The following is a 144,179-nucleotide window of genomic DNA, read 5'->3' as shown; positions in this document are numbered from 1 at the left end:
CTGTGCTGTGCTTTGCTGTGCTGTGTTTTGCTGTGTTTTGCTGTGCTGTGCTGTGCTGTGTTTTGCTGTGCTGTGCTGTGTTTTGCTCTGCTGTGCTGTGTTTTGCTCTGCTGTGTTTTGCTGTGCTGTGTTTTGCTGTGCTGTGTTTTGCTGTGCTGTGTTTTGCTGTGCTGTGTTTTGCTGTGCTGTGCTGTGCTTTGCTGTGTTTTGCTGTGCTGTGTTTTGCTGTGCTGTGTTTTGCTGTGCTGTGTTTTGCTGTGCTGTGCTGTGATGTGCTGTGTTTTGCTGTGCTGTGTTTTGCTGTGCTGTGCTTTGCTGTGTTTTGCCGTGCTGTGTTTTGCCGTGCTGTGTTTTGCTGTGCTGTGTTTTGCCGTGCTGTGTTTTGCTGTGCTGTGCTGTGTTTTGCTGTGCTGTGCTGTGTTTTTCTGTGCTGTGCTGTGCTGTGTTTTGCTGTGTTTTGCTGTGCTGTGCTGTGCTGTGTTTTGCTGTGCTGTGTTTTGCTGTGCTGTGTTTTGATATGCTGTGCTGTGTTTTGCTGTGCTGTGCTTTGCTGTGCTGTGTTTTGCTGTGTTTTACTGTGTTGTGCTGTGCTGTGTTTTGCTGTGCTGTGCTGTGTTTTGCTGTGCTGTGGTGTTGTGCTGTGTTTTGCTGTGCTGTGCTGTGTTTTGCTGTGCTGTGCTGTGCTATGCTGTGTTTTGCTGTGCTTTGCTGTGTTTTGCTGTGTTTTGCTGTGCTGTGCTGTCCTGTGCTGTGTTTTGCTGTGCTGTGCTGTTTTGTGCTGTGCTGTGTTGTGTTGTGCTATGCTGTGTTGTGCTGTGCTGTGTTTTGCTGTGCTGTGCTGTGTTTTGCTGTGCTGTGCTTTGCTGTGCTGTGCTTTGCTGTGTTTTGCTGTGCTGTGCTGTCCTGTGCTGTGTTTTGCTGTGCTGTGCTGTCCTGTGCTTTGCTGTGCTGTGTTGTGTTGTGTTTTGCTGTGCTGTGTTGTGTTGTGCTGTGTTTTGCTGTGCTGTGCTGTGCTGTGTTGTGTTTTGCTGTGCTGTGCTGTGTTGTGTTTTGCTGTGCTGTGCTGTGTTGTGTTTTGCTTTGCTGTGCTGTGTTTTGCTGTGCTGTGTTGTGTTTTGCTGTGCTGTGTTGTGTTTTGCTGTGCTGTGTTTTGCTGTGCTGTGTTGTGTTTTGCTGTGCTGTGCTGTGTTTTGCTGTGCTGTGCTGTGTTTTGCTGTGCTGTGCTGTGTTTTGCTGTGCTGTGTTGTGTTGTGTTTTGCTGCGCTGTGTTGTGTTTTGCTGTGCTGTGCTTTGCTGTGCTGTGCTTTGCTGTGCTGTGTTGTGTTTTGCTGTGCTGTGCTGTGTTGTGTTGTGTTTTGCTGTGCTGTGCTGTGTTGTGTTTTGCTGTGCTGTGTTGTGTTGTGTTTTGCGGTGCTGGTAAGGGTATGTGAGGGTGTGTGTGAGGGGGTGTGAAGGTGAGGGTGTGAGGGTGAGGAGGTGTGTGAGGGTGAGGAGGTGTGTGAGGGGTGAGGGCGTGAGGGTGAGTGTCTCCAATGAATGTCACTGCTTCGCCTTCTTTGAAAATGTTCAGTGCTGCAAATAGAGCATGCCGCCCTAATTATCACAGCATGCAGAGAGCCGCCCCACGCTGCTGGAGCACTCAACTGCACATTAATTATAGTTGAGTGCTCCAGCAGCCTGGGGCGCCTGTTGACATGCTGTGATAAGTGGGTCTCATGCTGTGATAATTGTTGCGGTGCCTGAGGAAGTGGAGACTCCTGCTGGGATAATTGTTCTTGTTGCGCCTCAGGAAGTAGAGTTTCATGCTGGGATAATTGGTCTGGCGGGCTTGCAGCGCCTGACGTCCAACAAACGTGCACAAGCTGCTCAACCTTGAAGCGCGTTCACAGACCTGGGTCGGCTCGTACCCAGGTCTGTATCGGGCTCGTTCACAGCTGTTACTCCCTTGACAGGGAGGAAGGTGACTATAGTCTCGCTGGCGGGAGCGCTTCGCGCTCCAACGCCAGCTCGACCTAAAAAGGGGTCAGTTGAAGATTCTTGAAGATTCTTTTGGGCTAAAGTTCCTGAAATGCCTGCGAGGCAGAGTTTTAGAAGGCTGGGTGACCAGTACAAAGGACTTATAGGTAAGGCGCTGGACCAGAAAGAATCAGTTACAGGCTGCCAAGTGAGAAGAGATGTGAGAGCCACTAAGGCCATGGATAATAATAATAAGGCATTTATTACGCACACAGCTACCCCAACGGGGTGTCCCGGGTTATAATGGACAGAAAACGAGGCAGGAGCCGGAGCAACAACTAGCCAGGTTTTAAGGGCTTTGCGGAACTCACTTTCTGTCTGAATCAAACGTTAAGGAAGGGGTAGATTGTTCCAGCATTGGGTGGTTCCTACCTCAAAGGTTTTACCTCCTGATTTGGCTTTTGAGAACCGAGGGGTGACGAGCAGGAGTTTATTTTTAGACCGTAAAGATCTAGATTGACAATAGAGACGGAGTCTCCTCCTAAGGTAGACCGACCCTCGACCTTTTCCTGCCCTAAAGGCGAATGTCAGAGCCTTGAATTTGCATTGCCATGGATAGCCAATGGAGCCAATGGATAACTCTTGCAGCTGAATTCTAACAACTTGCAGTTTTCGTACATGACGGCGAGGCAGGCCACGAAATAACGAGTTACAGTGATTGCATCTGGCTGACATGATTCATTTAGGGGTTTCCGGAAAGAAGGAGGACAGTCTTCCTGAGAACCTTCATAAGGTGGAAACAGGCAGAAGGAAGTATGGCAGGGGATCATTGAAGCTGAGGTTGGCATCAAAGCGTTACAGGCAGGTGGAACAGGGCTGGAGGAAGACCCGGTGTCTCTGTCCTCCAATTTCTGCTCCATGAGGAGGGATCAGTCTTGAATCTTGATATACAATGGATGGTTGCAGTTCCTCGTGATCTGTTTTACCAGTGTTAAGGTGCAGGGCGTTTGTATCCATCCATGGGCCACACAAGGCCATCTTTGAAGCAAGTCTGTTGATGGATGACATTGGCAGTAAATCTTTCAATATCATCCGATTAGGTGGAGAATGTTATCGAAAAAGGAATGAATCCGTTTGGCCAGGAGAGCGACAAAAAAGAAGGCGCTGAGCCTTGAGGCACCATGCGGGAGGTGGAGTTGTCTCTGGAAAGGAAGGGAAGAAGGGAGACTGCCTGAGAGATGTTCTGAAAGAAAATACTCCCAATCGCTTGGCCGCGCTCTCGGAGAGTGGTGAGGGCGGCCATGTTGAATTTGTTACAGTTGATTCTATGGACAGATCATCACATTAGAACATTTCCCCTTCATTCGCCAATCACTCCACTCAACGAGCTATTCTGTCAACCTTATTTTTAAGCATTTATCCAAGCCATCTATCCACTCTTTTCGTCACACCTGCTGCATCTATGCAGATGATACCCGTTACCTTCAAAATTAACAAGTACACAAATCTCCACCCAGACAAAATCAACAACTGCTTTATCTAAATCGTCTAAAGGATGGCAAACAATTACTTCCAGCTCAGGGGCATATTAGCAAAAACCTCGTTAAAATCATCGCCGTTTTAGCTGCAGGAAACTGCCGCTAAAACAGCGATAATGGGCTTGCTAATATGCGTTATAGAATTCCAATAGAAGCCCAGGTTAGATGTCCTGCACATAAACCATCATTAAAGGCAACTTGCTCCTTGTAAGTATGCTGTAGAATGCAGCACACACGGAAAGAGCAAAAAACATGGAGAAATAAAAGCATTTCTCCTCGTTGTGCCACTCTGACGCCTGCTTTTCAATGGCGTTAGTTTTTGGCGCTGCCTTAGACTTACAGATCCTTGTAAATCTGGGGCAGCGTCAAAAAGCAATGGGTGTTGTGTGGGAACGCCCAGAGCAACAACAATTGCATGCCCCTTTGATGCAGAAACAGGTACGATATTTACAATGCAGCGTTCAGCCACGTAAAGTGGCTAAGCACCGCATTGTCAAAATGGAGCAGGGCATTGCACCACCGAAGAGTCGGAAAAAATTATGCTCCAGTGGCGTAATGCCCTTGTAAATATGCCCCCAGATCTCTGAAGAACTGCAAGCGTTCAGACCACAAGAACGCACCAAGGGGCATATTTACAACAGAATGGTGGAGCGTGGTGTTACGCCACAATTGATAACGCCTATGTGGCCTCTCATTAATGTAACCAGTAACTGTTCTCACCATCGAATGTAAATAAGTTAATACCTCCAAGGTGATGTCAAAAAATATATCATCATCAATAGTTTATTTGTGAAAATTCTTTCCTTAAAAACACAATACAATATATACAAATCATTAATACTAAAACTGACTGCTCAACATAGAATGACAAAATCTATTCTTAAATCAGCTTTTTGGAAAATACATGTAATCATAACACCAAATATGAACAGTTTGGGCAATTTTAAAACATTAAAATCAACACTGTGAGTTAAAAATATCATATATAGTAATTTAAAACACTAATTCATCAGTACTTCTTTTCCATTAAAAACTGTGCTCTAATCACCCATACACGCAGCAGATATTTCGACTTGCAATATTGAACTAACCTGCTATTGTCAGATTTAAGAATTCTTAACGTATCTTTATACCGTGTGCGGCCAATGCTCCTGCATGGCGGAGCTATCCAATTTTTTCGTTGGGCGTATATTCCTTGCAGAGGAAAGTCAGCCGGGCCACAGTCTCCGTCTCGATAATACAAGTGGAGCATTTATCAGACGTTTCAGCTTGGTGTCTCAAACATTTGCAAAAGCTCTTGGCATTCAAGTTTTCAGATATAAATTGAGAATAAAGGGTCTCTGTTGGACCTGGGACCTCCAAGTCACCTAAGGTAGCTTGGCACTAAGTGGGAAGGCCTAACTCCAAAGTACCTGTGTTAAGTTTGCGTCATACCCCTCAGTAACATAACATCCCATCCACTCAAAAATAAGCATACTACACCAATTTTAGAAAAATACGAGTTGTTTATAAAAGTTCTCTTAGTTTCTTCTTTCTCTAACTGTTCCACAATTCAATGTAATTAAGCTTTCACAATCTCATTTTTTTCTACATTGACAAGGTTATCATTTACATCTTTCAATAGGTTATGTGCAACAGCAAGGTTCTCCAGAAATCGCTCCTATACCTCTTCCTAGTGGTCAGACTTTACAATACAATTAAGCCATATCACCACGTATTTAATTTCAGGGAAAAAAAAAAAACAGGCTGGTATAACTGTACCCAAGATGTCTCAAGGCTAACAATTCGCTAGATGACCCACCGGTCGGAGAACCCTTTCTCCTGTTATATAAGAAGAGAAATTCAAACAGCTGTAACTGAGAGAGAATAGGCAAGTTAGATCACATTAGCTTTTGTCATTCCAAAACCCCTCATAAAAAGAAGAGAAGTCTCTGGGTCTTACACAAGCACGGCCCTGCCCTAAGGATTCCCCACTCTTAGCTCTCCCTCCCTACCATTAATATCTACAGTGTGCCAGCTGGTTTGTTATGGCTCCCTTTCACAGCAGACCCTTACGCCTGAATATCCCTGGAACCAGCCTGGGCTGTACGAAGAAGTTGCTTCTGGTTAAGTCTAGTTACAGTACTGCCCAGTTCTTCTGTCTTGTTAGAACTTACGGGCTAGTCCGGCTGCTCCCCCCACCTTCCCGGCTTACTTGGCCGTGTAGCTCACGAGTTCAGTCACCGTTCGCCCCTTCTGCCTTCGAGTGTCTCCTTCGCCGTGAATGGGGGCTCCCTGCCCTCTCCCTTGACAGGAGAGCAGGCGTCCCTCCTTGCTCGACACTCAGCAGCCCTTGGCACTTCCCCGGCAGACGAACAGGCGCCCCGCAGCAGCGCCCGGCAAACCTCCGCGCTCTCCTCCTCACCGACTCCTCCCACAGTGCTCCGCCTTCAGCCGACCTCTTCCGGCGCCCTCACGCCTCCTCACTCGGGCTCGGAGTCTTCCTGCAGCCGTCCTCTTCCGGCGCCCTCACGCCTCCTCGCACGACATCGGAGTCTTCCTACAGCCACACTTCCAGCGGACCTCACCGAGGGATGGGTTGTCCACAGATCGAGTCAGCTGTGCGGTAGGCTTCTCTCCACAGCGCCCACAGCCGCGACCTCACACAGCGCATCAGCAGGGGTGGGGGCCGATCTCGCGGCTCAGTCAGGAAGTTTTCCCCAGGTTAGCAGCAAGAGAGGCCCAGTTAGTACACTGAGACGGTGTAAAGTCCACATTTGTAAAGCGCACAATCACCCGTAAGGGTCTCTAGGCGCTGGGGGCCGTCGGGAAGATTAAGCGAGCTATTGCCCAGAGTCACATGGTGCTGGGCTAACCTGCCGCCGGAGCCGGGGATCGAACCGTCGTCCCCAGATTCCAGCGTCAGTCGCCCTGGCCGCGGCGCCACACCTCTTCCACTCCAGGTTCAGCTACACCCCACTTCTCACTCCTTGTTGGGCATTCCGGAGCAGGCAGGGTTATATAAGCTGAGGGCAAGTGTGTTTACCATGGAGGCAGGGTTCGGTAAACAGACAAGGGGTCACGTCAGCATGGAAGGGTAGTCTGCCCATAGGTCGATCTCTCCCCTCTCAGTGCGTGCTCCTCCTCAATAAGTCTCCTCACTTCTGACCAGTCCCACCTCACACTTACTCTGCCCAGAACCTACAAATGGCCGCCCTGGTTCTGGCCTTATATAGGCTGGCCCTGGCTATCAGAACCCTCCAGAAGGTTCTAGTACCTTCTTAATGTAATCCAATGGTCCCTTTTTCTGGAAGCGTCAGTTATGGCAGTTACTGTCCACCATTTTGTGAGTCTAGTTAGTTTTTAGTCAGAAAGGGCACCTAGGCCACAGGATGAAGGACTATGAGGCAAAAAGAGCGTCTAACCCCTAGGTCAAAACCTATAAAAAAATCCAGTGGACATGAAAAAGGTAAAACAAGAAAAGGTTTGAGGGGCAAAAAAGGAACAAAATAAATAATTAATAGGAGGGGCTTCCCAAAAGGCAGACAGGTCTAACACGCGTCCCCCCCAGCTGAAAGTGGGGAGAGCTACCCAACCCCTTGGGTGTCCTCATCACTAAGGCGGAAATACCTAGAGAGACCGTCTGCGTTGGCGTGGTCCACTCCAGGCCGATGTTCCACCCGGAAGTCCATTCCCTGTAGGGAGATGGACCATCTCAACAACTTGGGATTTTCCCCCTTCATTTGCATCAGCCAACGAAGGGGTCGGTGGTCAGTCTGAACCAGGAAGTGCGAGCCAAACAGGTATGGCCGCAACTTCTTCAGAGCCCACACCACCGCAAAAGCTTCCCGCTCAATTGCACTCCACTTCTGTTCCCGGGGAAGCAGTCTCCTGGATAGGAAGACTACAGGCTGATCCAGACCCTCTTCATTGAGTTGCGATAACACTGCCCCAATGCCATGTTCTGATGCGTCTGTCTGGACAATGAACTCCTTGGAGAAGTCTGGGGCCCTCAGGACCGGTGCTGCACACATTGCCTGTTTCAATTTCTCAAAGGCTTGCTGACAAGCCTCTGTCCAGACTACCCGTCGAGGTTGTTTCTTAGATGTGAGCTCTGTGAGGGGCACTACAATAGTACCATACCCCTTCACAAAGCGACGGTAGTAACCTGTGAGGCCCAGGAAAGCTCGGACCTCAGTCTGGGTCTTGGGGGGTTCCCAGGCCATGATTGCCTCAATCTTTGCCTGGAGGGGCTGCACTGTTCCCCTACCCACCAAGTGACCTAAGTACACAACCGACCCCTGCCCAATCTGACATTTGCTGGCCTTGATTGTCAAGCCAGCCTGTTTCAGAGCCTGGAGAACAGCTTGCAAGTGACGCAAATGGTCCTCCCAACTGCTGCTGAAGACGGCAATGTCATCCAGGTAAGCAGCGGAGAAAGCCTCCATTCCAGAAAGGACCTGGTTCACCAGCCGCTGAAAAGTGGCAGGGGCTTTCTTGAGCCCAAAGGGCATCACACAGAACTGGTAGTGTCCCTCAGGTGTGGAGAAAGCTGACCTTTCCTTCGCTCCATCTGTAAGGGAAATCTGCCAGTACTCTGAATAAGGTCAAAGGTACTCAGGTATTGGGCAGCTCCCAGCCGGTCAATCAATTCATCCGCCCTAGGGATCGGATGAGCATCAGTCTTGGTTACTGAGTTCAGTCCCCGGTAATCCACACAGAACCTCAGTTCTGGAGTGGTGCCTGGTGGGGCAGCTTTTGGTACTAACACCACCGGGCTGGACCAGGGGCTACTGGAAGGTTCAATGACTCCTAGCTCCAGCATCTTGGTAACCTCACCATGGATGCTGGCCTTCACCTTGTCTGACAGCCGGTAGGTCTTTGACTTCACTGGTGGGCTGTCTCCTGTGTCCACATCATGGGTACACAGGTGGGTTCTTCCCGGGACAAGGGAGAACAACGAGGAGTACTGCTCCAATACCTGGCGGCAGTCCTCTCGCTGCTCAGGAGTTAGGGATGGGGAGAGAATCACTCCCTCCACCGACCCATCCTTCTCTTGAGACGAGAAGAGATCAGGGAGAGGCTCACTTTCTGCTTCCTCGGCACCATCAGTCACCATCATCAAGATGACCTCGGGCATCTCATGGTGGGGTTTGAGGCGATTGGCATGCAGCACCCGTAGGGGCTGTCGAGGGGTCTTAAGATCCACCAGGTAGGTGGCCTTACCCTTCTTTTCCAACACCTCAAAGGGGCCTGCCCAACGATCTTGAAGGGCACTTAGCTCTCCAGGTTCCATCACCCACACTTTCTGGCCAGGCTCCAACTCCACCGGGTGAGCGTTGTGGTCGTACCATTCTTTCATTACTGCCTGACTGGCTTCCAAGTTGTCAGAAGCTTGCTTCCACAACTTTGCCATTTGGCTCCGGAAGGCCAGCATGTAGCTCACCACATCCTGAGGAGGCTTTCTGGGAGACTTTTCCCATCCATCCTTCACCAGGCTGAGGGGTCCACGCACAGGGTGCCCGTACAACAGCTCAAAGGGGCTGAAGCCCACTCCCTTCTGCGGCACTTCTCTGTAGGAAAATAGCAAACAGGGCAGGAGGACGTCCCATTTCCTCCGCAGGCTCTCAGGCAGACTACTTATCATGCCTTTCAAGGTCTTGTTGAACCTCTCTACCAGTCCATTGGACTGGGGGTGGTATGGAGTGGTGAACCGGTAGGTCACTCCACACTCCTTCCACATTGCCCGCATATATGCTGACATGAAGTTGGTCCCCCTGTCGGACAAAACTTCCTTGGGGAAACCCACTCGGGTAAAGATCCCCATCAGGGCCCTAGCCACAACAGGTGCAGTGACAGTCCTCAGAGGAATTGCCTCTGGGTACCGCGTGGCGTGATCCACCAGAACCAGGATAAACCTGTGACCAGCTGTAGTTGGTGGATCCAATGGCCCCACAATGTCGATGCCCACCCTTTCAAAGGGGGTGCTAACGACAGGAAGTGGTTCCAGGGGAGCTTTCAGCTTCACCCCTGTCTTCCCACTGGCATGACAGGATACCCACGTCCGACAGTATGTGTCAGATGCCACTTTCATCTGAGGCCAGTAAAAGTGAGGGACAAGCCGGGCAAAGGTCTTGTTCTGACCTAAGTGTCCTGCCAAGGGAATCTCATGAGCCAATTCTAGAAGAAAGGCTCGGTATCGTTGAGGGACTACCAAGGCCCGGGATGAACCGGGCAAAGGTTCCTTAGGTTCACTGTAGAGGAGTCCATCCTCCCAGTAAATGTGGTAGTGCCCTGCAACGTTCCCTGCTGCCTGGGCTTCGGCCTGTCGCCTCAGTCCCTCAAGGGTAGGGCACTCCTTCTGGCCCTTACAGAACTCCTCCCTAGTAGTCCCTCCCTCCACATGCCACTCAGCAGGGATATGTAAGTCCTCCAGGGAGACTACTTCCCCCTCCACGGACTCCTGGCCCACCTCCGCAGGTGGCCGATCTGTCTCATGGGGCGTGGAAGCCGAAGCAGGCTTCTCCTGTCTTCGGGTCTTTCCCTTTTTGGCAGCGGGCTGGGCCATTGTTCCAGGCTCCAACCCAGGCGAACTCCCTCTCCGGGTAGTCGCAGACCTTGTGCTTGCACAGGCCCAGTCAGGTGTACCCAGCATCTCTGAATGAGTCCGGTATTCCACCTCCTTCCAGACATTGTGCTCCATGTCATTTCCCAGCAGACAATCGACTGGCACGGCAGGGCTTACGGCAACTCGAAGTGAACCTGCAACCCCTTCCCACTCAAATGGAACCTCGGCCACAGGATAGTAGCCCAATCTGCCGTCAGCCATCGCGGCGGGGTGGAGTACATGTGGAATCACCTGCTCTGGAGACACCAGTTGACTCCTTACCATAGTCATACTGGCTCCTGTGTCTCTCAGAGCCTCCCCTCTTTGGCCATTGATGGTGACCCATTGCCCATACTTTACAGTATTTGAGGGCACCTGGATCTTAGGAACCATCTCCCGATCTCCCAGGGACACTAAGGTGACACCCGCCCACTCACCCCCCTTATTTAAGGGCAACTCCTCCCCGAGCACTACACTAGCTACTCCTGGGGCTTTTCCTCCAGTGGGAGGGGGTGGTCTCTTTGGGCACCTGACATCTCCCTTATAATGTCCAACACCACCACACTCAAAGCAGTGGACAACCCTTGGCTGCTGACTTTGGCCAGGATGAGGGTTTCTGGGCGGGTTAGCCTTAGGGGTGAATCCTGTTCCCTTACTCTGGAAACTATTCTGGGGACCTTTAGAGAACTCCCGCTTTTTATCTCCCCCCTCCTTCTTCTGGGGGGCGCCCTGTCCGGCCCTTTGGGAATCCCCTCCAGTCCCCTTTAAGGTCACCCGGGTACTTGCCCAGATGTCCGCCTCCTCTGCAAGCTTCCTGGGGTTGGTCAGCTTGCTGTCCACCAGGTGTTGACGCAGCTCGGGAAAACATTTCTCGAGTAGGTGCTCTTTGAGAAATAGGTCGTACAACCCCTCATAGTCCCTCACCTCGCTGCCTTGTATCCAGCCCTCCAATGCCTTCCTTGCATAGTCCAGGAAATCCACCCAGTTTTGGGTGCTTAATTTGTGACTCCCCCTGAACTTTTGCCTGTACTTCTCTGGGGTCAGCCCAAACTTTTTAATTAGCGCCACTTTCATGGTGGGGTAGTGGGTCTGCTCATCCTGCTCTAGGGCCAATAGTGTATCCCGTCCAGTAGGAGGCATGTATTTGTATAAACCACCCCCCCCAGTGTTTTTCCTGGATCCCATGGGCTCTTAAGGAGACCTCATAGGCAGCCAGCCACTTGGCGATGTCATCCCCTGAGCTGTAACTGGCAACTATATCATTGGGTAGGTAGGGTCTGGATTCCCTGGTCAGTTCATTTGTTTCGCTGCCACCATTTGGAGAATTAGAGGGTCCTATCTGTAGGGCCTTGAGTTCTAGCTCCCTCAGTTTAAACTTGTGAGCCATCCTCTGTTCCTCTCTCTCCTTTTCCATCTTGGCTAACTCCCACTTCAGCTGTCTCTTTTCCCTCCTGTCCACTAGTTCAGCTTCGGTTAAGCTTCTTCCGGAGACACTGCTGCCTGCCCTTGAACAGGTCCTAGGTCCTGGTAGTAGGTTCCCCATCTCAGGTTGGAACAATCCATCTACCCCTATGACTGTGTCCCGGTCCGTCCCCTCTTCCTCCTCCTTTCCCTCACCATGTGCTGCTACCCAGGCTCTCAAACTGGTCTGGAGTTCCCCCTTCGTGGCACCACGCTTAAAAAAAACTCCCATCTTCTGACAAAAGTCTCTAAGCTGGGCTGTAGTATAGGTCTCCAGTTCCTCCAGAGCAAATTCCATTTTGCTTATGAGATAGGTAGGGACAACCACTCGGGAAGAATTGGTTCAAAAGGGGCAATTTGAAGCTACCTCCACCCCCACCAGGAGTAAATTAAGAAAAAGCAAAAGTAGTAATTGGGAAGTCCGCCAGGGGAAAACTCCAGGTGTAGGCCTGTGGGGCATGCTTTGTTACTTCAGAGTAGACGCAAAGACAGTTTAGATCCCACCGCTAGACACCAATTATGTTGGACCTGGGACCTCCAAGCCACCTAAGGTAGCTTGGCACTAAGTGGGAAGGCCTAACTCCAAAGTACCTATGTTAAGTTTGCGTCATACCCCTCAGTAACATAACATCCCATCCACTCAAAAATAAGGACACTACACCAATTTTAGAAAAATACGAGTTGTTTATAAAAGTTCTCTTAGTTTCTTCTTTCTCTAACTGTTCCACAATTCAATGTAATTAAGCTTTCACAATCTCATTTTTTTCTACATTGACAAGGTTATCATTTACATCTTTCAATAGGTTATGTGCAACAGCAAGGTTCTCCAGAAATCGCTCCTATACCTCTTCCTAGTGTTCAGACTTTACAATACAATTAAGCCATATCACCACGTATTTAGTTTCAGGGAAAAAAAAAAAAACAGGCTGGTATAACTGTACCCAAGATGTCTCAAGGCTAACAATTCGCTAGATGACCCACCGGTCGGAGAACCCTTTCTCCTGTTATATAAGAAGAGAAATTCAAACAGCTGTAACTGGGAGAGAATAGGCAAGTTAGATCACATTAGCTTTTGTCATTCCAAAACCCCTCATAAAAAGAAGAGAAGTCTCTGGGTCTTACACAAGCACGGCCCTGCCCTAAGGATTCCCCACTCTTAGCTCTCCCTCCCTACCATTAATATCTACAGTGTGCCAGCTGGTTTGTTATGGCTCCCTTTCACAGCAGACCCTTATGCCTGAATATCCCTGGAACCAGCCTGGGCTGTACGAAGAAGTTGCTTCTGGTTAAGTCTAGTTACAGTACTGCCCAGTTCTTCTGTCTTGTTAGAACTTACGGGCTAGTCCGGCTGCTCCCCCCACCTTCCCGGCTTACTTGGCCGTGTAGCTCACGAGTTCAGTCACCGTTCGCCCCTTCTGCCTTCGAGTGCCTCCTTCGCCGTGAATGGGGGCTCCCTGCCCTCTCCCTTGACAGGAGAGCAGGCGTCCCTCCTTGCTCGACACTCAGCAGCCCTCGGCACTTCCCCGGCAGACGAACAGGCGCCCCGCAGCAGCGCCCGGCAAACCTCCGCGCTCTCCTCCTCACCGACTCCTCCCACAGTGCTCCGCCTTCAGCCGACCTCTTCCGGCACCCTCACGCCTCCTCACTCGGGCTCGGAGTCTTCCTGCAGCCGTCCTCTTCCGGCGCCCTCACGCCTCCTCGCACGACATCGGAGTCTTCCTACAGCCACACTTCCAGCGGACCTCACCGAGGGATGGGTTGTCCACAGATCGAGTCAGCTGTGCGGTAGGCTTCTCTCCACAGCGCCCGCAGCCGCGACCTCACACAGCGCATCAGCAGGGGTGGGGGCCGATCTCGCGGCTCAGTCAGGAAGTTTTCCCCCGGTTAGCAGCAAGAGAGGTCCAGTTAGTACACTGAGACGGTGTCCACGCCAGGTTCAGCTACACCCCACTTCTCACTCCTTGTTGGGCATTCCGGAGCAGGCAGGGTTATATAAGCTGAGGGCAAGTGTGTTTACCATGGAGGCAGGGTTCGGTAAACAGACAAGGGGTCACGTCAGCATGGAAGGGTAGTCTGCCCATAGGTCGATCTCTCCCCTCTCAGTGCGTGCTCCTCCTCAATAAGTCTCCTCACTTCTGACCAGTCCCACCTCACACTTACTCTGCCCAGAACCTACAAATGGCCGCCCTGGTTCTGGCCTTATATAGGCTGGCCCTGGCTATCAGAACCCTCCAGAAGGTTCTAGTACCTTCTTAATGTAATCCAATGGTCCCTTTTTCTGGAAGCGTCAGTTATGGCAGTTACTGTCCACCATTTTGTGAGTCTAGTTAGTTTTTAGTCAGAAAGGGCACCTAGGCCACAGGATGAAGGACTATGAGGCAAAAAGAGCGTCTAACCCCTAGGTCAAAACCTATAAAAAATCCAGTGGACATGAAAAATGTAAAAAAAGAAAAGGTTTGAGGGGCAAAAAGGGAACAAAATAAATAATTAATAGGAGGGGCTTCCCAAAAGGCAGACAGGTCTAACAGCCTCATTTATGAGAAGTGACGCGTTGCTGCGTGAAAACAGCAACTGCGTCACTTTTAATCGCGCCCTCCTTGCGACATGCTGGATGCGTCATATTTACAGTATGACGCATCATGTTGCAAGGAGTTACAGAAACGTCGGTATTTCTGATGTATCTGTAGGCGCAAAAATGGCGCATTCCTGGAGCGTGTCACGAAAGGGACGCAACTGCATCAATGAGTCATTTCACATAGGCAAGTCCCATTTCAAATGTACCTGCGTCAGTCTTACGCCTACTGTGTGGCAGGCATAAGATATTGACACATTCATGTCCTCGAAGTGGCGCAGTGAAATCTCATAATTTCACTGCGTCACTTCTACGAGGCTTACTTGCGACAGAATGCCCACCCTGCATACATTATACCTGGGGCAGGTATAATGTGGTTTACAAAGTGACGCATCTACCTAGATGCGTCACTATGTAAATATGACTCAACATGGTGAATTTTTTACGCAGCTGGTGCGTCACAAAAAATGACACAATGGCAGCGCAAAAGTGACACAAGGGCTCATAAATAAGCCCCAAAGTTTTTAGAAAGGGGAGGTAAGGAGTTATCCATAAAGTATTAGCAGAGCCCTCGTCTCTCAGTCCTTATGCCTCTGATTCATCTGCACCCCCATAACCTATCTCCTGACCATACCAAACCTCAGCTAAGGCCTACTCTCAACAAGTAGGAGAAACTACCACCTTCAGAGAGCATCGTACAACATTGCCAAACACACTCTTACTTCTCATTCGCTCCTTCAAATAATCCCCCAGAGCAACGGCTCCTTCTCCCCCCTTTAGACACCATCCAAAGCTCGCCAGCCCTCCAATAGCAATGCACTAACTAAGTATGGGCGAATTTTGCAGATCTGCGGTCTGCGAATTCGCGTGAAATTGCAAAAAAATTCACGAATTCGCAGATTTCCGGCGAACTCGCTGATTTTTTTGCGATTTGCACTCTACTCAACTGGCGTACTTTCTACTGGCTAATCAGTAAGTGCTACCTTGTTGGGTAAATGTATAGTGCTTTTCCTACACTGCAGCTGCATAAAGGGCCAGATTATTTGTATCCAGTGACCATGTGTGCCTGTAACTTTGCCACAGCGCCAAAAGGCGCCGAGGTCCCTTGAGTGAGCTGTCCATCATAGTTCGGAAAGGGCGGGAAGACATTTCATACCGCTAGTGTGTGGTGCAGGGCCAAACGGGCGTGGCTTCTATGCGTGTCAACATGCCTCTTGTGTAAAGGGTAAGAGAGCGAGCAGGGCAGCAGATGAGGAGAAAGCGGCCTCCTGGTCACAGGAACTACACGGGGATCGTGCTCGAGAAACTCATGGATGCAAAGTATTACAGCTAATTTTCGACGGCAGAGATGGGGATAAAGCACACTTGCCCAGCCTCGACCGTGCTCACTAATGTTTTGGGCTGATTAAAACTTTACTGAATTTGAGCTTCAACTCGGGCACCTGCTTTATTTATATCTGTAAGTGCTTCCTGTTGAGGTTTAATTTTTGGCCCACAGGAAGCACTTACAGAGTTAAGGCAGGTGCCCGAGTTGAAGCTAACTTTGTAACCGTTTTAGAATGGCACCGGCAAGCTGCCAGAGTTAAAGTTGCTTACTTGCAAGTTGCAACTATTCTCTGGCCCTGCCTAGGGCACCCGGCTGTTTAGGGTCAGGACTGGGTCAGAGAATAGTTGCAGCTTGCAAGTAAGCAACTTCAACTCTGGCAGCTGGTCGGCACCATTCTAAAATGGTTACAAAGTTAGTTTCAACTTGAGCACCTGCCTTAATCCGCCTACGAGTGGAATTGCGGACTTTTTGGCAATTTCGCAAGATTCGCAAAATTGCAGAAAATCCGCAAATTCCACAAGCGGAACGGATTTTTGGCCCACACTTAGCACTAACTACATCCTCTAAATTTGGTTTGGTGATACCCTTTAGGGATACAATTGATCAGTCCAGGGCTCCCTCAAGGGATGGATGAGACAATTTAAGATGGGGAGTTGTACATGAGCTGCACAACGTAGTGGATTCCTCAAATGGGAAGGAGTAGGGGCGCCATGGAGGGGCTGCAGGTCCTGAAAGCTGAATCTACTCACCCCTGAGGGTCTCAAGGCGCCGAGGGAGGGTGGGGGGGCCCGCTGGTCCGTTTAGCCAAAAAGCTAGGGGCCTCATTTATGAGAAATGACGCATCGCTGCATGAAAGCAGCGATGCGTCACTTCTCAGTGCGCACTCCTTGCGACATTCCTGATGCGTCATATTTAATGTATGACGCATCATGGCGCAAGGAGTTACAGATACGTCAGTATTTCTGACGTATCTGTAAGCGCAAAAGTGACGCATTGCTGGAGTGTGTCACAAAAGTGTTGCAACTCCAGCAATGCGTCCTTTCACATGGGGCAAGCCCCATGTGAAAGGGCCTGCGTCAGTCTTACGCCTGCTGTGAGGCAGGCGCAAGATTTTGACGCAACGGCGTCCTAAAAGGGATGCAGTGAAATCTCATAGTTTTCACTGCGTCACTTCTACGACCCTTTCTTGCGTCAATACGCCCCCTTGCATACATTACACCTAGCGCAGGTATAATGTGGCGCAGGGGTTTACAAAGTGACGCATCTACCTAGATGCGTCACTTTGTAAATATGACGCCCCATGGCACATTTTTTTACCTTGCTGGTGCGTCACAAAAAGTGACGCACCAGCGGGGCAAAAGTGACGCAAGAGCTCAAAATAAGCCTCTAGGTCTTGAGGGTCATCTTGAAGGTGTGCAGGGAGGGGGCACGCCTGATATCTGCCTGTAGCTCGTTCCAGGTCTTGGCTGCAATGTGAGAGAAGGATCTTCTGCCTGCTCTGGCTCTGTGGATATGGACATTATTCATAAAACAACAGACCACAGACGTACCGTGTAGTTGGATCTCACAGTGGTGGCAAAGGTGCTTACCACCAAAACCGTAATACACACAAAATTCCAACACAACATATTAGACAGAACTGCTCACACTCATCCATCATGGCACAGATATACCACCTGGATGGATGGGACCTTACCAACAACAGCAGCCACTCATAACGATATCACACATCATCATACAACATCGGACCAGAACTCAGAATACCCACCCAACACTCTCCAGATAACCCAACGCGGCTCCTCAGCACCACGGAATACCTCCTAGTAATTCACACATTAATCAACCTGCCGAGTTATGTGCGATACCTGCAGGGTCGGATTGGCCTGCAGGTCAGTCAGGCAGTGCCTGGCAGGCTAGTCTTGCAGTCAAGTGTTTGAGCCGTTTTGTGGCTGTTTGTATGTGCTGGTTTGTGATCTGCTGGGTCGACCTTTACTGCTGCTTCCCTGATATGAAAACAAACATTTCCTGCAGCTAGCTCAAATCCATGCATTCTTCCATACCTTGCAAAACACTTATACGTTCAGAACTGTCCTAATTTGCAATTATGGGACAGTTTTTTGCTTTCTAATTCACTTCTGGTGCCAGTTTTAGTTTTAGTGCCAGGGCCTATTTGCTGTCCCAGTCTGACTGTGAATATATGGATGTATTTATGTTTGGGTATTTGTAGAGTTCGAACCTGGCTTGAGAGCTAAAGATTGATGAAGATACAATCATTGGGGAAGATCAGAGGTAGACTGTTTGGCCAGGAGGAGTGTTTTGAAGAAGTGTGATTTCTGCTTGTTTCTCATTTGTAGGAATATGGGTGCTGCTCTGATGTTAGGAGGGATGCTGATCTGATGTTGAGAAGGATGCTGGTCTGATGTGATGCTGATCTGATGTTGAGAAGGATGCTAGTCTGATGTTGAGAGGGATGCTGCTCTGCTCTGATGTTGAGAAGGATGCTGGTCTGACATTGAGAGGGGGCTGCTCTGATGTTGAGAGGGAGCTGCTCTGATGTTGAGAGGGATGCTGGTCTGATGTTGAGAGGGATGCTGCTCTAATGTTAATAGGGTGCTGCTCTGATGTTGAGAGGGATGCTGCCCTGATGTTGAGAGGGATGCTGCTCTAATGTTGATAGGGTGCTGCTCTGATGTTGAGAGGGATGCTGCCCTGATGTTGAGAGGGATGCTGCCCTGATGTTGACAGGGGGCTGCTCTGATTTTGAGAGGAATGCTGCTCTGATGTTGAGAGGGATGCTGCCCTGATGTTGAGAGGGGGCTGCTCTGATTTTGAGAGGAATGCTGCTCTGATGTTGAGAGGGATGCTGCTCCGATGTTGAGAGGGATGCTGCTCTGACGTTGTGAGGGATGCGGCTCTAATGTTGATAGGGATGCGGCTCTAATGTTGATAGGGATGCTGCTCTGATGTTGAGAGGGATGCTGCTCTGAGGTTGAAAGGGATGCTGCTCTGACGTTGAGAGGGATGCTGCTCTGATGTTGAGAGGGTGCTGCTCTGATGTTGAGAGGGGGCTGCTCTGATGTTGAGAGGGGGCTGCTCTGATGTTGAGAGGGATGCTGCTCAGATGTTGATAGGGTACTGCTTCGATGTTGAGAGGGAATTTGCTGTGATATTGATAGGGGTGCTGCTCTGATGTTGAGAGGGATGCTGATCTGATATCCAGAGGAATGTGGGTCAGATGTTGAGAGTGATGTTGCTCTGATGTTGAAAGGTCACTGCTTTGATGTTGAGAGGGATGCTCCTCTGATGTTGAGAGGGGCTGCTCTGATGTTGAGAGGGATGCTGCTCTGATGTTGAGAGAGAGGCTGCTCTGATGGTGAGAGGGATGCTGCTCTGAGGTTGAGAGGGTTGCTGCTCCGATGTTGAGAGGGATGCTGCTCCGATGTTGAGAGGGATGCTGCTCCGATGTTGAGAGGGATCCTGCTCTGATGTTGAGAGGGATGCAGCTCCGATGTTGAGAGGGATGCTGCTCTGAGGTTGAGAGGGATGCTGGCCTGACGTTGAGAGGGATGCTGCTCTGACGCTGAGAGGGGCGCTGCTCTGATGTTGAGAGGGATGCTGCTCTGATGTTGAGAGGGATGCTGGTCTGAGGTTGAGAGGGGCGCTGCTCTGATGTTGAGAGGGATGCTGGTCTGACGTTGAGAGGGATGCTGGTCTGAGGTTGAGAGGGATGCTGCTCTGACTTTGAGAGGGATGCTGCTCTGATGTTGAGAGGGAGGCTGCTCTGATGTTGAGAGGGAGGCTGGTCTGACGTTGAGAGGGATGCTGGTCTGAGGTTGAGAGGGATGCTGCTCTGACTTTGAGAGGGATGCTGCTCTGATGTTGAGAGGGAGGCTGCTCTGATGTTGAGAGGGAGGCTGCTCTGAGGTTGAAAGGGATGCTGCTCTGACGTTGAGAGGGATGCTGCTCTGATGTTGAGAGGGTGCTGGTCTGATGTTGAGGGAATCTGCTCTGATGTTGTGAGGGATGCTGCTCTGAAGTTGAGAGGGATGCTGCTCCAATATTGAGAGGGATGCTGCTCTGATGTAAAGGGAATCTGCTCTAATGTTGTGAGGGATGCTGCTCTGATGTTGAGAGGGATGCTGGTCTGATGTTGAGAGGGATGCTGGTCTGACGTTGAGAGGGATGTTGCTCTGACATTGAGAGGGATGCTGGTCTGATGTTGAGGGAATCTGCTCAGATGTGAGGGATGCTGCTCCGATGTTGAGAGGGATGCTGCTCCGATGTTGAGAGGGATGCTGCTCTGATGTTGTGAGGGATGCTACTCTGATGTTGAGAGGGATGCTGGTCTGATGTTGAGAGGGATGCTGGTCTGACATTGAGAGGGATGCTGCTCTGATGTTGAGAGGGATGCTGCTCTGACGTTGAGAGGGATGCTGCTCTGACGTTGAGAGGGATGCTGCTCTGATGTTGAGAGGGATGCTACTCTGAAGTTGAGAGGGATGCTGCTCTGAAGTTGAGAGGGATGCTACTCCGATGTTGAGAGTGATGCTGCTCCGATGTTGAGAGGGATGCTGCTCTGATGTAAAGGGAATCTGCTCTGATGTTTGAGGGATGCTGCTCTGATGTTGAGAGGAATGCTGCTCTGATGTTGAGAGTGATGCTGTTCCGATGTTGAGAGGGATGCTGCTCTGATGTAAAGGGAATCTGCTCTGATGTTGTGAGGGATGCTGCTCTGAAGTTGAGAGGGATGCTGCTCCGATGTTGAGAGGGATGCTGCTCTGATGTAAAGGGAATCTGCTCTGATGTTTGAGGGATGCTGCTCTGATGTTGAGAGGAATGCTGCTCTGATGTTGATAGGGTGCTGCTCTGACATTTAGAGGGATGCTGCTCTGATGTTGAGAGGGATGCTGCACTGATGTTCACAGGGATGCTGCTTTCCTTCTGGATTTGCACTTGAAGTGTTTTGTCTCCAGTCTGGCAAACGTAGTAAGCTTGGCTGGGCCTACATAACGCAGTCAACAAACTTACACCATCAGATTACGAATAATGGGCCCGATTCACAGAATGAATTTAAGACTCAATCCTAAACTTACTACTATTTTGGTATTCACAGAATGCACTTACTACTTTTGGCATTCACAGAATGCACTTACTACTTTTGGCATTCACAGAATGAACTTACTACTTTTGGTATTCACAGAAGTTAGGATTTTGTCTTAAGTTTGTCTTAAGACAAACTTAAGACAGACTTAAGTCAGACTTAAGTTAGGATTTTGTCTTAAGTCTGTCTTAAGTCTGTCTTAAGTTTGTCTTAAGACAGACTTAAGACAAAATCCTAACTTCTGTGAATACCAAAAGTAGTAAGTTTAGGATTTTGTCTTAAGTTAGTTCTGTGAATCAGGCCCAATGACACCACAAATAGTCACACACTGCCTAATACTTACTACAGAAAAAATGGTGGAATGCGTGCCATTTACATACGCACAAGCTAACATTAAAGATAGAGCCGACGGACATGCAGAATCTGCCAGTTAAGGGAATTAGTGAATTTACAGCGGTATTACAGATGGGGTTGTGAGTTGGTTAAGTACATTTCCACCCAAACACGTTGACACACAAATACTATCTCATTCACACATAAAACAAACCCTCTTCCGTCACTGAACAACTCACAAATATATCTACAATGTTTTGAATGTAAGATTCCATGGTTTTTTCTTAGCTGGGCCCAAACATCAGGTTGTCGCGACTTGCTTGGACTCGGCCATCACACCCACCCGTGGCCCTGGCCTGATGGGTAGGGATGAAAGGATGGTCTACAGCTGATGCCCCGGGGGTCCAGAGAACATTCCAGGGCTTGTGATGTGGGCAGCCTGATGGTAGCAGAACAAAATGGCAGCAGGGTGCTGTATTTCACACCCGAGTCAGAGGTCACCTGATGCCAACTGACATGCTTGGTATGGATTGTGTATGAGAGCTCTGGAGCTTCCAACCAAAAGACTAATAAAAATGGTGGCATCAGCAATATGAATTCATTTTTATGCACTTTTGAATTTGGGAGAGCAGGCGAGCCACGTCAGACCTTGTGGGATGTTAAAGTAAGAGATAGTTACACCTCAGATCAAATGTTCTAATGCATACTGATTTAAATCATTCAACATATCATGTGCATATCAATGTTTGATTTATATAGGTCTGTGTGTGCACTGCAGCCATAAAGTTCCTTATACTACAGTATGATTTGGTAATGTTAGTTGGCAGATAACTTCAGAAAAAAATCTTTTAGGGCCGGGTGTTTAAAGCTCTTTCATGGATTAAAACCCTGCAATTCATAAAAATGGTGAGGTTTTCAACTAGAAAAGGGCTTTTCGCAGTGTACTACAGCCCTTTAATAAGTTGGATAAAAATGTATATCCTTTTGCTACCCTTTGTGAATCACAGATAGGAGGGGGTGAAAGGGGCGCCACCATTCTATTTGCAATTGGTGCATCAGTGATTTGTGACCATAACTGCGTTTGCAAACCATTGGTCAGTAACCAGACCATGAGCTGAAGTGGGAACTGATTGCTTTTGGTTTCCCCACAGCCTTGTCCGCCCTCCCCCCAATGTCTTTTCAGATGGGAAATATTTTTTAAGCAGCACCTGTGCCTTTAATGGACAAGGTATGCAACAAAAAAAAGTTTCCCCATTTGGGAAAGTGTATGGAGGGACAGACATCTGCTGTGCCCAGCAGGCCTCCACCCTGCTTTGTGGTCAGTCGCAGTGGGCAGAGAATCACAAACTGCCTAATTGATATGCTGGAGATGAAGAGCTGATCGAAGTCAAGTAGAGTGGCTTGGCGGGAGGTTTTGACGCCGGGAGTTGTGCATGCGACGACTTAGACTTACAGGGGCCGATTCACAGAACTAACTTAAGACAAAATCCTAAACTTACTACTTTTGGTATTCACAGAAGTTAGGATTTTGTCTTAAGTTTGACTTAAGACAAACTTAAGACAGACTTAAGACAAACTCCTAACTTAAGTCTGTCTTAAGTCTGTCTTAAGACAAACTGAAGACAAAATCCTAACTTCTGTGAATACCAAAAGTAGTAAGTTTAGGATTTTGTCTTAAGTTAGTTCTGTGAATCGGGCCCACAGTTTGGTGCCGACCATGGTCTTTTCAGCCAGTGGTGGATGACAGGCCTCTTGACTGACCTGTGAGATTGATGCTTGACCCTCCCTTGAGGGCAATGCTCAGCTTCCGAGTAGTGTCGAAAGGTGGGAGATGGGATGTTGGTAATCGTCGCAGTCTTCTTCGGAGATGGACGCTGTGCAAGTGGAGGATCATCAGTTTCTATGTCGGAGCCAGGGTCCTCCTCTATCCCTAGTACCTGAGCCTCTGTACCGGAAACCTCTGGCTGCTGCTCACTCTCGGTTTCCTTTTCCTCAAACAGGTTCCAGAGTATCCTCCGATCAGAGGTGTCACATCACCGAAGCGATGCAACGATCTCACTGGTATTGGACAGTTGTCTTGTACCTGAAGGCAAGGACCAACGAGCAAGAGGCCTCCTGATGGACTGGGGAGATTACACACCTGATAGAGTTCTGTCCTCAGGTACTTTGCTCTGCACTTCAGGCAGCATCTGAATGGCGTCCTTTCCATTATATGTACATTCTTGGGTGCCGGGGAATTGACAAAGTTGTTTGAGCATGGAACCAAAGCAAAGGCAACCTGATGCTTGGAATCGACGCAGAGACTCACAGTTTTTTGTATGACGAGTAATATAGGATCCAAGTTGGCCTAGCAAGAACACCACAAGGTGTCAAACAGGAAGCTCGGAGTACACGTCTCAACCCGAAGGCGGAGAAAAAACAACCTAACAATGGAACCGATGCCCATGCGCATTATCAGTAATGGGTACAGTCACCTTGTGACATCAAAGACTTTTTTGAAGAAAAACAACTTGCTCACATGTGAACCCAACATTAGATGGAAGGAGTATGCACAGCATATGTATCTACCGTTAGACTTGCCACAACCAATACTGGGCCTTATTTATGAGGGCTTGCGTCCCTTTTGCCCCGCAGGTGCGTCCCTTTTTGTGACGCACCAGCAGTGTAAAAAATGCACAATGTTGCGTCATATTTACAAAATGACACATCTTGGTAGATGCATCACTTTGTAAACCCCTGCGCCACATTATACCTGCGCCAGGTATAATGTATGCAGGGTGGGCGTTCTGACGAAAGTAAGCCTCGTAGAAGTGACGCAGTGAAATCTATGAGATTGCACTGCGTCACTTCTAGGATGCAAAATGCGTCAATATCTTATGCCTGCCTCATGGCAGGTGTAAGACTGAGGCAAGCACATTTCACATGGGACTTGCCCATGGGTAATAACACATTAATGGAGTTGCGTCACTTTTGTGACACACTCCAGCAATGCGTCATTTTTGCACCTACAGATACGTCAGAAATCTGTGGAGACCGCCGACCGGAACACTCGACTTGATGCGACCTCAATGTCTGCTGCTGATCCCCGTAGCCATGAGAATGCCAGGACGGACTTTAATTGCCTAACAGCAGAGGGGTCACATTACCCTCTCTGACACCATTTGGGTGCCTATTTAACCTTGTACTGGTCGGCGGCGCGCTCCCCCTTCACTGAGAATCCACCGAGGAGAGCATCCCCTGCCATCACTGGGTCTCCGTGCCTTGAACCTGCCCTAGGACCCTATCAGCCTTGCCTTTTCCGAGCATATTCCCAGGGGCAGACACTTTGCCCTGTCCATCAGAAACTTCCCGGTGAATTTCGACATATCCCTATTACAAGCTGATAACTACAGTGCCTCTTCAAGTTAGACGGCACCCCCCGTGATAAACCAGAAACCTTACCTGTTTGTGGTTCCCCTTCCGCCCTCCCACTGTGCCCTGATGAGGGTGTAGTCCCGGACGGGGCTATACACCGAAACGCGCGTAGGCGCTTGTTCCCATCTAGGAACCCTCAGAACCTACCCGGACCTCGAACCATCGGTCCCTCTGTTATCCACAACCATCATCGCTTGGTGTTGTATGATTTGAGAATGAATGTTGTATGAATGTTGATGATATGTTAGAGCGGAATCTGAACCACTATTTATACTTATTTTTATTATTGTGTCTATTTATTATGGTGTAGGTTAACCCACGAATCATATTTATGTATCTGCAATAAAAGGCAGTCTTTAAAATAAATTTACTCATGAAAAATAAATTTTGATATAAAACGAAAAAATCTGTCTTTGTGGTGTAATTTGCCTGGGCTTAGGTGTCTCTATATTAATACATTGGACCTCTCCTAGGCCTTTCTGTCCAAATCCATAGGGCAGGTACCCGTTCCGCATTTGATGTTGCCCATGGGTAATAACACATTAATGGAGTTGCGTCACTTTTGTGACACACTCCAGCAATGCGTCATTTTTGCACCTACAGATACGTCAGAAAAACTGACGTATCTGTAACTCCTTGCGACATGATGCGTCATACTGTAAATATGATGTATCATTGATGTCGGAAGGAGGGTGCAATGAAAAGTGACGCATCGCTGTTTTCTTGCAACGATGCGTCACTTTTCATAGATGAGGCCCTTTGTTTCTATCCTTCCAGGAATGACAAAAGACCTCATTTAGGCATTGGGGGACGGAGTGCAGTTTGTCAGGGTAAAGGAGGACATTAACTTTGCCACCCTAATGGACTACCATCTGCCAAATTTAGGATGACTGCCGGTCCAACAGTCTTTGTACATTGAATAGAACCACTGTCACGCTGGTTCCTGTCAATGCACAAAAAGTTTGATGGACAGCTGCTGTCAGTTGTGACAGCCATCTACCAAACTTTTAACACTTGTTTCAAAATCAAACTCCTAAAGTGCAAGTCTTTTAAAAAAAACAAAAGACTATTGACCCCAAAACATGGGAGTTTTTTTCCCCATGGTCTGGGGGGTGGGGGTGGGGATCATTACTTTTTTCTGTCCCTCACTGGCAGTTTTTTTGTCGTGGTCATAGAAAAAAGGGGCATCACACTGTCTACACTAAAAGTGTGGATGGTATTTTGGCCTTCCTCCAACAGTCTCTACTTGTTCATACTGTGGGAGGAAGCTTTCAATTGACTGAGACAACAGACAGTTTTGTGGACAGAGTACTCCATCGTGTTTGTGACAAAGCACCCTGTCTGCCAAACTCTAAATTAAGCCCAAAATGATTTATTATTAGTAAATAAAATTTTTCAATATGATCAGCTGAATGTATGTATAGCTTTCTTCTCTCAGACACTTTTTATTATTGGATTCTTCTTTGTATCAGTGTTTTAAAATATCCAAATAGTTGCACAACAGTGCCCTACAATTTGTGCTGTATAATTTGCCTTTATTTGTATCATAATCAAATTATACGGTGCATTTCCCTGCTGTATCATATGGCGTTCCTTGGAGCATAATTTAGTGAACTCTTTCACAAAATATGATCCGCTACAGCAGCATAATTCCAGCAATATGCCCATATCCTCCTAAAATTGATTTAGATTCAAATTACATCACAACTGTCAATATTAAATAGATAAAGATTTGTTTGTGTTATGCTTTTAAACGGGAAAAGGGAAAAAGGGTGAAATCAGCTTTCTCAGAAATGTAATCAGTTTTGTATGTTGCAACCTATTTACATCTGCGTTATCCAAGAACCTTTGGATTTTACTAAAAATATTTGTATAATATACTTATATAGGCTTTCATCCAGCCCTTTCCATCCATTGGTCTGTTATTGTGTCATTCACATTTTCTGTCCGCCCACTATAGCAAACTGCATGCAGCAGTGGGACAGCCCACTTCAGCCATTGGCTAACTTACCTGTGAGTGACAGCATTTTACTCTTTCACAAGGAGCACGCCCACACAAGCTGTCAGGGACTATACAACAAGGTGTAGTTTTTGACCCCAAAAAAGTTTTCTACTTTTGATCAGTGTTTATTTTTTAGATTGATGAGGGTCCAGTAGCCTCCCCAACAAAAAATATTTGCCAAACCCTTGACAAAATATAAGCAAGCATTGACAAAGTCAAAAGGCTGGGATTAACTCCAGACTTTTAGGCTTTGCCAATGCTTTTTTGTAATATGTAGATCTTTAGTGCTAGATTTTGGCACCTTTGACATCACCCCCATTTTCTCCTTGAGAGAATGCTGGTGTAACAGTCCTAGGATGGCCAGGTCTGTCTTGTGCGCCTGTGGTTCGGGAAACAGCGTTTACAACGCTGTTGTTACCACGCAAGTAGGTAACAACGAGGTCGTTACAACGACCGTGTTGTTACCACGCGTGGCTTTGCATCGCAAGTCGTTTCTACGACTTGCGCCAAGGTGGCGTGCAACACCAGGGAATGTGTTGGATTTTAAATCAAACACATTCCCTGCTGTTGTGCTAACTGGAGTAGGAATAGTAATTTATACTATTCGTAAGTCTAGCCCGCCATCTAGTTCAAGTTGTAAAAACGACTTGCGATGCAAAGCCATGCGTGGTAACAACTCAGTCATTGTAACGACCACGTAGTACCCTACTGCGTGGTATTTTCTGGCGTAGTAACGTCATACATTCCTGCAGTTCAAAGGCTCTATTTGCAGACAGTGCTATCTCCCACGGCTCTTGACAGGGTGGTATGTAATCACTGTTTCTTGGAACAGGAGCAGGCAGGCTACATCTGATCTCACCTTCAGATCCAAGCAAAAGACAACTTTAAAGAATGCTAAAAATAGCAGGTAGAGAAATAAGGACAAGTATTTCTGCAAATAGAAAGTGTCAGGTATGACCTGTGCTCAAGTCTGTCAGCTTTTGGTTAAAGTCCTATCTTGGTCAGTGTCGGTGTCCCCTCTCCAGGGGCCCGATTCACAGAACTAACTTAAGACAAAATCCTAAACTTACTACTTTTGGTAGTCACAGAAGTTAGGATTTTGTCTTAAGTTTGTCTTAAGACAGACTTAAGACAGACTTAAGTTAGGATTTTGTCTTAAGTTTGTCTTAAGTCTGTCTTAAGTCTGTTTTAAGACAAACTTAAGACAAAATCCTAACTTCTGTGAATACCAAAAGTAGTAAGTTTAGGATTTTGTCTTAAGTTAGTTCTGTGAATCGGGCCCCTAGTGTGCATTATACAGAGGGATTGTCCCACCAGTGTCAGATGGGGTCACTTCGACACCGATACCATAGGTAGCAGTATTTGTAGGTTGTGCTAGTGCCTCCTTACACAGAGGTTTCCTGCTCCAAGCGCTGTCTCGTGTATCGACTTGAACTATGACGACAACAAGGAAACAGAGAAGAGAGATCTATTTGGAGAAGGTACATTTGGTGGTAAAGGTGATGGTTCTTCCAATGTGCTAATGGTCATTACAGAGACCGAGGAGGCATGAGGTTGATGTGTTCACATAGGGTGGTGATGTGTTGGGGTTGAGCTGTGCTGTGCGTTTTCTGAGTAGACTTGAGGCTGGATTCAGGATCTTGCAAGGAGATGATGTTGGAGGCTTTGCACCTAATGGTACCAGTGTGTGTTGGTGATTTGATTTCGGATAGATGTTTGACCATGTCTAGCAGTGGTTGTTTTTCTTGCACTCATTTCTATCAGGTTTATTGTTCTAGGAGAGGAGATGAGGTTTAGTCAGAGGTAGGGTGAACAGTTGACTTTTTAGAGGTGTGGGAGACTTTTTTGCATGTTTAATGGAGGCCCTAGGCGGTGGGCGGGTATTGCTGGTTCAACTGAAGATCATTGTAGGGGATTTATTTTGGGTTGATGGTGAGTACCTTTACACAACGTAGGAGGTTTTTTGCTGGTCATACCTTTAGGTGAGGTGTTGGATTGATTGTGCTGGGAAGTGAGCTGGAAGTGGGTATTTTCTGTCTGAGGTGACCTCTGATGTAAGAAGCCTTGTGTGATTGTTCAGAGGAGGGTGGCGAGGACACCACAGGAGGTGTCAGATCTTCTGGGAGTGCGGTGTACGTCAATACTGAGGAATAGAAGTAAATGGGCAGGGAGGAGATAGTCAGGCGTAATCCAGAAATTCAAAGTTTATTCTGGGTTTTCCAGTTTGTCAGGTGGTGTTTATTGGTTTGAGTGTGTCTACAATGACAGTTAAATGTGGAGGTTTACAACTGTTGATTCTACTATGATCTTCCCATTTCCAAATAGGGTGAGGTGCAGTTCACATTATGATGTTCATTCCTCTGGTCTAAAGTTTCTTGTGTAGGGGTTTTCACGGTATAGAACAACTGCAAAATATGTTCTTCCTCAGTACACTGGTGGCACAAGTGGTACATAGGAATGTAGGGAACCATGATGAAAGCATGGGAGCACCCTTGGTTGCCTGGTATGGACACTTTAATAGATAAATGGTGCGAGTGTGTAACCAAAGTGATAACTCAGTTACAGCATGTACAGCTCCTATATGTAAAGTTGAACTGATTTAAGGGCTTTGGAGGAAATTGGCTATTGATCTGATGGCTATTGCCGGTGGCTCCTTGGAAGGAAGCTTATGTCACTGTGTAATGAAATTATTATTGGAAGTTGACAGCGGTTCGGACGACTAGTATTAAACCTATAGAAGTGCTCATTGAATTTTTGGAGGATATACTTTGTAGAGAGAGTTTGCTAGAAGAATTAATTTCAGATAATGGCATACAATTTGAGTGACAAAATGTCTGAATTTATAAGGTGGAATTAGTCACAGGAGAACTATATCACTCAGAAGCCAATAGACAGGTTGAAAGACTTAACAAAGTAGTGAGTGTATCAATTCAACTTGCAGTTACATGAAGCACAGTAGTGAGACATCTTTACAGGTGACTTTGCAGTCATATAAAAAACTCCATTTGAATTGTTGAGGACACATAAGCCAGTGTCAAGGCTGGTTCCATGGTGGTCTGCTGAGAAACATGAGGATAGTAAATAGGCACATTGTTAGGAAATTAATGGAAGAGTGAGAAATTTCTAGTTAAAGTTGTGGGAAAATGTCAACAATGAGAGCATGTGACTAAATATAAAGTAGTAACAATCAGAATTGGTCAGAGTTTAGAAACCTATTGATAATGCTAAATAGATAGCAAGTTGGTCGGACGCGAAAAACAAGTGGTGGAAGTGTTTTGCAATATAGTAGTAGTTTGAAGATAGTAGTTTGAAGATAGGGTTTTGAATTTGGGAAGAGTTTCAGTTTATATATATGGATCGTTTTGATGGCAAAAGTTAAAGCCCAAACAATATGTATCGGTATTTGGAGTATGGTGTTGGGGTGAGGAGTAGTGTCTGTTTTGGTGTTATGTTAAGAGGCAGAGACAATGAGTGGAGACTGGGACACAGTAGGAGAAGTAACTCTTGTGTTGTCTAGGGTATTGTGGGTTGCATTTTTTCTAGTTTGATTCAATAGTAGGTTAAGTGTAGTGGCAGTTATATGTCACTTATTTTTTATTTATTTGGGTAGAGGGTTCTTTATGTGAGTGCTATTATGTAAAGGAGGTGTGGTAGCATGCTGCAGAATGATGTGAAGATCAAAATGTGTAATAAATAGTGGGTGTAGAGGACTTTGAAAATGGGAGTATTGTTAGGTTTGAGTGTTTGAAATTGGGGACAGTTACTGGGAGCTCTTCTCCTGTTGCTCTTTTTTATATGCACTTGCCTGAATAAATGTCTAACTCAAATGATACTCACCACCCGCGGCCTTCTCTAGACACACACCCTTCTTGATGTGGCATTGTAGGCCACTTCCTCCATCTCCCACACAGGGGATTTAAAGGGGAACGGGCACATGAAACATTATGAATTCTTATACCCCGTCATAACCATTGTCCATCTAGCTGCACAGTTCTTATACATTCTAAAGAAATTAGTCATATCCTGAAGATAGTGCTAAAATGGGAGAAAGTTCTATACTACACACTAGCTTATAAAAATTTCTGTACAGATTTAAAGCCCTCAAGTTAAAACAGAAAACATACAGCCTTTATGCCACCTGACTAGGCGAGGATGAGTGTAATGTCAGGTGAAGTGACTGGGCCCCTGAGAATAGTAAACAGGGTATCCATCTTAAATGCTCCACCATCTCCTCTACTATGAAGTTCAACTGGTCAGTGTTTTTAAACCCACAATTGTTGCTTGAACATCATTAAGCCGTAGCGACAACCTGCATTGATTTATACAAGATTGAGCCATTTGTAAAAAATAGCAAAATTTTTATTCAGATACAAAATAGAACAAACATTACATATACATTTCCTCCAGAATCTTTGGTAGCTTTGCTGAAGCAGCCTTTTAAGCAAATCTGTGTGCCAACCATCACACTATAGACATGTTTCAGCACTATGGGTTTCCACTGACAATGGGTCTTATTAATTCCATTCAGGCATGTGCAGTTCCAATCAAATTTTTACATCCACCAGGTCATGGTGGTCAAAGGTGAAACTTCTGTTATTTAGTGTCAATGAATAAAATTCTAACAGAAATTAGTGGTTTGTCCTCGTGTGACAAAGGATGGGATTTAGTAAATGCCCAGTTGCGCCTTCTCTCTGATATATACTTTTAAGAACATAACTAAACAAGACAAAAGCAGGATGATTAAAAGGAAGGTTGAAATTCTGAATATAAAAAGCGTAAACACCTTGATTTTGGAAAGTAAAATAAGAAACCAAAAGTTTCAAATTGTGTTCGTTTTTTTCATATATTTTTCCAGGATCTAACTCTTGTTTTAAGGTACGCTAACCCTACATTTTCACCCCCAACCCTAATACTCTTACTATCACGCATCCCTTAAAGGCATGGTCCACTACCCTAATACTAACAATAACCTAATATCTAGCACTACACCTAGTCTTAATTCAGTGTGTTGCCCTATCCCTAACCCTAAACTTGAAAGTATACATTATCCTTTATCGTAACCCTATTTCTAAGATTAATCCTACCACTCACTTTAACCCTAGCCCTAACTATAGGCCTAACCCAAATCTAACAGTATACATAACTGTAAGCATTTCTTTACAGCTAAAGCTTACCCATATCCTGTATGTATGTAAACAGCATGCTATAGAGCGAACTTAGCCAAAAGGCAACCGAGTACTGTACAAGCAAAAAGACAGGCATAAAGTCAACAAGGAGAGAAATCTAGGTTGTGATGGTTAATGTATTGTGATGTAGTATTCTTTAAAGAGGTGAGTCTCCAACTCTTTCCTGTGTTGGGGCGGTCCTGATGGATACTGGGATAATGTTCCAGATCCTGGGCGCATAGATGGCTAAGCCCTGCTGTCTTGTTTTTTTCATTTTTTCACTTATTAGTTTGCAGTCTGATGGTGTCCTAGCTGTGGGTTTTTGATATCCCCAACTGTACCCCTGTCTTTAACCCTAACCCTGAACCTAAGAGTATACATAACCGTACGCTTTTCTTCAACTCTTATACTAGTTCTTCCTCTCACCCTAACCTTAATCCCAATGCATATCTCTACCCTAACCCTAAACCCTCACTAATTCTGAACCAATCACTCAACTATTTTAAATGTTTTTTAGTTTCAACGTGTTTTTCCAGACACTCCCCTTTTATTTATAACTTTTGAAACTTTTTGTATTCTAACTTTTAATTTCAAAATGTGGGTTTTCTCACTTTTTATTTCGCAATTTTAACCAATAACAGATGCTTGATTTCAACCAATTTATGTTCCACCTAAGCTTTTTCTCTTAGAATAGGCCTTACGTGGTGACCAAGAAGTGGCCACTGTTCACTTCTCTTGTTATTATATCTTTAAGAGATTTGTGGTTATGGGGACAAACTAGTTTAAATGTGTTTGAAAACCAATATATAAAAAAATCTACATTCCTTTCTGCCTATGTCAAGCTCCAAAGGTAGCTGCAAATTGTTTATAGTTTACGCGTGCAGGATTCTGGTTTTCATCTCCACTTTCTTGAACGAGTACTTTTGCTTGGTCCTCTTGTCCGTTAAAATGTACCATGTGCCCCAGTAGATGCCATCGGTCAGTCCGAGGTAGCGTCCTTTGTGGTACTTTCCATTGAGGTTAGCTGCCAGGCAAGAGTCGAACCACCAGCCGGCACCGTAGTAGGTGCCGCAGTTTCCCGTCTGGTAGTTGTCGTTGTCACTGTCAGCGGTGGTGAAGTGTTTGTGGTCATGGTTGTAGTTGCGGCTGTAGCTCAGGGCATTCCCAGCATTGCCCTGGTATTCCCGAGATGTCAACCGGTACTTGTTTTGCTCACTGGCAACCTTGAACTTCTTGTAAACCGCGTGTCGCTTCACGCCGTACCAGTCTTCTAGTTCGATACGAAGAACATGCTGGCCAATGCGGGTGAGGCTGTGCAGGTTCTCGTTGCCCAGCCAGTGCTCGCCATGGAGGCTTCCAAAGCCGTGCTTGTACTCATGCCAGGTGCGGTTGAATTCCACGGAGCCATCTTGGCGACGCTGAAACACTGTCCAGCCACCTCCGTCTGTGGTCATATCACAGTATGCCTGGATGGAAGACAGATAATCATACTTTATTGGGAAAATATTAATATGAGCAAGGCTGCAGTAACATAACCAAACCTCTTTATGAAAGTGTTGCATATTAGCATTAATCGGTCATGAAGAAATACTATAATAGTGATTATTTAATTTTTTTGAATAACATCACCACACTTGTCTAGGTTTGACTTCAGTATGAGCATTTTTATTGAATCACAATAATTAAAAGGCAATAACCTCTTAGTGAAAATTGGCATACTCACAGCTTCACTTGTCTTCTGGGTGAGAAAAGTTCACTAAAAGCGCAAAGGTGAGGATTGGGAAGTCCAAAAAGGGAAAGTGAGTGATGGTCGCCACACCCTCAGTATGCCAGGGCAGCAGTCATGTGACCTAGAAGCCCAGTGGCAGGTTGGCCATTGGGTCAAGGGTTTCTGCATGCAGACAGTGGCGGCTCCTCTGCTGAGGCGGAGGAGCGTCGCCCCACTAAACAAAAGGAAAAATAAAGGATAATAACTATAGTTGTTATCATTTTATTTTTCCTATATAATTCAGAGGCTCTCGGGCGTGGCGTGCCTGGCGGAGTAGGGAGAGGAGTGGTTTTTCCAGTCCTGCAGTGCGCAGGACTGCTTGGTTGGCCCTCTCGGGCTGCCCCAAGCAGACCTGCGCACTTTGCATGTCCCCCACCACGCTGCATTACACAGCCTGTTGAGGAACATGCAAACCCTCCCAGTCCCCGTCTGAGCGCAGATCCACGGCGCTCAGACCAATCACAACGTTGCATTGCAGCATTGTGATAGGCTATGGGGAGGTTGGGAGGGCGGGTGCTTCCTGCTGCTGCAGGAAGGAAGAGGACGGAGTACAGAGGAGAGGTGACTGCAGTTTCATCAGGTAGGTATGTTTTTAATATTTTCTTTTTTTGTCCCGTTCCTCGCCCGGGTCTGGTAGCAGCGGCTACTGCCGGCAGAGTAAGCTAAGGCTCCGCCTTTTCTAAATGAGACGGGAAAACCGGGAGATTGGTAGATGGGCATCCCTTGTCTTTATGAATTACTCCCTTCCTGCCTCCACCCACCAGTCTCCATAAACTACTGTGTAGCTCAGGCACTTTGCTTTTGTTTGTAATAATCAACTTAATGTGGATTTCTGAGAAATCGGACTAAGTTGCTGGCCATCACCTTACACCAGTGTGCAGACAACACACATTTAACTGTGAATCCAACATAAAGGGAATTAAGTACTTATAAAATGTCCAGGGGTTCGCTGTGGAATTCATGGCTCCACATTATTTAAAAATAAATCTATGGAAAACATTAATCGTCCTGTTGTCTGATTATAAATGTACCCTGGCAATGCAATCCTTGCTACTAGAACAGGCCAGGTATGTCAACCAACCACAGCTTGGCTGTGCTATCATGTGAGACCAATCAAATACAGATCAAGTACAGTCAGTTCCTTCTGGACTGTCTAGCCCCAGCTTTCCTGCTCAGGATGACAAGCAATCATACAAGACCTACACAAGCAGCCAGGATGTGGTGTAACAGGGCAGCCCAGAATGCTCCTGGGCCCATATTTATCATAGTGTTGTGTCGCCCGAGGCCATGCAAGTTCGACACACCACTAAAGTCAGATTTATCAAGCCATGCAAGCCCCACCTTGTGTGGTCTTACGCAAGACAGCACGAATTGCATTCTGCAGCACACATAGAGGGCCCGATTCACAGAATGAACTTAAGACTCAATCCTAAACTTACTACTATTTTGGTATTCACAGAATGAATTTACTACTTTTGGTATTCACAGAAGTTAGGATTTTGTCTTAAGTTTGTCTTAAGACAAACTTAAGACAGACTTAAGACAGACTTAAGACAAACTCAAGACAGACTTAAGAAAGACTTAAGACAAAATCCTAACTTAAGTCTGTCTTAAGTCTGTCTTAAATTTGTCTTAAGTCTGTCTTAAGTTTGTATTAAGTCTGTCTTAAGTTTGTCTTAAGACAATCTTAAGACAAAATCCTAACTTCTGTGAATACCAAAAGTAGTAAATTCATTCTGTGAATACCAAAAGTAGTAAGTGCATTCTGTGAATGCCAAAAGTAGTAAGTGCATTCTGTGAATACCAAAAGTAGTAAGTTCATTCTGTGAATGCCAAAAGTAGTAAGTGCATTCTGTGAATACCAAAAGTAGTAAGTGCATTCTGTGAATACCAAAAGTAGTAAGTGCATTCTGTGAATACCAAAAGTAGTAAGTGCATTCTGTGAATACCAAAAGTAGTAAGTGCATTCTGTGAATACCAAAAGTAGTAAGTGCATTCTGTGAATACCAAAATAGTAGTAAGTTTAAGATTGAGTCTTAAGTTCATTCTGTGAATCGGGCCCAGAAAGAGGAAAATGCCTCTGAGGATTGGTTTTGTGCTGGAAGGTGTCCCTTCTTGCACAAAAACAATCCTGTCTGCTACGCGGGCACCCTTGCACAACGGTGCAAGGGTGTCTGCATTGGCGCATGGCAGTGCATTATGCGCAAGTGCAAGGAAAGGAGAGGAATGTGCTGTATAATATTAAATACAGCGCATTTCTGCCCTTTCACGCAGCGCAGCTGTGACAGGTACCTCAAAAGGCTGCTTCTGTGGGATGGGCTGGATGGTGTAGATCCCGTTGTCCCGGATGCCTTGCTTGTGAATCTCGGCGCAGTCTCGCGGGAAGGATCTGTCATTCTTCTCAGAGGATTCAACTGCAGGAAGAAGAAGAGGAGAGTGAGGGTGAGGAGCACACAGGCAGCAAACTTCAGACCCAACTTAGAGTGTTTTATCTGTGCAAACGTGTCAGGGCCTTTCTCAGGAGGCCACTGTAGCTTGCACAACCCATTGCCAGAGCCAGTGCTTCCAATGGCACTACCAACACAACTACTAAGCATTACACTCCTACAAGTGTGACAATTTGGACAATTCCTGGCCCCCCAAAGCTATAAAATATGACCTGATAGGATGGTGTTATATTTTTGTTTTAAGTATATTTAATTAGAAAACACTGTTGATGTGCTCACCATATAAACAGACAAATAGTGAAACCATGTGGTGGACTTTCATAAGTGTCATTGTTGAGAATTAAGTGACTGTGGCGAGTACTGGCAAACAGTGGCTCAGATTAAGCTCAGGGTCAATAATAATACTTTACAAAGAGTTGTACGTCAGAATGATACACGAGTATTATGAGCTTGAGTCCTGCCCTTTTAACCCCTTGCATGCTTGTGACGGAACCATTCCGTCACGAGCCACGGTGGTGCTGTGCTGGTGACGGAATGTTTCCGTCACGCCCCGGCCGCCGCGCAGGCGCGGCGCTGATTTCGCGCCTGCGCTGAGCGTTCTATTAGGTGGGCGGGGCCGTGACGGAACCATTCCGTCACATGCACAGCGCCACCGCGGCTCGTGACGGAGTGGTTCCGTCACGAGCATGGCGACGCCGCGCGGCCCCCCTCCCCCTAGCGCCGCGGCGGAATTACCGCCGCGGCCAAGGGGTTAAAATAATAGCTGCCCTTCCTGAGAGTTACATGCGAGGAGGGACTGGTAATGACAGGTGTAAAATGTTATGTTACTGGGTATTTGTACAGTTCAGTGTTTGTTGATGACGGTGACACTATGTGATGTTGTGCAGTTGTGGTTCATTTAGCAGAGCTTCTCTACTTTAGAATTTTGTTCCTGCTTTAAATGCTCATCTGATGGCTTCGTCCAGTCCACACTCACTATCCCATGACCACTGCCTACAACCTGGAACAGGCACCGCACGTGCTTCATCTACTGCTGTGTCAGTACAAAATGATGCTTACATTAGAGAAAGGGACAGGCATCTAGCATGGGTTAAAAACAAGAAGTGCTTGGGCTATCCTGTCCTATTTAAATAATGGATGCTGGGCTGCTAAGAGCTGTCACTGTCCTATTATAAAGATAACAATGTCACTGTCAGGTCTCTTCCAGGTCATAAAATTGAGATTAGATTGTTGTTAGAGGAAGATCAATTTGATGTACTGTTCATCACGGGGACATGGCTCAAAGAGATCTCAGCCTCCGACATTGTAACAGCCCTTCCCCCGGGATACCAAATTTGCAAACAGGATCGGAGCAGCAAAACAGCAAAACAGGAGGCGGAGATGCATCACTACACCCCTCACAATGACATATTGTTATATCTTGCAATTTGGGATCTAACTTTCTCCTACATGCTCATTCTCGGGAATCCTTATCTACAGGCCACCAGTTCCTTGAAAGCGCATTTATTGAGGCCTTCTCAGATTCCATAGCCAGGCTGATGGTGGGAAAAGAACTCGTTACCACGCTCTGTGACTTTAATATACATATAGATGAAACCAACAACCCTTCTACCAAGAGACCTCTACAGACCTAGAGGCAACTTATCCAACTAGTAGGCACCTCTACCCAAGGGAAATGGCATATTCGTGATCCCATCTTCTCCAGCGACCCAAAGATTCAGGTGAATACACCCATCCCTGTACCATGGTCAGATCATTATTTTATCCCTTTTACACTTACAAAAACAGCTACACAAGTATGTTTATGTTTATGTTTTTGGCAATTTTTATAGCGCGCAAATACCCATGGGTGTCTCGGCGCTGACTGAACAGTCGATGGCTATGGCCGATCTTAATGTGGGAACAGCCAGGTTTTTAATTTCTTCCTGAAGCTAAGGAGAGTTGGGGCAGTTTTGATGGTGATCGGGAGTGAATTCCACAGTCTAGCTGCGGAGATCACAAAGCATCTGTCCCCCCAGGTTGCTTTCCTTGTGCGTTGGACTTTGAGCAAATGAGCTGAAGATGAACGAAGGGTTCTGGGGTTTTCGAGCGGACGGAGGGCGCCTTTGAGAAACTGCGGGACTGAGTTGTGAATGGCTTTATAGGCAAGTACCATCAAAGATTACCTTCAGACCAGTCAGGAGCCGGCCCAAGTTCATTCTTGAAGCGTGGGCCAAGACCCTAGAGGCCTCCACTCCAAACTCAACAGACAATCCAGACGAGACCTACTCACAATGGGAGCTCTGGATTGATCAGTCACTAGATCAATGTATACCTTCTAAAGCGCTCTGATACCCTTCGGTCCAGTAGCGCTATATAAAACTCTCTAAATAAAATAAATAAATCTCAACAAAACATCAAAGGAGCCCCCTGGTTCAACAGACACCTTGCCTCCCTAAATTCTTTTTGTAAGAAACTAGAAAGGAATTGGAGGCAGCCCTATGACCCGGCCTTAAAAATTCAATACAAGACGGCCATCAGATACTATCACAATGAAATTAAACAAGCCCAGGCTAAGCACTATGAGAAGAAGATCAACATGGCTGCCAATTCCCCTAGAGAACTATTTAAGATAGTCAAATCCCTGATAAAGGTTGAGTAGGGACCTCCCCTCACCAATCCTCTAAGGAAAGATACAAGTTTAAAGCATTCTTTTTAAAAAAAGGGGGACAACATCTATGAATCACTTTGGTGAAATAATCCAGGTATAGATCAGAATTTAGGAGCAGACTTCACAGTGATCTCAGTTCCACCTGTCTTGGATCACATTCTAGCCCTTAATAAAGAAAGTACAATGCTTCTCCTGGGTAAAGTTAAATCAGGATCCCCACCAAAATCCAGCACTCCCCCATATCTTAGTCAGGGTGGGGAACCAGTTCTCCCCACCACAGTAGAGCTTTTTACACTGTCCCTTGAGTCCGGGAGGGTCCCAAAGAAGTGGAAGCATGCAATCATGAGGCCCCTGTTGACAAAGCCCCACCTAGACCCAGCAATATTAGGTAATTTTGTGCTATCTCGCTACTACCCGTCTTAGGAAAAATACTGGAGAAACATGTCAACCATACATTATCCCAATTTTTGGAAGAGAACTATCTGCATAAGAGTCAGATGCGTTTCGGACCACAAGACAGACCAGAATCAGCTCTTCTGTTGGTCACGAGGACCTCAAAAGCATTTTGGATCAGGGAGGCCCAGCCACAATCGTGCTTCTGGACTTAAGTGCGCCGTTTGACACCATAGACCACCATAGACCACTCAATTCTGAAAAAAAGTCTGAGGGAAGTCGGTATCCATGGGAAAGCCCTGGAGTGGCTCACCTTCTTCTTGAGCGAAAAAACATTTCAGATCATGGAATCCACCTGTCTCTTCGAAACAATGCCAGTCTCATGCGGAGTCCCAGGGGGCTCGTCGCTTAGCCCAACAATGTTCAACATGTACATGTACATGTGCCCATTAATGAAAATCGTTCATGAGTTTGGGCTGACTACTACCTCCTATGCAGATGACACGCAACTGATGGTATCGGTGGCGGGTAGCCGAACTCAAATCACCATCAATTAGTTCCCTAAAAAACTAGCTGCAACCTGCTTTAGCCTACTACGAATGATCCAGAAGATCATAGGGCTTATCCCGGAACAGTTGAGAAGAACTGTGATCCAAGCCCTTGTGGTTTCACATTTGGACTATGGCAACTCCCTGTATCTGGGCTCACCAAGATATGTTACTAATAGACTGCAAGTTGTGCAGAATGCAGTGGCCGGGTTACTTCTAAAAATCCCAAGACACGAATGAGTTAAGAACTCCCTGGAACAGCTTCACTGGCTGCCCATCGAAGCCAGGATTACATTCAAACAGGGGCGGCTCCTCTGCTATGGCTTAGGAGCGTCGCCCCACTGCTTTTGAGCAATGAGAAATATAAAATGACAATAACTTTGAGTTATTGTCCTAGCACTGCCCCACGGAAAGTATGAAAGTCCTGGCACTGTCCCATGACAAGGATAGCAATCTTACTGAAAAGTGCAAGCACTGCCCCACTGAAAGTGTAAAAAATCCTGCTGCTAAGAGCTGGCACTGTCCCATTACAATGATAGCAACCCTACTGAGAAAGTGCTAGCACTGCCCCACTGAAAGTTTGGAAGTCGTGCTGCTAACCACTGGAACTGGCCCATTACAAGGATAGCAGTTCTACTGAGAAGTACAGGCACTGTCCCACTGAAAGCATGGAAGCCCTGCTGCTAAGAGACTGCCCCGTTACAATGATAGCAGTCCTACCGAGAAGTGCCGGCACTGTCCCACTGAAAGCGTGGCTGCTCTGCTAAGACATTACATGGTGTTATGGACCCCTTACATGTATAGCAGTATCAGTGATGATAAATGTGCACATATAGAGCCTGTATGGAGTGTAAAAGTGCTGTGCTGGCCACACTGCCCCATAAAACATACGACAGACAGTGCAAGGAACGTCTGGATCAAAGTATAGAGTCTTGGGGGCATATGTATGAAACAAATTTTTAGTCGGAAACGCTGCGAATCGCAAAAAAGCAGCTTTTGCAACTAAAAGTTCGCAAAACGTGATGTATGAGGAAAATCGCATCGCAATATTAAGGAATCGCAAATTGGGATTCCTTAAATGCTATGCAACAAGCACCCAAGTTGTGTGATTTCTCCTTAAGAAATCACAAATTGTTGGTGGTAATTTGCGAATTCTTTCAAATATGCACTTTTTGGCATTTTTCAAGGTGCCATGTGGCGCAGGGCATATATGTGCGCCATGTGCGCACACATGTTCATTTCAGGGGTGCATCAGGGTGTCCTTATGACACCCTTGCACCCTTGAAATTATTCTCAATTTGCGATTCTCAAATTGCGAATCGCAAATTGAGAATGACTTTCCATTCATTCCTATGGCCTCCTGGCCCATAGGAATGAATTGGAAGGTATTCCTTAAATGCGATTTTGCAATTGGCAAATTGCAATTAAGGAATACTAAGAAATAGCAAAAAAAAAAGCGCAATTTTTAAATACATCCCGTTTTGCAATTCTCAAATAGCGATTCTCAAAAAATCGCGATTTGAGAATCGCAAAAACGGACTTTCATACATATGCGCCTTGGTGATTAAAATCGACATTTCCCAACTAAAGTGGTAGCATTGTTGTGTTGTGTTCCTGCAAAGTGTGTCTGCCTTCACATGGCAATCGCAGCAGAAGACTTCCTGAGAAGCAGGGACACTGTCCCAAACACAGCAGAGCAGTCCTGCTGGGATCACGTGGTGCTCGCCTGTGAAATGTACATGACCCATCCCTGCTGAGATCACTAGTAATGTCCCAATGAACAAGCATTTACAATGCAACGGTTTCGCCTTTACAAAAGTTAGAGCTATTGGCATTGTAAATGACAATATTTTTATTTATGTGTTGGTTTTGAAAACAGATAAATAAATGGCATTGTTATTTACAATACCAATAGCATAATCTCTCGCAAATGCTAAACACACACACCCACAGAGAGCCCCCCCACAGAGCCTCCCCCACACAGAGCCTCCCACACACACCCACACAGCCCGGGCGCGAAGCTTGACAAACTGGAAGCCCACGGCATGGGGGTCTCTCCTGAGCCCACTCCCCAGAGTGACCCACTCTTTGGGGGAATTGTCACTTCCCCTGATCCCATTAACACTGTTGGACTACTCCAAGCACCCTGGCGCCTTATTACCTTACGATTAGAGGGCTGGCAGGAGTGAGTGATTGTGTGTGTGAGTGAGTGAGAGAGAGAGTGAGTGTGTGTGTGAGTGAGTGTGTGTGTGAGTGAGTGTGTGTGTGAGTGAGTATGCGAGTGAATGAGTGAGTGAGAGTGTGTGTGAGTGAGTGAGTACTTTGCACCATAGCACAACTCTAAATAAAAACACTAAAATAATGCGTTTTCTGCTTTTACACCCCGCCATTCCCTTAAACAACACCCTGCAGCTTTATAGATAGGCCGGTGCAGCATAGTTTTCATTGAATCCGTTAATAGCATGAAAACGGCGATCACGCTAAGAAAGCTTTTCGAAGCCTTACTAGCGATAGAAGGCACTATCAGATAATCATAACACACTGCAGCTACCTACAGCTCCTCCAGCCTGAACGGAGTGATCTCTCCCGTATGTTTTACATAGTTCTTCATACAGCCTGCCAGATTTCTAAGCACTGTCGGCTTTTGTCAATAAGAAAAGAGGGGAAAGGAGTGATTTGCCCAGGATCACCGCATGAAAGTACTTAGTCACACATGCAGAGCTCTCTGACATCTTTGTTGATCACAGTGCTCTCCGAAAAGGAGCCTTGCACCCAGCGCTTAATTTGCATATTACCGCGCTGCCAGTAAAGCAGTCTAGCCTGTCCACAGGGCTGGGAACTCTTTATTATGGTTACCCAGCAAAGTCAACATTGTTTTAGCCAAAATCCAATTGAACTCCCTTTGGTAGCCGCGCCGGCCGCTCTCAGCCACGTGTGGACATCCGGCTCGTCGGAGTCTGTGAGGGGTGGGTCTAATTTTGCCTGGTGTATTTACAATAATCAAAACAGATCTCTACCCCTTGCATACGCTACATGGCATCTGGTACGGAGAGCGTACAAGGCGACCAGATCTATGCAATATGTATGAAAGCAAAGTAAGATGGAGGGAGCACCATCTCAGCAGGATCGGACAGGGTGCTGTGTCGAAGCAGCATGACAACTCCATGCACCAGCCTTTAATGCACCACTTGAGGCACAGAAGCGCCAAGCACCCCCAGCGAGCGCCGGGAAGCTGGTGCGCTTCTCTGCACTTGGGACGGCAGGCCAGGGGTGCGCAACTCACTTGGAGATCCCTCGGCGGGGTCGGGTCATCGATGACTCGGTCTCCTCTCCCCGCAATCTTCTTTGGACGAGGCTCCGGCAGCTTCTGAGAAACGACCCGGGTGACGAGGACCAATCAGGTCGCGGCTCTCTCGGCGAGCCCCCAGTGACGTCAGCGGGGTCTTCCCGACGGCAGCCAACCACAGCGCGTCCTCGCTATGACGCGTCGCCGGGAGAACCAATCACAGCGCACTGGGTGGTTCAACTAAAAACCCATGGCGGTTTCACGAAAAACAACGAAAGCCTACAGCATCCATCGTACGTGCCAAGGAAAACGTTACAGCGGGAAATCGAGTGAATTTTTTTTTTTATAATTGAAAAGAAGCAATGATTAGCAAGCGTTCGTAGGAAAATGCAGCACCTCTTTGGACAGCACTAGTGTTAATGGATTAGCAGGAAGCAGGAAGGCGAGGCGATTCGGGGGCATGTTTGGCCAGAATGACGTGCAACAAAGTCGATCCCACATAAGATAACCACGCCCAGCGAAAAAATCACGGGAACGCCCCCGAATCTGGTCCGGCCTTGACGGCAAAATGCCGTGACGAAAAAAGGGCGGGTGACGAAAAAAGGGGGCGGGACTTAAAAAAAGGCACGGGAACGCCCCCGATTCGCGTCCGGACGGGGGAAAGAGTGACGGACAACAATGTCTGCCAATGGCTAGCCTCCATTTATGGAGCTAGCCAATGGTAGACTAAGGCGGGACATTGCCACATAGTGTAGATCAACAGATTTCGCCTGCGCGAACGCTGCTGCGCAGCGGACGCCAGGCGAAACCTAAAAATTAGCAAGGCTGCTGGAAGGGGGTGGGGAAGGGCTACTGACACATTAAACAGACAGAAAGGATGCAGTGATGTGTTTCTACTGTCCCATTAGATGTATAGCACTCGTGCAGAGGGACAGGCCCCCACAAATGAAAAGAAGACCTTCTGACTCCTGTCCTGCTTCGAAGCGCTAGTTCTACCACTGCTGCGACCTGCCAACACTGTGGTAACGTCTGTCTCACCTAGACTGGCAGCTCTGTCCCATCAAGAGACGGGTCTGCAGGGGCAGCGCCTGACTGCACCTGCCCTGCTTCGAAGCGCTAGTTTTACCACTGCCGAGGTAATATAGGCGCATCTGTCTTGCCTCGACCGTCAGCTCTGTACCAATAAATAAATAAATACATTTCTTTATTCGGCTTTTCACATTTGAAAACCATAAAAGGAACATTTAAAATACATTTAGACGTTATTTACACAAACATACAGATTGCAATTCATTGTTCCAAAGAAATTCATACTAAAACATTCATAGTGATCCTTTCAATGAGTTGAGTTAAAACTGATCCTAAGTAAAATTTTTAAAGATTTCTTCTATGTTTCCTAATACATTTCAAGAAATTTAAAACGATGTAACAGACAGATTCAGAATCGAGCATTTGGAGGCGGAGCATTGCGGATCGGTATTGCCTAAGACCCCATTGCCTCAAAGTTGGTAAAATCCAAATTCTCCTGTGTGGGTGATGAAATTTACAAAACATAATAACATGTATGTTAGATTGTTTCGATTCCCCATCACAGGGACATAAAGGGAGAGTTTGGTCCCAACTATTAGTTTCAGGGAATGTCACCAGTCTAAAAAAGGTGTCCAGTCTGAATCTTGTTAGTAGCATCCTCTCATATGTAGAGAGCTGAAGGGTTAAATACGGCTGGATGGAGTATGTTATTTGGACCATATTTGCATGCAAAACCGAAGGTTTTGACGCCTCGGACATCAGTCTCAGTGACTCTAAGTGGCTGAGTGCTAAGTTCTTTAGGAGCTTCCTAGGAAGATTGATCAATGTCTCTGGTTGAAGATAATAGTTCTCTAAGCCAAGGTCTTTTAGGAAGTTTCTAACGTAGCTGAGCCACTTTACTTTTTGTGACTGATCAAGAGCCATGGTATCAGCTGCAATTGACTGAGTAAAGGCGTTTTTGACCGAGGTCCAAACACGTCTCCACAACATCAATGGCTGGATCTTTATCAGATCTTCTAGATAAGGTATTCCTAATTCCAGGTGCAAAGCGTAGGTTGAGGTTCCTCTCGGGGCCGCTAACAGGAATCTTAAAAAAGTGTTTTCCACTACCTGGAGTGGACTGATGTCTGTGTGACCCCATACTCCCGCTCCGTACAAGGCGATGGCCTGACACTTCGCGCTATACATTTTCAGAAGCTCTACTGGTGCCCTCTTACCCAGTCTCTGGGAGAAACTCATTAAGGCCGCTGTGGATCTTCTGAACAAGTGACATCTTGCCTCCACTGCTGGCCTCCACGACAATTTTTCATCTACCATAATTCCGAGGTATGGATACTGGGAGGTGACCTCGAGTATTTGATTATCAAGGTAGATGTCTTTTACTCGCTTTTTTCTGGGGCCAGTGGTCATGACAAACGTTTTTTTCACATTCACTTTCAGATCAAGACCACCCATAAAGGCCGTGTACCTGTTCAGAGAGTGCTGTAATTCTCGCGGTGTGCGAGCGAGAATGACGGCGTCGTCAGCGTAGAGCAACGCGAGGATCAGGCACTGTTTTACACTTGGGAGGTCCTTGGCCCCCCTCAACATCTCCGCCTCCAGACCGTTAGTATACAACGAGAAGAGGAAGGGGGCCAGTACACAACCCTGCCTGACTCCGCGCTCCACGCTGAAAGACGCAGTCAGCTCTCCATTCAGACCGAAGCGCACTCTAGCCGAGGCTCTGGAGTAAAGTTCCCTCAGGAAGTCTAAGAGGGAGGAATCCACACCCAATTGTCCTAAAACTGTCCACAGTTTCGTATGCGAGACGCAGTCGAAGGCTGCGGACAGGTCTACGTAAACCATGTACACCGTGTTGTTTTTTGCCTGCATGTATTTCCCCAAAATCAGGCTGAGGTTTAGGGCCTGCTCCACCGTTCCGAACCCCTCTCGAAAACCGAACTGGAGATCCGAGACGATGGCTCTATCGTCCGCCCATTGCTGGAGTCGCTCTAGTATTACCCTCCCAACAACCTTTCCTAGCGAGTCCAGCAATGAGATAGGACGATAGCATTTCACATCCTGGCGGTCCCCTCTTTTAAAAATGGGGACCATTATAGACTTAGTCCAGGAGTTTAAGAGACCTACATTGGCAGCTGCTGTGCACACTCTAGTAAGAATGGGGGCCCAGAGCTCGGCGTTGTGTTTAAAGAGATCTACTGGGACCCCATCTAGGCCGGGGGCTTTTCCACTCTTACTTGAATCTAGGGCCACCATTATGTCAGGGATGTCAAAATAAATGTGGGATTGGGTATTCTACTGTTGGGAAGATATTAACGGGATCGACGGTAGTCGAGGTTTTTTTAAAGATGTTTGTGAAGTGAGCCACCCATGTTTCTTCGTCAATGGCCACTTCGATATTTGGGCTATTATTATCGGTTAGATAGGGGGCTCTAACCGTTCGCCAAAAGACCTCGCTATTTTTATCAACTGCACTCGTATGGAGATCTTCCCATAGTTTTTTTTTAAGTTCCTCGATTCTTGATTTACGTGCTTTTACATATTGTGACCTAAAAAGTTGAATTTGGCCCGCATCTCTGGGTTTAGTGTGTAGTGCAAGTTTTAATTTGGTAAGGGCTGCAGTACAGCTATGATTGAACCATCCACTCTTCATATGGGTCTTGGATTTTGAGTTAACGGTCAGTAGTCCCTTGATTTTCTCTAGGATGTGGCCAAAGTTGGTTAGGACTTCTTCATGTGTGGCCGATAAATCCAAGCAATTGTTAATATAGGGATATGCCTCGACAACAAGTTTTTTTATGATTTTGTTGGGATTAATTTTTCCCCATTTTATGCTATAGCCGTTGCATTTGCCCAAAGATAGCTTATTCTGTTCAAGGGTTTTTGCTATTGTTGTCTTTTGGGGCTTATAATTGTTTAAGCTGATATCTATCTTCAGTGCGGAATGATCGCTCAATGAATTGGCGATGACCTCAAAGGCTCTAGCTGTCTGAGACAGTCCAGGAGACAGGAAGATGTAGTCAACTGTCGTTTCGTGGCCCCTGCCCGTGTAAGTAGGATGGAGGGTATTTTGATCAGAGTTTAGGGTGTTAGCTATTTCTAGATCCAGATCAAAAAGCAAGTTATTCAGGGCATTTCCCACCTTGGTGTGGGTGAAGTGCACTAGTGATACATCTAGTTCATCAACGATCCCGCAACAGGCTGATTTTATTAACGGGCAAGGATGAAGATTGAAGTCCCCACCCCATAAAAGGTGGGTTGCCCCATTTCCTTGCTTCAGCCGATGAGGGTGGGTTAGTTTCTCTTGGACCTCTCGTAGGAGGCTCAGAAATTGGTCATCCTCTAAATTGTTATAGGAGTTGACCAAGAGAATCGTCTCCTTATCCTCAAAGGAGAGCGAGAGGATTTGGAAGTTAGGATCGGAATGGACATTAGTCACTTTCAGAAGTTTTAGGGTATTTGCGATGTATGTTATTAACCCGCCTTTAGGTCTACCTGCTATGCTGCGAACAGCTGGGACGAAATACGTTTTATATCCCATGAGGTGGAGCTCAGTTATGGTCCATGTCTCTTGGAGGCAAATTATTTTAAATGATTTCAGGAAATGGAGAGCTGTCCCATCCTCTACCTTAGGGCGTAAGCCCGCTACATTCCAGACAATGATAGATATGGAGGAAATGTCAGAATTTGTTGCTGCGGGCTCTGTCGTTACCAGGGAGATATCTTTTTTTGACGGTGATTGTAGTGAGTTTAACTTATTAGAATAGGTTGCCGTTGGTGGTCAATCGACCATTTCAAGGCCGCTAAATCTATTACTCACCGGGATAGTATACCAATTATCCCAGAGTGGCGGTTCTCTATAGGTCGATTCTCTATAGGTCGGCCTCAACATATGTGGGCCCCATTCATCCCAACGTCCTCCCTGATGGCGCAGACCCACTAAGTGCCAGGAGTTGTCCTGGTCACGGTAGCGGGGATCTCCAGGTTGTCTTGTGTTTATGAAGTCTGTATGGCGTGGAGGTGGTGCGTTCCAGGGAAATTCGTGACCGTGATAGGATCCATAGAGTTGTCTGGAGGGATAGAAAAAGGAAAGAGGTTTAATATCAATCCCTCCGTTTGGCTTCGGATGATCCCGAGAGCAGATATAATCTACCACTCGGGGATCTTCAAAAGTGATCACGATACAGTCTCCTGGGATGGATTTTCTACCTTTTCCCACCCATGAGGTACTTCGTACTGACAATATCCTACCATGCCAGTTTGGGGGCATTGGAGGATTATTATGTAGCCAATGTTGTGCCTTATTTTTAAGGGACCATATAGGTTCAGTACTGTGGTCCACCAATTCGGGCACTCCAATCATTACCACAACATAGGGGGATGCATCCGGGGGCAAATCTACTGGGAGTTTGAATTCAGTAGGTGCACTAGTGGGATCTCTGTTAGAAACAGGAATCAAGGGATTAGGGGCAAGATTTTGTGTTGCCGGAGTTTTAGAAGTTGTCTTATTTTTTACCACTGTCTTCAGAGCAGGTGTTGTAGTAGAAGTAGGGTTTCCCTGTGTTGTAGTCGTGGCGTTAGTAGATGGAATCACTACGGGATTTCCTATCGTTAGTACAGGGGTTATGGCTGAAGGAAGGTTTTGGATAATTGCGGGTGACGGGAGAGTATTACCAGACATAGGGGCCGATTAGGATGGCGGACGGACTTGCGTCCGTCCGCCACCCCTGAGTAGGAGGGACCGTCCGCATGGGCAGCGGCGGTCCCTCCATGGCAATTAGGATGTGACCGCCAGGGTGGCGGTCACATCCTCTATTTTTAACATTGCGGCGGGTGCAGCTTCAAGCTGCACCCGCCGCAATGTTAAAAATGCATGTGTTGCATTTACATGCACAAAGCGGCAGGCACCGCACGGTGCCTGCTGCTTTGTGTACGCAAATGCAGGGGGGTACCATAGGTACCCCCCATGTGCACCCCCCACCCCCCATTCACCCAGGGGGCCCGCAACGGGCCCCCAAAGTGAATGTCCGTATGCTTTTCCATGGCGGAAAAGCCGCCGTGGAAAAGCATACTTACACCAACATCATAATATGGCGGACGGTGTCTCATAGACACCGCCTGCCATGTTATAGCTTTTCCGCCGCGGTCGGAAGCCGACCGCGGCGGAAAAGCGGCGGACGGAATTCCAGACCCACCAGCCATCCTAATTTGGCGGTGGGTCTTTGGAGTCTCCGCCGCGGTTTTTCCGCATCCTCCAGGCCGGCGGACACTTCCGCCGGCCCGGAGGATGCGGAAAAACCGCCATCCTAATCGGCCCCTTAGTTGGAACTTGTTTATTTTGCTTACCTCCCCCCATTTGTTGTAACCTTAACGGTTGTTTTTGCTGTGAAAGGTTGACCAATTTAGATAATTGGGACTCCATTTGTGCGAGCTTTGCTTCCACGGGTTGCAAAAGGAGTTTAAAAAGCTCAGCAATCTTATTTAACAAGTGGGAATTATTAAAATCCACTGATTCCTTACTACTAGATAGAGGGATTGGAGATTCCAGGTTAATGGGAGTAGGGATATCATGAGCAGGATGATGCACCATCACAGGTATTACTATCTGTTCTGTGGTGGATGGTGAAATCTGTGGTGTGCCAGAAATATTATCTATCTCCTTAGATCTAGACTTTCTCGAGTGTGGCTTTGTTTTTCTTATAGCTCCTTCCCTCATTCCCCTCGCTTTCTCTCTCTCGCCTGATGTCATTTGCGGAAGGGTTTGTGGCAATAGGTCAGGTGTTTTTTCAAGGTCCGAGCTTAAATGTAGATCTGAGAGCTGTGAAGCGGACAGATCCACATTGTTTTGTAGGCTACGCCTACCCTCCCAAAGGGCCCTTTGCCCTTTGTTATTATTACCTGGTAGTGGGGTTCTAGCGTCAGCCAGATCTCCCATAGAAGATCTTTTGGCGAACGCTAGGTCCAGGGAAACTCTTTCCTCCATCAGTGAAATACTTTGATCTATGAAAGTATTGGCCTTAGTAATGAAGTCGTCCATTGGGCCTAACAGTTTTCCCACACTCCCGGTCGCCTTTGATTTATTTCCTCTTGTTTGCATAACTTAAATGAGGGAGTAAAGGATAGTAAGATAAATAATTAACAGAGATGTTAGGGGGCTGGTCCAGTCTCTTCAGTCCTCAATCAGCCTCAAACAGCCCGCCCTTTGTCCGGGCTTAGCCCTGGGCTTGGTCCCGCACGCGTCCCGCTAGTGCGAGACTCAAGGGTTGGGAGATAGGAGTTGGGGGCGGGGAAGAGACTCTAGGTGCGCTGGATAAAGAGGCACAAAGCACCCTGGGTCTCGCAGTCCCTGCCCCAGTAGTCAGCACGATTTCAGCCTCGGCGTCCTTTTGAATCAGGATCCGCGGAGGGCATCAAACGGGAGTTCAGAAATTCGGCAGTGTGATCAGCCAAGTTCAAGTGCACAGATCGCGGCTACGAGCGAATTAGTCTCTATACAGATCAGAGTCACTCAGAGGTACCTGAGGGAAGGTCCAAAGGGGGGTGGCCCGGCCCGGCCTCCTCTGGCCCCTGATGGCCACAGATGTTCCCGCCCTTGTCCCGGGCTTCTCCCGCGCGCGTCCCGCGAAGCGGGAGATTAGCCTGATTTTTAAAGCGCCACCTGGCGCAAAGGGGGCGTGTCCCACGATGTTTCTGCTGGGGCTTCTGGGCCAAGTAGTCTCCCCGCACAGCGGCCGCGCCTTGGATGCTTGCAGGCAGCGGCGGCGGGGGAGACAGCAGGCAAGACAAGGAGCACCAGACAGTGGGCAGAGCGGCAGAAAGCTCCCCAGGAGCACAGCGAGCGGCGATGTGGGTCCCTCCTCAAAAGTCGCAAGGTAGATTTCCCAATAAGAGACCGGGCTGCAGGGACAGCGCCTGGCTGCACCTGCCCTGCTTCGAAGCGCTAGTTCTACCACTGCTGAGGTACTATAGGCACATCTGTCTCACCTTGACTCTCAGCTCTGTCCCATCAAGAGACGGGTCTGCAGGGGCAGCGCCTGACTGCACCTGCCCTGCTTCGAAGCGCTAGTTCTACCAGCACTGTGGTAATATATGCACATCTGTCTCACCTAGACTCTCAGCTCTGTCCCATCAAGAGACGGGTCTGCAGGGGCAGCGCCTGACTGCACCTGCTCTGCTTCGAAGCGCTAGTTCTACCAGCACTGTGGTAATATATGCACATCTGTCTCACCTAGACTCTCAGCTCTGTCCCATAAAGAAACGGGTCTGCAGGGACAGCGCCTGACTGCACCTGCCCTGCTTCGAAGCGCTAGTTCTACCACTGCTGAGTGCACATCTGTCTCACCTAGACTGCCAGCTCTGTCCCATCAAGAGACGGGTCTGCAGGGACAGCGCCTGACTGCACCTGCCCTGCTTCGAAGCGCTAGTTCTACCACTGCTGAGTGCACATCTGTCTCACCTAGACTGTCAGCTCTGTCCCATCAAGGGACGGGTCTGCAGGGACAGCGCCTGACTGCACCTGCCCTGCTTCGAAGCGCTAGTTCTACCACTGCTGAGTGCACATCTGTCTCACCTAGACTGTCAGCTCTGTCCCATCAAGAGACGGGTCTGCAGGGACAGCGCCTGACTGCACCTGCCCACTGGAACACCGAGACAGACTAAACCTGTAATTGGAGCCAGGGTGGAATTTTGTTTTCTTTGCCTTCCTTTGATGTTCCTTCTCATTCTAATCCTTACTTCATCTTAAAAATTCTACTCTCCAGAGCGCCTTTGATCTGCAGTTCCCTCCGCCCATCGTCCTCCCAGGGAGCCTTCAAGGTGTCTGACGGACAGATGAGCAGTCCTGGGTACCAATCCGGGAGATTCCTCCCAGCTCACTTCACTGCCTGGCACCCCCACCACATTCACAGCCTCTGCCCACCCTGGCCTTTACCACACATGGCCAGGGGGCATCAATGAACTGAGCTATGATGCTGACACCCTGACCACAGTCCTTATGTGTTACTGATCCATCTCATTGTCTGCTGGTAAGATAGCTCAGTGGGCTTAGCGCCTGTGGGTCACACTTCTGTTGAAATCTTATAAAGCGCTGTATGCCCCCTTTTAGAAGGTCCACGGGCATATTCTCAAGAACGTGTGATAACCATCGCACCACGTTGTCAAACTGCATCTCCCCTTCACATTGCAGAGGGAGAATTAACACCTCCTGCAGAGCAGCCCGACCCTCTCTTCTCTGATGACGAAGAGGACCACCACAGCTTCGACTCTGACGCCCTCCAAGAGTTCATTGACAGCCTCCGCAGCCCACCTCCAGGAGCCGGGCAACCGAGCAGCAACAAGGAGACCCCACCCCCTGCACAGACCACACAGCAGGCAGCACCCACCACCACGGCTGCCTCCCAGGACCCCCACGAACAACACATGGCCTTCCAACGCCGTTTGTTGAGGTGCCAGGAGCAGCTGGCTGAACAGGTGCGGGTGGGCTTGGGTCGCATGGCAGACACAGTAGACGCCATAGGTGGGTGTCCCATCAGGGACCACTCAAAGTCCCTAACAGACACCCACAGTCTGATCCATGCTCTCCAACGGACCATGGCTGACATCGCTGGAGCCCCAGTGCTCATGTAAAGCACTCTGATACCCGATGTCACGTGTAGTTTGCGCTATATAAAACTTTAAAAAAACAAAAAGTGAGATCTGGTGGCCTGCGGAGTGGGGCTGCATGATGTGGAGAGTGCCATGTCCTCTGGCCCCGGGCATGTGGCTTGCAGCGGCACGTGGTGGGCCCTCATTGCTACACTCTGGTGGCGGAAGGTGAGCAGTGAGGCAAGGGGGTGCAGGGGCAGGCATGCACCGCTGGGCGGCGGGAGGGGCTGGGGTGCATCTGCCTGGGTGCGCTGGGGTGGGCATGCACCGCTGGGCGGCGGGAGGGGCTGGGGTGCATCTGCCTGGGTGCGCTGGGGTGGGCATGCACCGCTGGGTGGCAGGAGAGGCTGGGGTGCATCTGCCTGGGTGCGCTGGGGTGGGTATGCACCACTGGGCAGCGGGAGGGGCTGGGGAGCATCTGCCTGGGTGCGCTGGGGTGGGCATTCACCGCTGGGCGGCGGGAGGGGCTGGGGAGCATCTGCCTGTATGCGCTGGCGTGGGCATGCACCGCTGGGCGGCAGGAGGGGCTGGGGAGCATCTGCCTGGGTGCGCTGGGGTGGGCATGCACAGCTGGGCGACGGGAGGGGCTGGGGTGCATCTGCCTGGATGCCCTGGGGTGGGCATGCACCGCTGGGGGGCGGGAGGGGCTGGGGAGCATCTGCCTGGATGCGCTGGGGTGGGCATGCACCGCTGGGCGGCGGGAGGGGCTGGGGTGCATCTGCCTGGGTGCGCTGGGGTAGGTATGCACCGCTGGGCGGCGGGAGGGGCTGGGGTGCACCTGCCTGGGTGCGCTGGTGTGGGCATGCACCGCTGGGCGGCGGAAGGGGCTGGGGTGCATCTGCCTGGATGCGCTGGGGTAGGCATGCACCGCTGGGTGGCAGGAGAGGCTGGGGTGCATCTGCCTGGGTGCGCAGGGGCGGACAGGCGATGATGTCGTGTCCAATTATATGTACTTTGCTATTCAAGTATCTGGACTCTGTTTCAGATGACGGTTCTGTTTCAGATGTGGAATCTGGTGAACTGCACTACATATATTTAATCAACGGGAGAGTTAGGGTCACGAAGTCACTCTTCTACCCCTATTAATAATAATACAACAACAAATGAGTGACTATACCTGTGAAACCATACGTGGCAATTTATCCCTACCTAGCGATCTACACAATGTTCAAAATGAGGAAGAAAAAATATATCATAAGGAAAAGGAACTAAAAAAGAAACCTTATTTCTTAAAAGAACCCTCACTCACCCTAGTGGTGACGTGCTTCATCATGGGGGTCCCACAGGGGAGACCGAATGTCCCCCCTGTGTGCTGCGACGCCTGCAATTGCAGCGGAGCTGGTTTTAAAAAAAAGTTTTTTTGTGTGTGTTCTCAGTGATGTGAGTGCAGGATTAAAAGATCCCAGCTGCGCCTAAAAAAAGGTTTATTAATGGGCCAGCTGTTCACGTTAAAAACAAGTGCGGACAACGTAGTAGTTTATATTAGAACCACAGTGTCCAGGTCAAAAAGGTCAACATGTTTCTGCTGTTCTATGCAATATTATGCTCAGCTTTCATCAGGACCAGTGGATGAGATCCCCCGGGGGGTCCGCGCACGCTAAGGCGCGTCCACTTCGTGAGGACACAAATGTAAAAAAGGTAAAAAACGTATTCCTTTTAACTCACGGTTTTACCCGTAATGTTTACTCCCAGAAATCACCAGGAGCCAGAATCTGTAAACAAATAAATTAGACAGGACAAACATAAGTTTTATACACATGTCATTCACTCACATTGTCAGGTATTGCCGAATCCTTATGACATTTATGTATAACGATATGCTATTTAGTATCATTAATTCTTACACCCACTAGAAACTTTTGTACACCCCTGTGAGATATCAAAGGGGGGGGGTTATCTTTCTTCATTGGGCCGGCCTCGGTCCCTAACGTGCGCACAAGACAGAACTCAGAAAACAATTTGCCCGAGTGCCTACTATGGCGCGTGTCTCCAATTGGAGTTTTAAAATTCAATGCGTCACCCCTCGTAAATTATCAAACGACCCTCGAATGAAGGTCGGTTGACATACAATCTCAGGCCAGATGTAATTAAGACTAAGATGCGCCGTATAGTCAGACCCAAAAACACTTACATCACATGAAAATCACATGTGCCACATGGGCTGTCAGTGGGGCACTATCTTCACGATGCGCTCCATCTGAAAAGTTAAAGCAAAACAACTGGCGTGAATGTAAAAGCCGATCGCGAAAACTCTTGTTACCAAAGCCTCACTGCAAACGAGTCAAGCTAAGTTCACAGACTTACTTTGTGCACACCGACTCGCCGTCGGAGACCTATTCCATAAATCACTGCAGCCGGATCTTACCCGCCATTGAAACGCCGCGGCGTTATGAAGTGCAAAGCCTTCCTGTCACGTGACAAGCGAGCAGCGTCCGTGTCACGTGACTGGGGCTGAGTATCCTTATCCCGTGTAATAACAAGGGACAGCTCCCCAATGCATCAGAGTACTAACAAAACTTTATTGTTCTCCAGTATTTGAGTAGCGCTCAGGCATATTGTTTAATGCTACTTCAAGGGATTTAAAGAAGCGCACTGCCGGTCACGTGTCAGGAGCGCTATGGAAGCATCTGTGTGATGTGTTCTCTATCGTTTTGGCTCAAAATCACTAGACCGCTAACCTTCACTGATCGTGAACAGGAAAAACTTTATTGATCAGCAACAACAACAGTGCACATCCAAAGATGGTTTTGGCAGTCATTTTGCAGCTAAAAGATGTATTCAAAATGATCATAACCCCTTCCACAATAATATTCAGAGGTAATTCAGAAAAAATGCATGCAATATTGCTTTTCGTGTGTTGTCAATCATTGTATTTCCTCTCACGACTTTTGACAGATTCCTTAATGGTCAAGGATAGCGCCCAGAAATCAATTGGAGCATAAACGTTCTTACCATAGTGACGGTACTTACACAGTGAATACCAGAAGAGGTGTATCACCGTCTTAGAACAGTACCCCACGGGATATCGTCGTTTAGACCCACAACATGGGTAGACAGGCGCTGCACCCACCTCTGTTCCTTTTCAAAGAGGCTGGTTTCCGTGCCTTGCTCCAGATGCTCAATTACTGTCCAGTGGATCTCATTAGGGGAATGTCTGTGTTCCAAGAAATGCACACTCATTTTGGTGTTGTTCTTACCACATCTTATACTGCTCCGATGCTCGCAAATTCGGAGTTTGACCATCCTCTTTGTCATCCCTATATACCTCAAGCCACAGGGACAAGTTATCAAATAAATGACATTGCACGTGTTGCAATTCGTGTGTTTCCTCTGTTCCCATGCTTTCCCTGGTTCCAAACTGAGTGTTTTAGAGCTCGAGGTAAAAGGGCACAAACTACATCCTCCGCAAGGATAGTGGCCAACTATGGGTGGCAGGCCCCAGGCATTCAATACGTTTCTTGTGGTTACCTGTGGTTTCCGAGGACGAGTGTAGACCAATGCGTCCTTGAGACTTCTAGCTCTTTTATATGAGAACAAAGGTCTTTCCCAGGCACAGTTATAAGATGTTAGTATGCTCCAGTGTTTTTTAATGCTACGACTCACTATGTTAGATGCTGAATTGTAGGTCGTAACACATGTTAGAGGAACCTGACTTCCTGTGTCCTTGGGGCGATCTTCTAAAAGGGATTCGCGGTTTTGATTGCGAGCCCTTTTACAGCTTTTAGTTAACAGATGTTTAGGGTAACCTCTCTTGCACAATTTGTTAGTAAGGTCTTTAGACTGCTCTTTATAGTCAGTCACCTCACTGCAATTCCTCCTGATCCGGAGGTATTGCCCAAATGGTAAGTTTTCTCTAAGTGGTTGAGGGTGAAAACTTGTGTAGTGCAAGAGGTTGTTTTTCGTTGTAGGTTTGTGGTAGGTTTTCGATTTGAGATGGTTGCCTACTCGTGTGATGGTCACATCCAGGAACACTACCTTGGTTTTATCAAATTCATAGGTGAACTTCAGATGGGGATCTTGATTGTTCACCCAGACAAAGAAAGAGCGCAAAGACTCCTCATTACCCTTCCAGATTAATAACACATCATCTATATATCTTTGCCATAGGATGATGTTTGGAAAGTACGGGTTGGTGGTGGGTAGGATGTTGTTGGATTCAAAATTGTACACATACAACCCCGCCACAGTAGGGGAAAAAGTACTGCCCATTGAAGTTCCCGTGGCCTGTGAGTAGATCTGGTTCTCATATTGAAAGAAGTTGCGTTTTAAAGCCAGGGTTGCACAGTTTACCACAAAGGATCGTGACGTATTGTGTTCCCAGTTGGTATTTTCGAGGGTTTCTGCAATCACATCAATTGTTGCGTCTTGGGGTATACATGTGTAAAGGCTCTCAATGTCTAACGTTGCCAGAAGACATGATTCCTCAGGCAATTCAATAGTCTCCAACATAGCAAGCAGGCTCTTAGTGTCTCTTATGTATGTGCTAGTTGATTCTATGAGAGGTCTTAGGAAAAAATCGCAGTACTTTGATAAGGGTTCAGTAATGAACCCAAACCTGAAACGATTGGCCTCCCAGGTGGCGGAAGGAGGCCTTTGTGCGTTTTAGGGAGGGTGTAAAAATAAGGAATTTTACCCTCGGAGATGGTCAAAAAGTCTGCTTCCTGTTTAGTAATCTGCCCCTCATTTTCTGCTGCCATTACAAGATCGATTATCTCAGTTTTCAGACTGGCAGAAGGATCTTCCCTCAACACCACATAGTTGGTATTGTTATTCAAAAGGCGTCGGCATTCTCGGTCATGGGGTGGGCATGCACCGCTGGGCGGCGGGAGGGGCTGGGGTGCATCTGCCTGGGTGCGCTGGGGTGGGCATGCACAGCTGGGCGGCGGGAGGGGCTGGGGTGCATGTGCCTGGATGCGCAGGGGCGGACAGGCAATGATGTTGTGTCCAATTATATGTACTTTGCCATTCAAGTATCTGGACTCTGTTTCAGATGACGGTTCTGTTTCAAATGTGGAACCTGGTGAACTGCACTACATACCGGCACGTGGTTGGAGCAGTGTGGTCTGGGTGCGCAGTGTCGGCACTCTCTCTCCCTGTTCATCTCTTATGTTATCTGTGTCTCTCCCCCCCTCTCTGTCTATCTCTCTCTAACCCTCTCTTTCTCTCTCTCTGTATCTCTCTCCTTCTCTCTCTCTCTCGGTCCTTTGATGTGCGCAAAACACACCGTCTCATCATTATTTTTGTCTTGCGGCTGTGACCTACGGATTGTCCCGGGGGGAACCGCCATGTGTCTTCATTTCTGTTCTGTGTTTATTTCAATACATTTACATTTGTTAATTTAAAGGTGAATGTGTGATGCTCATTTTTGTGACGACACATGCATGTCACCAAATGTGATTGTGTGACATCAGGTGGATTATTTGATACATGATTCCGTGTAGTTGATGTGGCATGTCTTTGCCCGGGGGTTGGGGTGCCCGGAGAGGGGGGGGGGTCCTGGGGTGGTGGCGGTGGGTGTTGTGGTCCTGTTGGGGCTCCCAGCTGCATGATAGTTGGCCCCCTGGCATCTGCTGCCCTTCAGGTGTGGCTCTGGGCTTGACTCCCTTTTGTGGTGCAGGATGTGGTCCGACTTTGCACAAGGTCAGAGCAGGTGTTACTTTCCTGCTACTAACGCACATTATCGCATGTTTTGTGGTCGTATCGCCTACCTTGCTGGTCGTTGACAATGTTGTGAAGTGGTATTGTCGCGGCTTTCGGCACAGGAACGCCTACTCTGCATCTCATTAGCGATAGTTGTGGGAGTCATCTGTAGCGATGTTTTTTGCGGCTGCTATCGCAGGTAAACTGGTGCTATGGGTTGTTAGCACCAGCCTGTGAATGGGGCGATAAATTTATCGCGACTTTGGCTGCGATAAAGTGCCGTTAACTCGGCGATACCTCCTTGAGAATATGCCCCCAGAGGGCTGTAAGCTGTAACTGAGCAAAGGTCTGGATATCGAGTCGTAGATGGGCGATGGAGTGCAGTCAGCATCGGAGGACCTTATCAATCATTCAATCAATCAATCAGGATTTGTATAGCATGGCTAATCACCCGTCATGGTATCTATACCCTGTGACGGCTGCTGTAGGGGACTCAGTTGAATAGCCAGGTCTATCCTGAATTTTAGCAGGAAGGGCACGTTCTGGAGGTGAAGAGGGAGGTTGTTCCAGGATTTCTCTGCGAGGAAGGAGAAGAAGCGTCTTCCACTGTTGCTGTGGCAGATGCGGGGGGGGGGCGAGGCAGAGGGAGGCGGAAACAAGTCTAATATCCTACAATAGCTTATATCTTATGTGAGGAGTTCAGGCCAGTTCGATTTTGAGACCTTGTATGAAGCAGGTATTATTTGGCTGTCCCCTTAGAAATTGGCTTCGGACCTGGATGTCCCAATAATCCCCTACATGCATCATTCTTTTGAACAATCACTGAGTGACAAGATTTGCAGCTAATGAGCACACGTTCCTGTTGGGGAATACAAAAAAGTGAAGGGTGGAATGCTTGAATTAATTACAGCCACTGGTATGTACCCGGACCGCATCCCAGCCCACCATTTCTTTGCTCACCAGGCCACCTTAGGTTACACCCAGCCATATGCAAATCAGCCTTGATCCTGCTCCAGTAGGGACAGTCTGATGAGAGATGATGTCAGTGATCTAGGCAACCTTTATTTTTCTTTTAAAGAGGTAAAAATATAAATTGTGTTGTGTGGTTACAGCTATGCGGAAAAACACAGTCCACTATTGGCTCGCACTGGAAGCTATCCACAGTAGTGGGTCACATTAAATGTGTAAATTGTAGGCCGTGTGGCCAGAAGGCAAGAAATCTGTTGCAAAAGTGTTTACTAACTTCAATGCTCTGAATGTGCTCCTTCGCCCATGTAACTTACAATATATTGTACAAAGCAAAAAGACTTGCATGCTATACATGTGCAGCAGAATCAGGCGAGAAATACCCGCAGTGCCACTAGCCGGACACTACAAAGCTCTGATTCGCACCTTGGATGATGCGAGATGGTGGGTCACCGAGATGGTAAACTCAATCCCAGCGGATGGACACTTTTCAGCCACTTTGATTCTCAGAGAATGTAAATGGATGGATACCATGGACTTTATTAGTAATGGGCTCAATGAGCGTATCGAATGGGTAAAATGTTACCTTATTTCCTTAATGGCTTGAGTCTCTCTATGCATAGCACTATTTTATCTGTACACTCACAAACAACTCACAGCAAATGATTGTGTTATACACAGATGATCCTTTCAATGCCACAATTTGTGCTCAGCAAGAATTGCCTGAATCAGTGATTGGGTATGTGTCTCTTCAGTAGTCACACTGCACCTAAAATACTTCGCCCCCTTTTTAGGTCTTGCCTGGCGTTGGAGCGTGCATGCGCTCCTCGCCTGCGAGAGCTATAGTCAACAAGTCAGTTTCGAGAAGGGGACTCAAGCCCCGCCCCTCATTTTCAGTGGGTTTACGTTAAACGCTGGCTTCCCATTGAAAATGAGGGTTTTCGATTGCATCCTTTCGCTTTTTTAGGACGGCCGGCCCCCAAGGACTCGGTCGCCTGCAGAGTCACCCACCCGCCAAACTTTATATCAGGTCTATTGTTTTGAGAACCGGGTGAGGGGTAGAGTGCATCACTACTTCCAAAATGTCTGTTTTGCTTGGAACTGTGTGGACATCGTGAACAGGGCTAGGGTGGGATCCGGCAGGGGGTAGTTCTTATGGGGCAGGACGGGTGGGTGTTTTCTAATCATACTGTTCAATTCGACTGATGTATTGATTGCTATTCTATACATTTTGATCTTCTGCTCACAGTTCCTCCGGTGTTCGGAGTACTGTGGTTGTCATGCAATCTTACTCCAAAAACAATAAAATCTTGTTCTGAAAAAAAAACTTTATATCAGGTCTAACGTCTTGGTCAAGAGAGGAGTTTATTGTAGTAAACAGGACATGTCAACAGGAGATGTTAGGTAGTCTTAGGCATCTTACTGGGCATCAACGTAATTTAGAGGGGAGCTATTGGTGGGCATGTGTGTCAGGAAGATGACTCACACCTTATGGTAGGTACACCACACTGTGATAGACCAGTCCCAGGAGGTGGACCTTTAATCTCTTACAGAGCTTGAGGAAGCCTACTTCCGGTGTGAGATATTCAGAAAAGGTGTTCCAGAATGAAGAGAACTGTACAAGAAGCCCAACTCCGCGCCTTCTGCATCTGTTTGAATGGGTGGCGACTTTGTATTAAATGTCTAGCTTCGGACGTGTAAAAAGTTAAAAACTATGAAAAATGCTGAAAATATGTCTTGGGGCATTGCTGTTAAAATCCTGTAAGCGAGGCATTGTGTCATCAGCTGCATTCCCTCCTTGTGGGTAGACAGTTCAGGATTTCCAGAGTTGGTTTGATGTGGTCCTCGTGTCACAGAAGATGAGCTGAGCCACAAAGTTGTGTACTCTTTGGAGTTCGGAGAGCTCTTTTTTGAGTCACAGTGTGAATTACACTGTAGTACTGAGGCCTGTTATTGTTCGCACTGGTGTTTGCTGAACTGGCCCTCAGCCAGTGGGTTAGTGAATTTGCAAGTTTTTTGAGGAACTCCACCATCTCAGGCTGAAGCTCCATAAACCTTCTGGCAGATAAGGCTGATGTGCCATACCTCTAGTAGTCATGCCTCGCCAAGACTGCTGTTGAAAGCACTTCACTCCGCTAGCCACCAAAACCTCACTGGTTTCGCCTTTGCGAGACGTTCTATTTTTGTATTCTCTATTCTGCTGTAGTAGTGTGCATTGTTTGTGTTATTAAAATAGTTTTTAATTTTGTGCTGATTAAGTGATGTATAGTGAATGTTTTGTCTGCCTCAGTAGACCTATTGGCTTTGCAAATTTTTTTGGTTGATGTTAGCCAGCTGAAGCATTAATGCTCAATGGCATTGAAAACTAACCCTGGGCGGAGCGGGACTACGCAGAGTTGGGAACAAACCCCGCTCCACTACGCTCTGCTCTGCCACCCGCCTCCACCCCACCTATTAAAAAAATAATAATACTATATTAAAACCCCAAAAATAAACACTTACCTGTACTTCTGGAGTCCCCGGGCTGCCCTCCACCTCTTCCTCGTCATCTCCTACTTGGGTTAATCATCTTGCAAAAAACTGCACACGCGGAGTAGGCAGATTTCCGTACACTCTGCTGGCGGAGCAGAGTTGTAGCCCGGGGTTAATGACACCTATTACTGCAGAATACATGAGCTCCCTTTAGCATGTGTTCAGCGAGCTATAGTGGATGCTTTTATTAAGCCATTTTAGCACAACACACAGGTGCTTGGCTCTTTCAGTAGGAGAGCGGGTCTTATTTTAGCCTTCATTCAGTACAAACATAGCATTTATAAGGTATTTATATATAAACCTAATGGAAATGCAGCAGAGCTCTGTATGTCAAGGCAGAGCCATCAGAACCTATGATAGAAGTGGTAGTTGGTTTGTGGAGTATTGCTGATGTAGTTTGATGTAAAAGTGTGAATCAATTTCTGTAAATCAATCGCCTCTTGCAGCATCATCTCTGCGCAATCCATCAGCGTTCTTAAGTCATGTGACGCAGCACGAAGAAGATGAAGTAGACTGCTCGTGCAGCTGCTTTCCTTTCACTTGAATGTTAACTTTTGAAGCACGCAGTTTAGCCACAAGCCTGTGCACTAACGGTTCTCTTTATAAAATAAATAGGTGTAAAGTTTTGGGTTTGCATATATGGTTGCGATAATTATTGTTAATGCATTGTGCCTCTGTGAGACGACTGGTGGTCTCACGTGTGCGTGTAGCTCTCCATTGGAAGCAGTAGTAACGAGGGGCTGGAAAGCTAAAGCAGGACTCAGGCGGGAGGAGACAGAAATAGCGGCAAATGATGGTGGGGGTAACCAGCGATGAGGAAGAGGGTGTGTGGACAAAACAGGCCCACCTCGGAAAACAGCAAATGTGACGAGATCAGGACAAGATTTACAGAGATGTTTACAAAATTTGCTCTAGGAGCATTAACACTACAAAGAAACAAAAGGTAACCTTACCAAAACACGGGTGGAAACAAACCCAACAAGCATTGGCATAGCCAATAGGTCTCGCCTTTGGACCTTATAAGTATTGAGTTATGCAGCACAATATCCTTGGTGCAACAACATCAACTGGTGCATGGCTAAACACTTATAAGGTCCCAAAGGCGAGACCTATTGGCTATGCCAATGCTTGTTATTTGTATCCTAAGGTGCCATCTGTGGCCACATTTTGCTTAGCGCTCTTGAGAATCCATTTCTTTTCCATTTTTCTTTTGTATGATTCACACACATTCATCCTTTGCTACTACACACACCCCTTTTTCGCCTCTACAGGTAAGAGATGACAATGATGGTTGAAGTTCCTAATATGTCCAGCAGAGAGCAGCAAAGGCTTAAGCACACCATGATTGCCCAGATGCTAGACACAGACTGGTAAAGTTAATATCAGTGCTTCTTTTAAAGTATACATGACATATGGAACTATAACGCTGTATCTAACTCGCTGAGCAGCACATTTTTTCTCACCCACTGACACACGCATCATTTAATATTTAATAACAACCACCGAAATTTCATGCTGCCAAACGTTACATAGAGTTATAGCCCTAAGAAATACCAATAACATTTTTAACATAGCGCTTCATGGCGCATGCCTGCCATTTCTGAAAACTATACACAATAGGCGTTTTGATTACCCAAAATAATGCCACTGAAAAGCGCCTTCATCGTCAGGGCACTGGCATTTAAAAAAAATTCTGAAAGTTATAAGCAGGCCGTTTCACATCTGGACTTTTCAAGCACTCTGCATTTAAAGAAATATCTGAATGTAGCATGTCGTTTCACATTTGCACTTTTCAAGCACTCGTGCTTGTGGCGGCATCCACCTTGCAGGAGCGAGCAGCGGCGCGCAGGGGCCATCTGTTTATAATTAACGTAGCCGCGCCGCTGCTCGCTCCCACAAGGTGGATGCCGTCACAAGCACGAGTGCTTGAAAAGTGCAGACCAATTCCTAAAGGCCCTCTCCTAGAGCGGCGTATGCGCGCTGCCTAGGCGAGACCTAAAAAACAAGCAACGGGCCTTTTGCCTCTATGCAGCCAGGATCCCTATATCCTTCAGTACCACCCCACCATTGCTCCATTTTAGGACTGAGCTGAAGCACACCACTTTAAAGAACACTAAATCAAAATGAAGTAATAATTTGATAACCAGCTACCCCTCCTATTACCTTTTGACTTTATGCTCGCCTTTGATCCTGTACAGTGCTCTGCTGTCTTATTTGATAGGTTAGCACCATACAAGTACCACATACATAGACACATGCAATGACATTTCTAAAGTGTAACCTACATTAGATAGGCCTTTGAATTCCAAGGCTTTTGCATTAATATGGAGAAATTAAAGAATGTTTCTCACCTTTCTCAAGATGCCAAAACAGATACAGCTTATTAGTTTGGTGTATAAAAGTAAAACGTGGATCAAACATAATGCCTTGATTTCTGACTTCACTAGTAGGGGCACAAGCCAGAGGGTTGGGGTCCCCAAGCCGTGGTCCAGATAGAGAAGGGAAGAGGTTCCCCTGTGACGTGCAGCTCCGTTTTTGTCAGAGTTCCATTTTAATGTGTTAGCTGACATTTGGGGGCTGATTATGATGTTGGTCGAAAAGCCTCCGACCTTTGGCTGGAGGCTTTACGACCGAAATCATCGGTTTCACTTCCGACAGGCTGATTACGATACAGCTGGTCAGAATTGAAACCAGCCAGTCATTCCGGATAGCGTTCGACAGGCTCAAGGAGCCCGTTGGCCAGTCAGAACTGGCTTGTAATCCATATGGACAGCGGTTTACGCAGTCTGGATTACGATGCATTGTTTTTGGCAGGGTTTCCATGACGGTCATTTCGACAAGAAAACCCAGGTGAAAAGTGTGTTTGGGGGCCCTTGGCAGGGCCCCCTTTCTTTTGCAGCCTCCAGATCTCTGTACAGGGGTAAATAGTTTACATTGTTCAACATTCTGTCCATCAATTGTTCTCTTTGCATTTGTCACCCCAGTTAATCCCAGCACCTTGTGGCAGTCACCTTGAGGTGCCTGCCAGAGGGTGAAGGGATTAACACAACCTCACATTTTCCTATGGGAGCATGTACTATGACTGGTTTATGGCCATAACACATGCTCCCAGAGGAAAATGTGGGAATGCTACCGCCCCATGTGCGGTCGCATCATAATGAGGCGTTCAGGACCGCCGACCAGAGGTCGTTCGGTCTCTTTTCTGCCACTGTGTTGGTCGGAGGAAACACCGACTGACATCGTAATAGGCCCCCAAGTCTGCAACTGCTCTAAGAATTGCTTGGAAGACAAGCATTGGAAATGCAATAGGTCTCGCAGCATTAGAGTTAGTGCTTTTAGAATTGTTTATGGTTTTTTTTGTAAATCTTAAGCATTTTTGTTTCCTGTAGCCAATGCTAAAGAATTAAAAAAAAAAAAGCCATAAACATTTCTAAAAGCTCTAACTCAAATGCTCCGAGACCTATTGCACTGTGTGAGGGTGAGGGGTTGAGGGTGAGTGAGGGTGAGTGAGGGTGAGTGAGGGTGAGTGAGGGTGAGTGTGAGTGAGGGTGAGAGTGGGTGAGGGTGAGTGAGGGTGAGTGAGGGTGAGTGAGGGTGAGTGAGGGTGAGTGAGGGTGAGTGAGGGTGAGTGAGTGAGGGTGAGTGAGGGTGAGTGAGTGAGGGTGAGTGAGAGTGAGGGTGAGGGGTTGAGGGTGAGGGGTTGAGGGTGGGTGAGGGTGAGTGAGGGTGAGTGAGGGTGAGTGAGGGTGAGTGAGGGTGAGGGGTTGAGGGTGAGTGAGGTTTTTTTTTTTTTTTAAAAGGCACAAGCAGGCTCTTTGGAGCAAGTATACTGCATTCCTCTTTCCTATAAACGCTGACACTTTGAAGTTAGCCTAGAGCAAAATAAAAAGCTTCCCATGTAAACACAGCTTGACATTTTACCTCGGTCTTTGAAAACCTAAAAAAACGAAAGTAAAAAACTTAAAAGCGGACTGTTATTCACTGCAAATCGGAATGCCTTTTCTTCCTCAAGTCTAAATCCTTTCAGTCACCAACAATAAATACAACTTTAAAGCTCAAAAGTAACTGTTACACAAGGTCAGGGGAGGGGCGAAGGAAGGCGCCATCGAGGGTAAAAACATAGCCTGCACGAAACATTCGCCTCTTCCTGCATGGGAGTTTTTTTTTTTTTTTTGCTCCAACGCGCAATCCTTTCCCAGCATTTATGTGGAGTTACAAAGGCACATCTGTGTACGTTGGAGGGCCAGCCTGACGTGTTTTCTGCTCTAGCAGCAGCTGCGGTTTCTGAGGAAACGAGGCTGATTTTCGAGTCAGGCTGGGAGCTTTTTTTCCCCTCCTTTCTCCAAGAGCCTACGTGCGGGGGAGGGGAGCGGAGGGAAGGGAGCGAGCGAGCGAGCAAGCTGCATTAAAAAAACTCCACGGCTTCTCAGAAAGGGGAGGGCGGAGAGAGAGAACAGGAGCAGCCTGCTGGGAATTTGCCTCGCGCTTTTCTTTCTCAACGGTTCTTGCGCTGTGTTGCAATCTTTGCTTTAAAAAAACATCCATTGTGGAACCGGTTTATTTATACATGTTCGGCTCGTCTTAGGTTCGCAGATAATGAGAGAAACGACCATTCAAATCAGAAAGAAAAGAGACCCCGCTGGCTCAGATGTATCTAACTACCACCAATGTTCTTTTACCTTTTTTAAATAACATGCTTTTCCAAAAACAAGACGCAAAAACATCCTTCCCATAAAAGGAGCACCGATTTCTATTGGAAGATATCTGGATTATATGCACACTTGGGTTAAACAACAAGCCTTTCACCGTAACACGGCGGGCAGGGGAGGGGGCGGAGAGGGGAGAGGTGCGACACGGCAGGCAGGCAGGGGAGGAGAGTAGGAGGAGGAGGGGGGAGGAGAGTAGGGGAGGCACGGCCTAGCGGCCGTGCAATCAAGTAGTGAGGGGGCGGAGCTGGGGGAGGCTGTGAGAGAGAGTAGGCAAGGCTAGCGGCAGGCAGGCAGGGGAGGAGAGGAGGAGGGGGGAGGAGAGTAGGGGAGGCACGGCCTAGCGGCCGTGCAATCAAGTAGTGAGGGGGCGGAGCTGGGGGAGGCTGTGAGAGAGAGTAGGCAAGGCAGGCGGCTGGGGGCATGTGCACGCGCATTTAAGCTCAATGCGCATGCGCATTGAGCTTAAATTTCTCGTGCACTGCAAGGAATCGCCACGATTCCTTGCAGTGTGGATAAAGAGCGGATAAGTGCCAATACTCTCGCCTTGCTCGATGCGCATGCGCATCGACAGGCGAGACCTAAAAATGTTGTGCTTACTCTTGCTGAAAAGTGAAAGGATGTAAGTAATAGGCCACTGCTCCATGGGAGGGAGCAAGACACAAGAAGGAGGGACAAAAACACAGATTACCCACATAGAAGCAAGCTTTTGGAAAGGACACACAAAGAAACAAATGAAAAGCAATGGGCAGGCTGTAAGCCCACCGAGCAGATAAAGCATGTCTCAAAGACAGCGCATGCGCTGCCTAGGCGAGACCTAAAAATGGCTCCCCAGAGTTCAAAACTAGAGGTGAGTGAAACTCCACATTTCATTAGGTTAATCAAGTTTTCAGTTTACCAACTTCACCAACCTTGCACACAGATATTTTAAATGCAAAAAAACATTCTTGTGCGAGACGTTTCTGCAAACCTTTTGTGTGGCAGAATTTGCTTACTAAAAACAACATTCAGCAAAAATGTTCTTTGTTTTTCTTAAATTCTACCATATCTAAAAAGTAAGGAAGTATTGCAAAGTTTGTAAAAAAAAATCCTGGACAGATTTGTGAAACTTTCACAACTTCACACAAACACCAATTTAGAACACACACAGCATACTATACTACTAGTGCTGGCAAGCACTCCATTATTCCACCTAGGGGTAGTAAGTGCTAGTTAAATATTAAAGAATAATACAACTTGGCCTTTTACTTAGAACATCATGGGTCGGTAATTGTGCCACCACATCTTGTAGATATAGTAATCCCACATGTGTAATTAAAAATGGGGAATAACTTGCTGAATTGTTATTTCCACATGGTTTTCCCCCTTTAAAAGTCCACGGATAGCATCACCTTCTAACTGGTGCTAATGGGAACAGATCACTTGTGCAGTAAAGTGATAGGACCTCATAGTAGAACATGTTAAATGTATCACCTCACTTTTAGCATCACATCTGCGCGATGCCCATCTATTGCTGCCGGTAAATACGCGTGACGGTGAGAGCTATGGGTGGTAGGGCTCGTCTGTAAGCTTACCTGGTGTTCCCACCGGCCGGACCCCCTTCAGTCCAAGCTGCAGCTCTTCTTTGGTCTCCAGTGTCTTGAAGCGTCTGCTCTCTGAAACAAAGACACCCGTGAATGAATGAATGAATGAATGAATGAAAAGTCTGCATACATAAAATCATCCACCAGCAATACTTGCTAGGTAGTGGAGAAATGTTAGATAACCACACAGTGAATAATCTAAGGGTGACGGGTGGTGCACAGCAAGTGTGAAACAGTTTAAAGTTGGGTTAGAAGATATTTTTGGGTGCACTCGTGGGCAGTGTCTCCGTCCGAAACACGAGTAGAAAATATCTAGAGTTGTGTACGCATGATCAATGCAAATACATCCCCACATGAGGCACACCGGGTAAAGAATAATTCATTAGTTGTTCATCCAAAATGTAGATTTTATTAGGACAACGTTCATCGTGAAAATAAAGTTGATATTATGTTCATATCAGTCCAATATTTTTGGTATACATGTCCAAGATAAGGAACAATCAAAATAGGCAACTCCAATGCATTTCGGGCGGGGCCCTTTCTCAAGGAGTGCTGTAAAGAAGACAGGAAAGGGTAAAGATCGGGATCTGAAAAACGCGATGAGAAAATGAAATAAATTAAGGTGTCGATCAATGGGTGTGTAAGTGCGATTTAAAAAAACTTGGGGGTGTGCGAAGGGTAGTGTCTAATGGTGAGCTAAAGGCGGTATGTGCACTTAAAACTAAGCGGGCATGAGTGGCGGGCTCTGGAATCAAGGGTGCAGGAAATGACTTACTTCTACTTCGATGTAACGCTGCGCGTTACTGACGAGTTCTGGAACATGCCGAGAACGCTATGGGGAGGTGGCCGGGGAACCGATGAAGAAAGCTGGAGGTGGGGAAATCGAAAACGGACTGTGGATAGAGGGGGCTAAGTGTTAACCATGGCGAAGCCATGTTGGAGTGGTGAAACGGGGATGAAATAGGCCGAGTGTTGGTCAAATCATGAAAAAAAGGGTCAAGTTAAAAAAGTGCAAAAGAGGCAGTAAGAGACAATGTAAAGTAGTCAATCAATTATAAGTAGCAACTATATTCAAATCGATCGTTGAGGCCGAAAGGCTTCTGTGTCTGTAGACGGAACATCCATTCCAATTCTCTTTTTAAGAGCAGTTTGTTGTTATCGGTTCCTTCTTTCTTGCTGACGATCTCGAGGATGATGAATTGCAGTTGGGCGATGGTATGGCGAGCTTCAAGAAAATGTGTCGCAATATTAGATTTCTCATTTTTGAGTCTGATGTTGGATTTGTGCTCATTCAAACGTGTCTTGATTTTTCTTTCTGTTTTGCCAACATATAGTTTGCCGCAAGGGCATTTCAAGGCATATATCATATTGGAGGAGTCGCATGTGGCATTAACTTGAAGTTTGATGGCGTTGCCTTTCATGGGATGACAGATGGTATTACCTTTTATGATACAGTTACAATGGCTACAATTGAGACAGGGCTGAGTGCCTTTGTAGTGTTTGGCAACGATGGTAGGATTAGACAATATTTCTTTAATATTCTTGCTTCTTGTGTGAGCAAACAAGGGGGGAGTTTTGAACATATCTCCAAAATCGGGTTCGATTTGAAGAATTGGCCAATGTTTGAGTATGATTACATCGAAGTAGAAGTAAGTCATTTCCTGCACCCTTGATTCCAGAGCCCGCCACTCACGCCCGCTTAGCTTTAAGTGCACATACCGCCTTTAGCTCACCATTAGACACTACCCTTCGCACACCACCAAGTTTTTTTAAATCGCACTTACACACCCATTGATCGACACCTTAATTTATTTCATTTTCTCATCGCGTTTTTCAGATCCCGATCTTTACCCTTTCCTGTCTTCTTTACAGCACTCCTTGAGAAAGGGCCCCGCCCGAAATGCATTGGAGTTGCCTATTTTGATTGTTCCTTATCTTGGACATGTATACCAAAAATATTGGACTGATATGAACATAATATCAACTTTATTTTCACGATGAACGTTGTCCTAATAAATTCTACATTTTGGATGACCAACTAATGAATTATTCTTTACCCGGTGTGCCTCATGTGGGGATGTATTTGCATTGATCATGCGTACACAACTCTAGATATTTTCTACTCGTGTTTCGGACGGAGACACTGCCCACGAGTGCACCCAAAAATATCTTCTAACCCAACTTTAAACTGTTTCACACTTACTGTGCACCACCCGTCACCCTTAGATTATTCACTGAATTCCGCCTTGGGTGGTTAGCACGCTTTACCATGCAATTTGAAGAAATCAGCCGAAGCACTGAAGCTCGAGCACACACCTTAGCGTATGACGATGAGGAACGTCAACGTATTTATTCATTGATTGAAGAAGACATCACCCCAGCCTCCACTACCCGCAACAAAGAGCAATGTATAAGACAATTATTATACCTATCTAAGCGACATATTAATCAGAAGCTCCATGCGTGCACCTTACTCAAATATCATCAGGCACTCAGAATCCCTCGCGGTTTAAGGATCGCTTTGAAACCCTCCCTGTGTAAAAATTCGAAAACATTTAAAGATAAATGGGATGGAATACTGAATAAATGTAGCCTCGACCTCATTCTTCTAATCGTTGAAGAACTCTCTGGTATTCTAAAAGAACTTGAACAGGAAATCAAAGAAATTGACAAAGAACTCAAAGAGATGCTGACACCAGAGGAACTTTCTAACACATTGGAGGACTTAAAAACCACACTCGACAAACACCAGAATGAAATAAATGAGCGAAAAATCAGGAAATTTCGCAGAGACACGCTTGACTACAAGCTGGATGAAGTCTACTCCTGGGCAGACATCTATGCCCAGCGACGACGCAATAGACCTAGCAATATGCAGACCGATACATCATCCTCCGGTAGCGACAGTTCAACCCGTCCATCTCGAAAAAACACAACTCCGAGACCAGCTCATGAACAAGCAAGCACGTCTACAACGACACAAAATCAAACCTCTGCGGTTCATTTTTTAGAGTGTGGCACGGAAACCGCCGAAGACTCAGGAGGGGCCAGAACAAAAGAAAAAGAATCAACCGCCCCAACCACACGGAGCAAAGTCACCACGAAGGATCCCAAACCAAAAAAGAACACTTAGCCATCAATATCTCGAGCACCACCATTACCCCACACCAGATGAACCTACTCGAGAAAGGCACATCTTTCATTCCGACAGCACATACCAATCTATTGGAACTTGAAGTGAGCACCTTCAAACTCGTAAGGAAACTCAGGTTACGTCACTTTTTTGAAAACATCTTGCCACCTACCACAGCGAATAAACCTGATGAACTCAAGGGCCTCAGACCGCCTAGCACATACCAGGCCCCAAGTAGCCACAAGTCAATCGACCTATTTGAAAAATTGGTCCGCAATGAAGTGTCCAAAATCAACTTCCATAGAAATTCCAGACATCAGAACCTTACTACGAAGGACCGAGACACCCTTAAATCCTTGGCCAACAATGAGGAAATTAGATGCGTAAAAGCCGACAAGGGCGGAGCATTGGTTATCCTAGATACCACCATGTACACACAACGACTTCAAGAACATATACGAGACACCACTCTGTATATGCAACTCGACAACAACCCGACTAGGGAGTTTCAGAATATCCTCAAAGACATCGTCATGAGAGCTTTTCAAAATGACACCATTCAAGAACGCACTAAAAACTTTTTATTGCTGGAGCATCCCAGGAGTCCCACTATTCACATGAGCCCTAAAATACACAAGGACCTCAAAAATCCACCTTTTCGGCCCATTGTTTCTACCAAAGGTTCAATTCATGAATCTCCAGGTAAACTGATAGACAGATATCTGCAACCCATTGTTACCAAAGCTGCCAGCTATATCAAGGACACAACCGAATTCTTGCTTAAATTGGCTAACATTCAAGTCGATGACAATAACCAATACATACTGTGCACAGCTGATGTTAACTCCCTATACACATCCATCCCCCACCAGGGAGGCATTGAAGCCATTGAGCAAGCTCTATTAAACAGTGACATTGACGTTTCCATGCAATCTTTCCTTATGGAACTAATGGTATACACTTTATATCATAGCTATTTTCAAGTCAACAGTGAATGGTTCCTCCAGCTTTCCGGAATGGCGATGGGAAATTGCGCTGCCCCCACATACGCCAACATCTATATGGAGAATTTTGAGAAAATACACATATATGGCAACACCAACTTCCATGAAAAAATAAAAATGTACGTCAGATACATCGACGATTTATTCATCGTCTGGACGGACTCCAAAGAATCTCTAGAACAATCTCTTCACCATCTCAATTCTAAGGACGAACGGATCAAATTGACATGGCAGATCAGTGACACTGAAATTACATTTCTGGATGTCAACATAAAAATCACCCAAAATGGCCTCACAACTGATCTTCATAGAAAAATTACCGATCGCAACAACACATTACATTATAATAGTTATCATCAAGAGTCGCTAAAAAGACACCTGCCGTTCTCCCAACTGTTACGTGTCAAACGCATAGTTTCAGATGAACACACCATGAAGACTCGCATGAATGAAATGCACAACCGATTCCTCGACAGAGGGTACCCAGCACAGATTCTAACTGAGGCACAAACCCGAGTGGCACAAATAACCAGACAAGAGGCTCTCACCAAGAAACCTATTAAAGAACAACAACGTATCGTTCTTGTTTCCAAATATTCTACAGCAAGTACAACTTACAAAAAGATCATACTCAAACATTGGCCAATTCTTCAAATCGAACCCGATTTTGGAGATATGTTCAAAACTCCCCCCTTGTTTGCTCACACAAGAAGCAAGAATATTAAAGAAATATTGTCTAATCCTACCATCGTTGCCAAACACTACAAAGGCACTCAGCCCTGTCTCAATTGTAGCCATTGTAACTGTATCATAAAAGGTAATACCATCTGTCATCCCATGAAAGGCAACGCCATCAAACTTCAAGTTAATGCCACATGCGACTCCTCCAATCTGATATATGCCTTGAAATGCCCTTGCGGCAAACTATATGTTGGCAAAACAGAAAGAAAAATCAAGACACGTTTGAATGAGCACAAATCCAACATCAGACTCAAAAATGAGAAATCTAATATTGCGACACATTTTCTTGAAGCTCGCCATACCATCGCCCAACTGCAATTCATCATCCTCGAGATCGTCAGCAAGAAAGAAGGAACCGATAACAACAAACTGCTCTTAAAAAGAGAATTGGAATGGATGTTCCGTCTACAGACACAGAAGCCTTTCGGCCTCAACGATCGATTTGAATATAGTTGCTACTTATAATTGATTGACTACTTTACATTGTCTCTTACTGCCTCTTTTGCACTTTTTTAACTTGACCCTTTTTTTCATGATTTGACCAACACTCGGCCTATTTCATCCCCGTTTCACCACTCCAACATGGCTTCGCCATGGTTAACACTTACCCCCTATATCCACAGTCTGTTTTCGATTTCCCCACCTCCAGCTTTCTTCACCGGTTCCCCGGCCACCTCCCCATAGCGTTCTCGGCATGTTCCAGAACTCGTCAGTAACGCGCAGCGTTACATCGAAGTAGAAGTAAGTCATTTCCTGCACCCTTGATTCCAGAGCCCGCCACTCACGCCCGCTTAGTTTTAAGTGCACATACCGCCTTTAGCTCACCATTAGACACTACCCTTCGCACACCCCCAAGTTTTTTTAAATCGCACTTACACACCCATTGATCGACACCTTAATTTATTTCATTTTCTCATCGCGTTTTTCAGATCCCGATCTTTACCCTTTCCTGTCTTCTTTACAGCACTCCTTGAGAAAGGGCCCCGCCCGAAATGCATTGGAGTTGCCTATTTTGATTGTTCCTTATCTTGGACATGTATACCAAAAATATTGGACTGATATGAACATAATATCAACTTTATTTTCACGATGAACGTTGTCCTAATAAATTCTACATTTTGGATGACCAACTAATGAATTATTCTTTACCCGGTGTGCCTCATGTGGGGATGTATTTGCATTGATCATGCGTACACAACTCTAGAGATAACCACACAGACCACACAGAGGTGCAGGACAGGGGAAATGCTCACAGACACCTGAACAAAGTCCATCACACAATCATACCTTCATTTCACAAATACGTTGAGGACATTTCATGGATTCTATGGATCATCAAATGACGTATGACTGACAAATAATATTGGCTCATTTAATTGGGTTCAACCTCATTCACTTTGATTACAAAGTCACAACTTAAGAAACGTCTCAAAGCACAACAGACCTATTTTGCAGCATTTCTCATTACTTGCTGCCGCATTTGGCCTGTCACAAGCATCTCTAGCTGCTGGTCCAAAAAAGTGGAGGGGTTCAATACCCGCCTATTGGGGCCACCAACCGTTCGGAGCCACATTATAGATTCTCGAGGTCCTGGGCAAAATATATTTCATGATGCTATGTTCAGTTAACCTAACAATTATTACTTGTTTGGAGCTAACTCAAGCCTTCATGATGCCAAATAATAATGAATTATACATTAAATTGATGGAAGGAAGCATTTGTGGCACCTATTTTTAAAAAAGGAAATAGGAATGACCCCACATGTTTCCGGCCAATTTCCTTAATAGGGGGGGCGGCGATTCTAGCACGTTTGGAGTCATGGGCTAATGCTTCCGGATTAATAGCCGGTACCCAATATGGTTTTAGAAAGGGGATGGACACAAATGAACAGTGTCTAGACCTGTCCCTGATTATGGGCAAGTACATGAAGGCCAGGGGGGGTCTCGATTCACCTGGCCTTCATGGACCTGTCCAGCGCATTTGACACTGCTTATAGGGGAAAGCTATGGACAATGATGTGGGAAACGGGCTTTGAAGAGCCCTTTATTACCCTATTACTCAGGCTACATGAATCTACCACTGCGGCTGTGCGCTTTGAACCAGGAGGTGAGAAGACCAGGCCCATTGCCTCCACGGAAGGGGTGCGCCGGATGCTTGGGCGTGTGATCTTGCTGGTTTCTTCACAAATAAGATCAAGGATATTCAGGCTACCTTCGTGGAGGGACCGGACGGAAGCAGCGCTGTGAGGGCAGTCCGCAGTCTTCCGCATACATCTGCGGCGGTGCTGTCCGATTTCCCTGCTGTTTCCAGCGATGTCTCCCGGACTCTGCTGGCCAATCTCAAATCCGGCTTGCCACTGGACCCCTGCCCTGCCAAATTTTTGGCCGGGATGGCGGCAGTGGTGAATCCACTGGTCAACTCCATCCTCAATGCCTCCCTGAGGGAGGGTAGGGTCCCCAGTTCTTGGAAAAGAGCAATGGTGATCCCCCTCCTAAAAAAAACGGGTCTTGACACCGAGGCTTTGGCGAACTACAGGCCAATCTCGCTTCTACCAGCGCTGGCGAAGATAACGGAAAAACATGCCCACGGTGTCTTGTCGAGCTTTTTGGAAGCTAATAATCTGCTCCATCCATCTCAATCGGATTTCCGTCCTAATTTTAGTACGGAATCGGCTCTGTTGGAGGTGACTGAGATCATCAGGGAGACCCTGGATGTCGGCGGTAGGGCCATGCTGGTCATGTTAGACCTTTCGGCGGCTTTCGACACTGTCCCCCACAAGGCGCTTTTAGCTAGGCTTTATGACATCGGCCTTAGGGGGACGGTGCTCAGGTGGTTTACTTCTTTTCTTGAAGGCCGCCGCCAGACGGTCTGGGTCTCCCAGAGTTCCGCCGAGATGTCGCCATTGGGAGTTGGGGTTCCACAGGGCTCTGTGTTGAGCCCCACGTTATTTAACATCTTTATGTCCCCTTTGGCGGCCTTGGTGGAGGCTTACGGGGCTCAGATCGTCTCTTATGCCGACGACACGCAACTCCTCTTCACATGCGGGAAAGACCAAGAGTTTGATGGAGAGAGAATCCGGGACTGTCTTGCATTGGTCTTCGACTGGTTCCAGCGGAACAGTCTGAGGGCCAATTCAGGCAAGTCTGAGATTTTATTTTTCGGTTGCGTTGCCGATCCGGAGTGGCAGCATTGGTGGCCGCCCGACATGAACCCTCCGGCACAGTCTTCCTTGGTGGCCAAAAATTTGGGCGGCAGGTTAGACAACCAGCTGTCGCTACGTAGTCATATTCTTGGCCTGGCCGGCACCTGCTACGGAATCCTGAAGATGCTCCGCAAATTTTTGCCCTTGCTGTCTGAGGAGCACAGGAGGATTACTGTGCAGGCTCTTGTCGGTTCAAGGCTAGACTATGCCAATGCTCTCTTTCTTGGCCTCCCTGATTACCTGGTCCAGCGCCTTCAGGGGGTGCAGAACTCTGCTGCCCGGGCGATTTTTGGCCTAGGCAGACGAGCTCGAGCTTCCGGGTTGCTTCAGACGTTGCACTGGCTCCCCATCAGGAAGCGGATCCAGTTTAAAACCCTGACCCTGATGCATAAAGCTTTGCATGGATCAGGGGCCGGATATCTGCAGCGGAGACTGACTTTCTATCATCCAGTCCGTTCTCTTCGCTCGGAATCCCTCTTTAAAGCTGTGGTCCCGCGGGTGAGGAAGGCTCGTGCTGGAGGGCGGTCTTTTAGTTGCAGAGCTCCCCAGCTTTGGAATCTGCTTCCACTCCCGCTCCGCAGCACTGCCAATTTACTCCAGTTTAGGAAGGGCCTGAAGACCTGGCTTTTTAATTCTTAGTCTGTTTTATTGTCTACTGTTTTTATTATTTTTCTCTGTTGTCTTCCGTTTTTAGCTGTGTTGTGTTATTTTGAGCTGCTGGTGGAAAGCGTCGGGACACTCTTACCGAGTAGCGTACGCTATATAAAAACTACATAACATAACATAACATAACATATCCTGGCCCCCATCCTATTTCTTGTATATACTAATGGTCTAGAGCAGTGGTTCCCAAACGTTTGACTCCTGAGGAGCCCCACTGAATCACTACTGGAAGTCGAGACCCCCAAGCAATTTGTACAATTTAAATTTCTTTTTAAAAACGCCTTTTGAAGCAGAGGTAATTTCAAGAGGGAGACAGCCTGAATTGGGTCTATTGGCATGGACATGTATGCATACAGCAGTGTATTATTTAGTGTACCCAAGGGCTTGTGGAAAGTGAGCAATCAGACAGCAGCATGAAAATCCTTCTGCTGATCCTGGCTGCATCTATTTTTACCTGCCTGCCAAGTAACAGTAACCTATACACATGTGCCTTTCAACGCTTTATTGCTTTTATTGTATTGCCTGTATTTTCATTGTTGTGTCTGTGACTGCTGTTGTCTGTCTTCCCACGTTGCCTGTACGTGGTCCGTGCCCCTTTTTCTTCCCTCTGTTCCCCTCGCTGTCCCTGTGCTCTCTCTGCCCGGTCTTTCCTGCTGTACCCCTTGCTGCCCCGTGTCTCTGCCCGGTTTTCCCCTCTGTTCCCCTCGCTGCCCCCGTGCCTCTCTGCCCGTTCTGCCTTCTGTTCTTAGCTGCCCCTATATTTCTGTATTCTGTATTTTGCCTCTGTGCCATTCGTTTTTTGTGCCCATTTGCCCTCTATACCACTCGTTTTTCCCTCGTTTTTTATGCCTTTCTGCCCTCTGTTCCACTCATTTTGTGCCCTTCTGCCCTCTGTTCCACTCGGTTTTTATGCCTTTCTCCCCTCTGTTCCTCTCATTTTTTGTGCCTTTCTGCCCTCTGTTCCACTCGTTTCCCCCCCGTTTTTTGTGCCTTTCTGCCCTCTGTTCCACTCTTTTTTCCCTCGTTTTTTGAGCCTTTCTGCCCTCTGTGCCACTCGTTTTTCCCTCGTTTTTTGTGCCTTTCTGCCCTCTGTTCCACTCGTTTTTCCCTAGTTTTTGTGCCCTTCTGCTCTCTGTTCCACTCATTTTTTGTGCCTTTCTGCCCTCTGTTCCACTCGTTTTTCCATCGGTTGTTGTGCCCTTCTGCCTTCTGTGCCACTCGCTTTTTCCTGGTTTTTGTGCCCCTTTTGCCTTCTGTTCTGCTCGTTTCCCCAGCAGATGTGCCCCCTGCGGCCCCGCCCCCCTGACTGCCCACTGCCCATTCGCTGCCCCCGCCTCCAGATTGTATTGTTGTGGTCTCGCCACCCCTGTGCCAACATTCACAGCTCTTGTGTGCTGTGAGGACGCATGGGCGTTTCATTTTTCACTACGACGACAGGCACTCGAGTCCTGCGGTCTAGAGTCATTCTTGACTAAACAGCAACTGGATTTTCCAAGATTAGGAGGTAGACTGGTCCCTCTGTTGGCCTATGCCGATGATACAGTATTAATGACCCTGACAGCCAATAGTTTACAAAAGGACCTGACCGCCTTCACTGATTTTATTTTAGGACTGGACCTCAAAGTAAATTTTGGTAAATCATTTATTATGGTTTGTTGTCCGGAAAAAACTAAGACTAGGAAGTTCAGTGAGAATGTAAAAAATCATTGAGAAGGTGCCCAATTTTAACTATTTAGGTAATGTTTTTACCAACAAATTGGGCCCAACAGACCGGTAGAATAACAGAGGGGCTGTTTCTTTTTGCCTGTAAATTGGGACATAAACCGGTCCCAGAAATTATAATTTTATATAAATCCAAATGTTTATCTGTAGCTACTTTTGGGGCCGGAGTATGGGGTTATCATAAGAGTTATCAGATTCAGGTTTTAGACACTTTAAGAAAAAAAAAAGGCTTTTAATGATTCTGAGTAGTACTTCAACCTCATTTTGTCACTCAGAGGTGGGCCTGGAATACGTGTAAGATAGGATAAACATTGCACCCCTTATCCTATGGGTGAAAATCTGGTCTTCAGAGACTTTGATATTCACTAGGAGTATCCTTAAAGATTGTATGAACCTGGATAATGCAAAGTCACTCCCTTGGCTGCATTATGTTAGGGATACTTTTTTATAAGATTGGCCTAGAGGAATGCTATAATAACCCAGATACTATTGAGTCTAATATGGAAATGATTATAAAAAATGCATACCGCACTGAATTAAGGATGTCTGATCAGGGCAGGGGAACGTTAGATGATGGGGCATTAGGTCCCAGCAATTTTATCTGTCTTTTACTTTGCATGTACAATCGCCTTTTCTGTTGACCATATTTCGACTGGGAACACTGCATTTTTAGTGGCCTATCCCAAACAGGCTGGCTGGTATGAGAGACTAGCCCCCTGTCAATGTAATAATCTCGCCAAACAGAGTACAATGCATTTTATGTTGTTCTGTTCCCTGTACAAACACCCTAGAGCACGTTTTATTAAACCTATATTGAACGTTATTAGGCCCTCAAGAGAGGGCTATGCCTATTTAAGGGCACTATCTACGGATGTAATTTCTACTGCAGTACTTAGTTTTATTAGAACTGCATTTATAATCAGGAAACGTTACGAAGAGCCAAAAGGAATCTTATTTTATTCCTTTTACTAAGAATTTTCTATTTAGTCAATTGTACAAACTCAAGTGGGAATAGCTATGATGATTTTAAAATGGATTAATTTTGCTGGTTTATTAAGATCTATGGAAGGGAATATGTGCGAATTTTGTAATTGTTTTTAGATGTTTTATTTTGTAAACTTTTATGTTTCTAATGAATCGAATAAAGTTATGTCAACGAACGATTACAAAGTCACAACTTAAGAAACGTCTCAAAGCACAACAGACCTATTTTGCAGCATTTCTCATTGCTTGCTGCCGCGCTTGGCCTGTCACAAGCATCTCTAGCTGCTGGTCCAAAAATGTGGAGGGGTAGAATACCAGCCTATTGGGGCCACCAACCATATGAAGCCATATTCTAGATTTTTGAGGTCCTGGGCAAAATATATTTCATGACGCTATGTTAAGTTAACCTAAAAAAAAAAAAAGTGGGGGTGTGCGAAGGGTAGTGTCTAATGGTGAGCTAAAGGCGGTATGTGCACTTAAAGCTAAGCGGGCGTGAGTGGCGGGCTCTGGAATCAAGGGTGAAAAAAAGAAAAAAAAAAAAGAAAAACCACCTATTACTTATTTGGAGCTAACTCAAGCCTTCATGATGCCAAATAATAACGAATCATACATTAAACTTTAAGTAACCGTGTAAGAATTAAAAAACAATTCTAGACTCCTATCGCACTCTCAAGGGTGCACGTGAATCTCTTCTATCCGTTAGTCCTCATAAGCAAAGTTCCAAGGCAGGTAGTTGTTTCTCTTTTCTTGCATCTAAGGCCTGGAAGAGCTTGCTCAGGAACCACGAGTTGCCTCATCGCTAAATCATTTTAAGAAATAAAAGTCAAGGTGCATCTATTCTTCTGAAGCTCCCTTTATCTTCTGCACCTCCTACTCTCCTGTTTCATCTCTTCTAAACCACCTATGCTTTTCAGGGACAGTCTCCATTCTCACTGTGTTTATGGAACATCAGTGGACTTCAACAAAAAACCTAAAACGAAGACACTATGGCTTTCCTGTGCAAACATACAGTAATCGCCCTACAGGAAACTTGGGCGACAGAGGGCTGTCCCATAGAAGGATACATCAAGTTTTGGAAGCCAGCTCTCAGGGACAACCGATTTGACCATCCCAAAGGCGGTTTGTCCACATACATCACAAATAACCTAAAAGGTGCTCTCAACCAATTCCCCCTCAAAGAAGACTGGTTACTTGGGGTCAGAATCAATCCCTGCGGAAGGCAGCGCCCAATCGTTCTCATCAATGTGTACATTAATCCCAGCACCCGTACAAAAAAAGACCACCTGGTCCGACTGTGCGAAATCATGAACGACATCGCTACCGAACATCCCAACTCGGACCGCATCATAACGGGAGACTTTAACACAAACCTATTTCAGGGGATTGCAGCAGACACGGAAGGGCCGGACATGACTAATATCATCGAGGCCTTGACTCAATCCAAACCTCCGAAGCAACCCCCAAACATATTAGGTGAGCTCTCCGTGACGAGATTCTATAACGCAGGCTACCTGGTAGTGAATGGAAGGACAACAAGTGACTCACCTCCAAACTGGACCTGGTCGAATGGAAGAAAAAAATCTTATTTAGATTTCACTATCTGCAATTCAGAACTACTGTTTAAACTGAACTGTTTTTGCATCCACCCACAGTCCGAAAGTGACCATAGGCCCCAGGTCATCACTCTCACCACAAACCCGGAACTCCATAAAGCGGCTCCCATAACCTACAAGGGAATCCACACCGAAAACCTCAAGCGCCTGAAATGGAATGAAACCAATAGTCAGAGTGTTCTAAAAGCAAGCAAGGACTACATAACAGGCAGTCTTGAAAAAGAAGCCAACCCGATATGGAATTGGTCGCAGTTGTGCTTCCACCTGATCAACTCATATCCTGCGACTGCACAGAGCTCAAACTACTCGCCCCCAGTAGGGGCCGCAACCTCAGCCGCCATTAAACCACTAAAGAGAGCAAGGAACATCGCACTGAGGCTGATTTTAAAATTCCCGCGGAACAGCGCCTTCCTTGCCACATATCACCACGCCCAAAAAGCATTCAGGAGGGCAGTTTCCCAAGAGAAGCAGGCTCAGGAAAACCAATACTGGGTAAAATTGGTGTGGGAAAGCAAGCAAAAAAACACAAGGAAATTCTGGTCTCTTGTTAACCGCACCACCCTAAACCTAACAAACCATGGCTCTGCAAACATCCAGGAAGCAGAATGGGTAACATACTTAACAGATCACTTCCAGGCACAAGATAACCACGACAGCTCTAGACTACCTAGGGGATGCGGGGCCGCAGACGACGAATCACTGAATATCTCCTTGGATACAAACGGGGGACTTACCCTTGCATACGCCCTAACCGAGGAACAAGTTACCAAAGCAGTTACAAAAGGGAGACAAGATGGAGCACCAGGCCCGAATGGCCTGCCACAAAGGTTATTCAAATCGACACCCCTTTTTGGTCCACGGTGTTATTAAACCTTTTTAACTACACCCTGCGAACACTGACAATCCCGGACTCATGGCGGGGCGCAATAATTCATCTCATCCACAAATCTGGATCACGAGCCAAGCCCAACAACTACAGATTAATCGCCCTACTGGACATAGAGGCAAAACATTTTGCAGGACTCATTTTGGAGGATCTAAAGCAATGGGTAAAGGACCACGATCTGATTCCTCTAAACCAGACAGGGTTCGTTGCCAATTCAGGAACAATGACAAATTTACTAGCAGTTTCCATTATAATCGACAAAGCTTTATCAACAAGCAGGATGGTTTTCTGCTGCTTTGTCGATTTTAAAGCAGCGTTCGATAGAGTGCCCAGGGCGGCCCTCTGAAAAAAACTGACTCAGTGGGGCATTCCAAATAAAATACTGAACCCAATTATTCAACTCTACTCTGACACATGGGTTCGAGTGAAGCTAGGGTCCGGCTCGCATCTCTCGCGAAAAATCATGACCTCACGTGGTGTCAAGCAGGGATGCGTGCTGGCCCCTCTTCTCTTTAACCTATTCATAGCCGACCTGTCAAGCACTCTAGACAAGGTAAATAGCCATCCACCCAAAATAGGAGGTGCGGCACTATGTAACCTTTTATAGGCCGACGACTTGGCCTTGTTTAGCCTCACTAGAGTAGGGTTACAAAGGCTCCTTGCAGCTCTCTCGCAATACACGTCTGACAACCAGCTAGAAATTAACATGGAGAAAACCCTGATAGTTCCATTTGGCAAGAAACATTACAGTGGCGGTGGTTGGTCAATTAACAAAACAAACCTTTCGATTGGCCAATCATACAAATACTTAGGGGTCCATCTGGACGCAAGGGGCAGCTTCTTAAAGCAAAGCAGTGTGATTGCAGCCAAAACAACGGCCTTAGTGGTATCCTTAGTCAAGCTATCGAAGCAACTCTCAGGCCCAACCTTTGCCCCTTTACTAGAAGTCCTTAGAGCTAAAATTGGGCCAACACTATCTTACGGCATAGAGATTTTCAAAGGCAAAATGAACACTGCTCTCAACAAACATACAACTACAATCTACAGAAAAGTACTTCATCTACCGAGCATTGCTTCCCCGGCACAGATTAGATTAGAGCTGGGATTAACCAACTATGAAGCCTCTAACGTTGGCAATTACCTTAAGCTATGTCATAAATTAAGACAGGCTGAACCAGGCACACTAGAATTTCTAACATGGAAAGAAATCAACGAGTCTAATCCAGGGGGAACATTCGGGCGCCTTCTGAACGATTATATCCATCAAATGTCAGCTGCCGACCTTTGGGCTCTTAACCCCAGTCAGACTGTTTTTAAAAACATAATCAAAAAATGTGTAAGACTGAAATCACTGGCTTCAGACAAAGCCCTTGTCACGAAACGCAGTCATTCCTGGGCGGTAGTTAACTCCTACAAACGATTGACCCCTGCCGCCTACCTGGCCACGACATTTTCGCTTCATCTAAAACGCGGTCTGATTGCCCTAAGACTGGGAGATTGGCGCTTTCTCCAAAATCTACCCAACTGGCGTCGTAAGAAGGAAGACACAGCATGCAGAGGATGCAGGTCAGCAACAGAAACAATCTTGCATGTGCTCTGCATCTGCCCCTCATTTAATTTCCAGCGCAGAAGCCTGCTCAAACCAGAATGGAACAGGCTGGGTATTCGGACCTGCAGGCATGCCGTTATCGCTGCTCTGTCCCCAGATAATATTGTTTTAAACATAAACGTGTCAAAATTCATTCAACACGCTTATCGCAATCTGGATAAAATGGACATTGCTGAGGCCACATAGCTGATTGACAAGATTGAACATGTACTTTAATAGAACCTGTGATAATGGGGAGAGTTAATTTACAAATCGAAAGGTTTTAATTAGCACGCGTATGGCCATATTTTATTCTTTTATCATCTTTTATTCATAAAATCGTACACAATGTGTTTTGTGCAATCTTTTAAAGATATGTTTTTTTATATCTAAATAAAGAATTACTACTACCACCTATGCTTTTCTTGGCCATTGCTCACCAGAGAGCTCCTTTGTGCAAGTACAGGCTCCAAAGAACTCCTCTGTGCTAGTACAGGTTCCACATAGGTCCTTTGTACAAGTACAGGCTCCAGGGAGATACTTTGTGCAAAAACAGGCTCCTGAGAGCTCCTCTGTGCAAGTACCAGTTCCTGAGAGCTCCTTCGTGCAAGTACAAATTCAAGAGAGCTCCTTTGAGCAAGTAAAGGCTCCAGAGACATCCTTTGTGCAAGTAAAGGTTCCAAAGACCTCCCTTGTGCAAGCACAGGGCCCAGAGAGCTCATTTGTGCAAGTACAGGTTTCAGAGAGTTCCTTAGTGCAAGTACAGGTTCCAAAGAGTTCCTCAGTACAAGTTCAGGTTCCAAAGAGTTCCTCTGTGCAAATACAGGCTCCAGACAGCACCTCTGTGCAAGTACATGTTCCAGAGAGCTCCTTGGTGCAAGTACAGGTTCCAGCAAGCTCCTTTGTGCAAGTACAGGTTCTAGAGACCTCTTTTGTGCAATTAAAGGCTTCAGAGAGCCCATTTGTACAAGTACAGGTTCCAGAGATCTCCTTTGTGCAAAAAACAGGTTCAAGAGAGCTCCTTTGTGTAAATACAGGTTCCAAAGACCTCCCTTGTGCAAGCACAGGGCCCAGAGAGCTCATTTGTGCAAGTACAGGTTTCAGAGAGTTCCTTAGTGCAAGTACAGGTTCCAAAGAGTTCCTCAGTACAAGTTCAGGTTCCAAAGAGTTCCTCTGTGCAAATACAGGCTCCAGACAGCACCTCTGTGCAAGTACATGTTCCAGAGAGCTCCTTGGTGCAAGTACAGGTTCCAGCAAGCTCCTTTGTGCAAGTACAGGTTCTAGAGACCTCTTTTGTGCAATTAAAGGCTTCAGAGAGCTCCTTTGTACAAGTACAGGTTCCAGAGATCTCCTTTGTGCAAAAAACAGGTTCACGAGAGCTCCTTTGTGTAAGTACAGGTTCCAGAGAGCTCCTCTGTGCAAGTACAGGCTCCAAAGAGCTTCTCTTTGCATGTACCAGTTCCAGATAGCTCCTTTCTGCAGGCACTGACTCCAGAGAGCTCCTTTGTGCAAGTATAGGTTGCAGAGAACTCCTTTGTGCAAGTACAGGTTCCAGATAGGTCCTTTGTGCAAGTACAGGTTCCAGGGAGCTCCTTTGTGCAAACACAGGTTCCAGAGAGTTCCATTGTGCTAGTACGTGTCCCAGAGAGGTGCTTTTTGCAAGTACAAGTTCCAGGGAGGTCCTTTGTCTAAGTACAGGTTCCTGTGAACTCTTTTGTGAAAGTACATGTTCCAGAGAGGTCCTTTGTGCAATTACAGGTCCCAGAGAGGTTCTATATGCAAGTACATGTTACAAAGAGATATTTTGTGCAAGTACAGGTTCCAGAGAGCGCCGTAGTGCAAGTACAGGTTCAAAAGACCTCCTTTGTGCAAGTACAGGCGCTAGAGAGCTCCATTGTGCAAGTACAAGTTACAGAGAGCTCCTTTGTGCAAGTACAGGTTCCAAAGACCTCCTTTGTGCAAGTACAGGTTCCAAAGACGTCCTTTGTGCAAGTACAGGTTCCAGAGAGCTCCTTTGTGCAAGTACAGGTTACAGAGAGCTCCTTTGTGTAAGTACAGGTTCCATGGAGCTACTTTATGCAAGTACAGGTTCCAAAGAGCTCCTTTGTGCAAGTACAGGTTCCAAAGACCTCCTTTGTGCAAGTACAGGTTCCAGAGAGCTCCTTTGTGCAAGTACAGGTTACAGAGAGCTCCTTTGTGTAAGTACAGGTTCCATGGAGCTACTTTATGCAAGTACAGGTTCCAAAGACCTCCTTTGTGCAAGTACAGGTTCCAAAGACCTCCTTTGTGCAAGTACAGGTTCCAGAGAGCTCCTTTGTGCAAGTACAGGTTACAGAGAGCTCCTTTGTGCAAGTACAGGTTCCATGGAGCTACTTTATGCAAGTACAGGTTCCAAAGAGCTCCTTTGTGCAAGCACCTGTTCCAGAAAGGTCCTCTGCACAAGTACAGGTTCCAAAGAGCTCCTGTTTGCAAACCAGGTTCCGTGCCTAAAGACACCTGGACACCAGGTCAAAAAACACCAGTGACTTTAATAATGAAGTCAGTAAAGAAGTGAAAGAACTGAGCACACCCAAAGCACTGAAAAAACGCAGACTAGCACAATGTGTTTGCAAGCAAGACACTAGTTTCTATGAGAAAACTGTTTTTACACTTTGATAAATGCAGAGATGGGTGCGGGTTGCCTTTACTGACCTCATTGAGGAGTGGGTTTGGAAAGCCATCTGTCCTTAAGCCAGGGATAAAGAACAGGCACCATGTATTGGGATGGTCAGACAGAGCACACACCTCCATAAATCCTGTTTAGGTTGAGCTATTTATAGCTCTGAACTATTGTAGGGGAAACAACACTTTTGAACAAGCGTATTCCTCCCAATGCATGTTGTCTACTGAAGCGTGACGCTTCACCAGGCCCCCATCAGCTCTCCAATATAGATGATTATTTTTTTTGGTGCATTTTAGGGCAAAGATTTGCTGACAGTTATTCAAGCGATGTGGAACCGATGCCGAGGCTCGAACACTGAGCCCCAGCTCCAAAGTCTGAAGAGCTGGCTACTGAGCCATGTCCTCTCACTGTTCACGCTGCTCGCATTAGCAGCAGCTGGCTCTGCAGGCTTTTTGTTTAATTTTCGTAGTGCTTTCCACAAACATCAGTTATACTACACAATTACAGTTTCATGTGTTTTTGTAGACACAGGGAGATTAATCGGCAGCTCAGGACATTACTTAAATGTCTTTAACAGAGGTGCCTTTTAATCTCCTCGTGTCTACAAAAAATATGAAACTAACTGTGTAATGTTATTGGTGCTTGTGGAAAGCACTACGAAAGCGTAGGCTTTGGTGTCACTGACTAACACTGCTTGTTTCCTTTGGGTGAGGGCTTGTTTGTTACGTCACCACGGAGCTTCAAAGTGAGCGCTCTCACCTTCCGGATTGGTCTTGAGCCCTCCCCCACCCTCCGAGCACGAATGCAACATTTCCCTTCACCCACCCTTTCCCTGTGCTCACTCTATGCACTACTGGTACGTAGGGCATTACACCACACTTCTCCCACTTCTAAGCACTACAGGCTACATTACCAAAAGTGCCACGTTGACGGTGCCAGTGCCTAAAAAGCTTCTGTATTGAAGCATGCTAAACAGCACACGTTCTCTTTAGCCTCACCTTGCACTGCCGGATTGCTTCCTCGTGACGCATTTGCCCTTTCAATGGAAGTTGCTTAGAAACGACCCGCCCGGGGCTGCAGGGGTGTGGAATGCGATCCGAGAGCTCTCGAGATGCCTCCTGTAGCAGTCCATGGCCCAGGGCAGATTCTCCATTTCTGCCTTTCTTGTCCCAGACAGTGGCGGCACTACTGGTACGTAGGGCATTACACCGCACTTATCCCACTTCTAAGCACTACAGGCTACATTACTGATACAGACTTTAGTGATACAACTTTCACCGATCTCAAATGTCCTCTGCCTTGCTAGGCTTCGAACTCGTGGCCTTCAATTCCCTATATTTGAGCAGAGCGGGTTATCGGCCTCTGCGATTTCCCCCCACACAGTCACTGTTAGAACATTATTTTGAAATTACTAGACTTCCATAACACCTAGTTAGTTTTAAAAAAAAAACTTTGCAAAAGGCAGTGAGACAGCTCTCTGATCTCTCTGATTTAAAGTATGTTTGTTATTTTTTGTTTTATTTCATTTGGCACATGCTGTGCAGACGAAATACAATTTGGAAATATACTCATAGTGTGGGAAATGTGTAATACATATTGACGGGCTACTGGCAATGAACATCATAGAACTGTGAGATAGCTCGCCTGATAATGGTAGGGAATGGAGGCAGGCGTGCAACACCCATTGGACTGAAAGGGCTTCAGATACCCCCTCCCTCCCCCGTCGTGTGTGGCAGCCCGGGCTCAGACAGACAGCTCCGGGCACGCACACAGCTACACCCGAGTACTTCACAGGTCTTTTAAAGACCATCTGCATGTTAATGAGGCCTTGCTGTTGTTTCACCCCTTCTGAGAGCCCCCGCAGCTCCACTCTGCCTATTGATTAAAGATTCAGCCCACCCCCCGAAATATTTTCTTGGCCCTCCCTCCCACCCACCCCCCCTTAAATTTGGCTCTAGTTGCGCCTCTGAATAGAGGGTACCACTTCCATACAGAAACAACTCCACTGAGCAGACAAGTGCAATATGCACTCAGGCATGACTGTATTTATGCACTTTCTTTTACAATTTCTTAATCCTTTGATGATATTTGTACAGATTGCCCTATCCAGAATCTGATCTCAATACTGGATGAACATTTATTGTGGTTGTCCGTATTAGTCTAGAACTCGGAATCATGTGTCGAAGAATGAGCAAACATGATTTTATAATCATGGCCACTACAAAAATGTAATTTGTGGATGTCGAATTTCCATGTATGCCTCACACACCTCCTAGTCTGGTGTCTCCTACGTAGTTATCAGATTTGAGGGAAAAAAAGTCAGTTTCCAGCTCAGGCTGTTTAAAAGCTAAGAAAATTGCTGCACATGGCGTGCGGTGCTCTACCAGACACTTCACAAAAGTTAGCTGGCCACTGTTGGGGCGGAAAACTCCTCTTCGTGTAAAGACATGTGCCCCTACCCTGAGTCCAGATCTCCAGAGAAGGTGTCCTGTTCAATATACTCCCCCGGACATTCTTTGCTATAGAATTGGCTGGCACCTGTTAAATCCCATTAAAGCTACGTCTTAGCCAACTTGCCCTAAATTTTGCATGTGGTGTACCTTTTTTTGGGGGGCCTGCCCCTCCTGTAATAAGAGCACGCTGCAATCACGATCACTGAGAAGTAATGGCCTTGTAGAGCCAGTAATTGATAGTTCATGAAGTTGGAACCCCATTTCATTCTCCTGAGCAGGGCTGGTATAGCCCTAACTCTATCTATCTATCTATCTATCTATCTATCTATCTATCTATCTATCTATTGCCCTCACTCTATCCATCTATCTATCGCCCTCACTCTATCCAACTATCTATCACCCTCACTCTATCCATCTATCGCCCTCACTCTATCCATCTATCTATCGCCCTCACTCTATCCATCTATCTATCGCCCTCACTCTATCCATCTATCTATCGCCCTCACTCTATCTATCTATCTATCTATCTATCTATCTATCTATCTATCTATCTATCTATCTATCTATCTATCTATCTATCTATCTATCTATCTATCTATCTATCTATCTATCCATCTATCTATCTATCACCCTCACTCTATCTATCGGCCTCGGTCTATCTATCTATCTACCCCGTCACTCTATCTATCGCACTCACTCTATCTATCTATCTATCTATCGCCCTCACTCTATCTATGTTTCTATCTATCGGCCTCAGTCTATCTATCTATCTATCTATCTATCTATCTATCTATCTATCTATCTATCTATCTATCTATCTATCTATCTATCTATCTATCTATCTATCGGTCTTGGTCTATCTATCTACCCCGTCACTCTATCTATCGCCCTCACTCTATCTATCTATCTATCGCCCACACTCTATCTATCTATCTATCTATCTATCTATCTATCTATCTATCTATCTATCTATCTATCTATCGCCCTCACTCTATCTATCTATCTATCTATCTATCTATCTATCTATCTATCTATCTATCTATCTATCTATCTATCTATCTATCTATCGCCCTCACTCTATCTATCTATCTATCTATCTATCTATCTATCTATCTATCTATCTATCGCCCTCACTCTATCTATCTATCTATCTCCCTCACTCTATCTATCTATCTATCTATCTATCTATCGCCCTCACTCACGATCTATCTATCTATCGCACTCGCTATCTATCTATCGCCATCAATCTATCTATTTATCTATCGCCCTCACTCAGATAGATAGCCCTCACTCTATCTGTCTATCGCTCTCCCTCTATCTATCTATCGCCCTCCGTCTATCTATCTATCGCCCTCCCTCTGTCTATCGCCCTCACTCTATCTATCTATCCCATCACCACAGCATCACTCAGCACCACCACAGCATCACTCAGGGGCACCACAACATCACTGTGCGCTACCACAGCATCACAGAACGCCACAGCATCACTCGTCGCCACCACAACACCACTCAGCGCCACCACAGCATCAATCTGTGCAACCATTCAACAACAACTGGTTCAAATATGTTCTCTCAATGTTTCAAGCTTTATTACAAATGTCACAAAAAGATGTTAATAGTTCACTTCTGTTCTTGGATTTTCGTCACAATAACTTACATAGAACATAACCTACACAAAAGTTAGTTACAGAAGTTAAACTATTGCCGTTCTGAATTACAATACCATTTATTTTAGTATAAATGATTAAAAAAAATTCAAAGCAATTGTTATTTGTAATATCAATACATCTAAGTCACATAATTACAACACATACTGCATTACAAATGCTATAGGTGTCACATTTGCCAAAGTTAAAACTATTGGCATTGTAAATGACAAAGCTATTAATTTCGCTATTTTCAAAACCAACACATAAATAAAAAATGTGTCATTTACAATACCAATAGATCAAACTTTCCTAATGCGAGACCTATTGCATTGCAAATGCTTGTTCTTCCTCGTTGTCCTGCTGGTTCCCGGCAGCACCCAGGCTCCCCTTAGCCAATCACGACGTTGCTGTCACCATGACAGCAGCCTCGTGATTGGTCTGAGCACCGTGGTTCGGCGCTCAGACCGGGACTGACTGCCTATGCATGTTCTTCACCCAGGTTGTGCATTACAGCCCGGTGGAAAACATTCAAAGTGCGCATGACTGTTTGGCCAGCCCAAGACAGCTGGCAAATCCGTCATGCGCACTTAAGGTGCAGCAACCACTCCCCCTCCCTCTGGCTTCACAGGAGCCCAGCCTCGCCCGCCCTAACCTGGCTGCAAGATACTACAAATAAAGAGCTAATAACTTCTGATATTATCATTTTTTTTTCCTTTTACGCTGCTCCGAGAGCAGTGGGGCATTAGCAAAGGAGCCGCCACTTCCACTGCTCTATTATACACTATATAAGTATGATGCCTGTATAGTCCAAATGAATGAAAGGCAATGCCGGGTTTGTGCATAATGCAGACTATTGCATATTCAAGCTGCAAAAATTGTTGTATGGGGTAAGTAACATATGTTGGTAGCGGTGCCATTTTGTTTGACTTTATTGATTAACATTTTGACTGGTTGTTTTACTTTCAACTTTGTTATAATTTTTATTAAAGTCTATTTAGCCCACACCAAAAATTAAATAGACTATAGGAGCTCAAATAGTAGGTGTTATTACACATCTCAGTAGTGCTTGCTGTGTCAGCCTTGGAAGGGTGAAAGGCTAAGTTGGCACCTTCCTATTATGCGATACCATAGGGAATGATGGACGGAGTGCTTGAGCAAATCAAACACTCCCCCCCCCCAGTTCAGACATGGCCATATGCAAATCAGTCTGACCCTGTGCCTCATGGGTACAGTCCAGCCCGAACTGCCAAGCCATGTCTTCCCTGGACCCCTCATGGGAACAGTCCATCCCGAACTGCCAAGCCATGTCTTCCCTGGACCGGCTGATGAGGACTGCAAGCCCGAAACCGGTCCTAGGATGCTTGTTTCCAGTCCAGGGAGGACCTGGCCTAGCAGTTCGGGCTGGACTGTTCCATTGGGTGCAGGACCAAGACTGATTTGCATATGGCTGGGTCCAAACTGGAATGGCATGGTGAGCAAAAAAACGATGGATTTAGGCCCAAATCTCTGTACTGGGGTGAATGTATGACATTGTTCTGCATTCTGTCCATCAATTGTTCTTTTTGGAGTTGTCACCTTCCTATTATGAGCAGGTCTCTGCAGACACACAGTCTGAGCTGCATTGCCTGCCTTTGGCTAACATGTTTTTGAGGCGTAGCTAAACGCATCTAGCTGTGTCTCTATTTCCACAGTCCAGCTTGAAGGCAATTCCTACCCAATTCCCAGCCTAACCAGTAGCCAATGTGATGCCAGGTAAGACCAGAGTCCACTCTAGCCAAAAACCAGAACAGAAATCAGCTAAGGTATAGCAAGGGCTGGTAGAATGCCCAGCTCACACCCATTTAAACCCAATCCTTGCCCAATCCACAGACTTCTGAGAGCACAACTCCGGGTGCGTGTCAGGCCCAGCTCAGTCCCATTCAATCCAAGCCTTACCTTTGCCCACAGCATTCTGAAAGCAAAACCCTTTCTAGCCTGAACCCTGCCCAGTCGGACCCAGAGTTGTGCCCAGATTCTGCTCGAACCTACAGTCAGCACAAAACATTTCAGCCCCACCAGCAGCCCCTTATACACATTCATGAGCAGCTCAGAGTTCACGTTAGATTCCAGGTCACGTGTGTGGCAGGGCGTTCCTAGTAGTACATACATGCTACATGCATGTGAGGAAGGATTGTACACAAGGGAGTAGCCAGAAAAATAAAATACCCCCCCCCAACAATATTTAGCGCTAAATGTCTGAGGAAAGTGAGTGATTCCAACCCTTCTTACGAAGTGCCCTGGGATTTGTACCCCTGTAGAAAATTTGGCGAAAACTGTACAAAATGATGGATATTACAGCATGATTTTAAAAGACTTTGGCCCCAAACTACACATTTACCAATACTGAATTGTCTCATTCATTCTTTTCCCCTTCCCCTCTTCTTTCTTTCCTTTTATGCTTCTTTCTTTCCATCATCTTTCTTTTACTTTTGGGTCTTTCATTCTTTCTTTCCATCTTTCTTTCGTTCGGTCCATTTTTCTCTATTCCATCTGTCCATTTATTTAGCTTTCTATTCTTTTTATTCCTTTATTCTTATCATGCTCCTGTCAATGTCTTACATGTCCGTATTTTAATAGTTGGTAACATTCCTCTACATGCTGTCAGTGAGTAATGGCGTTAGGAGTGGAGAGGGGGAATTACTCATCAGCCTATGATGATCAGGACAGGAAACTCCTGTCCCTGAATCAGCAGTCATTGCTCAAGCATCTGGGAGTAGCTATTCTGTATTTTACACAGGGGTAGACTAGATACTAACAGCTGGCATGATTAACAAGAGAAAACTTTACAATACTTCATTTTTAAAAGGTCTTCCCTTACATGTTTATGGGAGGCCACTTTTACCTGAGCTGTCATTAACTTGGGGCCAGATGTACGACTATTGGAAATTGCGAATCGCAATTTGTACTTGATTGCGAGTTGCAAATTGCAAGTCGCAATTTCCAATGTAAAACAGTGTCTGAGACACTGTTTACGATTCTCAATGGGGTCGCAAATTGAGACCCCATTGAGAATCTCAAATGAATATTAATGAGGCACTCGCAATTTGCGACCGAATTTGCGTCCCGATTTGGAATGGTAGACCCTCCCAGGGATGGTGGCCTGCTAGGCTCAGCAGACCTGTCTGGGACTGCTTTTAAATGAAGCAGTTTTTTAAAAAAAATGCAGCCCGATTTCCTTAAAAAGAAAACTGGATGCATTTAAAAAAAAGAAAATGAAACGTTTTTGTTTCAATTTTTAAGGGCAGGTAGTGGTCCCTGGGACCACTGCCTGCCCCTAAAAAATATTTTCCCCTGCATTTGCAAAGGGGAAGGGGTTCCCTGGTGACCCCTTCTCATTTGCGACTGCATTATCACCCTCTTGAAGAGGGCGGTAAATTGCGCAATTGCGGTCGCAAAACATTCATACGTAGGGCTGCGAGTAGCAATTATGAAGGGATGTCCTTGTAACGCCCCTTCTTAATTGCGAGTCGCTAAATACTATGTACGACTCGCAATTTTTTGCGACTCGCAAAATAGTGCTTGTACATGGCCCACAGGGATTTTGCATGCGCAAACGGGTTGCAACCCCGTTAGTGCATGCCCAATCTTATTGTACATCCGGCCCCAAGTCTTCAGCACGATCAACTCCACCACCTCCCCCTGCAAGTTTAAAAATGATCCTCTGTGGAACAGGCTGTCCCACTCTGCAAATAGATCTTATTTCCGTACTGGAAAGAGAGCGAAATAAAGCATTACATTTGCCTCTTCTTCACAAGGGAATGAGGAGCTTTTGGTGTCTGTTAATCCTACTACATATGTTGCTGAAATTAACCCTTGAAAAAAGGGTGCTTTCTGGGAGAAAATAATAGCTTCACAACCTCTTCTTTTGCCAGGTCGCCTTCCCTCTGTCTCAGAAACATCCTCTACTAACAAGCATTTACAATGCAACGGTTTCGCCTTTGGAAAAGTTAGAGCTATTGGCATTGTAAATGACAATTTTTTTATTTATGTGTTCGTTTTGAAAACCGATAAATAAATGGCATTGTCATTTACAATGCCAATAGCTTAATCTCTCGCAAATGCCACACACACCCACACCCACAGAGAGCCCCCCCACACAGATCCCCTCCACACAGAGCCCCCCCCACACACACAGGGCCCCCCCACACACACCCACGGTGCACAGCAAGTGGCACACAACCTTCATTCTACCCAGAATCAGCAGCAAAGTACCAAGAGTGATGCACAACCCTTACTCAGGCCACCGCCGGCAGCATGGCACTCCCTGCTACCTACAACCCTCACCCTTGCCTTTCCTGGTAGGAGGGCACTGCAGGGTGCAATACAACAATCGCCCTGGGCATCATCCTCTACATTTAGAGCACAAGTGAAATGTACCCCGCGCCCAGGCCCTTCATAGACCGAAAAAAAAGGAGAAACATTTCTCGGCGCTATAGCCGGGCCAGCAGAGCAAGTGGCAAAAATGCCCTCAAAGCTTGGATATAACCCAGTCTCTCACAGCGAGCAATGGGTGATAGATAACACGTGACTCGTGGCCAACCCAACTTCCCTGACAGACAGCCAAAAGCAGAAATATCACTCGTTCAAGTATATTTGGCTGCTACCCCCTCCCCCAACAAGAAACCATTCAGGAAAATCAGATGGGCGAGTGGGACAAAAAAGTCAAAACCGATCTTTGCAGAGCACCTACCCGCCCGCAGTGGAGCCTCCTACAAACAGGCCTGTGGCAGGGGGAGCAGGAAGTGCACGGAGCCCGCCCCCTCATTGATGGCTGTTCCCTGGGGACATCCTGTTTTTGCGAGGGGCGGCAGGGGCATTGCTGTTCACCAAACACTATCTTTTAAGCGGGTGGGACGTTTGCTCACGATCACCGGAAATAAACGGTTATAAACACTAAGGGTGAGAAATTCCAACCCCAGACCAGCTATTAGAAACAAGGGAAATAAAACTAAACGAAGTAAAATAAGGCAACAGCACTGTGAAATAAACTTTCATTTGTTGAATATACGGCCAGCGTGGTTTAAATATGGTAACGTTCTATGCTGCGCAGACAGGGAGCTGACCATCGCATGAGAGTTAAATAATTGGTACAAGGAATGCTGTAAGAGCAAATAATAAACAAGCTCCAGTTTCAGCGAACGTCTCCATCTCACAGCGCTACAGACCCCGGAGTTCAGAGACATCGAGGGAAGTGTTATTGCTGACAGTCCCCCTCAGAGAGTTCCATCTACAGGACTTCGCTTGCTAAGAATGAGCAGAGCGGTCGACAGGAGATGAGCAGTTCGGTCATGCGGGACCTGAGGAAACGTACCGAAGACCGGATCGCCTTCCACAGGAGAGGAGAGCTCGGTGATTGAGAGGTTCTGGACGCAGACATCGGATCGGGGAAGCAGGCGGCCTGTACTATGATCTACGGGTTGGTTTCCCTGTCCCGACCCCACCCCGCCATCAGTGCGTGAACCAGGGAAGTGGATAACGCTGCAGGGCTCTCCCGCCTCTGATGCCGCCGGGCTCCCTCAGCTCACGGGAGCCCGGCAGAGCGCCCGCCATGGTTGTTCTCCTGTCTCACGGGCTGCGGGGGGTGGGACTTCCGGCCGGCCGCGCAGGGATTGGCCGGCCGGAAGAAACAGACAGCAAAAAAACGCCCAGCTGGAGCACGGAAGAAAACACGAAAACGGGTCCGCGTTGACGGACAGATTCACCTCCCATGCCCCTCCTGGGGGCATACGGAGAGCGGGAGGTGGGGGGTGCGGGAACGAACACACGGAGAGCGGGAGGGGGAGGGGGGGCGGGAACGAACACACGGAGAGCGGGAGGGGGAGGGGGGGCGGGAACGAACACACGGAGAGCGGGAGGGGGGGCAGGGGCGGGAACGAACACACTGAGAGCAGGAGGGGGGGGCAGGGGCGGGAATGGGCACTGGCAACAAATCACCTTCCATTGTGTCGGCTCGGAGTAGAGAGCCGGTCAGGTCTGCTTCCTCACATGGAAAGCCATCCAGCTGGTGTGAGGAAGGATGCTGCAGAAAGAAAAAAAAAATAAACACGCCCACCGCCCGATGACGAGCCAAAAAGGGTGGAGATGGAAAAAATCTCAGGAACGCCCCTGAATCTGGTCCGTGAATGACGGACAGATCTCTGTTCCAATGGCTAGCCTCCATTTATGGAGCTAGCCAATGGGATAGGGGGGCGTATTCCAGAGTCCTTACTGAAATCAAGAGTTTTCTCTGGAGGCGGAGCTTACGCTCCGTTCTCCAGGCGAAACCTAAAAAGTGGTGTAGCAAGGATGACAGGGGTCCTGATGCAAGCAAGCAGATCCCACTCTCGTTTGGGTACCAAAATGTAAGCATAACTGGGGTCAGTGCTTAATTTGAGCCAGTGGTTTCTGGTGCTTGGCACCAGCACTTAATTATCAACACCCTCACTTATAACAGTCCACCACAAGGTGGCACTGCTTCTCTCATTTTGAAATGTGCACGACAACAGTTGTTTAATAATGTACTATACATTACAAATACCTAATACCTGGCACCCTAGCCATTCTTATAGCTTTGGGTGGTATGGAATAGTCTGAATTGTCACTTGTACGAATGTGAGGTTAGTAGCTGTGTTGGTACTGCCATTATCAGTACTGGTAGTGGCAATGAGGAGTGCAGGCTGTAGTGGCCTCCAACCAAGGGCCCTGGCACTTATTTTATTTAGAAATTAAGCACTGACTTGGGTGCAGATGGCCCCTCAGACTAGTGCCACTGCACCTGCTGTACTATTGTTAGGTAAGCCTCTGCCACTCAGATCTTAAATTCAGAAAAGACCAAATGAAAGGAGTCATCAAAATGGGCTACTCAGCTAGTGCCTTCAGAATGAGCCATTAAAGTGAAACCTTAAGACCCGAAAGGACTTGAATGGGACAGTCCTCAAATGGGACAGTCTGGTGCAAATTCAAGTTCAGAGAGAGGATTGTACTACAGTAGCCTGAAAAGGGCAGCCTAGTAACACCTCTAGTTTTCTGGCTACTTCTTTTCACTCTTTTTACACCCTGCTTGTATTTGTGACAACAATAAACTAGATGGTTTGTTGAAAAATGAATAACGGTTTGCAAAAGCATTCACTTTGCCCGAGTAAGCACTTGGGCACCACACGACAACACAAAGTCAGCTATCTCACAAGGCATTATTCAAGGTTGGTTATGTTTTTATTTGGTCTGAATTGATGACACTGCTGTTCAAACCTAAAAAATGGCTTTTAGGAGTATTACAGAGAGGGGCTTTGGTTCCACCCTCATGTTGGTGGACAGGAGTACATATTTTGATTGGGCAGAAGTTGTGTGCTTCCACAGAACAAATGCTTCACCCAGTGCTTAATTTGTAAAATATTAAGTGCCAGGGCTCTGACCAGGAGGGCACTGCAGCTTGCAACACCCATCGCCCGTGTCATTGCTGCCAAAACAACTACTAACCATCTCTCTCGCATGTAAATGCAACAGTTCAGATTATTACAGGTCCACAAAGATAAAGGAATGGCTGGGGAGGCAGGTATTAGCAATTTTAATGTATATTGTATTCCTAAACTACCGTTGTTCTGCTCATCTCTAAATTAGATGAGCAGCACCACATGTGGTGGACTGTTCTAAGTACGGTGTTGACAATTAGGTGCCGGTGCTGAGCCCCGGAAACCAATTAAGTGCTGGTGCTTAGCACCGGAAAGCCCCGGCTCAAATTAAGCACTGGCTTCACCCCCCCCCCCAAGAGCTGCAATCAATCATTTACCAAGTTGTGTGAACCAGAGCTGTTTTGTAAGTCTAGCTATTGTGCTACAACAGAGCTTGACCTTTAGGTTACACATGACATTGCAATGCTATATGTCTCCCAGACAGTCAAATAATTATGGTGTTTGTTCTTCTGTGGTAGCAGCACAGATGGGAGGAGGACAGCCAGGAGGAATGTGCTGCGGTGTTGTACTACCAGCCACCTCCCCCTTTTCCTTTCCGTCATCAACTTCAAAGATGCCTCAACATGGCACTCCAGGAGAGAATAGTGTATTTTTTTCTAATTCCCAATTTTCTTTGAGCTGCTTGGGTCCCAAAAGTTAATTCCATTATTAATTTTAATTCACTATTTTTTTATTGCATTACTACTAATCTGTTTAATTTACTTCAAATGTAATATTTGTATGCATACATTTTATTTACTTATTTTCATTACCTTTCCCTGAATCATACACCTTTCTGCCCCTTAACACTACCATTCCCTGAATCTTACGCCTCAATGCTACCTATCCCTGAACCCAAAATCGCTTTACTACCCATTAAAGCTACCATTCAGTGAAATCTAAAAATCCTTACTATTACTTAATAATTCCCTTCTCCGAATCCCCCAAAAATCTGCTACTATCAATTAATGCGATCTATTCTTGAACCCTAAAAATACTTAATTAACTTTACAGTTACTCTTCAATAAACCCAAAACCCCACACTGAAACAAAAAAAACACACTACACCCAAACGCTACCTATGCCTGAACTAGAAAATCTTATTACTACATAACACAACAGATCCCTGAACTCCCCCAGAAACCCATACTGCCCTTATCACTACCCTTTCCTGAACCCTAGAAACTCCTTACTACCCTTTAACAGAACCTTCCCTAAACACTACAAACCCCTTAACAATATACTACCCTGAACCCTACAAATTCCTTACTGTCCCGTTATACTACCCATCTCTGAACCATGAAAACCATAACTACCCCTTGTCACCCTTTCTTTAACCCTACAAATCCCTCACTATTCCTTAACAGTACCCCTCTCTGAACCCTAAAAAACCTGCATTACCCCTTAGTGTTACCCTTAACTAAGCGATAAACATGCCTTATCACCCCTTGACACTACATTTCTCTGAACCCTAAAATCTTACTACCTCTTAAAGCTACATATCCCTGAATCTGAAAAAACCCTTGCTACCCCATAACGCTACCCTTCCCGGAACCCTAAAACCCTTTAATGCTACCCTTCCTTGAACACTACAAACCCCTTACTGTCCTTCAATCCTACCCATGCTTGAACCCTGAAAAAGCTAAATACCCTTACTGCTACCATACTTGAACCCTAAAAACCCATTACAACCTCTTAAAACTACACATCTCTGAACACTAATAATCTTTATAACCCATCAGTGCTAACCGTCCCTAAACTCTAAAAACCGCATGGTACCCCTTAAAGCTACCCTTCCCTGAACCTTAAGAACGTTATTTCCTGTTAACACTATCCATCCCTGAACCCTAAAAAAAAACCTTACTACACCTTAATCTCCCCTGAACCCTACGAACTCATACTACTCCTTAACGATAAAAAAATCCCCTGAACGCTAAACCCCCAAACGCTAAAAAATCCTAATTACTCAGGGTCCCACTTGCTATCCCTGTTATTTCTATGGTCAGCTCCCTCCCTGCAGAGAGGATGTGGCATAATGGCTAGAGCGGTAGACCTCAAAGGTGGGGAACCGGGTTCGAGTCTCTGCAGGGACGCTCAACATCCTGTGATTCTGGGCAAATCACTTATTATCCTCGTGCCTAACAAAAATGAATGCGTCTGTAACACAACTGGTGCACATGTAAAGCTCTTTGTTACCTTTGGGTCGAGTTCACGCCATATAAAATAAAATTTAAAAAAAATAATAACTCCAGTATTGGAAACTCTGGGGAGGAGTTACCGGGTGATATCTGTGACATCATTATTGGGCCCTAAGTGGTGCTTAGCAACACACAAAAGGTTACCTCTGTAAAGAGTTAGTAGAACGCCTTAGGGAATTATGGGATCACTTTCAGGCCTACATTCTGCTGTTTATTTACAGTGGAGCTGTCCTGCATTGCCATTTGGGAACGGTGAGCGCCACCCAAGTAATGAAGTAATCTACAGAATGTCAGATGTTTTGCTGTTATACCATAATTCCACAATACCAGTACCACAATCAGTTATCATGCCGTTACTGCAAATTCATAGGTAAATGTGCAGGGTTATTTTTGTGTCTTTTTCACAATTATTGTTGTAAAATTAGCACCATTTTTTTGCTTCTACTTTAGTTCTATTAGGCTCAGAATGCACTACTTTTCTCTTAGTAAATATATAGTGTTAAATGAACTAAAAACAACTTCCTACGCATTTTACCAATGTTTTTACAGATTTCCAAATATTCTAAATTACCCCCAAAGCAGTTCAACTGTGAATGACAAAATACAACAAATATTAGTGTATGGCTATTATAAATTATTTGCACTAATGGCCTATCTAGGTACGGTAAACTTCCCTTTTTAGGTCTCGCCTGTCGATGCGCATGCGCATCGAGCAAGCGAGACTATGGGGGCTTATCCACTCTTTGTCCAACTTGCAAGGAATCGTGGCGATTCCTTGCAGTGCCCGTGACTTTTAAGCTCAATGCGCATGCGCATTGAGCTTAAAAGCGCGTGCACATGCCCCCAGCCGTATTTTCCCTCAAGGCGCACTCCTCCCACACCCCCGCTCCGCCCCCCCCCCCATGCCCGCCGTGTCGCATTTCTCCTCCCCCTCCCCTTCCCCTTCTCTGCCTTCGCCGTGCCTACCCTACTCTCCTCCCCCCTCCTCCTCTCCTCCCCCCCCCTCCTCCTACTCTCCTCCCCACTCTCTCTCTCTGCTAATAAGATTAAATTGCTTCTAATCGTGCGTTTGAGTCTTGCAGTTTCACCTTGGCAGCATCCAGCACTCCGCTGCTAAACAAGCGCTGCCCCTGCAGTTCAAGGTTTCTCGCTGCCCTCCCAGCCCCGAGTGCGTCTGCATGAAGCTACTTCATTGTAGATATCACCTATTCAGTGCGTATGATGGGCCTCAGCGAGAGCAGCACCCCACCGAGAAACCCCCATTTTACATGTCTGAAAGCATCCGCTTTGCCCCCAGCCGTATTTTCCCTCAAGGCGCACTCCTCCCACACCCCCGCTCCGCCCCCCCCCTGCCCGCCGTGTCGCATTTCTCCTCCCCCTCCCCTTCCCCTTCTCTGCCTTCGCCGTGCCTACCCTACTCTCCTCCCCCCTCCTCCTCTCCTCCCCCTCCTCCTCATACTCTCCTCCCCACTCTCTCTCTCTGCTAATAAGATTAAATTGCTTCTAATCGTGTGTTTGAGTCTTGCAGTTTCACCTTGGCAGCATCCAGCACTCCGCTGCTAAACAAGCGCTGCCCCTGCAGTTCAAGGTTTCTCGCTGCCCTCCCAGCCCCGAGTGCGTCTGCATGAAGCTACTTCATTGTAGATATCACCTATTCAGTGCGTATGATGGGCCTCAGCGAGAGCAGCACCCCACCGAGAAACCCCCATTTTACATGTCTGAAAGCATCCGCTTCCACGACAATATGTATATTTAATGCCACTGCATAACAGGCTGAATTATATGCTGCGCACTGCCAGTCCAGATCGGCTATGCTCTTAAGGCATTACCGCAGATTCCCTTTCAGTCGTGCATTATTATTATTATTACTATGCCATCACGTTGAAGAGACCCCTTGAATATCTAACTTTCCACTACAGGGGATGCAAAGGCGCGCTCCTGCTATGCAATTCAGACCAGACGACACGTGAAATTCATGATTGCCTGTCGTAGCGTTTGTAGCTCTGTTGGTAAGAGGGAGAGAGGTCAAACGGATCTTTGTTTAAACCACCAACTTCACTACAGGTTTAATTGTTTAGATTATTTCAAACGTAGGATTTAACTCCTTTCTAGAAGAAAAAACGCGGCCAGCATTTACACAATTATTGGAGATTTATGTATTTTTTATACAGCGCCTAATACCGCCCTTCTGCAGTTTTCGGCACATTAAGTGACGGGCGCTACTAATACGAACTTTAATGCTACCGAGTTTAGCCACCTCCGAATCAGTCTTGCCGGATTCAAACTGAGGGCCTACAGATCGCTGCACTTGCATCCTGCCACCATGTAAAAAGATGTGTGCAAGGCCAGCTGATGTATGAATTAAAGTAGGTCAATAAAAGATTGCTCCCTACAACTATTTGGGATAAATAAAATACGAGGAATGGAGTATATGACGTGTACCACCAGAACACCCATCTCAGTAACACTGGCGAGGACATTTAGTGCAAGCGCACTTTCTTTACCTTAGACTATTCCACCCCCCACCACCCCCACCACCACCACCACCACAACATTGTCATTCACTCTGCAATGTAGTGCTTAAAACCCTAACGCATCAATCCGCCCTTCCAGAAAAGCCTACTTCCACAGCCAAGTTATACCACAACAGTACACCGGCCTCATGAAGCGGGACCTGTGGAGGGGAACTGACTGGTAGCAGTGGCGTCTATGACTCACCCTCACCCTCAAACCTTCACCCTCAACCCCTCACTCACCCTCACTCTCACTCACCCTCACTCAGCCTCAACTACTCTCACTCACCCTCAACCCCTCACCCTAACTCACCCTCACCCTCACTCACCCTCAACACCTCACTCACCCTCACCCTCACTCACCCTCACCCTCACTCACCCTCAACACCTCACCCTCAACCTCAACCCCTCACCCTCACTCACCCTCACTCTCACTCACCCTCAACCCCTCACCCTCACTCACCCTCACTCACCCTCACTCACCCTCACTCTCACTCACCCTCAACCCCTCACCCTCACTCACCCTCAACCCCTCACCCTCACTCACCCTCACCCACTCTCACCCTCACCCTCACTCATCCTCAACCCCTCACCCTCACACAGTGCAATAGGTCTCAGACCATTTCAGTTAGAGCTTTAAGAAATGTTTATGGCTTTTTTTATTTGTAATTCTTTAGCATTGGCTACAGGAAACAAAAATGCTAAACATTTACAAAAAAAACCCATAAACAATTCTAAAAGCACTAACTCTAATGGTGCGAGACCTATTGCATTTCCAATGCTTGTTAGGTCTAGCTTTACAGCACACCTCGATGGATTACATTGTTTTAGGAATTCTTTAAAATATGTATAGGGTGGGCTTTGTCTGGATTCCACCCAGAGGAGTATTGCTCTCTCACCTCATGCTATCAGTTGGCAATGTATCATCCCACCTTCCAGGAAGTGCTACCATTATAATGCACAATTGGTTATTCTAAATCTGAAAAATATACTCAGCTATGCTGTTTGTCATTATCAGTTCTTTAATCTTTTATACATTCCACACAGAAAATAATATTTTTGCTACCTTATACCAGCATTGGCAAAAACCAGTAGGACAGGATCTCAATATGCCTACAATGCTTGCAAACAACACTTGTAAATGTCCGTATTTACATTTGTTGGTACATTAAAGCCAGACCTATTGGCTGTACCAATGCTTGTTAATATAGGTATGTGATCTGGTATTTTTCAGTTATCTCAAAACCATTAGTTGCTGCATTTGGCAACGAACAATACACAGTGCAATAGTGTTGTATCTTCAGAGGTAAGTCAACGTCGAGCATAATTGCAAATGACTACAAATGGCTCCAGCAAATCATCAACAAATGAAATCAGGAGCCAGTTCCACTGTCCTTCCCCAAACAAATTCCATGAACATTCCATGGAACTTCACCTCAACATTCCAAACCCCTCATAGCAAAACCACATACAGAATACTGCTTGATTTTTCTTCATAAAACAAACAAAAAGAAAACAACTAACAACAAAAAACACCATCAATAAGAAGACACAGAGAAACAGCTCCTAAGGAATTAGAAACCAGACCACTGTTAAACTAGACCACTGTTAAGAACTCCAGTTACACATTAATCTGTGTCTGAGAGGTAGGTAGAGCTGTTACATGTGAACTTCAATGGACAGGCACCTACACTGAATTGTAACAAGTCGGCCATGTTTAAGGAATTGACCGAGCCGGCACACCTGATGTTTGAAGCAGTATCCTCTTGATCATGTTTACTATGAAACTCTTGCTCCTCCAATCTGACCTTTCTCTCCACATTCCAATGATGCCGACCATCCACGCTTATAGATTTGACACATAGTCTGGCCACCGCAACAGGTTTGCGAAACTATCTCCCACCTTAACTCTCAAGACCGTGTTTCTTTATTCAGACCTCATCCCCTACCTTGAATGTTCTCATCTTCACTTTTTCTCTTATCAAAATGTCTCTAATGCTTAGCCGGATTAACCTTGACATTTTTCCTGACAAAGCTATCGAAATCCTGCCGTGTTTTGAACTATGCAAAAAGAACAGTTGCTGGACAGGATGCAGAACAATGTCATACATTCACCCCAGTACAGAGATCTGGGCCTAAATCCATCGTTTTTTTTGCTCATCGTGCCATTCCAGTTTGGACCCAGCCATATGCTAATCAGTCTTGACCCTGCGCCCAATGGGAACAGTCCAGCCCGAACTGCTTGTTTCCGGTCCGGGGAGGACCTGGCCTGGCAGTTCGGTCTGGACTGTTCCCATGGGGCACAGGGTCAAGACTGATTTGCAAATGGCTGGGTCCAAACTGGGGTGGCGTAGTGGGCAAAAAAAATGGATTTAACCCAGATCTCTTGATTGGGGGAGAATGTTTGCATTGTCAGCATTCCGTCCATCATTTGTTTGCTGTAACAATGTTTTGGACTATGGCCTTGCTTGACCCCTTTTGCAAGCCATGTAGCTGTTGGTACGAGGTCTCTCAGAAGTGTAACAGCGTAACCTTAGTGGAAGAATGTGGCTTGGTGGATTAAAACCACAACATGGTACTTACAGCTTTAGGACAAGAAGCTCCCTCCATTAGATGTACACCCCAATGGCTCTGTTCATGTGCTCAACTAAACCATTTCTCTAGGGATGATATAGGGAACATTTAAGGGTCACACACCATCAGATTCAAGAAATAATCTCACACTTCCTCGCACACAAACTACACCCCATTATTGGATACCAGAATCTTGCGGAATCCTTCACATAGAAAGATGTCTCTCAGAAAATCCACCAAAACCCCAAAGTTAGGTTTAGAAATTAAACACAACTCAGCTCCATTGCTGTAATAATCAATACCAGTGTGAAGTGTGACTGAGCAGATAAACCAATAAACCTGCCAGCCAGATCAATCCCCGCCATTTCTGACAGTCTTGAAGGTAGTTTGATAGGTTGTAAAGTAGAAGTCGAAATCTTCTTCTCACAACTTAGAAAAATGACACAATATTTGATTATTTTGTCAATATCTTTTTCTATTCATAGCCACCCATATGCTGTGCATACTCTGCGGTTGATGAGTGCACAACCCAAGTGGCTCTCATAAGCCTTGACCTCAGTTGTAAAGGTGACACTAATCTGTCATCACACAGGACCAAACCATCTTCCACAGGTTATTTATCAGATGTTTGTATAGACGATTGCACATCTCCACAAGCTTTTTTTTCTTATTGACAACCATTTTTGGTTCAACATTTCATCTCTACCATTACCTCACGCCATTCCTGTGATAAAAAACACACTTATGACTTGTACATCAATTGCTGTCCCAAAACAATTCTGGAGATCATTATTGATACTCTCTCCCAAAGACTGACTCTCCTCCAGAAATCTGAATAAGGAATGTGTTGCCCCCAGAAATATGAACTACATCAAGCTGGTACTGAAGTAACTTCGTAAGTAACCTACCTAGGCATTTCGGCCAGATTCATCAGTGTAAAATCGGCTCGCAAAGGGCCAGATTCTGAGAATCCGGCCCTTTGCGAGCGCTATTTTTGCATTTGGGATTCATCATCCCAAATGCAAAAATCGCAATTGCAGAAATCGCTTAATTGCGAAGAATCGCATTTAAGGAATCTCAATTAGAGATTCCTTAAATGCTATTCATGAACCTTTTCAAAACTGCGAATTCGCAATATGGGGCCGCTATTTACCGCGAAGTGTAACTTCGTGGTAAATAGCGAAAACTTTGTTGTATGTTACACACACACTTGTCCAAAGGACATGTGTGTGTGCAACACCGGAGTACATTTGCATTTCGGGGTGCTACAGGGTGTCCTTTGGACACCCTGGCACCCTTGAAGTCGCTTCCTTATTTGCGATTCGCTAATTGCTAATCGCAAATACGGAATGACTCCCCATTCATTCCTATGGGCCTTTGGCCCATAGGCATGAATGGGGGGTCATTCCTTATTTGCGATTAACAATTAGCAAATCGCAACTAAGGAAGCAGTAGAAATCGCATTTAATTGTGCGATTTCTACATGAATCCAGTTTTGCAAGTCTTTAATAGCAATTCCTTAATAATCGCTATTAAGGACTCGCAAATCGGGACATTGATGAACCTGGGGGATGGTTCTTCACCCTCTGACTACTCAGTATAAAAATCAAAGGTTTGTCATCAGTTTGAAGGACAAATCTTGTTAGCCATATATAACTGTGAAACTTTGAACAGGCCCACCAACAAACCAAAAACTCTTTTTCTAATACTGAGAATTCTAGCTGTACATCCTTCAAAACCTGTGAATCGAACACAATAGGAAATTCATCATCTTTCTTCTGCATCAAATCTGCACCAAGGTCCACTTTGTTTGAATCCACGGTGATACACCACGGTACCATGAGATCACTCAAAAGCTCTGTGACAACTCAGGTCCCACACGTAAGGTGCTCTTTTCTTGAGTAAATTGTGGCATGGTTTAGCATGGGTGGCTCAATCCTGTGTGAAGCAAGCATAACACTCACACATGCCTGCAAACGTTTTGAGTCCACTTTTATCAGAGGGACCAGGTACATTAATATGGCCTTAACAAGAGCAGGGAGTAGTTCAATGCCATATATAGGATATGCCCTAGATAATCTACCCAATTCTTCAGGAACTCACACTTGTCTTTTTTTTACTACAACCCTCTTGTCTTGAAAAATAGCCCAAACTTGATCTAACATACAGTTGTAACACTCCCTATCAGTGGCAGAAATTAATACATCATCCTGGGAAATAGAGACTCTAATGACATATTTGAGCATGTGGGTCAGTCATAATATGCTGAAATACTGATGCCACAGAATCCAACCCAAAAGGCATCTTGTAAAATTTGAAATATCCAATGAGTAAAATGAAAGTAGTGTAATGCCTGGACTGAGTGTCAAATACAATTGATAGTGAGGCCTAAACATAGTGCTCCAAGAAGGGCAGTAAATTAACCCTTTGCGTGCTCGTATCGGCCAACGCGAGCACTACCTCTGGGGTGCTGCGCACGACCAACGGCCGACACAGCCCCGCCCACTCCTTGGAACGCCCGCACCGCGCCAGAATGTCCGCCATGGTAAACAGGTTAAAAAAAGGCCAGAAAGACCACCCAGGCATAACACATTTAAACACAAATAGGCCAACCCAATAATCCCCAGGAGACTGGCTATAAAACTGTAGTGCTTAAGGAGCACCAGAAGGAATAATTTAGGAAACACATGAAACACCTAAAAAGGAGTCCAAAGTGGACTCTTGAGACTCGGACTACTAGTGGAGCTTACCCTGGATATTGCACATAGTTAATGGGGTATAAACAGTACTGCTGGAAGTGAGGAGGGCGTGGGACAGGGAAGTGCCTAATGAAATACTAACGCCCTGACATCAGAGGGACTGTGTGTTTGTGAATGTCATATTTCTCCTTTGTAATACTAGCAGTAGAAATAAAATACTTTTGTTTTTCCATATAAGTGAGTATTTGGCTGGACAATAATTTGTTGCTGCTGTTGCACACATTTGAAGTTGTGAGCCTGTGTTCACTCCCCTGTATACGCACCTCCCCTCCCACCCCCATAGGAGCCTTGTACTGCTTGGAGCAGGCATTCCTGAGAGTCTAGAGCAGAAGGGACATTTGGCCTAGTTACTTAGAATCCATAGTGTTACCAGTGATAGGGCATCAGGAGTAAAAGGCCTCCCCCCCTACGGTGGTTCTAGTATTTTAAGGACAGATTTCTTATCTATCCTCAAACTATTCAACTGTGAGTGCATGCATGTTAAGGATTTATTTGTTGAGTACCAACTCGTTTCCAAGCATAGGAATTATTTTCCTTCTGCTTTTGAGATTTGCGATTCAAAGGGTTGGCCATTTTGGCAGTATGCTACAGTCTTATTTTTTTATGAAGTTTATATAGCGCAAACTTGACTCTAGTAGGGTATCGGAGCTCTTTACAAATGTTTAGGCAAGAACAAAACATGGCAACCAAGAAACACAAATGCTGTCAATACCCATTGCAAATCGGCAGGTCAGTGTGTTATAAATCAGGATCCAGACGGCTAGTGAAAGCCCAGATTGACACACTGTGTCAAATAATTATCCATATACTGAGTCAGAGCGTTCTAGGGTAGAGTTTTGTTAATCAAAAGCAGTTTGACTTCTTTTTTAAATGATGTGATTGATGGGTTCAGTCTGATTTCAAGGGGTAGGGAGTTCCACATTCATGGGGCCATTCCGGAGAAAGCTCGGTTGTAGGTTTTCTTTTTCTGAAACTGCCGAGGTTTCAACAATAAGGTGCTGGCCTCCTAGAGGATCTGCAGCCACCTGACAGCTTCAATTTTTCAGCTGGGTACTTTGGTGTGTTGAATGGAGGGCTTTACGGGTCAAGCAAGCAATTTTCAGCTGTATCCTTGTCTCATATGGGAGCCAGTGTAGTGCCTTCAGATCAGGAGTGATGTGGTTGTTTCTTTTGGATCCACTGATGACCCTAGCAGCAGAGTTAATGGATGCCCTTAGCAGAGCCAACATGGATCTCGGCAGACCACATAGGGTAGGACTCCCATAGTCTAACCTGGGGATCACTGGAGCTTGCACAGCTGCTTTGAGGTCGAAGGGGAGGAAGGGTTTTATTTTTCTTAGTATGTTCATTTGAAGGTTGGCTTCTTTGGTGCCTCAGCTGATGTGTTACTGCATGTTGAGATTCATGTCAAGTGTTATTCCCAGTGATCTTATGGAATCTATAACATGTGGAAGGCAAATGAAGGCTGTTAAATGTCCTGCGCATGGTCACACGTACTGTTGATCCTAGAGACTGAAATGTGAATGATTATTCCACATTGTCCCCAAATTTCCTCCTTCGTTATTATTTGTTGTTGATTTGTACAGAGTGTGCTTATCTATATTTACATTTATTTGTTCTCTTTTGGTGATGATCCATTCAGTTGAGTAAGTTGGAGGCATACAATAGCGACCTTCCTGCATTCACTCATATTGTTTCCTAAATTATTCTTTCAGGAGCTCCTTTTGCACTAACAAAGTCATACCATATGCATGAGCATTCATGGTGGAGCATACATCATCACACAGGGACCACAGTCGCACCATGACACATATGTGCATGCACATGCATGATGAAGCACGTGCACATAAACAACACTGTACTGGGATCTTTTTATTTGCTGTTCAGTATCAGCAATAACTACTTTTTTGTTTGTTGATGTGTCCAATTAGAATTGTTGTAACACAAGGTCATATCCCAATTGATTGAAATGGTCTATTTGTTAGGACCATTCTGATAGGCTGCTTGCAATCAGAATCCCTGTGAGCAACTCACATGCTCCTGAACGACGCTTTACAAACCATTGGAAGCAGGAACACACACTTATCTCTATACAGGGCAGAAATCCGCCCTTTTTTCTTGGTGGGTTGTGGAGCAGATTTAAGCAGATTCCACTCTCAAGTTTGCACTGCAGGTGAACTATAAAAGATGGATTTCACTTTTCATTGGATTGTTTTTCCCTACACAACCACACCACCCCTGCAACAAAAAAAAGTGACAGACTATCGGTGAAAGGGGCGACAACCAGTCACAATATCCAAGTCACGAAGATTACTGCACTAAGGGGCATATTATCAACGGCCAGCGATAATTATCGCTGGCCGTGCTTAGCGATCATTTTATTATCGCAGGCTATCTCTGGAATGTATCGCCCTGGTAGCGCGTTATTAACAACGCGTTTCTCCAGGGCGATAAAAATTCCAGAGATAGCGAGGTTATCGCCGTTTTGCAGGGAACTCTGCAAAATGGCGATAGCCTTGCTGATATGACCCACAGGGTCGTATCAGCATAATCCACCCCAATGTTAGGGATAGGTAAGTCTGCATTTTAGCAGATGTTAGTTCTTAGAGAAAACAGCAGTTTTCTCCCAAAACGAACATGTGCTAAAATGCTGGGGCAGCCTTGTAAATATCGCAATGTGAACATCAGCGATATTTGCAAGGTTGTCCACCCGGGGTACGCCCAGTGACGCCAACTTTGCATATCATTAGAGATGCAAAGGGAGGTGTTGGAAAAAGGGTGCAAACATGCATAATGGCATGTTAGCACCCTTTTCTTGTAAATAGGGTGATTGTTTTATCTCCGCTTTTTTGGCTTTTTAAGCCAAAAAAGCAGAGATAAAGCCCTTGTAAATATGCCCCAAGTCTCCCTCCATTGCACATTTCTCGAGCACTTCATGAGGTCGCCCAAGAGTGACACTTTAAGCAGTGACCACAGGTCACACAAGTTTGAAGGCGCTAGGACTCAGCCTTTCATCTTTCATAGGTTGATGTAATGAGTGCCATTGAGTGGGGTAATGCTGGCATCTTTTACCGAGAAGCACGTCCACACATAGTGTGCCTCACAAACATGTGGATATATGTTCTGGCAACACTAAAGCAGAGTTTGCAAATGAAGGCAGTAATTACTGGTAGGGTTTCCACTGTATAATAAGAGTTCAGTAGTGCTAATGTCGGCTGCTGTGCCCTTAATGGCCAGGGAAACATCAATTAAATAGAAGTCTGCCGAAAACAAATATTGGGAGAAGCCAGCTTTGACTGAGCCCCTTCCAGCGTTGGAACATTCAGCAGTAAATGAAGCATACTTTGGAGAGGCTGCTGAGCCCAAGAGCACAGCAGGAGCTCGGAGGGAAGCCAGGAATTCCTGGCCCAGTGAGTGGAAGCAGAGTGATTTCCATCAGTGCCACTTCATCTGCAGCGTCATGGAGGGAGGAGAAGGCGAGGGTCATGGGAGGACACGCTGCCTTACCCTAGACTAGCAGCGGCACCATTCGGTGTCCCACGGTGCTGAGTCTGTCTTCATGTAAACGATTCATAGCATAGACATAGTAAACAGTAAAGCCGTTTCCAGCTTACACTAGGGTATACTCCCAGAATATGCAGTTTTAAATACTGGGCCTCATTTACCAGGTTTTAATGCAGGGCTTGCGGCGCTGCCCTTGGTCAAAAGAAAGTGGCAGGAATGCACCGTATCTTATCTACGAAATATGCCATCATTCAGGTCCTTATCCCCAATGTTCTATATTAAGATTTTGATTTACAAATGACAAGTAACAAAAGGAGCTCTCTTACAGAAGCCGTAACCCACTGACCTATTTACATTACATGCACTTTGTGATCTGCATGGTACATGTTCTTAGCAGCAGGCATTTTAACCCTCTGCACTACCTTAGGATGAGTCAAAACTGCCACTAGACAAACCTCCATCTCTTTCCAGAAAGACGATTAATCACCGCAGTTATCTTGACATTTTAATCCATGCCTGAAAATTGCTGGAGGCCCTGGAGTAATACCTTGAGAATCCATTATAATATCTATCCTCACGCGGGTATTACGTGGGGTTGACTAATATGTCAAGTCTGGAGCATATGGGTAACCAGCAGTCACCCTTTCTTAAGGCGGAGAGGCCCACCCCCACCTTTTTGAAGACAAGAAGAATGTCTGTCAGGCTGAGTTAAGGTTGGCATGAGATGCACTCTTTGGGCCTGATTCACACAGGTAAACTGAGACAAAGTCTAACTTTACGACTTTCGTATCAACAAAGGGAATTTACGAGTAGTAAAGCTAGACTTTTGTCTCAGTTTAGGTTCAGTTTTGGTCTCTGTTAGATTTAACCCCTCCCCTCGTCATGAGCCACGGTTCTCGTGTGCTCATGACGATCTGAGCTCGTCATGACCGTTAGAACGCTCGCACGCTGGGCAAATTCCCCTGCTGTGCGAGCGTTCTAAAGAAACGGGTGTGGTCATGATGAGCTGAGCTCGTCATGAGCACCGGGGCGCTGTGCGCGCCCCCCTCCCCCCAGCACAGCGGGGGAATATGCTCCGCAGCCAAGTGGTTAAGACCAAAACCTCAGTGAAAATTGGACAAACGTTTAACTTTACTTCTCATAAATGCCCTTTATGAATACTGAAAGTCGTAAAGTTAGACTTTTGTCTCAGTTTACCTTTGTGGATCAGGCCCTCTAAGTTCAGGTCAGGGAGCAAGGCCCTATACATGTGCTAAATGTGCAGGTGCCTGAGCTGAACTTTGCCAGGCTGAGGATTTCACAGCCCTTGGGGTGTGACCTCCTCAGCCCGGCAGAGAGCTGCAAGGTCCTCCCCCCCCTCAAGAGAAGTGAGAGCATCACTGACCGACTAAGGCCTTGGTGCTTCAATTTAACGCCACGAAGAGCCCAGGGCCAAGTGTTCATCACTGACACCTCGTCAGAGTGTGGTCAGCAACTTTCACTGACTCCATCCCACTCTATGAGGAGTAAGGGCCTGCCGCATCCTCTCATTAACTAACCCGTGGTCAGCCAATAAGAGAAAGGATCAGTCTCCACCCTCCAGTAACCTCGTGGCGTCTCTACCGCCACCAGAGATCACCGCTGCAGCCAAGAAGTTATTTTTCTCTAATTTTTGGTGTCTACATGCATGTGTGTAAGTATGAATGTATATGTATTTGTGCATGCGTGTTGTGAATTGGGCGTATGTGCCTGTGAACGGTGGGTGTATGTGTGCACACTTGTGAATGCATGGGTGGGAGTGAATCTGCATATAGATGGGTGTATGTGTGTGCATGCGTGGCCTGCACCCCCCTCCTTCTAAAATTACCAGCAGTTCCTCGGGGGGGGGGGCCGGGGGGGGTGACAATATCTCCATCCATCCATGCGCCCAGGAATACTTATTATGGTCAGATGATGAATTTTCTGGCTTATTTGGGCCATTAGCTACTGACCAATCTTATCCCTTTTAATGCGTTGGCATTCCCATGACTGCAGTTTAACCGAAAGAGTAACTGCTCTAATTGATGTTCGAAAGGACCTAAAACCAGAAAGCTTTCTTTTGTGGATTGTTTGGTTTGTAGTGGATTGGGGTGAGGAATATTTTAAATAAATATATTTTAATAACATGAATTAATTTTGCATTATAAACATGGACATTATTTAAAATAATGTTTGGGGAAACATTTATGAGTATTTGGTTGCTTTGTAAAAAAAATTAAATGTTTTAAATTTTTGGTGAGTTGTTTGGTTTGCAGTTGGGGGTTGTTTTTAAATATACTGTCAAAAAATGTAAACATTTATTGCTTAATCACTGGTAAAATTGAAAATTCACTGTTTAAATAATTCATATAGATTACAAAAATATATTTTTTTATTTATATATAAATACATTTTTAAATCAGTTGCTCATTTTTTTTGTCCATTTATAATTATTTTTTCAAAAATCTTTTAATTCATTTGAATTGTGATTTTTGTGATTTTAAATTTGATTTACATTGATGTAAAAAAAACAATTTTAAACAAACTTTATTAGTCAATTTGCACAATAAGCGCAACACAGTCAACAGTGAGTATTACTTGGAATAACAGCCCCCCCCCGGCCCCAACTATTCCCCTCCACCCCCCACCCCCCAGAGTTGCGCAACCACCACCGAAACCCACCCACCCAAGCACACACACCCCAGACTACTTCCCACCCTGCGCCAGGCCCAACCACCCATCCCTATCCACATTCCATCGAGATATCGTCTGTTTCAGCCGGAGGCTCCAGCCACAAGCCCCTATAGTCAGCCCACCGCTTCCAAATTGTGAAGTGCTTACGCGGACACGCCCGGGCCACAAAGATCGGCTGCTCCAGCCCTTGCAGAAGTCTAATCCATTTTTCCGGGCAGCCACCGAGGGCGCCTTGATGTAGATGTATTGTCTTTATTATGTTTTTAGTGATATTGTTTTACCTCTACATTATTATGCATATTTTTATATGTTTTACTATGATTCTATGTTCCTGTTTTTGTTGTTTAGAGGAGTGAACTTTTTCTACTTCTGGGCAGGTTGGATTGTGAATAGTATATGTTTGAACTCTTTCAAGTCCAACACTTTCGCTACTGTTGCTTAGGTCGGAGTAGGAGTAGTAAATCTAACCAATCCAAAGTTCAACACTTTCACCAATGTTGCTCAGATTGGAGTGGGGCCATACAATCAGACCCCTCCAAGTTTTAACAATGTTCTCACTGTGTGTCACCTTGGAGTGGTATTAGTAAATCTGATACCTCCAAAGTCCTACACTTTCCCTACTGTTGCTTATGCTGGATTCTGAATAGCAACTCTAACCCTACACATGCTAAAAATTGCAGCTCTGGTATTCCCTCTTTCAGTTAACTCTTCATACGAGTCTCATCAAGCCCATCAATGCTGCAGATGTGTAATTGGGTATTGAGAACATACATATGTTGGCCAGTCGAGAGGAGTCTCGAAAACACAATGGTATCTAACAATGGTTTCTAACCGGCATCTGCCATTCTGCATGACCCTGCCTATATCTCTTGGCCAAGCTACTATCCCAATGGAGGCGTATACCCAAAATGTAATATCACTTGCCCAGCCTACTCGCCTACCAAGGGTTTCAAATCCAGTTGCAAAAGCTATTGGCCAAGCTAGTAACCCACTGAGGGTTTGAACCTGAGTTGCAATTCCTCTTAGCCAATTTACTAGCCCAATAGGGGTTAAACTAGAATTTCAATATCCCTTAACCAAGCTAGTAACTCCAACAGGGGTTTCAAGAAAATCCCTTTGATATCTAAGTATTGCTTGAATTTAATTGTGGGTCCCTGAGATAGCGGGCAACTCATGTAGCTGGAAATTTAGCTAAAGGCGCTAGACCAGAGGAGGACTACTAGAAAGATGTCTCATAATCTATTGAGTCCTCATACTTACACCAAATGAGAACTAATCTTTAAAGATGTCCTATATGCAGGATCTGATATTGCATCAACACTTACACTTAGATACACAACTTAGAATTTGGTTGAACCATTGTATTTGTACACCTCAATCCATTCCAGCAGATCAAGATTTCAAGAACATAAGCCCCTCCGCTGTTCTCAAAGTATATTTTTGATACGTTTACTAAATACATATTTACTCATGTGAAATACTCAGACAATGGGAAAACATAAAAAAGAGAAAAAAATACCACCTAATTTGAATTGAAGGTATATTATGTACATTTTTAACAATCAGCCACATATAAGTATTGCAGCAGCGGCAAATTGCATGTAACTTGATCTCACTATTCTGCAATAACTGTGGTCTTTTTTGATCTTTAAGATATGAGTGGCTGGCTGAGGGACCTTCATGAAAGACATCGACAACCGAACAAGGAATATTATGTGTTTACGTTGTCAAAACCATCTCTCTAATCATTTTTCATCCTTGCCCAAGATGCCAAGAAACGATGAATTACATCAGAAGTCACCGACATCAAAGAGAGCTCTGAAGCTGCACCGTCTTCATCCTACCGACACGTTGCTGCTCCTTGGGCTATCGAGATCAAGGGGACAAGCATCAGGACAAGCGGCTGTTCATCGGGGAATGCGATTTACGGAGTACTGGGACAGGCAGGAACAAAGTGAGGCTTGTGCTAGTTATCTTCACGAAGGAGCCTTGAAGCTTTCACACAGGTAGAGTTCTTTTTTTAAAAGGTCGAGCATTTAAATTCCTACAAAGTCATTTATGTCCAGTTCTGCTTTCCTGACATCAAAGACAAGTGGCAAGGAAGATATTGGAAAGGAGCGATGAAAGGTACTGGAAGAAGAAAAGACATCTTGAAAGTCAAAGGAGATAAGTGGGACACAGAAGGAAGTTTGCTTCCTGTGGATGCCCTTCGGATAAATCCCTATTGTTCCAAGTTGCAAGGTTTGCCCCCTCACCGATGACAGGTTAACTCATCAGAGCGACTGCTGAACAAGACCAACGTACGGAGGTAATAAATTAAGCATATTTGGGCCACTGACAAAATATATCATGACATTTAATCTTCAAGAGTCCAAAATAATTAAGGATAGTTCCTGTAGGGCAGGATCTCAAACTTGACACTAACAGGTACATTTTTAACTTGTTTACATGAGATGACAAAGTGTTAGAGGAGATGTACTTAATATTCTAAATATAAAAATGTATCCTTTATTTTTAGGTTCCCCCGAGTCCCAAGTTCACGTTTCCCTGAACCATAGGCTTTTTTTTGCGCCAGGCGTACAAAGACATAAACATTTATAAAAAAAAATCTCCTGTTTTAGTTAGCTGGGATATCTAGGTGCTGTCATGTTATATGACAAATAGTTGCAGTACATATATATATATATATATATATACAAACAAAATCTTCAAATCAGCAAACTCCTGCAATGAAGACACGGACCCAAAGCTGCAGTAAGGGAGATTTATTTCAACCTCTCAGGCGACGCGTTTCGAGCAACTAGTGCTCTTGATATATATAGATATATATATATATATATATATATATATATATATATATATATATATATATTTCTTTTCTTTTTTTACTTATTTTTTTAATGAAAGTATGTACACAAATTATGAATTGTTTGTTGTGGAAATGTTTTTAATTATGCACCAAGCACTTTATTTTTCGCCATGACAAACACATGATATATGTAGAGACATATGTTTCAAGATGGCCACCGCTTTTGACAGTATTTACCATCATCTATGTCAATGAATGTAGCAATGATCGGTGGGTTTAAAATGGCGATTGATTATTCACACAAACTGACACTGACGAAGCTAGAATAGCGAAACGCGTCTGTCTGGGGTGAGGGGGGTTTCCATTAAAATATTTAAAATACGGATACCAGCGTGCTTGCCGTTTTTCGACTACATAGTCGGATTGTGTTGCTATATATATATATATATATATATATATATATATATATATATATATATTCCAAAGACAATGTTGCCCACAATGAGAGAGACCACAGGCAGCTTTCAAATTCATCCGCTTTATTAGGTGACAAGACGCTAGCCAGCAGCGCACAGGAATCTTCCTTCATTTACACAGGCCAGACGCGTTTCAGGAGAATAACACTCCCTTCCTCAGTGGCATTGCAGCTGCAAATAACGGATGATTTGCTCCACGCACTAAATATCACTGAGTCCCGCCCCACTGGGCGTAGCCACCCTCGTGGCATTATGGTTCTCGTAGTGCTGGTAAGTTCTACTGCATTGAGTGTCCGTAGTGGAGTGCTTTGAAATAAACCCCAGTGGGTTGAAGTTCGAACCTGCTCTGCTGCACGGCTTTCCGCTTTAGTCTGCCTCCGGGATATCTGCCTTCCAAACGAGTCAGCTCTACCTGGTACTCCGGCCTGCAAACGCAGGGGGTCTCTTCTCGCGGCCGGGCAAGCCGCTAAAATTCCAAAGACAATGTTGCCCACAATGAGAGAGACCACAGGCAGCTTTCAAATTCATCCGCTTTATTAGGTGACAAGACGCTAGCCAGCAGCGCACAGGAATCTTCCTTCATTTACACAGGCCAGACGCGTTTCAGGAGAATAACACTCCCTTCCTCAGTGGCATTGCAGCTCCAAATAACGGATGATTTGCTCCACGCACTAAATATCACTGAGTCCCGCCCCACTGGGCGTAGCCACCCTCGTGGCATTATGGTTCTCGTAGTGCTGGTAAGTTCTACTGCATTGAGTGTCCGTAGTGGAGTGCTTTGAAATAAACCCCAGTGGGTTGAAGTTCGAACCTGCTCTGCTGCACGGCTTTCCGCTTTAGTCTGCCTCCGGGATATCTGCCTTCCAAACGAGTCAGCTCTACCTGGTACTCCGGCCTGCAAACGCAGGGGGTCTCTTCTCGCGGCCGGGCAAGCCGCTAAAATTCCAAAGACAATGTTGCCCACAATGAGAGAGACCACAGGCAGCTTTCAAATTCATCCGCTTTATTAGGTGACAAGACGCTAGCCAGCAGCGCACAGGAATCTTCCTTCATTTACACAGGCCAGACGCGTTTCAGGAGAATAACACTCCCTTCCTCAGTGGCATTGCAGCTCCAAATAACGGATGATTTGCTCCACGCACTAAATATCACTGAGTCCCGCCCCACTGGGCGTAGCCACCCTCGTGGCATTATGGTTCTCGTAGTGCTGGTAAGTTCTACTGCATTGAGTGTCCGTAGTGGAGTGCTTTGAAATAAACCCCAGTGGGTTGAAGTTCGAACCTGCTCTGCTGCACGGCTTTCCGCTTTAGTCTGCCTCCGGGATATCTGCCTTCCAAACGAGTCAGCTCTACCTGGTACTCCGGCCTGCAAACGCAGGGGGTCTCTTCTCGCGGCCGGGCAAGCCGCTAAAATTCCAAAGACAATGTTGCCCACAATGAGAGAGACCACAGGCAGCTTTCAAATTCATCCGCTTTATTAGGTGACAAGACGCTAGCCAGCAGCGCACAGGAATCTTCCTTCATTTACACAGGCCAGACGCGTTTCAGGAGAATAACACTCCCTTCCTCAGTGGCATTGCAGCTCCAAATAACGGATGATTTGCTCCACGCACTAAATATCACTGAGTCCCGCCCCACTGGGCGTAGCCACCCTCGTGGCATTATGGTTCTCGTAGTGCTGGTAAGTTCTACTGCATTGAGTGTCCGTAGTGGAGTGCTTTGAAATAAACCCCAGTGGGTTGAAGTTCGAACCTGCTCTGCTGCACGGCTTTCCGCTTTAGTCTGCCTCCGGGATATCTGCCTTCCAAACGAGTCAGCTCTACCTGGTACTCCGGCCTGCAAACGCAGGGGGTCTCTTCTCGCGGCCGGGCAAGCCGCTAAAATTCCAAAGACAATGTTGCCCACAATGAGAGAGACCACAGGCAGCTTTCAAATTCATCCGCTTTATTAGGTGACAAGACGCTAGCCAGCAGCGCACAGGAATCTTCCTTCATTTACACAGGCCAGACGCGTTTCAGGAGAATAACACTCCCTTCCTCAGTGGCATTGCAGCTCCAAATAACGGATGATTTGCTCCACGCACTAAATATCACTGAGTCCCGCCCCACTGGGCGTAGCCACCCTCGTGGCATTATGGTTCTCGTAGTGCTGGTAAGTTCTACTGCATTGAGTGTCCGTAGTGGAGTGCTTTGAAATAAACCCCAGTGGGTTGAAGTTCGAACCTGCTCTGCTGCACGGCTTTCCGCTTTAGTCTGCCTCCGGGATATCTGCCTTCCAAACGAGTCAGCTCTACCTGGTACTCCGGCCTGCAAACGCAGGGGGTCTCTTCTCGCGGCCGGGCAAGCCGCTAAAATTCCAAAGACAATGTTGCCCACAATGAGAGAGACCACAGGCAGCTTTCAAATTCATCCGCTTTATTAGGTGACAAGACGCTAGCCAGCAGCGCACAGGAATCTTCCTTCATTTACACAGGCCAGACGCGTTTCAGGAGAATAACACTCCCTTCCTCAGTGGCATTGCAGCTCCAAATAACGGATGATTTGCTCCACGCACTAAATATCACTGAGTCCCGCCTCACTGGGCGTAGCCACCCTCGTGGCATTATGGTTCTCGTAGTGCTGGTAAGTTCTACTGCATTGAGTGTCCGTAGTGGAGTGCTTTGAAATAAACCCCAGTGGGTTGAAGTTCGAACCTGCTCTGCTGCACGGCTTTCCGCTTTAGTCTGCCTCCGGGATATCTGCCTTCCAAACGAGTCAGCTCTACCTGGTACTCCGGCCTGCAAACGCAGGGGGTCTCTTCTCGCGGCCGGGCAAGCCGCTGAATTTCAAAGACAATGTTGCCCACAATGAGAGAGACCACAGGCAGCTTTCAAATTCATCCGCTTTATTAGGTGACAAGACGCTAGCCAGCAGCGCACAGGAATCTTCCTTCATTTACACAGGCCAGACGCGTTTCAGGAGAATAACACTCCCTTCCTCAGTGGCATTGCAGCTCCAAATAACGGATGATTTGCTCCACGCACTAAATATCACTGAGTCCCGCCCCACTGGGCGTAGCCACCCTCGTGGCATTATGGTTCTCGTAGTGCTGGTAAGTTCTACTGCATTGAGTGTCCGTAGTGGAGTGCTTTGAAATAAACCCCAGTGGGTTGAAGTTCGAACCTGCTCTGCTGCACGGCTTTCCGCTCCTGAAACGCGTCTGGCCTGTGTAAATGAAGGAAGATTCCTGTGCGCTGCTGGCTAGCGTCTTGTCACCTAATAAAGCGGATGAATTTGAAAGCTGCCTGTGGTCTCTCTCATTGTGGGCAACATTGTCTTTGGAATTTTAGCGGCTTGCCCGGCCGCGAGAAGAGACCCCCTGCGTTTGCAGGCCGGAGTACCAGGTAGAGCTGACTCGTTTGGAAGGCAGATATCCCGGAGGCAGACTAAAGCGGAAAGCCGTGCAGCAGAGCAGGTTCGAACTTCAACCCACTGGGGTTTATTTCAAAGCACTCCACTACGGACACTCAATGCAGTAGAACTTACCAGCACTACGAGAACCATAATGCCACGAGGGTGGCTACGCCCAGTGGGGCGGGACTCAGTGATATTTAGTGCGTGGAGCAAATCATCCGTTATTTGGAGCTGCAATGCCACTGAGGAAGGGAGTGTTATTCTCCTGAAACGCGTCTGGCCTGTGTAAATGAAGGAAGATTCCTGTGCGCTGCTGGCTAGCGTCTTGTCACCTAATAAAGCGGATGAATTTGAAAGCTGCCTGTGGTCTCTCTCATTGTGGGCAACATTGTCTTTGGAATATATATATATATATATATATATATATAATTTTAACATCAAATATCTTTCCTAAACAGGGAGTGCCATGAATTGATTGGATCTGACACTTTGTTGAATGTTTAGTTTATATGTGATCTGTGTATGTGGCTGTGAAATTAAAATGAGTTTCATCTTGGTTGATCTTGGTAGTACTGAAGGAGTTATTGTGATTGTTACAACTGCATGGATGTAAAAGTTCAGTTTATCTCTGCAGAGAAGGGGGTGAAAGGCCACTACTGCATGGAGGAGAGCTCTGTTTTAACCTTCTCCAAGAGGCTAAACCAGCCACCTGAAGCATTATGGGGCATATTTACTAATAGTTCATGCAACACGACGCAACGCAGCACAGAAAGGCAAGTTGCTGCGCTGTGTGGATGGGAGAGAGTTGAACAGTGCCATATTTACCAGGATATGGCACTGTTCATCTCCCTGTAAGTGCTGGTGCACTTGTGGCTGTCTAGCGCTAACACAGGCACTCTTGCACCATAAAGCAAGGATGCCTACGTTACATGCAGGATTACGTTTGTGCACAAAAACAAGCCTTAGAGGCATATTCCGCTTTCCACGTGTGCTGCACGATATAGCACAGATGGAAAGAGGAAGCAGCGAGAAAAAAAGAATATATTTCTCCTCGTTACGCCTCTGTTGGATAGGCGTACCATCTTGGCACGCACCCACGTTTACAAGCCTTTGTAAATCTAGGTTTGCATCAAAATGCATGGCTGGAATATGGGAACGCCTAACCGCATAGCGCTGCGCTGCGCTGCATTCGTTTGTTATTTACTAGACCACGAAAGGTATGGCTTATTAAATGCCAAAATGGATTTTGTGTTGAGGATGCTCCACAAAGTGATGCAAAGCTGATGCAAAATCATAATGTGTTTGGCTATCGTAGTGACAGTGCATTATCTTGGGCAGATCTGAATTTTAAGTTGGCGCTATACTGACCTTGCCCATAGAATGCAATAGGTTGCTCTATTGATGTAACTGTAACTTTTCTTTCAGCGCATCTGGCTCAGCAGCCCATCCAACCAATGAGAAGTTAGAACAGAAGTATCATTGTCCTACTCCAGATGTGGTCGGAATGGACAGTAATATCGCTGATTCGGCTTTTTCCACCTATAAATGGGGAATAAATACCAATAGTCACATTTCCCGCTAGTTTTCCATATTAATATGCAGAAGCCTGTAGCTGTTGTTAACCAGCACATATTTGATACACAGTGTGGTGCAGGGTAATGAGCTCTGTCCTCTGCACCAGTCCAATGCAACAAGAGCATCTTAATGCGGTGTCAGCACATTTATTGTTCACTATCAGTGCGAGCAGGGTGAGGAATCACAAACAGACATGCACAATACTGCAACACACCTGCCCAAATGCAGCAGATGAATGTGTGAAACTATTTCACAGTCACAAAAACACACAAACATGTAAAGTGGCAGCATAATCACATGCTAAAAATATAAACACATTATCCACCCGCTAGAAAGCGCCTAGCACCCTGCCAGTGAGGTTAAGATAAAATCAATAACACAGCACAGCGACCACACCTACTGTCTTTCGGAATAACTGCACACAGCCAATGCAAACAAAAATGACCACAAACACATGATGTATGATGAAAATATAACATAGCCAATTAGCATGGAACAAAATATTGTCCTGCAATGATTCTGATGAATCTGAAGGATGTACATTTGCCAACGTCACTTAGTCAAAAACACATCTCTCTGAAGCTATTGAGTTTTCAAAGAAAGTGAAGATGTTTGTGTCAGCTCCTCTCAGTGACGTCACTGTGGGTGACAATGATGATGATGAGGGACTGAAGGCTGGACGGCTGACCTGCTGGGAAGGGGACATGATCCAAATGTCGGTGAGTTGAGAGGTATGTCGGCATCTCAAATTCCAAATCTACAGTGACGCCTTCCACATCGGAATGTTGAGTGAGAACTTAAGGACCACTGCAGCCTTACCAACCCGTTACAGGTTTACCAAAAGAATGCCAGCGGGGGTCTAGGCGTAAACGAGGAAGAACCACAAATACGAGTGACTGGGCCCATCAGTTGGGTGAAGTCAACATGGGCAGCAGGAGCCAAGGGCTTCTTATCTTATTGATCCAATAACATGTGATCATTGCCAGACTGGGTGCAAATCTTGGATCTTGGCAAATTGTCAACAGTTATCCCTGACCGAACAAATTCTGCCAGGGAACAGTCAGTCCTCAACTTAGAGGACGTACTTGTGCTTTCCATCACCTGATGAAATATTCACCCATAAATGTAATCCTTCTTCAGGGAGGAGTCCTGCTGCTGCAAAACTACAGCTTTGAAATATTCCAAAAAATGTTTGCAAGAAGCTGGACACTTCAGTCACATCCCTGGGCAAGCGCTTGGAAGTCAGACTACCCTTCTTGATATCCTACACCCAACAATCCCTCCCAAGCCACCTCCCACCCCCTCCACAGACCTGCTGCCAGGGCCGGCTTTAGGCATGTGCAAGCTGTGCACCTGCACAGGGCCACCAAATCCCAGGGGCCACCACACCAATATATATCCTTAATATATTAATCCTCTGAGGATGGATACATATTTGCGTGGTGGCCCCGGGTAGGGATTTGGCGGCCTCCGGCTCTGTTCCACTTCTAAACACCCTGACCCCCTCCCCTCTTTACTGGCCTGCGTGCTCCGCCCCGCCCGGACCCCCTCTTCGGGGGGCCCCCACCTACGCTCCCTGCCCAGGGCCACCATGAGCCTAGAGCCGGCCCTGCTGCTGCTACTCTCACTGAAGCGTAAGTCTTAGCCAGTGCCATTGCATTCTCAAATAAAACCCCCAGCCTGTGAGGCTGTATCCTATCCCCCCTACACCCTCTTTCTTCTGTGCAGCCCATTGTAACACATCCATCTTGGGCAATGATCAATTGTTTGCAGCAAGTGTCATACTATAAAATCACCACACTGTACATACATACAAATCTCCATTATGGGCCTATTCATTGAGGCACTTTAGAGTACCTAAAAGAATGTGTATGTGGTACTCTTTTAGATACTCTCACATGCCTTTGTGAATTGTCACATAGACATCTAAAATGGGAATATTCTGGGAGTATTCATATACAGTTAGTACAAACAGAAAGCACTGGGCGATCTTTGCACTTTTACTAACACTCGTAAAGCACTATGATGGTCTGCAGCTCTAAAGGACAAGAGGCAAGAACTCACAGACGCGTGTTGTGTTGAGGTGGAAGGCCATGCCCACAGGCCCTCATGACACTGTCCAAGGGAGTAACCCCTCACCGAGCTCGCTGTAGCACTGAATTGCACTAAGGGGTTATGGAAACAGCAGAATTGTGCTTTAACCCCTTCGCTGCAGGGCTGTTTCCCCCCCGCTGTGCTGGGGGGCGGGGGAGTGCGCACAGCACCCCGGTGCTCATGAGCTCGTCATGAGCTACGGCGCTCCGGTGCTCATGATGAGCTGAGCTCGTCATGACCACGCCCGTTCCAATGGAACGCTCAGCACAGCAGCGGAATCAGCCCAGAATGCGAGCGTTCCATCAAACGGGCGCGGTCATGACGAGCTCAGCTCCTCATGAGCACCGGAGCGCCGTTGCTCATGAGGAGCTGAGCTCGTCATGAGCACGGAACGGGTTAAAGACATGTAACATAAATAAGGCCTGTTCCGCTGGGTGGCTGCAAAGATCATATGTTGTTGGGTACTCAATGTGCATCATTGGATCCGTGGAATATTTGGGGGAGGCATGGTTTAGTGTGTGTGAGTGTCAGGATGAGCAACTGGTGGCAGTGTGCTTGCACATTGAGGACTTGTGTATCACCGTAGTTTGCACAGTAAATAGTGAAGTGAAAATGATGCGGCCATGGAGACCATACATGCAGCTGGCATAAATGGCGTTTGCATGGCTGATGTACATGCAGCTGATGTAAATAGCACTTACGTGGTTGATGTACACGCAGGTGGTGTAAATAGCACATACGTGGTTGATGTACACGCAGGTGGTGTAAATAGCACATACGTGGTTGATGTACACGCAGGTGGTGTAAATAGCACATACGTGGTTGATGTAAATACAACTGATGTAAATGGCATTTGCATGGGTGATGTACATACAGCTGTGAGGTTCACAACTTTACTGTACGGCCAATTCCTGGAAATGTGTCCTTAGGCGAGTATGGTGTTACTGCTACTATTACAAGTACCACTAAAAATACCATCATTACAACTAATAATAGTAACAATAACAGCAACAATGAGAAGAACAAAAAAGAGGAAGAAGAAAAAAAAGAACCTGAAAACAGCGGAAGTGATGGATTCGCCGCTACATTAAAGCAGGTTATCACTACACGTGTTCTTCCTGTTATTCATACTGCGATCACTAGTACTTTTAATACTATTCGTTCCATAATCTGGAAAGCTACTACTAGCATTACTACCACTACCAGTGCTAATGGCACTACTACTGCCATTGGAACTACTCCCATGGACACGAACTCTAGTGCTACATGTGATACTAATCCTAATAGTAACTGAAATAATAAGGTGAACATTACTACCATATATCAGTATTACTGTCAAAAATTATTCTTTTTATTAAAATTAGACCTAGAGGTGTAGTAGTAATTGTATATTTCGCATTGGCAATCCATAAAAACTTAGTAGTATTGGTAACCATGTAATCACCATGTAATAATAATGACAACAACAATAATAACCAGCGTTAATATTGTTATCAGCCACAGCTGCATTTTAATAGAGAACAACAATCGTGATGACATCATTGGATGGTGCTGATCCCAAAGTAAGCCACCCATCCTTGAGTTAGAATGCATATTTCTTGAAAGATGACCCCCCACATGCACACAAACACACACACAGACACAAACACACACGCATGCGCACACGCACACACACAAACACATACACCTCCTTCTTTATCACACTGGTTCAAAACATTGTTTTCAAAGAGCATGAAAGTTCCTGCCAGAGTGGAATACTTTCCTAGTAACAGTCCAAAGATGATACAATCCCTGTCTGCTCATGCAGATATAAGGCCCCAGGGATGTATATTACTAGAAGGCAAGCACTATATTTTATTGCAAGACCAATCACACACATACACAGTACAACCGGAAGCTGAGTAGGAAGCTGTTGTCTTTATTCTACCCACCAACACCCACTCACTTTGGCATTTGTCTCCACTGTGTAACCTGTGGAGGGTGCCTGGACTGACATCCAGTGGCGGCTGCCGAAAATCTCAAGTAGGGGATTAGGAAAATGATTGTAGTTTAACCCCTTGGCTGCGGCGGTAATTCCGCCACGGCGCTAGGGGGGAGGGGGGCCGCGCGGCACTGCCATGCTTGTGACGGAACCACTCCGTCACGAGCCGTGGTGGCGCTGTGCTTGTGACGGAATGGTTCCGTCACGGCCCCGCCTGCCTAATAGAACGCTCAGCGCAGGCGCGAAATCAGCAACGCGCAGGCGTGGCGGCCGGGCCGTGACGGAACCATTCCGTCACCAGCACAGCACCACCGTTGCTCGTGACGGAATGGTTCCGTCACGAGCATGCAAGGGGTTAAAAAAAACATATTGTTCCAACGCCGCTGGCTGCCTCTGTGCTCCTCTTCTCTCCTGATGGTGTCTCAGCAGTCCCAAGGACACCAGCACAGGCTCCCAACCCAATCATGGCACTGCTCTCAATAGCATGAGAGCCCTGCCAGGATTGGCCGGAGCAGCTTGGTTTGCTGCTCAGACAGTGTCTGGGAGTCTGTGCTGTTTCTCCAACCCAGCTGTGCAACACAGCTGGGTTCAAGACACCTAAGTGCGCATGACAGTTTGGCCGGCCTTAGACAGCTGGTCAAACGATCATGCACACTTACAGTGTGCACTACTCATCCCTTGCTGACTGTGACAACAGCCAAGCCCCACCCAGACTTGGCTGGTTCTAGAGGGAAAAATAAAATGATAACAAAACCTTTATTATTTTATTTTTCCCGTTTCCATCAGCTGGCTCCGAGCGGCACTGCTGACAGTACATTTACATTTTTATTACCAATACGGCCAACTTGACAAACACATTTCTTTTGTAAAAGTGCCCCATGCCGTGCTTTCACTTTAATGGCAGCCAAGCACCTTTCTTTAAATGCAGCTTAACTAAAGAAAGGTGCGCGGCTTGCAATAAAGTGAAAGCGCAGTATGGGGCACTTTAACATAAAAGAAAATGTTTGTCAAGATGGCCCTATTGGTAATAACATTTTTAGAGCGGGCGACGTGCTAAAACTGTAGTGCGGCGCCCAGAGGAAAGGCCGGCAGCCTTGCAGTAAAACACTTCGTGCCTGCAATAGGATAAAATCATTAAATTAGAGAAAATAGTGCTCACATACTGTGAATAAAACAGACCTTGCAACAATACAAGTGAAAAGTCCAGTCCTCATGGGAGGTTACAAATGTAGACAAGGCGGTACTAAGGAGGGACTACTAAGCCTATTCATGAATCAAAAGCAGCCATTTAGAAACTACAGTAACAGGAGCCAATTGAAAAGATGGGTGGGAAATGGGCGGAGCTTCAATTCCATACCTGAATACAGCATGCCTCACAGAGCAGCACGTGTGCTGTCCAGGTTCGACCTAAAAACATCAACATAATGGGTCCCTGTTCCTGAGCACAGCTTACTCTTTGGCCTACTCCCCATGCCATGTCTGCAGGACATGTGTGCTGTGCTCCCTGCCTTGAACAGGTAAAGCACCTGCTGCCTGGCGAGGGGGCGCAGCAAGTCCCCGCAGTGGCTGCAAGTGTTTGCATTACATCCCAGCGAGGTGCAAAGCAACAGAGAGATGTGAAGAAGTGGGGTACAAAAGTGCTCCACACGGGGGGCTCGGATGGGAGAGTGAGGGTGCAGGCAGGGGCACCTGATGAAGTGCAGAAGTTTGGTGGCCAAGCAGAGGTTACACTAGCTACGAGGCAGGGGATTTCGAGTGCAAATGGCTACTCCAGGAGTAGACAAGCCACCAGTCAGTCTGTCAGCATGTCAGGTCGTCACTTTCCACTAAACCTGGGCAGACAACTACTCTACGCTCGCGCAGTTTGTGAAGTTTGTGCTACTTCGCACTATGCGAATTGCACGTAGCACAGTGCGAACACGCGTAGCGTAGCACAGTGGTCAATTTTTGCTTACTCGCGGTCCTCAACGTTAAGTTGGCGACCGCGAGCAAGCAAAATGACATCCCGGCGAGACTTTTTCCTCATTCGCAATCAGCAACATCAAGTTGGTGATCGCGAGTGTGGAAAATAAACCTCCCGCCGAGATTCTCAATGTGGGGAGGTCAGGTTTCTCATTGCGAGTGGTCGCGTATGCTCGTGAGCACTCGCAATGAGAAACTACCAGTCCGCATTGAGAAAGCTGCCGCTCGAGTAAAAATCTACTCAAGCGGCAGAAAATGACAGCTCGCACTGTGCAAGATGCTGTTTTCAATGATTGCACAGGTGGGACAAGCATCCGGCACTGTGCAATCAGCGCGAACACCGCACTACGCAGTTAGCGTAGCGCTAAGCGTAGCTCGTGAAGTGCACTTTGCGTAGCTACGCATAGCACTACTTCGCGAACTACGCCCAGGGTTACTTTCCACAAGGATAAGAGGCAAAGCCTTCTAGAAGAACTGATGACTGGGAGCCTTGCACGCACCTAGCACAGACACCCAGAGAACATATTATTAGCTGGAAGCGAGTGATAAAAGGCGGTTATTGGGGCCCAAGCACTCCCTTAGAGGCAGTTTGAGCACAGGAAGTGATGCAGGGTGGGTGTTCTGGACCCATTCACAAGCAGAGAAAGCTTGAGCACATGGAATGATGCAGGGTGGTTGGGCCATGGAATGATGCAGGGTGGATGGTTGGGGCCATGGAATGAAGCAGGGTGGGTGGGCCAACATGCTCTCACACAGCAGAGACAGCTTGAGCCCCTGGAATGATGCAGGGTGGGTGGTTGGCACCATGCTATCACAGCAGAGATAGCTAGAGCCCCTGAATGATGCAGGGTGGGTGGTTGGCAAAATGCTCTCACAGCAGAGACAGCTTGAGCCCCTGGAATGATGAAGGGTGATTGGCTGGCACCATGCTATCACATAGCAGAGACAGCTCGAGCCCCTGGCAGGATGCAGGGTGATTGGCTGGCACCATGCTATCACATAGCAGAGACAGCTTGAGCCCCTGGAATGATGAAGGGTGATTGGTTGGCACCATGCTATCACATAGCAGAGACAGCTCGAGCCCCTGGCAGGATGCAGGGTGATTGGCTGGCACCATGCTATCACATAGCAGAGACAGCTCGAGCCCCTGGCAGGATGCAGGGTGATTGGCTGGCACCATGCTATCACATAGCAGAGACAGCCCGAGGCCCTGGAATGATGCAGGGTGGATGGTTGGGGCCATGGAATGAAGCAGGGTGGGTGGGTCAACATGCTCTCACACAGCAGAGACAGCTTGAGCCCCTGGAATGATGAAGGGTGATTGGTTGGCACCATGCTATCACATAGCAGAGACAGCTCGAGCCCCTGGCATGATGCAGGGTGATTGGCTGGCACCATGCTATCACATAGCAGAGACAGCTCGAGCCCCTGGCATGATGCAGGGTGATTGGCTGGCACCATGCTATCACATAGCAGAGACAGCCCAAACTCATGGAATGATGCAGGGTGGGTGGTTGGGGCCATGCTCTCATACAGTAGAGACAGCGTGAGTCCCTTGAATAAAACAGCATGGGTGGTTGACAGCGTGCTCTCACACAGCAGAGGCATCTCGAGCCCCTGGAATGATGCCAGGTGGGTGGTTGGCACCATGCGCTCACACAGCAGAGAGAGCTTGAGTCCCTGGAATGATGCAGGGTGGGTGGTTAGCTCCATGCTCTCACACAGCAGAGTCAGCTTGAGCCCTTGGAAAGATGCAGCGTGGGTTTTGGCACCATGCTCTCACACGGCAGACAGCCTGAGCCCCTGGAATGATGCAGGGTGGATTGTTGAGCCCCTGGAATGATGCAGGGTGGGTGGTTGGCTCCATGCTCTCACACAGCAGAGTCTGATTGAGCCCCTTGAATGATGCAGGGTGATTGGTTGGCAACATGCTCTCACACAGCAGAGGCAGCTTGAGCCCCTGAAATGATGCAGGGTGGGTGGTTGGCACCATGCTCTCACGGCAGAGACAGCTCGAGCCCCTGGAATGATGCAGGGTGGTTGGGCCATGGAATGATGCAGGGTGGGTGGTTGGCACCATGCTCTCACAGCAGAGACAGCTCGAGCCCCTGGAATGATGCAGGGTGGGTGGTGGCACCATGCTCTCACAGCAGGCAGCTAGAGACTCTGGGATGATGCAGGGTGGGTGGTTGGCGCCATGCTCTCACAGAGTTGAGACAGTCCGAGCCCCTGGAAGGATGCAGGATGAGTGGTTGGCACCATGCTCTCACACAGCAGAGACAGCTCCAGCCCCTGGCATGATGCAGGGTGATTGGTTGGCTCCATGCTCTCACAGCAGAGACAGCTCGAGCCCATGGAATGATGCAGGGTGGGTGGTTGGCACCATGCTCTCACAGAAGACAGCTAGAGTCCTTGGAATGATGCAGGGTGGGTGGTTGGCACTATGCTCTTACAGCAGAGACAGCTCGAGACCCTGGCATGATGCAGGGTGGGTGGTTGGCACTATGCTCTCACACAGCAGAGAGAGTTTGAGCCCCTGTCAAGTTTCTCCGGGTGGTTGTGACCAAACTGGAAAATTGTCATTTCTCCCAGTGCTTTGGTAACTTGCTGCCAAATGCTGTACTTTTACTTTCTTGTTTGTTTTCTACTGTGCACTGTTTGTTTTCTACTGTGCACTCTTTATTTTTCTGTTTTATTTAACATTCGTGCAATTTATCATTGCATGCCCAATATCGAGTCGGGCTGAGCCCACCAAAAATGTTACGGCCTTTACGCTACAACTTTAAGATTAATGACATCACAGTCAGCACAATTCGTTGCAAACGGGCTGGGTTTAGTCATGTTTCCAGCACATTTTGCACATTGGCGACTACTCATGCTGCTTATTACCTGGTTTCCCACTGCCATTATTGCGTTTTGCACATTGTCTTAAACGACCACACCTGCTGCTCCATTTCTTAGCACTGGGCGCTGCCCAGTGTTTTTACAAGAGTGGTTCTTCACTTTGCTCTTTTACCTGTTCTATCTTCTTAAAATATGGCTCGACTGAATCTTTTCTGTCCCGCAATTAGGGGCATATTAGCAACAGCTTGCAAAAATTATCGCAAACCGCGCTTATCGTGATTTTTTTTATCACCACCTATCGCTGAATTTTAGCCCTGAGATAACGCAGTATTACCAACGTTTATCTCCACAGCGATAAAAATTCCAGCGATAGCGGCGAATCCCATCAATAATGTGAGATTTCCAGCGATAAAAATCCTATCGCTAAGGAAAATCTCGCTAATAGGCAGGTGGGGACTTAGCCATAGGATCCACCTCCCATTCACTATAATGGCTAAGTCAGGTTTTTACCAGGTGTAAAATCCTGGCGCTAATCGCGGTAAGCGCGCGTTTTTTTATCGCATCAAGGGTATTGCTAATAGGCAATAGCTGTGTTAGCGACTGCTTTCAGTCGCTACCAGTTTGGGTACGCCCAATTTGCATGTCATTAGTGATAAATATCGCTGACATGCAAGGTGGGCCACAAAGCGGTCGCTATCGCCTGGAAGCTGTCGCTAACTGCTGTTAGCGACAGCTTGGTAATTGGGCGATAAAAAATCACCACTTTATCAGCAAAAAGTGCCGCTAAAGCAGCGATAACGCCCTTACTAATATGCCCCTTAGCTCTGTTTGTTCTTATAATGTGTTTTAGACTTTGTATGTTGAATACTCTCAATTGCTTTGCTTGCTTATAAAGGTTTTAAATAATCGTACATTAAAATTGACTCTGACTAGGATTGCTTGAGTGGCTGCTTGAGAGTATGGCCCCTTGCACTCACCTGGCAGAGACAGCTCTTGAGGCTGGCACCTTGCATTCACCTGGCAGAGACAGCTGTTGACGCTGTCCCTTGCACTCACCTGGCAGAGACAGATGTTGATGCTGTCCCCTTGCACTCACCTGGAAGAGACAGCAGTAGAGGCTCCCCCTTGCACGAACTCACCTAGCAGAGACAGGTGGGGATGCTGACCCCTTGCACTCACGACCAGAGACAGCTGTTGAGACTCCATCTTGCACTCATCAGGCCGAGACAGCTGTTGAGGCTGCCCCTTGCACTCACCTATCAGAGACAGGTGTTGATGCTGCCACCTTGCACTCAATTGAAAGAGACACCTGTAGAGGCTCCCCCATGCACTCACTCACCTAGCAGAGACAGGTGGGGAGGCATGCCCCTTGCACTCACCTAGCAGAAAGAGCTGTAGAGAGTGTACCTTGCACTCACACTCACCCAGCAGCGACAGCCCACGCCGATGCCCTCACCCTCACTCACCCAGCAGCGACAGCCCGCACCGATGCCCTCACACTCACTCACCCAGCAGCGACAGCCCGCGCCAATGCACTCACACTCACTCACCCAGCAGCGACAGCCTGTGACCATGCCCCCTTGCAGTCACTCACCCAGCAGAGACAGCCTGTGACCATGCCCCCTTGAAGTCACTCACCCAGCAGAGACAGCCTGTGACCATGCCCCCTTGAAGTCACTCACCCAGCAGAGACAGCCTGTGACCATGCCCCCTTGAAGTCACTCACCCAGCAGAGACAGCCTGTGACCATGCCCCCTTGCAGTCACTCACCCAGCAGAGACAGCCTGTGTTCATGCCCCCTTGCAGTCACTCACCCAGCAGAGACAGCCTGTGTTCATGCCCTCTTGCAGTCACTCACCTAGCAGAGACAGGTGGGGAGGCATGCCCCTTGCACTCACCTAGCAGAAAGAGCTGTAGAGACTGTACCTTGCACTCACACTCACCTAGCAGAGACAGCCTGCACTGATGCCCTCACAGTCACATAGCAGAGACAGCCTGCGCTCATGCCCTCACACTCACCTAGCAGAGAAAGCCTGCGATGATACCCTCACACTAACCTAGCAGGGACAACCTGCACTCATGCCCTCACACTCACCTAGCAGAGACAGTTGTTGAAGCTGCCCCCTTGCACTCATGAGGCAGAGACAGCTGTAGAGACTGTCCCTCGCACTCACACTCACCTAGCAGAGACATTCTGCACTGATGCCCTCATACTAACCTAGCAGAGACAGCCTGCACTGATGCCCTCACTCTCACACTCACACTCACCCAGCAGAGACAGCCTGTGATCATGCCCCCTCGCACTCACCCAGCAGAGACAGCTGTCAAAGCTGCCCCCTTGCACACACACACACACACCTAGCAGAGACAGTCTGTGATGATGCCCCTTGCACTCACATACGGGAGACTGCAGTAGAGGCTGGCCCACTCGCACTCACCTAGTAGAGACAGTTGTAGACAGGCGCTCCATGTACTCGCCTAGCAGAGACAATTGTCGAGGCTGCTGCTCACACACACCTAGCAGAGAGATTGCCTGTGATTATGCCCCTTGCACTCCTACACACACACCTAGGAGAGACAGCCTGTGCTGATGCCCTTACACACAACTAGCAGAGACAGCTGCCGAGGCTTCCCCTTGCACTCAACTAGCAAAGACAGCTGTAGAGGCTGGTCCTTTGCACTCACACACACCCAGCAGAGACAGCTGACCTAGCAGAGACAAGCCGATGCCCTCACACTTACCCAGCAGCGACAGCTATAGAGGGTGGTCCCTTGTACTCACTCATCTGGCGGACAGGAGCGGAGGCTGGCCCCTTGCACTCACAGTCACTCACCCATCAGTGACAGCCCGCGCCGATGCCCTCACACACACCTAGCAGAGACAGCCTGTGGTCATGCCCTCACACATACCTAGCAGCGACAGCCCGCGCTGATGCCCTCACACACACCTAACAGAGACAGCCTGTGGTCATGCCCTCACACACACCTAGCAGCGACAGCCCGTGCTGATGCCCTCACCCTCACCCTCACTCACCCAGCAGCGAGAGCCCACGCCGATGCCCTCACACTCACTCACCCAGCAGCGACAGCTGTAGAGGCTGTCCCTTGCACTCACACACACCCAGCAGCGACAGCCCGCGCCGGTGCCCTCGCACTCACTCACCCTGCAGAGACTGGCCGCGCCGATGCCCTCACACTCACTCACCCAGCAGAGACAGTCCATGCCGATGCCCTCACACTCACTCACCCAGCAGACAGCCCACGCTGATGCCCTCACACTCACTCACCCAGCAGAGACAGCCTGCGCCGATGCCCTCACACTCACCTAGTAGTGACAGCCTGCGCTGATGCCCTCACACTCACTCACCCAGCAGCGACAGCCTGCGCCGGTGCCCTCACCCAGCAGTGACAGCTGTGCTGCCCCCTTGCAGTCACTCACCCAGCAGTGACAGCTGTCATAGCTGCCCCCTTGCAGTCACTCACCCAGCAGCGACAGCCTGTGATCATGCCCCCTTGCAGTCACTCACCCAGCAGCGACAGCCTGTGATCATGCCTTCACCCTCACTCACCCAGCAGCGACAGCCTGTGATCAGGCCCCCTTGCAGTCACTCACCCAGCAGCGACAGCCTGTGTTCAGGCCCCCTTGCAGTCACTCACCCAGCAGCGACAGCCTGTGATCATGCCTTCACCCTCACTCACCCAGCAGCGACAGCCTGTGATCATGCCTTCACCCTCACTCACCCAGCAGCGACAGCCTGTGGTCAGGCCCCCTTGCAGTCACTCACCCAGCAGCGACAGCCTGTGATCATGCCTTCACCCTCACTCACCCAGCAGCGACAGCCTGTGATCATGCCTTCACCCTCACTCACCCAGCAGCGACAGCCTGTGATCATGCCTTCACCCTCACTCACCCAGCAGCGACAGCCTGTGGTCAGGCCCCCTTGCAGTCACTCACCCAGCAGCGACAGCCTGTGATCAGGCCCCCTTGCAGTCACTCACCCAGCAGCGACAGCCTGTGATCATGCCCCCTTGCAGTCACTCACCCAGCAGAGACAGCCTGTGATCATGCCTTCACCCTCACTCACCCAGCAGCGACAGCCTGTGATCATGCCTTCACCCTCACTCACCCAGCAGCGACAGCCTGTGATCATGCCTTCACCCTCACTCACCCAGCAGCGACAGCCTGTGGTCAGGCCCCCTTGCAGTCACTCACCCAGCAGAGACAGCCTGTGATCATGCCTTCACCCTCACTCACCCAGCAGCAACAGCCTGTGATCATGCCCCCTTGCAGTCACTCACCCAGCAGCGACAGCCTGTGATCATGCCTTCACCCTCACTCACCCAGCAGCAACAGCCTGTGATCAGGCCCCCTTGCAGTCACTCACCCAGCAGAGACAGCCTGTGATTATGCCCCTTGCAGTCACTCACCCAGCAGAGACAGCCTGTGATTATGCCCCTTGCACTCCTACACACACACCTAGGAGAGACAGCCTGTGCTGATGCCCTTACACACAACTAGCAGAGACAGCTGCCGAGGCTTCCCCTTGCACTCAACTAGCAAAGACAGCTGTAGAGGCTGGTCCTTTGCACTCACACACACCCAGCAGAGACAGCTGACCTAGCAGAGACAAGCCGATGCCCTCACACTTACCCAGCAGCGACAGCTATAGAGGGTGGTCCCTTGCACTCACTCATCTGGCGGACAGGAGCGGAGGCTGGCCCCTTGCACTCACAGTCACTCACCCATCAGTGACAGCCCGCGCCGATGCCCTCACACACACCTAGCAGAGACAGCCTGTGGTCATGCCCTCACACATACCTAGCAGCGACAGCCCGCGCTGATGCCCTCACACACACCTAGCAGAGACAGCCTGTGGTCATGCCCTCACACACACCTAGCAGCGACAGCCCGTGCTGATGCCCTCACCCTCACTCACCCAGCAGCGAGAGCCCACGCCGATGCCCTCACACTCACTCACCCAGCAGCGACAGCTGTAGAGGCTGTCCCTTGCACTCACACACACCCAGCAGCGACAGCCCGCGCCGGTGCCCTCGCACTCACTCACCCTGCAGAGACTGGCCGCGCCGATGCCCTCACACTCACTCACCCAGCAGAGACAGTCCATGCCGATGCCCTCACACTCACTCACCCAGCAGACAGCCCACGCTGATGCCCTCACACTCACTCACCCAGCAGAGACAGCCTGCGCCGATGCCCTCACACTCACCTAGTAGTGACAGCCTGCGCTGATGCCCTCACACTCACTCACCCAGCAGCGACAGCCCGCGCTGATGCCCTCACACTCACTCACCCAGCAGCGACAGCCCGCGCCGATGCCCTCACACTTACTCACCCAGCAGCGACAGCCCACGCAGATGCCCTCACCCTCACTCACCCAGCAGCGACAGCCCACGAAAATGCCCTCACACTCACTCACCCAGCAGCGACAGCCCGCGCCGATGCCCTCACACTCACTCACCCAGCAGCGACAGCCCGCGCCGATGCCCTCACACTCACTCACCCAGCAGCGACAGCCCGCGCCGATGCCCTCACACTCACTCACCCAGCAGCGACAGCCCGCGCCAATGCACTCACACACCCAGCAGCGACAGCCTGTGATCATGCCCCCTTGCAGTCACTCACCCAGCAGAGACAGCCTGTGATCATGCCCCCTTGCAGTCACTCACCCAGCAGCGACAGCCCACACCTGCCCTCACACTCACTCACCTAGCAGCGACAGCCCGCGCCGATGCCCTCACACTCACTCACCCAGCAGCGACAGCCCGCGCCGATGCCCTCACACTCACTCACCCAGCAGCGACAGCCTGTGATCATGCCCCCTTGCAGTCACTCACCCAGCAAAGACAGCTGTGCTGCCCCCTTGCAGTCACTCACCCAGCAGTGACAGCTGTGCTGCCCCCTCGTCCTCACTCACCCAGCAGTGACAGCTGTCCCCATGCACTCACTCACTCACCCAGCAGAGACAGGCTGTGATCATGCCCCCTTGCAGTCACTCACCCAGCAGCGACAGCCTGTGATCATGCCCTCTTGCAGTCACTCACCCAGCAGCGACAGCCTGTGATCATGCCCCCTTGCAGTCACTCACCCAGCAGCGACAGCCTGTGATCATGCCCCCTTGCAGTCACTCACCCAGCAGCGACAGCCTGTGACCATGCCTTCACCCTCACTCACCCAGCAGAGACAGCCTGTGATCATGCCCCCCTGCAGTCACTCACCCAGCAGCGACAGCCTGTGATCATGCCCCCTTGCAGTCACTCACCCAGCAGCGACAGCCTGTGATCATGCCTTCACCCTCACTCACCCAGCAGAGACAGCCTGTGATCATGCCCCCCTGCAGTCACTCACCCAGCAGCGACAGCCTGTGATCATGCCCCCTTGCAGTCACTCACCCAGCAGAGACAGCCTGTGACCATGCCTTCACCCTCACTCACCCAGCAGAGACAGCCTGTGATCATGCCCCCTTGCAGTCACTCACCCAGCAGCGACAGCCTGTGTTCAGGCCCCCTTGCAGTCACTCACCCAGCAGCGACAGCCTGTGATCATGCCTTCACCCTCACTCACCCAGCAGCGACAGCCTGTGATCATGCCTTCACCCTCACTCACCCAGCAGCGACAGCCTGTGATCAGGCCCCCTTGCAGTCACTCACCCAGCAGCGACAGCCTGTGATCAGGCCCCCTTGCAGTCACTCACCCAGCAGCGACAGCCTGTGATCATGCCTTCACCCTCACTCACCCAGCAGCGACAGCCTGTGGTCAGGCCCCCTTGCAGTCACTCACCCAGCAGCGACAGCCTGTGATCATGCCCCCTTGCAGTCACTCACCCAGCAGCGACAGCCTGTGATCATGCCTTCACCCTCACTCACCCAGCAGAGACAGCCTGTGATCATGCCCCCTTGCAGTCACTCACCCAGCAGCGACAGCCTGTGATCAGGCCCCCTTGCAGTCACTCACCCAGCAGCGACAGCCTGTGATCAGGCCCCCTTGCAGTCACTCACCCAGCAGCGACAGCCTGTGATCATGCCCCCTTGCAGTCACTCACCCAGCAGAGACAGCCTGTGATCAGGCCCCCTTGCAGTCACTCACCCAGCAGCGACAGCTGTCATAGCTGCCCCCTTGCAGTCACAAGCCATGCACACCCTCACTCACCCAGCAGCGACAGCTGTGCTGCCCCCTCGCCCTCACTCACCCAGCAGCGACAGCCGCAGCACGGACTCGTTGCAGGGCAGCTGGCACCCGGACAGGATGCCCAGCAGCAGGACCACCAGGGAGTTGAGCCGCTCCTCCATGCGGCTCAGGTTCAGCCGGCTCTCGTCCTGCAGCCGCTGCAGCCGGGCGCTCACGGCCAGCAGCCCGGCCTCGGCCACCGCCAGGCGCTCGCCCACGTTCTTGGAGCGCGTGCTCTGCTGCTTGGCACTGCCATCCGCGCCCGCCTGCTTCAGGGTCTGCTTGAACTCCTGCTGCGGCTCCTGGGGGGTCTCCCGCACCTCCTCGGGCGCCGCCGGCTCCTCGGGCCCCAGGAAGTGCAGCCTGCAGCCCAGGGCCCCCTCGCAGCCGGCCTCGGGGGGCACGGCCACCAGGCTGTCCAGGCAGGAGGGGTCCTCCCTGCGGTCCCTGCAGTCGGGGTGCTCGGAGCCCAGCATGCCCGGCCCCATCAGCGCCAGCAGCAGGCACTGCCAGAGCAGTCTGCCCCCCATGCTGTCTGCACTGCCCCTCCCCGGAGACACAGCATCAACCCTGCCAGGCACTTGTCTCTGCACTCTCTGCCCCCTCTCGCGCTCCGGGCACTTTATGGCTGAAACCCACTCCCTCTGTACACAAGCCTTTCACAGGCGGAGAGGTCCTCGGGAGATCTTCAAAGGAGGCTGGAGAGGGGGAGAGCTGAGGCGAGGCAGGCACCTAGGGAGGGGCGGGTGGGGCTGGGGCAGAGGGAGCTCTCCGGGGGCCCAGGCGCGTGGGGAAGCGGAGGGTGGAGGGCAGAGAGGGAGGGAGAGAGCCCAGGTGAGCCACGGTCCCAGGAAATGGAAGGGTGGAGGGGAGAGAGGGACAGCTCAGGTGTGCCAGGCACCAGAAAGAGAAGAGTGGGGGTGGAGGGGAGAGAGGGACAGCTCAGGTGTGCCAGGCACCAGAAAGGGAAGAGTGGGAGTGGAGGGGAGAGAGGGACAGCTCAGGTGTGCCAGGCACCAGAAAGAGAAGAGTGGGGGTGGAGGGGAGAGAGGGACAGCTCAGGTGTGCGGGCACCAGAAAGGGAAGAGTGGGGGTGGAGGGGAGAGAGGGACAGCTCAGGTGTGCGGGCACCAGAAAGGGAAGAGTGGGGGTGGAGGGGAGAGAGGGACAGCTCAGGTGTGCCAGGCACCAGAAAGGGAAGAGTGGGGTGGAGGGGAGAGAGGGACAGCTCAGGTGTGCCAGGCACCAGAAAGGGAAGAGTGGGGTGGAGGGGAGAGAGGGACAGCTCAGGTGTGCCAGGCACCAGAAAGGGAAGAGTGGGGTGGAGGGGAGAGAGGGACAGCTCAGGTGTGCCAGGCACCAGAAAGGGAAGAGTGGGGGTGGAGGGGAGAGAGGGACAGCTCAGGTGTGCCATGCACCAGAAAGGGAAGAGTGGGGGTGGAGGGGAGAGAGGGACAGCTCAGGTGTGCCGGGCACCACTAAGGGAAGACTGGGGGTGGAGGGGAGAGAGGGACAGCTCAGGTGTGCCAGGCACCAGAAAGGGAAGAGTGGTGGTGGAGGGGAGAGAAGGACAGCTCAGGTGTGCCGGGCACCAGAAAGGGTAGAGTGGGGGTTGAGGAGAGAGAGGGACAGCTCAGGTGTGCCAGGCACCAGAAAGGGAAGAGTGAGGGTGGAGGGGAGAGAGGGACAGCTCAGGTGTGCCAGGCACCAGAAAGGGAAGAGTGGGGGTGGAGGGGAGAGAGGGACAGCTCAGGTGTGCCAGGCACCAGAAAGGGAAGAGTGGGGGTGGAGGGGAGAGAGGGACAGCTCAAGTGTGCCAGGCACCAGAAAGGGAAGAGTGGAGGTGGAGGGGAGAGAGGGACAGCTCAGGTGTGCCAGGCACCAGAAAGGGAAGAGTGGAGGTGGAGGGGAGAGAAGGACAGCTCAGGTGTGCCAGGCACCAGAAAGGGAAGAGTGGGGGTGGAGGGGAGAGAAGGACAGCTCAGGTGTGCCAGGCACCAGAAAGGGAAGAGTGGGGGTGGAGGGGAGAGAGGGACAGCTCAGGTGTGCCAGGCACCAGAAAGGGAAGAGTGGGGTGGAGGGGAGAGAGGGACAGCTCAGGTGTTCCAGGCACCAGAAAGGGAAGAGTGGGGGTGGTGGGGAGAGAGGGACAGCTCAGGGGTGCCAGGCACCAGAAAGGGAAGAGTGGGGGTGGAGGGGAGAGAGGGACAGCTCAGGTGTGCCAGGCACCAGAAAGGGAAGAGTGGGGGTGGAGGGGAGAGAGGGACAGCGCAGGTGTGCCAGGCACCAGAAAGGGAAGAGTGGGGGTGGAGGGGAGAGAAGGACAGCTCAGGTGTGCCAGGCACCAGAAAGGGAAGAGTGGGGGGTGGAGGGGAGAGAAGGACAGCTCAGGTGTGCCAGGCACCAGAAAGGGAAGAGTGGGGGTGGAGGGGAGAGAGGGACAGCTCAGGTGTGCCAGGCACCAGAAAGGGAAGAGTGGGGGTGGAGGGGAGAGAAGGACAGCTCAGGTGTGCCAGGCACCAGAAAGGGAAGAGTGGGGGTGGAGGGGAGAGAAGGACAGCTCAGGTGTGCCAGGCACCAGAAAGGGAAGAGTGGAGGTGGAGGGGAGAGAGGGAGAGAGGGACAGCTCAGGTGTGCCAGGCACCAGAAAGGGAAGAGTGGGGGTGGAGGGTAGAGAGGGACAGCTCAGGTGTGCCGGGCACCAGAAAGGGTAGAGTGGGGGTGGAGGGGAGAGAAGGACAGCTCAGGTGTGCCAGGCACCAGAAAGAGAAGAGTGGGGGTGGAAGGGAGAGAAAGGGACAGCTCAGGTGTGCCGGGCACCAGAAAGGGAAGAGTGGGGGTGGAGGGGAGAGAGGGACAGCTCGGGTGTGCCGGGCACCAGAAAGAGAAGAGTGGAGGTGGAGGGGAGAGAGAGGGACAGCTCAGGTGTGCCAGGCACCAGAAAGGGAAGAGTGGGGGTGGAGGGGAGAGAGGGACAGCTCAGGGGTGCCAGGCACCAGAAAGGGAAGAGTGGTGGTGGAGGGGAGAGAAGGACAGCTCAGGTGTGCCGGGCACCAGAAAGGGTAGAGTGGGGGTGGAGGAGAGAGAGGGACAGCTCAGGTGTGCCAGGCACCAGAAAGGGAAGAGTGAGGGTGGAGGGGAGAGAGGGACAGCTCAGGTGTGCCAGGCACCAGAAAGGGAAGAGTGGGGGTGGAGGGGAGAGAGGGACAGCTCAGGTGTGCCAGGCACCAGAAAGGGAAGAGTGGGGGTGGAGGGGAGAGAGGGACAGCTCAAGTGTGCCAGGCACCAGAAAGGGAAGAGTGGAGGTGGAGGGGAGAGAGGGACAGCTCAGGTGTGCCAGGCACCAGAAAGGGAAGAGTGGAGGTGGAGGGGAGAGAAGGACAGCTCAGGTGTGCCAGGCACCAGAAAGGGAAGAGTGGGGGTGGAGGGGAGAGAAGGACAGCTCAGGTGTGCCAGGCACCAGAAAGGGAAGAGTGGGGTGGAGGGGAGAGAGGGACAGCTCAGGTGTTCCAGGCACCAGAAAGGGAAGAGTGGGGGTGGTGGGGCGAGAGGGACAGCTCAGGGGTGCCAGGCACCAGAAAGGGAAGAGTGGGGGTGGAGGGGAGAGAGGGACAGCTCAGGTGTGCCAGGCACCAGAAAGGGAAGAGTGGGGGTGGAGGGGAGAGAGGGACAGCGCAGGTGTGCCAGGCACCAGAAAGGGAAGAGTGGGGGTGGAGGGGAGAGAAGGACAGCTCAGGTGTGCCAGGCACCAGAAAGGGAAGAGTGGGGGGTGGAGGGGAGAGAAGGACAGCTCAGGTGTGCCAGGCACCAGAAAGGGAAGAGTGGGGGTGGAGGGGAGAGAGGGACAGCTCAGGTGTGCCAGGCACCAGAAAGGGAAGAGTGGGGGTGGAGGGGAGAGAAGGACAGCTCAGGTGTGCCAGGCACCAGAAAGGGAAGAGTGGGGGTGGAGGGGAGAGAAGGACAGCTCAGGTGTGCCAGGCACCAGAAAGGGAAGAGTGGAGGTGGAGGGGAGAGAGGGAGAGAGGGACAGCTCAGGTGTGCCAGGCACCAGAAAGGGAAGAGTGGGGGTGGAGGGTAGAGAGGGACAGCTCAGGTGTGCCGGGCACCAGAAAGGGTAGAGTGGGGGTGGAGGGGAGAGAAGGACAGCTCAGGTGTGCCAGGCACCAGACAGGGAAGAGTGGTGGTGGAGGGGAGAGAGGGACAGCTCAGGTGTGCCAGGCACCAGAAAGGGAAGAGTGGGGGTGGAGGGGAGAGAGGGACAGCTCAGGTGTGCCAGGCACCAGAAAGGGAAGAGTGGGGGTGGAGGGGAGAGAGGGACAGCTCAGGTGTGCCGGGCACCAGAAAGGGAAGAGTGGGGGTGGAGGGGAGAGAGGGACAGCTCAGGTGTGCCAGGCACCAGAAAGGGAAGAGTGGGGGTGGAGGGGAGAGAGGGACAGCTCAGGTGTGCCAGGCACCAGAAAGGGAAGAGTGGGGGTGGAGGGGAGAGAGGGACAGCTCAGGTGTGCCGGGCACCAGAAAGGGAAGAGTGAGGGTGGAGGGGAGAGAGGGACAGCTCAGGTGTGCCAGGCACCAGAAAGGGAAGAGTGGGGGTGGAGGGGAGAGAGGGACAGCTCAGGTGTGCCAGGCACCAGAAAGGGAAGAGTGGGGGTGGAAGGGAGAGAGGGACAGCTCAGGTGTGCCAGGCACCAGAAAGGGAAGAGTGGGGGTGGAGGGGAGAGAGGGACAGCTCAGGTGTTCCAGGCACCAGAAAGGGAAGAGTGGAGGTGGAGGGGTGAGAGGGACAGCTCAGGTGTGCCGGGCACCAGAAAGGGAAGAGTGGGGGTGGAGGGGAGAGAGGGACAGCTCAGGTGTTCCGGGCACCAGAAAGGGAAGAGTGGAGGTGGAGGGGAGAGAGGGACAGCTCAGGTGTGCCAGGCACCAGAAAGGGAAGAGTGGGGGTGGAGGGGAGAGAGGGGCAGCTCAGGTGTGCCAGGCACCAGAAAGGGAAGAGTGGGGGTGGAGGGGAGAGAGGGACAGCTCAGGTGTGCCGGGCACCAGAAAGGGAAGAGTGGGGGTGGAGGGGAGAGAGGGACAGCTCAGGTGTGCCGGGCACCAGAAAGGGAAGAGTGGGGGTGGAGGGGAGAGAGGGACAGCTCAGGTGGGCCGGGCACCAGAAAGGGAAGAGTGGGGGTGGAGGGGAGAGAGGGACAGCTCAGGTGTGCCGGGCACCAGAAAGGGAAGAGTGGGGGTGGAGGGGAGAGAGGGACAGCTCAGGTGTGCCAGGCACCAGAAAGGGAAGAGTGGGGGTGGAGGGGAGAGAGGGACAGCTCAGGTGTGCCGGGCACCAGAAAGGGAAGAGTGGTGGTGGAGGGGGGAGAGGGACAGCTCAGGTGTGCCGGGCACCAGAAAGGGAAGAGTGGGGGTGGAGGGGAGAGAGGGACAGCTCAGGTGTGCCAGGCACCAGAGAGGGAAGAGTGAGGGTGGAGGGGAGAGAGGGACAGCTCAGGTGTGCCAGGCACCAGAAAGGGAAGAGTGGGGGTGGAGGGGAGAGAGGGACAGCTCAGGTGTGCCAGGCACCAGAAAGGGAAGAGTGGGGGTGGAGGGGAGAGAGGGACAGCTCAGGTGTGCCAGGCACCAGAAAGGGAAGAGTGGGGGTGGAGGGGAGAGAGGGACAGCTCAGGTGTGCCAGGCACCAGAAAGGGAAGAGTGGGGGTGGAGGGGAGAGAGGGACAGCTCAGGTGTGCCAGGCACCAGAAAGGGAAGAGTGGGGGTGGAGGGGAGAGAGGGACAGCTCAGGTGTTCCAGGCACCAGAAAGGGAAGAGTGGAGGTGGAGGGGAGAGAGGGACAGCTCAGGTGTGCCAGGCACCAGAAAGGGAAGAGTGGGGTGGAGGGGAGAGAGGGACAGCTCAGGTGTGCCAGGCACCAGAAAGGGAAGAGTGGGGGTGGAGGGGAGAGAGGGACAGCTCAGGTGTGCCGGGCACCAGAAAGGGAAGAGTGGGGGTGGAGGGGAGAGAGGGACAGCTCAGGTGTGCCAGGCACCAGAAAGGGAAGAGTGGGGGTGGAGGGGAGAGAGGGACAGCTCAGGTGTGCCAGGCACCAGAGAGGGAAGAGTGAGGGTGGAGGGGAGAGAGGGACAGCTCAGGTGTGCCAGGCACCAGAAAGGGAAGAGTGGAGGTGGAGGGGAGAGAGGGACAGCTCAGGTGTGCCAGGCACCAGAAACGGAAGAGTGG

General features: G+C 47.8%; 1 protein-coding gene across 1 annotated transcript; it reads right to left on the bottom strand.

The window, feature by feature from the left end:
• Nucleotides 1-30,627: 30,627 nt before the first annotated feature.
• On the bottom strand, nt 30,628-138,502 carry LOC144783463 (fibrinogen-like protein 1). The gene is made up of 4 exons (XM_078662434.1): nt 137,992-138,502; nt 67,638-67,718; nt 35,516-35,637; nt 30,628-32,921 (listed from the first exon to the last, which is right to left on the bottom strand). Exons 1-4 carry the CDS (start codon nt 138,497-138,499, stop codon nt 32,328-32,330), a joined length of 1,305 nt encoding a protein of 434 aa, XP_078518560.1. The 5' UTR covers nt 138,500-138,502; the 3' UTR covers nt 30,628-32,327.
• Between the last annotated feature and the right edge of the window lie 5,677 nt (nt 138,503-144,179).

The sequence above is a fragment of the Lissotriton helveticus genome, chromosome 9 (genome assembly GCF_964261635.1).
Source record: "Lissotriton helveticus chromosome 9, aLisHel1.1, whole genome shotgun sequence".
NCBI classification, from domain to species: Eukaryota; Metazoa; Chordata; class Amphibia; order Caudata; family Salamandridae; genus Lissotriton; species Lissotriton helveticus.
The sequence above is the reverse complement of the archived record's forward strand: the minus strand, read 5'-3'. Positions and strand labels throughout refer to the sequence as shown.

Bases quoted from the DNA above. Each gene is read 5' to 3' on its own strand.
- LOC144783463 (XM_078662434.1), bottom strand. From the start codon at position 138,499: ATGGGGGGCAGACTGCTCTGGCAGTGCCTGCTGCTGGCGCTGATGGGG. The intron at 35,638-67,637 runs GTAAGCTTACAG...TTCTTCCTGCAG, and splicing joins CCGGCCGGTGGGAACACCAG to TTGAATCCTCTGAGAAGAAT. The intron at 32,922-35,515 runs GTACCTGTCACA...TCTTCCATCCAG, and splicing joins CACAGAAGCAGCCTTTTGAG to GCATACTGTGATATGACCAC.